At 45.2% G+C, this 143,158-nt stretch overlaps 3 protein-coding genes and 4 long non-coding RNA genes across 7 annotated transcripts in view; all 7 read right to left on the bottom strand.

The window, feature by feature from the left end:
* The window catches only part of LOC311428486 (uncharacterized protein), a gene marked incomplete at both ends in the record, with an annotated part of 19,128 nt that extends 16,384 nt beyond the window's left edge, over window positions 1–2,744 (bottom strand). Inside the window, 5 exons of the mRNA XM_084539917.1 lie at window positions 134–871; window positions 976–1,144; window positions 1,289–1,848; window positions 2,608–2,693; window positions 2,728–2,744. Of these exons, the coding sequence (XP_084396043.1) occupies window positions 134–871; window positions 976–1,144; window positions 1,289–1,848; window positions 2,608–2,693; window positions 2,728–2,744 (1,570 nt within the window). The remainder of the gene's footprint in view (window positions 1–133; window positions 872–975; window positions 1,145–1,288; window positions 1,849–2,607; window positions 2,694–2,727) is intronic.
* Window positions 2,745–4,510: 1,766 nt separating this feature from the next.
* On the bottom strand, window positions 4,511–6,003 carry LOC311428506. The gene is made up of 3 exons (XR_014687752.1): window positions 5,974–6,003; window positions 5,080–5,168; window positions 4,511–4,545 (listed from the first exon to the last, which is right to left on the bottom strand). It is a non-coding gene; the product is annotated as an uncharacterized lncRNA (long non-coding RNA).
* A 17,017-nt stretch (window positions 6,004–23,020) lies between these two features.
* Window positions 23,021–25,170, bottom strand: LOC311428493. Its single transcript, XR_014687739.1, has 4 exons — window positions 25,000–25,170; window positions 23,694–23,853; window positions 23,244–23,357; window positions 23,021–23,147 (listed from the first exon to the last, which is right to left on the bottom strand). It is a non-coding gene; the product is annotated as an uncharacterized lncRNA (long non-coding RNA).
* A 27,366-nt stretch (window positions 25,171–52,536) lies between these two features.
* LOC311428500 lies at window positions 52,537–113,801 on the bottom strand. Its single transcript, XR_014687746.1, has 3 exons — window positions 113,714–113,801; window positions 112,820–112,908; window positions 52,537–52,572 (listed from the first exon to the last, which is right to left on the bottom strand). It is a non-coding gene; the product is annotated as an uncharacterized lncRNA (long non-coding RNA).
* Window positions 71,425–72,253, bottom strand: LOC311428497. Its single transcript, XR_014687743.1, has 3 exons — window positions 72,098–72,253; window positions 71,648–71,761; window positions 71,425–71,551 (listed from the first exon to the last, which is right to left on the bottom strand). It is a non-coding gene; the product is annotated as an uncharacterized lncRNA (long non-coding RNA).
* On the bottom strand, window positions 107,848–108,838 carry LOC311428479 (uncharacterized protein; the record flags this gene model as incomplete). Its single annotated transcript, XM_084539910.1, has 3 exons — window positions 108,717–108,838; window positions 107,920–108,612; window positions 107,848–107,870 (listed from the first exon to the last, which is right to left on the bottom strand). The coding sequence occupies exons 2-3, from the start codon at window positions 108,497–108,499 to the stop codon at window positions 107,848–107,850; spliced, it is 603 nt and encodes a 200-aa protein (XP_084396036.1). The 5' UTR covers window positions 108,500–108,612; window positions 108,717–108,838.
* Window positions 113,802–137,666: 23,865 nt separating the features above from the next.
* LOC311428485 (ATPase family AAA domain-containing protein 2-like) lies at window positions 137,667–142,099 on the bottom strand (the record flags this gene model as incomplete). The annotated part of the gene is made up of 7 exons (XM_084539916.1): window positions 141,845–142,099; window positions 141,276–141,790; window positions 140,598–140,752; window positions 139,789–139,926; window positions 138,833–138,923; window positions 138,212–138,405; window positions 137,667–137,693 (listed from the first exon to the last, which is right to left on the bottom strand). The coding sequence occupies exons 3-7, from the start codon at window positions 140,718–140,720 to the stop codon at window positions 137,667–137,669; spliced, it is 573 nt and encodes a 190-aa protein (XP_084396042.1). The 5' UTR covers window positions 140,721–140,752; window positions 141,276–141,790; window positions 141,845–142,099.
* Window positions 142,100–143,158: the final 1,059 nt, after the last annotated feature.

Below are 143,158 nucleotides of genomic sequence, written 5' to 3'. Positions count from 1 at the left end.
GACGCAGGGGCAGGCGGGGGACTCTTGAGGGGACCCAGGGGGCGTTTGGGCAGGGGTCTCCTATGGTCACTGCGGCCCTTGGGGTTGGGGCGTTTCTTGGGAGAACTCGGGGGGGATTTGGGCTGGGGTCTACGAAGGGCACTGCGGCCCTTGGGGTTGGGGCGTTTCTTGGGGGAACTCGGGGGGGATTTGGGCTGGGGTCTACTAAGGGCACTGCGGCCCTTGGGGTTGGGGCGTTTCTTGGGAGAACTCGGGGGGGATTTGGGCTGGGGTCTACTAAGGGCACTGGGGACCTTGGGGTTGGGGCGGGTCTTGAGGGAACGCTGGGGGGGTTGGGGCAGGGGTCTACTAAGGGCACTGAGGAGCTGGGTGTCAGGGAGGCTCCTGGGGGAACTCAGGGGTGGACTGGGTAGGGGGCTCCTAAGCGCACTGGGCAGGGGACTGGCTGCAGGGCTGAGCGGGGGGCTCACTGCTGGCACGACGGGGGACTGCAGCGACAGCCCACCCTCAAGCTTCTCGGGGCGCAGCCCAGGGGTTGAGGGGACCTCACCGAGGGCTCCTGTGGCTTCCAGTCCCTGCGTGCTCGGCTCCTCGATGTCCTCGCAGAGGTCGGGCAGCTGCGAGAGGAAGCGGCTGAGGGCAGGACTGCTGGGCAAATCGGGGAAGGCGTCCTGGGGCTCCACGGCATCGAGCCAGCTGAGCAGCTCCTCCATGCCGGGGATGGGGATGTCCAGGTCGGCCAGGAGCTCGTCCTGCATGTGCTGCAGCTGCTGGCTGTCCCCTGCCAGCTCTGGAAAGGCCTCGGCAAAGGCATCAGGGCCCAGCTCGGGCAGCTGCGGGGGCTCCTCAGGCACCTGCGGGGCTGTCGCCGCTGAGGACGAAGCAAGAAAATCCCCCAAGACGGGCGATGTCAGCTTTCCCATGGCCCCTGGGTGTGGGGCGCCCAGCGGCCGGCTGTGCCAGCCCCAAACTCACCGTCAGGCGTCGCCGTCTGGGTGCTGGCGGTCCTTGGAGCCTGGGCAGGCTTGGGGGCAGTGGGGCCGGGCAGCGGGGGCCCCTGGTCCTCGCTGAGCCCCACGGCGTGCAAGCAGGGCTCCGGCAGCTGCCCCCGGCTGCTGCTCAGGGTGCGGGGCGTGGGGAGCGCCTGCCCCCGCAGCGGAGGCCCCGGGACGAGGGGTGGCGGGGGGTTGCGCTGGGCGGGGGCCTGCAACAGGCAGGTGCCTGCGGGGTGCATGAGCTCCCCATGGAGCACGGCCCTGGGCCCCAGCCCCAGCGCATGGTGGGGTACCAGTGTCCCCGTCACCATGGGCTGTCCCCACTGATGGACACAGGGGGCACAGGGAGGAGCGGTGTGGGGGAGCTGCCCCCCGGCGGGGAGCTGCACCAGCTGCAGCTGGTGCCCCATGGTTGGGAGCTGCACCAGCTGCAGGTTTTGCTCCACAGCGGGGAGCTGCACCAGCTGCAGGTTTTGCCCCACAGCGGGGAGCTGCACCAGCTGCAGCTGGTGCCCCACGGCGGGGAGCTGCCCCACAGCAGGGAGCTGCCCCCCGGCGGGGAGCTGCCCAAGCTGCAGGTGGTGCCCCTGGGCTGGGAGGTGCCCCCCAGGTGGCAGCTGCACCCCGGCGGGGAGCTGCAGCACCTGCCCCTGGACCCCCGGCACCACGTGCCAGACGGTGGCCTGGGGCAGCGCGGAGGGGAGGGTGGGTACCTGCGGGGGCTGCAAGGGCAGCGCCGTCGCTCCGGGGAGGGAGGGCAGCAGCCAGGCAGCCACCGTTGGCGGCACGGCTGGGACGACGAAGGGGGAGTTTTGCGTCTGCGCAAGCCGCGGAAGCCGTCTGGGGAAACCCTCTGTGGGAAAAAGGCCGCTGGGCTGAGCTCTGGGGCGCTGGGCTCGCCAGCAGGGCCGCAGCCCCGGGAGGAGCGGGAGCCGGCTGCTGGACCTGCCATGGTGGCTGGAGAGTGGGGCGGTTGCTTGGGGAACCCGGGCAACGGGGGTTCCGTCCCAACGGCTCACCAGCCCCTCGCCGACATCTTGGGGAGGACTGCAGGCTTTGGACCCAAGCAGGCTGCCCAGCGCAAGACTTGGCCATGTTCATTAGAACATTACTAGCCTCTACGCCTCATGGCATCACCTTCCATCTTGACTGCTAAACCTCCTTGCTCCCTACTATCTTCTTTGCCAAGATACAGCTGTCCGTCCACATTTACTTTTCCTACTTGGCTGGACTGAATTTAAGAAGGGAGCTTGCAACTCTTCCTCTTGTTTGCCACTTCATCATCAAACCAAATGAAAATAGAGCTTAGGGAAATGGTTTAGTGGGGACTGTTAGCGTTAGGTCAGAGGTTGGACTCGACGACCTTGAGGTCTCCTCCAACCTAGAAAATTCTGTGATTCTGTGAAAACCATTTGCCTTTAACCTCTTTATTTCAGGCCTTCTTTCCTAGTGGCCATTCAAAACTGGGAAAAAAATAGTCTACCAAGTGGGGTTTTTTTTTGATTTGATAATAAATCTGCAGACTGTTAAGTCATCAAGCACTTCAAGACTGTTTGAAATAATCTCGAGATTAATATAAAAGGAATTCCTCACACACGCTGCGGCCGCTTACCTTTAGTATAGTCGTTGGATGCGATGGAGCAGTATTTCTTGCTTTCGCCTGCACTGGAAGTCTTCCCTTCCTTGTAAGGTTGTTTACTGCTCTCACTTCTGCATTACTGACATGAAGAGCCATCTGGAGGATGGCATTCTTCCTTCTTCTCCCGCGTTATCTTCTGGAAACGAGGATCCAAGTGTTCCAAGGAGCCTTTTGCTTTCCTGGTGTTTCTCCTTTTTCTTCTTTTTCTTCTCCTTTTTCTTCTTTTTCTTACGCTTGCGATTGGCATTGTCAAAGCGGAGCGCACAGAAACACAAATCATGAAGTCTGAAAGAAACATGCAAGTTAAAAAGGGAAAAAAAGATGTGGCACTTGTTGCCTATATGAAACTTGATTTATTTTACCACAGGTGATGATTTGCAGCATGTCAGCTATTTTGTGGTGCTTTGTGCACACGCAACTTACTTTAGATGCAGCAAACTTAAGCCGTCAGATTGAAGGACCATAGGTCCTGGTTTGTACACAGATCATTAACAACGGCTAGCTCTGGAATATGTGCAAGCAGAAAAAATCTTTTAACCTAATCTGGAATGGTGTACGGATGTGATTCGAACTATGTGGTCCAAAGCTAGTGCTCTGACACAATTCAGCAAGAGCTTTCCTGTCTTCACTGATCAACCTAACAACATGATCCCCAGCCAGCTGGTGCTATCTAAAGAACTTAGAAACTACCAGAAAAAAAAAAAAAAAAAAAAAAAAAAAAAAAAAAAAAAAAAAAAAAGGAAGACATGAGAAGCACCCAGAAAAGAATTAGAATAAAAAATGCGGAGTATGCTGGAATCCTTGCTTACTTGGAATCCTTCTCTCCATCTTTATCCTTAGACTTCTGTTTCTTCCAGAACTTGTGATATTTTTGCATTTTTTTCACCACCTAAAAGCTCCTTTTCTATCTTTCTGTCTTTCCTTTCTATTTCACTTTCACTACCTTCTGCACGGGTATATTTTCTTTTTCTGTTTCCTTCTGTTTCATTTTTCTGGAAACAGTTCTCCAAATGAGCTGACACAGGTGGAAGCGCATGTCTTTCACGAGAATGTCTTCTGGAATGTTGCTGAGGTACCGAGCAACGATGCAAGTCTGCTCGGGGTGTGCTAAAGCGACGTACATCTTCCTCTCTCAAGAGGGAACCGTGAGGCCATCCGCTTTTGTAATGATAATGCTTATGTGACCTGCTGTAGTAAGTTGCAGTCCATCTGTCAAAGGCTGAATCGCCGTGAGAGAACTTTCTCTCTCTACTGTCTCCTGTCGCATGAGGTGAATAGTAATCCTTGTAATAGCCACATCTTTCCCATCTCCGTGCTTCGTCTCGATAGTATCTTTCTCTGCTCCAACTTCTTTCCCCTTTGGATCGGTAGTACCTATTGCTACCTTGTTCTGATCTTCCTCCGCTGCCAGATCTGTACTTTGAATATTTGACTGCTCTTCTGCCATTCTCAGGGCTGTTTCTTTCACGAGGGAAAGATCTGTACCTGCTTCCCTCCCAGTACTCCTGCTTGTGACTCTTTTGCTCAACAAATTCCACGCTCTGAGAACACCTCCTCTTGCTGGAAGGACCTGCTTTTTGACTCTCCTTCTCTTCACTAGGAGCATGTTCCCTCTTGCTTCGGTAATGCTCTTTCTCAGTGGTTTTAGTCTTGTCCTTTGTATCTTGGCGTCTATCTGCAATAGCTAAGGAAGAAAGATTGTTAGAGCTACATTCAGTGTCAGACTTGAGAGAGGAAGTTTGCCGCAATTTCTCACCAGGCTCACAAGACTCTTTGCCAGACAAAACGGTTTCTTTTGAAATGAGGTCACGTTCTTTTGATCTTCTTGCTTTCTCCTTGTCTCCACCGTCATCACATTGGTACTGGGCGAGGTATTCATCGTTCCCAGGAGATTTCGGAGGTTCCACAACACTGCATAAAATAAAAACCCATTTCTCACTTCTGCTGAAGGACGTGAATATTAAGAGTAAAACCTTCCAAAGGCAAACAAACAAACAAAAACCTCCGGACTACAGGAACGCTCGCAAAGATATGCCATTTAGAAACCTCTCCTGTGATTAGGACACCTTCTTCAGCTCCCAGAGAAAGTGCCTTTTCCCCTCTTGCTTCTGAAGCCATTGCACTAAAAAAGCAAACGCATCTGTCTCCTTCCACCTGCTGCTCTGAGAAAAAAGGCATAGGGGCGAGCGGGGAACAGCCAGTGTTTCTCCAGACAGTGGAGAAAAATGGAAAAACATTCTATAAAGGAACACAAGTTCTCCTTGAGGCACCAACCTGCATCAGAGTGATATGCTCAGTGCTGATCATTAGTTCTGTTCGTGACACTGGACACACAGTATGGAATTGTACTAATTTAAATCCTTCCATTAAATACTATTAGTAGACAGATAAAACTGTAACGAACTTCCATAAAGTCTTGTCTTAATCAGACTGTGCTCATTTTACCTCATTTCCTCTGACAAGCTGTTCAGCTGGCTGGCTGTGAAGGACTCCGTGATGACTTCTCGATTGACTGAAGGCATAGCTCCAGGCATCTGCAATTAAAACGCACAAGTCAGCAGACAAAAAAATACTATTTGTAGTAGTACTGAGGACTAGTCTTGTCAGAATTTCTCCATTAAATGGTAAGCAAGACCGCTGTCAGTTGTATGCATTATCTACACTTCAAAGATAACCCCAACTCACCCCCCAAAATCTACTTTAGGAAACTTAGGAATTTTTATCTCAGCTGAGCTTAAGTTGACAAGTTCTAATGTAAGCTCAGGTCTGCAAATTCTAAGGGGATAATACCACAAAGTCTTATGATCACGTGTGTGCTGCGTTTTCTCAGTATTTCACCTGAATTAGGAACACAATAAACACTCCCGAATACATCGTAGGTGAGAAATTCTCGATGGAGCAAATCTATGTTTCAAGCAATCCATTTGTTTTAGAAAAGAACATCTCAGAAGGTTTAACAGGTTCTACTCGGCAAGTGGAATCATCAAGTTTCAGTCCGTTTTCTTTAGATTCATTAACTAACCTAATAGCACCATTTAGTGAATCTGTTTTTGGCAGCTCATGCTGGGATCTTCCTTTGTCAGCATTCTGACAGGAAGAATTGGAATGCTGCAATGTACGGACTACCTTTCACACCAAAATTCCATTAGAGGACATTGCATTGCATTTCAAATTCCTTTGAAATAAGCCCTTTGACTCCTCCTCAGATTTTCCTGAAGATTCTGCACCATAAGGGACTGTGTTATCAGAGCTGAGTTTAGGATTTTCATTCACTGTTGGCTCCACAAAAATTTCATCAGAAACTTTTTTGTTTGTTTGCATTTGCTTCATTTGCATTACCAAATTTGTAATTGTGGATGAAGGAACAGCCTGGTAGAGATCTTCATCCTCCACAGCACTGCTAAGAAAGTCAGGCTGTGACACAGTCTGACGAGCAGGCAATTTATTGTGAATACTGATGGTGATCTTCTGTTTTCTTGACGTATCAGTAATTGAAGGCCTGGTAATTGCCTGGTTTTGAACACAGGCCATTGGTGGTGCTGAAGATGGCCTTTTTAGGGTGACACCAGTGGTCTTTGCGTCCTCTTTTATGGATCCATTTCCATTTAAACGGCTTGAATTCTGTATTTAAAAAGAAGAAATTGCAAGATGGATTAACGCAAACACTGCATGTAACATTTTGAAACACAAAACTCTCCTACTGAGTGTTTCTACAAATGGTCTTAACACCTAAAAAGAAAAACACACTGCCCGTTAAGGATAAATGCAAGTCCAATAAGCGTATTCAATTCCTGCTTTTGGTTTACTGCAGATTGGTATCAAATTAACATCATCTTTGAAAAACAGCCAAGCAACTTAACATTACCTGCTGCTATTCCCAAATATATTTATTTTCCCCTTTAAACATACCCTGAAAAGCCTGAAGTAATCGTTCTGGTGCTCAGGAATAAGACATTTAGTTTTCCCTGTCTTAGCTAAAGTGACGAGGATAGGAAAAACAAGTCCTCTTTTAAATGATTTGAGGATTAGTACACTCTGCTTAAATAGTCAAAGAGCGTAGCTCTCTGTGCTTTAGAAAGCTGTCTTGGAGGTATAAAGTAATGGAGTCGCATGGCTGCACAATTTAGCAGTAACCACTGTTTGAATGACTCTGGCTGTAGCATGAGGGCTGTGAAGAAAGCTGCAGCGTGGGAAGGAAAACAAAACTAAGATGCCGAAAACCAAACAAAAAACCCCACACCAAACCCCAAACCCACTAGCAGTTTGGTGCCGTTATCTGCCCTCCCGCTTCCCTGAATTACCTTAATCATATGAGGAAGAAGTCGTGGTCCCAGAAATCCAGCCTGCTTACTATTAGCCCCCTGCTGACCAGGAGGGAATGAACAGGGATAAGATGGTGCTGGCAAGTAAAACGCACGTTCTCCAAGTGTCAAATCATAGCGCCTTCAGAAAAGAGCAGTGATCGTAGTTTAGTTTTTCTTTCAGCCTACTCTTGGATTAAATCCCATCCTATCATTTTAGAGGAACAGCTCATACGATATGGAAGCCTTCTCTACAGAAGGCTTCGCCATGACTACAGACTGAAAAGTAGAGAACAGTCTTCCTACTAAGACTATCACTTGCACAGCAATAATTCATTCTTACACCACAGATGGCCTTCATTTCTCTCCTTCTCTAAATTAGCCAGCTACAGATAACACATAGATAGCAATTTACATGAGTGCTGCAGTTTAAGGCCGAGCAACAAAAGATAATAAACGACACAGAGAATTTCAGGTTAGACAGAACTGAATTAGACAAATAATAATCTTCTCCCGGGATAGCAAGAAAAACACTTGCAAAACAGAAAAATATCAATAACAGGAAAGTAAATCTCTTCTGAACACATTTTAAGATTTGTTATTACCTGATATAAAAAAGTATGTAAGCTTGCTGACCAAGAACTCTTTTAATGTCAGTATGCACTACTTTAGCATCATTCATCTGATACCAAAGTCCATTACCAGCCTGCAAATAAAGACAACGATTTCTTTAGGTGAATTGCACGTTTTCCAATTGAAATCACGGATAGGAACAAAATACACACATGTCAAATAAAAATATAATGAAATCTTTTTCCCTAGAAACAGTAGCTGCTAGTCATGCTTTAATTGGTTTGCCAGCACAACCTTTACCCTGTTAGAAATGCTGTTGACTTCTACCTTTACATAGCATATATAGTGTCCTGAGTGACAGCTGACACCGTGATGTACCAGCACCGCGTATAAGGCATAGAGCAGTGGTTCTCCCATTGACTGCGACATGTAGGCTCTCAGGTCCAAATACTCCGGATATTTCACCTCCTAAAGAGATATCAAGAAGATAGAAAAATTATCCCAGAGTACTTCGTGGACTAGCCAGAGAAAAACACTTCCAAAAAACACAGACTAGAATTGATTTCTAGAATATATTTCTCGAATATATTTCTTGATTCACTACAAATAAGTCTTCCCATAAACAACGGTTAAGACTAGAAGTTGCAGAGAACTGTTTCCTGATGAATCAGCCTTCTCAGAGGAAAGCATATGCTTCTTGTCAAGCGGGAACTTTATTGATATTAAGAGAAAGAATAAGCCATAGTCGTTAGTCTACAATTATTGTCTGAAAATATTAACAACTTTCAGCTTTGGGGGATGTCCCATTACACAATGATATAGTTGCATTACAGTGGTAAATATACCTTGTTGATCTTTCCACCTGTGAAATCTGCAAATCTTTTCAGTGATATTGTGAGAACCTTGGAAGAACGGTGTATGGTAAATCTCTTGGACGCAGGAACCATCTTTTTACACCTTAAAACCAAGCAGAGATAAGTGTTTGAAGGCATCTTCTTTTTTCGCCCCCAAAACAAACTCCTTTTAATGTCTCACGCATGCCTATGCTATTTGAATGATATTTACTTGCATAATAGGTTGGTCTTTTTTCTTTTCATAAACCCATGCACTGCGTGTCAGGTTTGTTAATACAGAGAAGAAGGTCAATTTTCCCAACAACTCAGAGCATAGCGGGAACAGGAATCTCTCACAAAAGGGTATGACCAGGTTGGATGGCAAGGTACCATTTCTTGGTCTACAAAAGTGGCTATTTGAACTCCAATCCTGGATACATTCTTTCAGCTTTCAAGGGAAATACAAATACTGAAAGCGGAACGAGAGAGCCTTGGTCCCCAGGGCTAGAAATTGCAAATAATCTCCAACATAGGTCGACTATCAACATCAAAAATACAACAGAAGCACATGGTCATTCTACAGGAGGGAGACATTTAACAGTAGGAAGTCTTCATGTACTGAGCTTGTCTGGAAAGACACTGAACCCATCTGCCATCCTTTGAAACAAAATAGTTCAGTTTGACACATTGCCCGCTCCAAGGTAGGACCTACGGTGTAAGCAGTGAAAATTAGCCACTAGCCCAGAGAACAACGGAAACTGGGCAGTTTACATCAAGAAAAGTACTGTCGAGAGCTAATAAATAGAAAGAACAAAAGTAGCTCTTTTTGAATTCTGATGGCAAAATACAAGCCAGAGAATTGCAAACCCATAGGGAATGCCTATGAACAAGACTTCCCCCCTCCAAGGAAACAAAAATCCAAGTCTTTTATAAACTTCCACAAAACTTGTAAGTAGATCCAAAGTTTAGAGGTAGTCCAACAGAGTCATGCAACATAGAAAACTGACATCTAGGATTAAGACCTAATTCGTCAAAATCTTACTCGCTACATTTATAGCAATTCTCTCCATCCAGCTCTTCAGGTTTCACAAAGAGTTCCAGAGCTCTGCTAACAGACGAAACCGCCTAGAGCAGCGAGAAAGAAGAGCGTAAAGTCACCGTAATTCAAAATTCCAGAGACATACTAGTAGTTTATAAGAGAATCTTACTAACATACTCAAGCGATCTACTAGGAGCACTGTGAAGAAGGAGGCAGAAAGAGCATGCTCAGCATTGACCTCACCTGGAAGGCATTTGACTTTGGAACAAATACTTTCCCAGTTGCCTAGACAGCATCTACAGTGTGCTTTGTCATCAATACTGGGGACAAATTCATCAGTCTAACAATTAGATGTATATTGAGGTAGAACAACAAAGAAGTAGGACAGCATTATAATTTTTGCAGAAAGAGAATTCTTTCCCCTTAAACCCAATGCAAATGTGGAGACTATTTACATGGGTTCCACGGAAGGACAAAGTCCAATCCACTTCCTTAGCACCACCAAGCTCTTACGTTTTAACATTATATGTGGTTTGGTTTTTTAAGTTAAACAAGTTTAATTTAGAAAGTTATGCATGTACTTAAACATCATGAATTATATTTAGAAAACATCTTACCTTTATATCCAAAGTGATATCAAGAAATGCCTCATACGTATCCGAAACTGCTTTGCAATTCAAGCACTTCACTGGAAACAAAATATAAATGCTTAACATTATGTGAAGGAGACTAACTGTCCAAATTCAAGTTGTTGACAGATACTACTTTAGACAAACTACAGACTGCTTTACTACTGACAAAAGACACAGATCAGTTCTAAGGACAGGAATATTTTTTCAAGTACCTCTTGATCTTAGAAATCCTCCAAATATTTGATGAATGATGGTGGTAGCTTGAGAAGATCTGTCCAATCTGGAAATAAATTATAATCAGACCTCAGAAGATTTAAGGCACAGAATTAACTCTTCAAAGAGTTTGATGAAAACCAAGGATGATGTAGACTTGCGTTGCTGATAGTAAATAAGGCACTAAAAGGTGCTAGAGATCATTTCTGAGAGTAAATAAAGGACTAGAAGGTGCTAGAGAATGTATGAAAGTGAACTTGTTTATGCTTACTCGGTGCTTCCGTTCAAGCACGCTTCCTGCATAGCATCAACAGTATAGCGCAAGAACTCGTGTGCGTCTTCTTGACTGCCAAAACGGAAATGTTGTCCTATTCCTAAATAAGAAGATGATAGTATTGACCTCATTTAAAAATGAAATCATTCTTGTATTTCTAAAATCTCTCTTCATTGGAGTGTTAAAACCACTTAGACACATCAAATAATTATTTGAAGATTACAAGCTATCGAAAAGAAACACATCTGAAGCCACTTACGACTGAGATTACTGATAACATGCGTAGGCTCGATGGCATCAACAGTGCAACGCAGGGCCTGGTTAATGTGAGTCTCCATCGTGCACATCATGCAAAAATCTTGTTCACGACCTGAAGAGTGAAAGAACAAAGCATCCCAGTCCAGCGAAATATCCATACCTACGAACATCTAAGTACAATTTAAGCTATAGATACCATATCTACTCTCCTTGCTACATTCTCTTCTCCCAAGATGCCAATGTCCCAACAGTCTTGTAACATTTCATTTCACACAACTTGACAGAAGAAAAATATCCACTAAGCCTGTATTCAAATGCATTTTGTGATGAGAAATCTAAAAGACTACTGCAAAGTCGCAGTTGTAAAGGCTGACAGGAATGTGAACTCCACAGGCTGCAAAATGTATTACTCTCTAAAATTATTACTAAATGCATTACTGTCCAATGCACTTCATTATTCCCATGAAGCAATAAATGATCCTTTAATAAACAAACAAACAAACAAACAAACAAATAACTAAATAAATAAACCATGGTGCATTAATTGCACTCCATATGCTATTCGGAGCCCACTGCTAATACAGTGCTCAAAGCCAGCTGCTACAGGTAAAATCAGGCAAATAAGCTTATCTCACAGAATCACTGCTGTTCTTTCACCTTCAGAGCTATCCAACAGATTCAAAATACTGTTAGAAAGTACTCACATGACTGGCTGTGCTCAAGAGAAAGCATGTAATTGGCAAGTGGGGGTGTGTAGGTCAAACACTGCAGAGTAGCATTAAGAAAACACGTGTTGCCAAGATTGTACAGGCCAACTCCAACACTTTGTGTTTCTCGCCAATCCATACAAATCTTCTCAGGTGGAAAAAGAATGCTCTGTGGCAGAGCAATTCCATCATTAACGACTGCAAGAAAGTTAAATTTAAAAAGAGATCTTGTTTGTTTGTTTCGAAGAAAGGTATTTAAAAAAATACTATTCTGCAGGAGCACCTAGAGGAGCTAGCTACAATCCAAACCAGAAAAACTTATTGCAGACAGCTTTAATACCACCAAATTCATATTGGCTGGTCAACACAATGTTTTGGGAAAAAAAAAAAAACAAAAAACAAAAAACAAACAACTTTAGTCAACCATTTTAATGTTGACTGTAAATATATCAAAATTAATTTCTGTAACATCAGTCACTTCAGTTGCCTTAGGGGATTCGCTTTTGAAGTCTTTGTTCACAGTAGTCCCCTTCTCTATCAGTGCAACAAGTAAGAACTGCATTTTCTACTTTTGCTTTGAAGAAAATGGAGGCAGGATAAAACACACACTTACTTAGATCTCTTGGGGCAAAAGCCTTAGAATTTTCAGATGATCTACAGTAAATAGCACCTCCACGTCCTTGGGCCACAGAGACTTGGCTTGAATCTTCTGCAGGCACTATCCGGCCCCAGTTGGCGGTGCGTGACATCAGTATTTTAGGACTTGGTTTCTTGGATTTGCCAGACCGCCTTGAAGAGGGCTTTTTAGGCTTTGAAGATTTGGGCTTCTTAGCTACGGTCATTGTTCACATCTGCAACAGAGACAGAAGTTCTGGCTGACGTAAGACTATCAAGAAGCATTCCAAGAAGAAAAGAGTAACAGAAGTCCTGTCACTTAATCTCAAAGAAACAGCCTTAAGAACTAAATCGCTGGTATGAATGATTTAAAAAGAATCCCCAAACTAAACACACAAAGTGAAAATTTCCATCTAAACTCTATCAGTATTACTTTTCGCTTCTGCAGAACTAGTGGCTGATGCCATTTCTTTCCCTTCCGTAGGATTTTAATCCATTACAACTCTGGAGTCTTTTTAATATAAAAATGTAGAAGACATTCTCTGAGGGGAATCAGTTATTTATTGATTTCCGGAGTTGCGCAATTATCTGTTAATTAGTACCTATGATCTAACAGATAATTGTTGCAATTATCTATTGCTGGCATTAGTAACGGAACACTATTACTTCACTGCCTGCGTTTTTCTGTTTCGTCTGCACAAAGGTACCCAGAACTCACTGCTACTTTTCTTCTGTCTTTCCAGGGCTCGCCCTCTACCTCACTGTCTACTGCACCAGTCATGAGGGGTTTGTTGTGATTCTATAATGAGCCTAGCTTTTAAATACACCTTTCATGGGCGTCACTTGGTGACGGCAAGTTAATTTGTGAGGGCTCCTCAGTCTACATCATGCGGTCGCTTTTTCCAGGTGAAAAAGCGGAGCTGTAAGTGGCAGTACACTAAAGCCCTGGCATGCTGAGATCCAAGAGGAGAGATGTTTGGCCCTCCTTTTCACTCCTGGGAACCATATACCTCAAAACCCACAGAGGATGGGCTATATCTCAGAGAAATCTTGGGAAAGGAGAGCATGAAGAGCATGTTTGCAAATTCATTTCTCCCTGGGCTTCTTCTGCTTCTCCAAGAAAGACGAGTTTGAATATAACTTTGGCAGCAGTACTTCTGGTGTTTTACTCCTACCACATTTAAAACTCCTATGAAAAACTGAAAAGTTAGACTAAAAAGCAGCTCTTTCCGTTCTACTTTGAAAAGTTGCATGCTTTCCTCATGCAAAATAACAGGGGAATGTAAGCTAGAAACGGAAATGCTGAATGTAAAACAAAACAAAACAAACCTCAGCCCTCCAGGACAAAAGCCAATAACTGCTACAAAGTCCTTTTTAAAATGCTGATTAGGTTTCAAGGTGATACCGCTTTAAATAAGCGTAGTTGTGTGTCCATAGGCAGAAGCTGAATAATGACAGGATGAACTTCTATACTTCATGTTTTGTTACTGTCTTACTGTAGCACACAGGGACTTGTTACCTTTAGGGAAACCACTAACCTCATGGAGGGTTTAAAACATAAGCTAGTTTGTTATACCAAAATGACGGAGAGAACAAAGCATAAAGTGCTTTCAGATTTCTAGCACGCCTTGATTGCTGTCCATTAAACTTCAGACACGTTAAACAAAACACAGTAAATAAGAAAACTCCTAGTCCCACAGCTGGCAAATTGTGTGCAGAGGTTGTAATTAGAACTTTTTTGCCCTGACGTTTTACATTTAAAATTGATTTTAAATCCATTCTATACACACTTTCCATTCCTGAAAAAACAATACGCAAACCTGACAAATGCATTTACATGAGAAATGAAGTCGTCCTTGTCCGATTGGAAGACTAAGGTGACAGCTCCTGGGCTCAGGGATAAGCTCCGATCTTCACCAGTGACAGCTCCTTTTGTAGGATTGAAAGGGAAAATGTTTCAGCAACACTTTGGAAACATACTTAAGGGACAAGAAACAAAATCAAGACTGCAGTGAGAAGGAGAACAGAAAAACAATACTGGGGAAAATGAAAAGGGAAGGGAAGGGAAGGGAAGGGAAGGGAAGGGAAGGGAAGGGAAGGGAAGGGAAGGGAAGGGAAGGGAAGGGAAGGGAAGGGAAGGGAAGGGAAGGGAAGGGAAGGGAAGGGAAGGGAAGGGAAGGGAAGGGAAGGGAAGGGAAGGGAAGGGAAGGGAAGGGAAGGGAAGAAGAAAAAAAAGAAAAAAAGAAAAAAAGAAAAAAAGAAAAAAAGAAAAAAGAAAAAAAGAAAAAAGAAAAAAAATAAAAAAAGAAAAAAAAGAAAAAACGAAAAAAAGAAAAAAAGGGAAGGGAAGGGAAGGGAAGCAAAGCGAAGCGAAGACCTTGATCTTTATACTGACCAATGAGATAAGCCTTACACATTTTTAAGTTTATTTTTGACAACTGATTGAGGTGTTACCAGGTATTAAGTACAATTCAAGAGCGAATATTAACACTAGAAAGAAGAAATCCGATCCACCACCACTGTTTCAAAATACATCCATTTCTCATTTGGAGATGATGTCTCTCTGGCAAGATAGTAGAAAAACTGTAAATACCGATAGAGCTTCCTCTCCCGATGTTCCATATACATACCGATGCTGTTCCTACACCTACGCTCTGAGCATAAATTTATGTTGACATGAGTGACAAGAGAGGGTGTTACTCCTCTCTTTGTTTGCCTTGAGAGACACACCTCTTGTCCATTGAAAAGTAAATTCAAGATTCCAGATCAGTTAAGACAGTTGCTATCCCCCCATTCAGAGTTCTGCAGCAGCACTCTTCAGATGTGTTTAGCAGTCTCTTTAGAAAATGTTATCACTTAGGACCTGCTTCTCAGTAGGTCCACGTTTGGCCTCCGCTTAGCAGAGAGTCAATCCCAGCTTAAGCTTTCGTACAAGAGCCCCTTCACGAAACGGAGTTGAACCCTGACATAACTGAGTTGAACCTTTAACCTTGAAGCTTCCTTAAAGAAGAAAGCAGCACCCAGGCCAGGAAATAGAAATTAATCGTCACTTTACCCTGAAACGCAGTGGGCTATTCTGTGCTGGCAGGATTGCTGCCGGGCTGGCCGACGAGGCGGCGGGCAGCTCCCCGGGGCCACAGGGCCTGGCACAGGGAGCCGCCGGGGGTCTCCAAGGTCCGGGAACAGCGGCAACAGCGGCAACAGCAGGGACAGAGGGGACAGCAGCGACAGCAGCAGCCACCTCAGCCGGGGCCGTCTCCACAACCGCCACAACGGCCTCGGAACGCCGCCGAACTCGGAGCTCCAGCGTGACGCCTTTTGAACCTGGCCGCGCTGCTCATGGCTAAAACCAGAGCGTTTCCTCCGGCGTGTGTTTACTGTCGGTGCCGGATCGGCCCTCACCCCGAGCTCTCCCTGCCGGGAGGGCTTTGGGGTTGGGGTTTCCCTCCCGCCGCCGCCGCGGGCAGGCCCCGCGCGCAAGGGGTCCGCGCTGGGGAGCAGCATCTCACCCACGGCGAGAGACCGAGGGCACGACATGAAAAAGCCCCGACACGAAAAAGCCACGACATGCGGCCGAGGCGGCGGGGAGACGGCTCTGAGGGAGCTGCCACTTCGCCCCGCCGTCCTCCCCTCCCGGGCCGCCCCGCCGAGCCCCGTGCGCCTCAGGTGCTGCGCTGAGGGGGTGGCTGGCTACTGAGACAGCTGCCCAGGGCACTGCTCATGGCACCGAGCCTGACGGAGGTCAACAAGTGTTGAACAATGCTCTCAGACATCGGGTCTCACTTTGGGGTGGTCCTGTGTGGAGCCACCAGTTGGACTTGGTGATTATTGGGAGTCCTTTCCACCTTGGGATGTTCTCTGATTCTAGGTCAGCAATCCAGTAGCTGATGAGAAGTGTGGAGTCATTCAAAGGGAAGAGAGAGCACAACACTTCTCGTTTGCAGAAGCGGCTATTTGGTAACCAAACCGACGATTCCTTTGCTTCTAGAGCAACTAACAGCAGGGATCCGCTTTACAATGGAGGGAAAAGAGTCGTTGGCATGTCATGTGAAGTAACCTTCAAATCCCAGAGGATGATTTTGTTGGAACTTTATTCAGCTGAAAACACAGAAGCCTTGCTTTTGCTTGTGTTAGTTACAGCTCCAGTTTACTTTGGTTGGGAGGGAAGGCATTCCAGGCTAATGTGCTGTACCTGTTCCTTCAGCTCATTGTCCATAAATGGAGGAGCAAACGAAATCAGTTTTATCTCCATTAAATGCAGCAGACAAAGCGGAGTAGAGGGCGATCTAGCACTTAATTTTTCCTGTAAGCAGGAAACCCAGAACTCAACAACACTTTTCAAATCTTGTCCTGCAGTAAATGACCAGCTGAGTGAAGCTTGCATTTAGAGGATGTGCTCCTCCAGTAGACGGAAATAGCTTTTCCTCTTCACAAGTGCAACTGAGTGGTGGACTGGCAGCTACGTGGTTAACTAGTTGTGCCAAAGGGGTTGTGTTGAATGCACAGAAAAATATGCAGGTCCCAACAGTAAAGGGTTGTCTGTAGGCATGACACTGAGTACAGATGTTGTCTGCAGGTTCGTGCAGAGTGCACCGCGCCAATAAGCACCCAGAGTCGGAATGCACACGAAGGTCTTTTAATTATATAATTACTTATAGAACTCTGCAGAGTCAGGTACTTGGCCATCTTTCGCAAAGCAAGCACACCTCTGACTCGAATCGCCGTCATTTATACACAGGAAACTTGTGAAAACTCTCTCTTTGGCTCCTTTGGATTGGTTATTACAGCTCACCTAACTTATCTCCACTGAGCTTGTGCATTACAGAGGAATACCGGGGGGGAGGGGGAACAGGAGAGGGGGGACACACACCGAATCCCACATTAGCATAGTTTAGCATTTTGACAGGTGTGATTTTTAATGTGCTAATGACCCTTAATGAGAAAAAGGTTACTAGAGGTCAGTCTGGAGCTGGTGTTCTCCTTCCTGTTTTTTCCCTTTTAGCCCTTCTCTTCCTTGCTTCTGCTAGCTCAAGGCTACCTGTCTCTCTCCTTCTTTATTTTCTCAGCTAAAAGACTGCACAAGCTACAGGCCTCCCTATTTGCTTCAACATTTCCTTGGTTTTGTTTTTTTTTTTTTTTTTCCCAGCTTTGGGACGACACAGGTGTGGTTTGATATTTGCCAGTATAGCTAAAACTCACGCCAGTCTGCTCACGCACAATAAGTAGTAAGATTTAAGGACTGGTTTCATCGGCTTCTTCCATACTAACATCCTTCTTATGTTTTAGATATGCTGTAGTTAAATCAACACTAAGTTACTACTTGTGGAGTAATCGCCTTAAGCGACTAGGCATCATAAGCACACCTCCATCCCAAAAGCTACCCGCCTCCAAGGTGCAACCACCCCTCACTGAGCACGCCCTCGGAATTTCTCAGAGCCTGTACCTTTAAACGCAAGTGAGATCATTTCTACCAAGCACAACCAAGATATGCATGACTAGAGTCACTCAAGCTCCACCTTAAAGATAGAAAATAATATCAATTGCTTTAAGAGAAAGGGGATGTTAGGGAAGATACTATCAGGAAGGATTCCTTCTGACATCACTCGACAGGCTGAGCCTCTCACTCCCCCACCCCCACTCCATTGGGACGCCGTGGGGTAAGATCTGAACGCTTGCTTATACCAGGCGTCTCTGTGGAATCTTAGAAATCTCTAGAGTTTTGATGCTTTTTCATGTCTTAATACCTAGGCTGTGTACCTGTGCATTTCATGCATGCTAGCTTGCTTTTGCAGACAGTGAATTTATCACTGACAATCCAAAGAACCTGTGTACCTGTCGCCGTAAGAAATTGCACTTAATTGCATTCTTCCTAGCTGTGAGAGTTCTCCTTGAATGCGACTAGAGCGAGGCCGTACTGCGTTGTTGGTGAATCCGTGACCGTGATAGTTCAGCACCCTGAATCCGACGGGACCCATGACGGTCAATCGGCTACACCCCTTAACGCGACACTACTAGACGAAGAAGATGACAGGGCTTGCATGCACTGCATTAGGCTTTGCATGTGAAAACACCCCCAAATAATTTCACGTACATTTAACGTTTTTAAAGGGAAAAAAACAGGAAGGTGTAGTCTCTCTGTAAGCTACAGCCCTACATAGTTAAGGCATCAGCATTCATTCCTTTGCTTGATAGCAAAGTATGAACATACAGAAGAGTTAAATATTTTCTTTGCATTCTTAAAGGCGATTTTTCAGACTTGGGCTTCAGTTGTTGGAGTTGAAGAAATCAGTAGACATCCTTACTTTTACGTTAAGACCAAAATCTTTATCTAAGATTGTGTTATCTAACGCAACTAAACTCCCACCCCCACATGGTTTTTTTGTAACTTCGCAATGATCTTGCTGCAGTCCCACTCTGATGGTCTTTCAGTAACATGCAAACTGCCGTGGCAGATTCTGTTACAGTGCTTTTCTATTGACAGTGTGCATAACACTCAAGGTAAAGCCCCTCATTTCGCAGTGGGGACATAAAGTGTTTCTTTGGACCCTGCTGCTTCTGTTAGTACTCATTTTTTCACAAACTTCTTGAACCTGAGCCGTGCCTACTGAGCCAACGAATGCTTTGATGACACAGTATTTTGTCAAAGCAGTTTTGCTTCTTGGAGCTACAGAAGCAGCTCTGGCTACGTGATAGGGAATTGTGCTGCATTGGCAAAACCAGACTTAGCTACAGACTTACAACACTTGCTAACTCGATCTATTTCAAATCTCATTTTAACTTTAAAGGACAATCAGTTTTGTGGCTCCTGTCTTACTAATTTGCCTTGTTTTGCATGGAAGGGCAGCCTGTGAACGTTTTGCTTTATTGCATGCTTCAAAAAAAGGCTGAGGAAGAGACTGGAGGAACCTTTGCTATTCTATGGACTTTCCCCCGAGAGTGTGGAATTGCAGGCTACTTGGATGAATGTTCCAATGTGAGTAAGGGAGCAGACCTCAGCCAAAGGAGGTGGAATCCTTGCTTAATAGTAAGTATCAGTGTGGGGACATCTTTGCTTAACGGGAGCCGTTTAAACTCTTCATAGAAACAAAATAAGCTGGACATCTTATGTTTGGAAAGCAGTATGGTTACACAGCTGCTAACATAATGACTTGAGTCTACTGCTCTGCAACTTCAGGTTTTGTTTTCAAGCAGTGCATACATCAGTTTAAGCTTTGGACAAGGAGATTTGCAATGCAAATAGTGATAAACCAGAATCAGCGGCGCTGACGAGTGTAATGGTGAAATGCAGCAAATCAAGTATTCCTGCAGAAATGTGAGATTACAAAACTAGCAAGCCATGAAGCACTTTTGTTGTTGTTGTTGTTGTTTTTTAAATCAATTCTTATATGCTGAAATAGCACCTTCAAGAAAATCTGTTTATCTAGCCAGGTAACGGTGTCTCCCTGTAAACAGGAAGGAAATGCCAGGAGCAGCCATACCTCTTTGCTGTCAAACTAAAGAGCAAGTCGAGGCCAACATCATGCCATAGTGCAAAGGCTTGCTAAGAAAGATCATTCTAAGAGGTCTGCAAGAAAAGATGACTTACTTTGTCATAAGTTTGTCAAATAGAATGGACGAGTTAGTAGTCGAGTACCGCCTGTGTCCGACTCTACAGCTGCGGCGCAGCTCCAAGTCCCTGTTTTCTCCGTGGACTCGTCTCACAGTTTTTGCACCAGCTCTACTCCTCAGTGTTCTGGTGACTGAAACGCAGAAACAAAGGATTTTGAAACAGTGAAGATGGGATTCTCCTTATTTCACCGTTGCTCTTGTAAAATGGAAACAGACAAACAAAAAAGGCACCCTGAAGTGGATTGAGTTTTCTTTACATTTCAGATCAGAAGTTGGTGTCACAACCACTGCATTCCACTTCTTTATCGCTCTGCACGTTTAAACTGTCTACTTAAAACTGGGACCTGTAGGGAAATTTTTAAAGAGACTGAAAGCTAGCCAGACAAAAACAAACGTGCAACTTTTGTTCCATGCAGGAGGGAAATCTACTCCACTTATTTCTGTCTTGGAAAAGTGAGAACAATCAACACCTTTCTCTAAGGTGTTTTCACTCCATTCATGTCAAACTGTATCTAACAGTGCTCAAAACAAACACTAGGACATTGCAAGCCTCTTCCTAAGAGGTGTATGTTTGATTACTCTGTTTATGCATGCAGCACTTCCATTTCCTGCATTAGGATCTAACAGCTCAAGGAGGGAAGAATCGTTTCAAGAGAAACACCCAAACACCACATAAACTCGTGCTTTTTAGAAAAAAGCCTGCCCATTGTTTGCCATACAGCACCCTTTGGCACAGGTTGGTTGCTTGCACTGTCATTAAAAGAGCTAAGAGGACAAGGGGAAGGGAAGAGCTACACCACTGTGCTGCTAGGATCACAGCTAAGGTTTACTTTTGTGCTTGCCAACTATAAAACTAAGTTTGAACTTATCAAGTATCGATTTACTTTGCACAATTAGAACAGTTTGCTTTGTGCCTACCAAGCTGCAATTCACACTGCTCCCTCCCCAAGGAATTCATAAAATCTCCTATTTGCACCTACCTCTCTTCACAGAAAAGTCACTGAGGAGTGAATTCAGCTGACTACAGAAGGCTTTGGGGCCAAATGAAAGCCATGGAGTGACCAAGTGCCATCCTCTTCAGTAACCAGCGTAAATAGGTATCCCGGGGACTTACAGCCACTTACCTGTGTTATATTCTTTTTTTCGTTCCAATTTTGGCTTTCTCAACTGCCTACATTAAGAAAGAGGACAGGGCAGAGAAGGGAGAAAAGACTTGTTGTATTAGACCCATCAAGGATGGGAAATTTCACCATGTTTACAAGCCAGTGCTCCATGGTATACAAAGAGAAGCCTGTAGGCCTCACGCAGGATCCACATCCCAAGTCTGTTGTGTGCCATATACACGCGGTTCTGTATGTACCCACATTTCCTAGCTTGCTCATGTTGAATTCTCAAAATTATGAGCAATAGCACCCAAGTGGAAAAGATACATGTCCTGGTTTCAGTTAGGACAGCGTTAGTTCTCCTCCTAGTAGCGGGTAGGTTGCTATGTTTTGGCTGAGGATGTGTGAAAGGATGTTTAGAAGAGTGCTGATACCACCCCGATATTTCAATTGCTGCAGAGCAGTACTTACAACAAGCCAAGGACCTTTCGGTGTCTCACTGTCCTATTGGCGATCAGAATCGGCGCACAGCAACAGCTGCGAGGGGACAGACTCAGGATGGCCGACCCCAACTGGCCAAAGAATTCTATGCCTTATGGCAACACGCTGCACCATGGATAGGGCGGGGCAGCCGGGCTGCTAGGGGTTACACTGGGCACTGGTCAGCGGGTAGTGAGCAACTGCATTGTACATCACTTGTTTTGTACACATTACTAGTAGCAGTACTATCATCATCATCATCATCATTATTATTATTTTCCTGTCTTAATAAACTGTCTTTATCTCAACTCGCGGGCTTCACTGTCCCGTTTCTCTCCCCCATCCCAGAGAGGGAGGTGGGAGGGTTGCAGAAGGGCTGTGTGGTGTTTAGCTGCCGGCCGGGTTAAACCACAACAACACCTCAAAGGGGTTGGGGAAAAAAACAGGTTTGTTTTAGAAAAGCAGAAGACTTTCACTGAGAAGAGGGATTCTAGTTTTAAGGTACTGGTACGCCATCAGCATGCTCATAGGCCTCTGCTGATTTTAGCCGGAGGTTTATCAGGCCACAACTCACTGCACATGCTTTCTCTCTTGCTTTTCAATCTACAAATCGAACAGAGATTGAACATATAGAAATACAGTACCTTGAAAAGCGTCTTCTCTTGACATTTCCCCTCAGTATCGCCATACTTTCTTCAAAGCTGGAGACTGAACACCGCAGGATGCTTTTGCTCATTGATCTTCAACGGTGTCCGTTGAAACATTCATTACTGGGAGAAGAATAATCCTAGGGAAAGAAGGAAACAAGAATATATTTATGTGAACCACGTAGATTCAGATAAAGAAATTCTGCCTCACGCAAGTTTAATTGACCCTCCTGACTTGGTAGTGGGGCAACTAATGGCAGGCAGACACTGAAACGCTGCTGTGCTCAAGAAAAACCTGGAGAGAAAAAAAAAAAAAAAAAAAAAAACTTTCAAAACTAAAGCTTCCTTTTCCCCACCGTTTTCTTGTGGATAACTTAAGCTTAATATCCTTGGCAAAAAGATATTGCAGCAAAACCTTTCACATAAACTTAGTGTTTCGTGAAAAACTACAACAACAAAACATTAAATTCAATTGGAATTTTTTTCAATAAATTCAATTGGAATTTAAATTCAAAACTTTAAATTCAGTTGAATTTAAATTAAAAAAAAATAAACTAATTAATTTAAATTAAAAAAATTTAAATTCAATTGACTGTTCAGAGGAACAGTCAAGCTTGACATTATACATCCTAGAATTAAAATCTAGTTTGAGTTTTTCTCCCATCTCCAGACCTTGCTAAAGATGCTTATTAGGAGCTCTGTCAAAAAAAGTGAAAGGCTTGTTATATCAAAGCTTCGAACCCTTCTTACTGCCCTTGACCTTCTTCACATTGCTGCTCCTACAAGGGTGAGTACTATCATTTTTAGTACGGGAGGGAAGCTGTCATATCCTTGAGTGGGGGGTCGTTCTGTTTACAAAATGAAGTTCCAGTAAGAGTACATCAAATGAACCAACTTTCTTTGAACTTTAATTCATCGCTATATTGAATGAATGACCTCTGGATTTCTCTCTCCCATTTGGAAGTCAATTTGAAAACAAACTACCTCTGCCATAAAGAGCCAGGCATCAGAGACACCTGTTGCGCCTCAAGAACAGAGAAGGTATGAATGACAAGAGCAGCTGAATAAAATGCAACTTGCCATTAGAAATGGGTGTACTGGCATCTACAGGTGCCGCTGGCATCTCCTCATTTTCATTACTCTCTTCATCTGGTTTCTCGTCTTCAGTAGCAGGGTTCTGCTGTGGTGACTTGGAGTTGTCGCATGGAGCACACGCTGCAGAGGTGCGACCTTGCAAGAAAGAATAGATACCAAAGATCTTCGTCATGCATTTTCAGTTACAAATGCAGAGACAAGTCTTCAAATCCTTAGCGTTAAAGCACGTACCTCTTTTCTCACGAGATTCTTTAATTTGTTCACAAAGTCGTCTAAACTCTGTATCCAGTTCGTTCCTCACCATTGAATATGCAGTGTCTTGCAAAACATAGGCGCTGTGACGATCTGAAATTTTACACACTTTAACTGAATGTTGTCTACCAACCAATGAAACTCTTTTGATCACAGAAGAAAATTGCTTTCTTCATAGGTTGGTTCCGAAAGGTTCTCTCAGTGAATATTTTCAGCATAACAACATCGAAGTTAATTAAAACAAAAGCACTAGTTCCTTGGGAACACTTATATCACAATTCCATGCCCAAGTAGCAAAATGATAAAATATTTACAGTCTGGACGTCCAAAATCAGCTAATCCATCCGAAGTCTATTGTCCGCACACAGCATTTATCCATCTATACGTTTGACAGATTTTTTAAACTAGGGCTAAAAAGCACATCCTCACCTGTAGATCTTTGATCCGGGTAGTACTCTAAGGCATTGTTACAGATTAGATCGATGTCCTTCAGCTAGTCTCCGGCAGCGAGGTACTGGCGCGAGTCAATTTGAGTCAGAACTGTTGAAAGATCCATCGGCTCTTTAATCCTTGTGGCATAGTCAGGTACCTGCAGATCAAATACAAGCATTCAGAGGTTTTCTTAACCTTGCACACTGTCTACCAAAATTATTCTGAAGACTTTAAATAAACGACTTCCTAAAAACTCTGAACATTTGCGATGCATCAGAAGATGCTGAAATTAACCAGTTTGCTTCTCAAAAATGGAAGGGCTTTTTCATTTTTCATTAGAGCGGCCACGAGAGGACAACAAGAAGTAGGGAGGTCAGAAGCACGTGCATGGTAGAGAAGAAACACTGAGGGTGGGAGATTCATTTCACTTTGCTTCAGAAAATCACAACAGTGAAAGCTGAGCAAGCCATCCGGCATTCTCTTTGTTGTTGACATTGAGGAAAAGGTGCATGAATTGCACCTGTGAAGTACCTATTGCAGGCATCTACTTTAGAATGAGATAACTGGGCCCTGAGGTGCTCATTTCTTCCCTCAGACCAGAAGAGGAGCCTAATGACCAGTTCAGATGAGGACATATGTATCTGTCTAGATTTTTCACAGCTCAAGAACCTAGGAGAAAAGGGGAAGAAAAGCCAGTGGAGGCCCACATCAAGAGGACTTTGCTGATCCGCAGGTATATTCAAGTTACATCTGTCTTTGAAATATACGCCCCTAGTTTAGGCTTATCTCATAAATTAAGGAGAAAAAGGCATCTAAGCAGCCAATTGGAGGAAAAAGAAAACACACTGCACTTATGGTTGATTCCTATTGAGGAGTTCCAGATGAAACAGAGAACAGGATCTCAAAACTTAGTTTTACAAACTGCTGCTCCTATTCCTGTTCCCACAGGAACTGACAGTCCAAGAAAGGGCTTCAGACTTCACTCAAGTAGTCCTGTAAATACTGTTTGTAATTATAAGGAAAGATCTCTGTGCTTTGCAGTGCTGTGACACGCCTACATGTCAAAGCTTTTTCACGAGCAAACTGTGTTGGCATTTGGACTGGCTTTTTAGAATGAAACCAGGGCTTTCAGCGAATAATCCCATAAGACACATTTGAGAGTCAGCAGAAGTAAAAGCACTGCCTCTGCTTCTTGCAAAATCCTTACAGTGCAGCCCTAAAAACAAAGTTGAACCTTCCCCAAAACGCTGAGAAGTACGAACACTGAGAAGTTACAGACACACACGGATCAGCACTACTTTACCTTCTGTGGGTCAACGGGCTTTGCAAATTCCCTGAAACGTCTGTCAGTGGCAAGTCTGTGAGTAACGTCCCTCAAGAAAATTCTAAGGTCACGCAAGGTATCCTCCTCTTCCTCCTCCAGCATCCCTACTTCTTCCTCTTGTGGCTTCTGAGGCTCAGCTGGTGGTGCTACAGGCACAACTTCCAATGTCCAATCAACTTCAATTCATCAGGAAAAATTAGCCAATTTACAGTACTCAAATACAAGCATATGACAAATTACTGACAGAAAATGACCACCAAAGCAAAGCCCAAAGAGCTAGTAACTTCGATAGGAAAGTTTTAGATGTACTTCTCATATCCTCCTCACCTCTTTTCTTTACGGGAGGCTTAGCCACTTCATTTAGAATTAGGTCCTCAAAAAAAGGCTGCTCTCTCTGCCCTACCAGGCAACTCAATATTGCACACTTCTCCAAATTCCTTATTAAATAATTTTTGCATCTAAAGCAGAAGGAGGAAAGACATTTCAGATTTAAAGCCACAAAAAACTCATCTTCTATTCCAAAAAGACGAGTACCTTTTCAAATTAAGAATAACCTGAAGAACACAAACTGAAAAAAGTTATCATCCTGGCCTTAAAACGCTACATTTTCAGAGGCTGGCACGGCAAATTCAAATATCACCTTTAAGAATCACCTGTAGAATTAAAGCTCGCTGAAGGGATTGTACGCTACACTGGTAAAGTAATGGCTTTCACCACATCCAACAGCGCCTCCTTTGTATTTACTTGTCTTGCTGCAGCCTTTACTTAGAACCTTTATGGCTATCGAGGGAAGAGACAGGCTTCAGCAGACAAGTGAGGGCTTTTTGCTGAGTTTTTATTTCTCTACCAAAAGGTGTCTGAAGTAGCTAGTACCTCTACGTCTTCCTCCATTTTCAAGTTCTAGTATTAAAAGGTAGGTGAGGAATTTCACTACTTATTTTAGAAGGAATTTACAGCCTGTACAAAAACTTCTGTGGGAACTCAAGCACTTTCAAAGCAGTTGATAATAAACACGTCTAGGTAAGACCCGTTCTCTTCCCCCAGTGACTGAGACCAAATCATCAGAATGACAACAGCGTGGTCCTGTTTTGGGCACCTTCCCTTAATGTAAACTCTCAGAAGTCAATGAAGTTCTGCACCTACTTTTACTACAGTTTATTTAGGAATACAACTAGAATTCGATTCCAAAGTTACTTTAGCAGAAATTGGAACTCAGCTTTCCAGCTTGGAAAGCTTTGGCCTATATGAAGAAAGAAACTGATTTACTTATTTTTTTTTAATCAAAGTGTTTCAATTCTCTACTAAATTGCATTATTAGCAGTTTACCCAACATAGCATGGAATGGCAGACTGTCAGAAGAAATCTCTTCAGTAAAAACATCCTCTTGTCATTTCAAGCACTGCATATTCTTGACTGAACCACTTTGTAGCCACCAGAATTATTGTATTAATTTATTATTTGCATGTGTGAGAAGGGGGTGAAAGTCACTTGCTTGACTCAGAAAAAAACTTAAGCAGATGCTTTCACAGTATTTTTTTCTCTAAGCAAATTTTAAGTGATTTGTTAGGGTGCCTGAGTAATAACAGCATGCATTTAAGAAAGCACAGCATTTTGATGCTGAAAGCATTCATAAATTGCAAGACACTGAAGAAATAGTAAGGAAGGTATTGACAAATACCTCTTCTGGGAGATCTAGTGACGTACATCAGACGGAGCAAGCAGCAAAACTGGCAAAAATGCTGGAATGTTACGTAGTAGAGTTAGAAAAGTAAGTTTCAAGGCAGGTCCAGCGTTGTCCCACCATAAATGGATATCTGGGACATAAATTGTGCTTGGTGTTGTCTTCTGAGCATTTCGGATCAGCTAGTGAAAAGGAAAGCTTGCGTAAGAAAACTAAAACACGTACAAGAACCTCTTAATACATAGCTACATAGCCATCTGACTGCCCCATGAAATGAAACTATGTGAACAGAGTGGCAAGCATCCTTTCACATAAGGAATTTCTCTGTGCACCCTTTCAGATTATCAGTATTCGGAGAACTCTAGTCAGAAGATGGGAAGGATATATTCAGGCAGTGGCTAGACACCGTAGCTATATGGCCACAGCCACAATCATCGCATAACAAAGAAAGGAAATGTCCCGCTTAAGGGACACATCAGTATTCAGTCGTGTAACATGTCTGTCCTTACTTGTATGGCTCTCAAACGTTTCCACTAAAGGTAAAAGTATTTTAAGGTAGTGACGCCAAACAAGAAAATGGATTTCCTGCCTAAAAGTAAAAGCACCAAATCTGTTCATTTTTTCTAGTTAAAACCACATCACCGTGCAAATGAAGTGTTTTCTGAATGTTAATGCTTTTAGTGCACATACTGCAACAGCACAAGTTGTGTATGTCCGTGCGAAAACAAAATAAACAGAAGCCCCAAACCTTGGTTGCCTTACTAATATAATTTAGAAGAAGCCTACAAAAAGTAGCCGACATGCAGTCTGATACAGAGCCATCTACCGGGAGCACACAGTCTTAGGAGGCAATGAGAACTACTTTCTGGATCCCAGTGACATGAGCAGCATTTCTTTCCACAAAGAGATGTTTATTAGCAACACCGCCCAGCTTCCTGAGCTGCTAGCAACAGCCTCACTGTAAAATTGGGTATGGAAAATGTGGACATGTACAACATCCAGATTGTTTGTGGTGCTGTCTAAATGAAAAGGGGATTTTCAGACAGAAGCAAACATCCCAGCACATTAAAACAAGGCCACCTCCATTACCAATGAATTTTGCTCACCTTACTTGCAACTCGATTGATCCTTTACATACAGTCAGTGAATCCGATGAGAAGAAAAAGAAAAAAAGGTACCTGTCCGCAGATTTCTTCTGGCGATGCAACGTTTGTAAGCAGAACACAAAGGTCCAGGGTGTGAATGGGAAACTTCTCCAAAGCGTGCAACACCACGGGTGCCACGTAAGAAACCTGGCCGTACCCTTCTTTTCCTACTATTAGCAGACGGGGCTGGCATGATGTTGGTTCGCAGAAAGCACTCCTAGAACAAGAGTTAAGAAAACAAGCTTATAAATGAGGTGCTGAATAGACACACAGATGTTCCAAGTAATTTTCCTATAGACTTTCTTTTCCCTCCCCAAATAATCCAAATGGCAGCGGTACATTAAATACATGTAAGATTTCCAGTTAAGTTATTCACTCATTCCAATTGTTTCACCTTCTTCCCTTGTGTTTCCTATTCTTTACTAAACCAAGACTGCAAATTAATATCCCTGCAATCTTGCTTTACTTTATTATAAATTTATTATTTATTATATATTTATTATATACTTTATTTTAAATTTATTTTTATTTAAAAATAAATTGGTGAGGACCATTTGTTTCCCCACTACAATCAGGCTGTACCTCTGCTGGCTTAAATCAAAGATGCTAGAGACTTAGCCTTGCTCTAGAGGACAGAAAATCTTCTGGACAGCACAGCAATAGAAACTGAGAAAAATAACTGATCCAGCTGTGACAACATGATCTAACTTTCCAACTGTGGGCTTGCATGACTTCCATACTAAAATAGCACAAGATTAACACAACTTGGTGGCTTAACAAATAAAGACACCATTCACATTTTTCTCAAGGTGTTTTAACAAGCCATTTCTCAGTTTTCTTTCTGCTACATAATTCACTACTGGTTTAACAATCCTGGAAAACAGAAGGGCAAAAGGTGGCAACACAAACCCATAAAGTTGGGCTATTTTTAGCTAAAAGGACAGACTGCACATTTATGTGGTCTTGAGTCTTTCAAAGAATGCCATGGATTAAGTCAACGTGTTCTGGTAGTCTACGGATCACTTTGGCTTACGAAGAGAAGCCTGGGCTTTTCAATTTGGTCATTCAGAGCAACTTCATTACAACTTTAGTCCCTCCACCCTTTCTTCTTGTGAATACCAAGCACCCCTTCAACACACAAACTTGATGTTGCCCCTTCGTCTACCACCCCTCGCACTTTTAACAGCTGGAACTGTTTACAAAGACTCAGCAGACCTGAGAATTTAAACATAACAGGGATCTATCTTTCTTTACCTGCTGAAACAGAGGCATTTTTTCTCTGGTCCGTTAGGCATTCCATCTTTTAATTCATCTCCAGAAACCAAGCATGCATCGTCATCACTGTCAAACATATCATCTTGTAAAATAGGATTGAAATGCTCTGAAAGGCAAAAGAGGTTTGTTAACTTTCCTGAATAGCCTTTGTCTCTTTCTCTTCCATTAATACAGCTTCTAAATCAGTGCCAAAACCCTTTCTTCATTTGAGAGCACACACTGAAAGCTATTTCCTAGAGTTCAGCCCACCACAGATCTAAGGAGATGGCACAAGGCCCTACAAAGCTCTACTAAGTACCACTGATGTGTATGTATAAGGTACGCTACTCTTGGTGATTTTTTTCTCCCCCTTAGAATAAAGGAGATTACGAACAATTTCTGCAGTTGCTAAATAGCTAAAAAAACAAACAAACAAACAAACAAGACCATTTCTTTCTGGAGGAGGTTCCCACAATGAAAGCATGGGGATAAAGGATGTGATGGCCACAGAATTCCATTCATCTAGTAAATATCAATGCTAATTGATCTCATGTGCACGTGTATAGTACGATCCACAAACGTTTAAATTAGGAGACTGGTTAAAAAGGATGATAGCTAAAACAATATTTAGCTTAGACCAGTTATACTTGTATCCTGGTCCTGACATTCTTCAGAAAGGAATTAGAAACATTGACCTAGAAATGCTTCCCCTCCAAAGATCTGAGTTTTGATTTTTTAAAGAAAAATAGGTGCCTTATACTTCAAACCTCAAGTCAACCTCTACAAATGCTAATTATCTTAGCTGCCGTCAGAAGCAGGATGCTTCAGTAGAGAACGCATCGTCCTTTACTGTGTATTGAGTCATTCAGAGCTTCCATTTGGCATTTCAGTTTCGAATCCACAATAAAACCTATGTGTTGTATTCCAGACTTGCCCAAAAAAAAGACATGCACATGCAAATAATAAAATTCTACCACCATTATGTCTGAAAGCTATAAGTTGATTGCACAAACCACAAGTTTTTGCTTTAGCAGAATTATAAAGAAGTGGATGCTGTGGTTATACCTTGCTGTCGGTCCTCCTTTAGTGCAATCTGTGCATGCGGGAAGATCTTCTGCACAACTTGTAAAATATTCTCTACTGATCTTTGAAAAAGTGGCTTGAAAATGGGTGATAGTGCTTGTACGGGTGAAGCCTTGATCCGGTTTGAAGCTGGAACAACCTTCTTCATAGCCATGAAAAAGTCCTTTGCTTTTATTTTAATAGAATTAACGTCTAGTAGCAACTTCTCCCTACTTGCATAAATCTGAGGATAGCATTGGCGTAGAGAGCACAGCGCAGCTTCAGTACAGAGGGATTTGATATCTGCACCACAGTCTCCTAACAAACAAAAATCAAACGTTACATCAGTCAAGGCCCAGGTTTACAACATGCAACATTTAAAGAATTTGTAATGCCAAAACCAAACAGCATAACAGGGAATTCAAAGTGCTACCGCTCTGCAAGGATGTTTCATGTTGCTCACTGCCTGATATCCTGCACTTATGCAGCTGAAGCAGACTCCTCATCAAAAACTATACTCTTGAGGAAGATGCCCCAGAACCACTTAATGTTCTCAGACAACAAGAGGAACGACAACAAAGAGTAAATAGATGAAAGGATCTCACACAGATTGCTATGAAGGCGTGCCAGCTGCCTCGTTGACTAGTTGTGCAACAAGGCACAAGAGCATGGGTACTGCCTGGTACAAGCTAAGGTTCTTTACAACTTGGTCACAAGCAAGAATCCGTTTCTGTTTCAGTCTTACCAATGCATTTCTCAGCTAGTTCATCAAGCAACATGTCCGGTGGCTGAGGGGTCCAGTCACGAGTATGAATCTTGACAATTTCTTTTCTAGCCTGGAAGCAAAATCATTGCATTTTAGCTTGTCCCAAGTTTTCCTTAAAAATACCAACAAGAAACAAACAAACCAAAAGGCAAACAAACAAACAACAAAAAACAAAACAGTCCTCCCTCAAAACCCCTCATCTACTAATACACTTTTCTTACTTGCTCAACTTTCAAGTATTTTACAGTTATTTAATATACACTCTGCATTGTCAACCAGGAAATTGAATATTTCTTATTTGTTATACTGAACTTTTTCTAGGAACCTACAGTGAAAGAAAAGGCATTTATAGCTTCAATAACAAGTTTCCAAACTACGAGACCTAAGGACCCAGAGGAAAATACTGTAATGAAAAATTTATCCAGAAACATTTCTTTGCTGTCCAAAAAACTTCTCTAAAACTTAGCAAGCTTTCATTGGGACAGTCTCATTACTTCATCACATTTGCTTTCCAGTCAGTAAATTCACAGAAAGCACTTCTGGCACAATGCTTCCAATTGCTACAATTACTATAAAGAAGAAAAGAATTATGACTCAAACTACTACCACCGAGCAGGGGCACAATCAAATGCAAACACGTCCCCTATTCATTCATAAGTGAAGGATTGAGACCAAAAACACAACTTCATGATGAAAACACCCAAGTGGACTAAATAATTAAGCAAACAGGTACAACTTTGGGAATGAAAGGTTTGATTATAGAACTAACTACTTGGTGGTATCATCCTGACCATATATATCCAGTACCAGATTTGTCCTCCATGGAACAACGCAGTGTCTCCACGTATCACTCTTTTGTTCAAGTTGTCAATATTTTTTTTTTTTCCTATAAAGTTGGACTTTGCCATGGTAGCACTAACGTTGAATTTAAGTTCTCACCTCTTTATTTGGCAAGTTGAAGAGGAAGTGTCTGCCAAAGCGTCCTGGTCTTCGTAAAGCAGGATCTATAGAATCCAGTCTGTTAGTAGCTCCGATTACCACGATCTCCCCTCTGTTATCTATGCCGTCCAGAAGGGTCAGAAGAGTTGAAACAATGGAACAAATAGAAAAATATAAGTTTTACTTACTGGTTCAGTAAATTTTGTTACATTCCACATGACTTTCTTGATGCCGGAATAACCTTCTTCCTAGTGGTCATTCAAAACTGGGAAAAAAATAGTCTACCAAGTCGGGGTTTTTTTGATTTGATAATAAATCTGCAGACTGTTAAGTCATCAAGCACTTCAAGACTGTTTGAAATAATCTCTACGTTAATATAAAAGGAGTACCGCACACTTCTGCTCAGGAAGAAAATCACGGAAAATGTCAACTTTGATTTTAGATGTTGAATTTGTTGCAGTGAGATCTTCCTCATCGCACGATTCTATTTGGATTTAAACCACATTATCTATGGAGAGACCAAGATTAGGACAAGAACAGCACAGAGTTCAGCATGAAGCCAATCAGGAGCTCAAGTTTGTATTCTTTGTATTCAACTTTATCCTTCTCTTGCTGGAAGGACCTGCTTTTTGACTCTCCTTCTCTTCACTAGGAGCATGTTCCCTCTTGCTTTGGTAATGCTCTTTCTCAGTGGTTTTAGTCTTGTCCTTTGTATCTTGGCATCTCTCTGTAACAGCTGAGGAGGAAAGGTTTTTAGAGCTACATTCAGTGTCAGACTCGAGAGAGGAAGTATGCCGCAATTTCTCACCAGGCTCACAAGACTCTTTGCCGGACAAAACGGTTTCTTTTGAAATGAGGTCACGTTCTTTTGATCTTCTTGCTTTCTCCTTGTCTCCACCGTCATCACATTGGTACTGGGCGAGGTATTCATCGTTCCCAGGAGATTTCGGAGGGTCCACGACACTGCACAAAATAAAATCACATTTCTCACTTCTGCTGAAGGACGTGAATATTAAGAGTAAAACCTTCCAACGTCAAACAAACAAACAAAAACCTCCGGACTACAGGAACGCTCGCAAAGATATGCCATTTAGAAACCTCTCCGGTGATTAGGACACCTTCTTCAGCTCCCAGAGAAAGTGCTTTTTCCCCTCTTGCTTCTGAAGCCATTGCACTAAAAAAGCAAACGCATCTGTCTCCCTCCACATGCTGCTCTGAATAAGAGCCAGAATATTCAAAGCCACTCTATTTCTTCTCCCCACATAGCCGAAAAAACACCAGTTGAAAGAGTTTTCTACCTCTCTCCACGAATTTACATTCACATATCCTATGACTGCAAAAATAGAAGGCGGGGCTCAGGAGGAACAGCCAGTGCTGGAAATGAAAAAAAGCAGCCTGTTTCTTCAGAGTCTTAAGCCTATGCTACTAGGAACAAAACAAAACAAAACAAAACAAGAGGAGAGGAGAACAACGGCGGGAAATTTACCTATTCTCCAGGTGTTCAATTGCAAAGCCTCCTCTGGAGGATCAACAGTTGTGAATTCAGTGTGCTTAGGAGAAATCAGATCTACATCTGAACCACAACTATTTCAGTAGTATCACGAACTTCTGTTACTCTGAAGAAGCAGTCAGCACCGTTTCTATGTTAGGAAAGAGCTGAACAGAGTCTGTTACTCACATCAAGTAGTCAGGCAGGTTTCTTTAGGAAGGCTGGGTTTCACTAGAACATTACTAGCCTGTAAGCCTCATGGCATCACCTTCCATCTTGACTGCTGAACCTCCTTGCTCCCTACTATCTTCTTTGCCAAGATACAGCTGTCCACATTTACTTTTCCTACTTGGCTGGACTGAATTTAAGAAGATCTTGCATCTAAGAAAGGGAACAAAAGCTGCTGCCCAGCAGCGTCTGGCTCAGGGAGGAGTGAGAAAGCTCTGTGCAGCCCCCAGGGTCCGTGCAGCAGGAGGCAGGAGGTGCTCCAGGCTCACAGCAGCAGCTCCCCTGCGGCCTGTGCAGGGAGAGGCCCCTGGTGGAGCAGGCTGTGCCCCTGGTGGAGCAGGCTGTCCCCCTGCAGCCCATGGGTCCCCCGTGGAGCAGATCTCCACGCTGCAGCCCCCCTGCGGGTGGAGGAGCCCCCGGTGGAGCAGGTGGCTGTGGCCTGGAGGAGGCCGCGGCCTGTGGAGAGCCCCCGCAGGAGCAGGCCCCGGGCTGGACTGGAACAGGCTGTGCTGAGCCTGCTTTGCCCGTGACGCTCCTTGTGGAGTGATCTCCCTGTCCTTCTGGCAGCCCTTGAGCCCTTGCCAGCCTCTTTTCTCCCCTTGGCGTTGGAGGAGGGGCAGGGAGAGAGCGCTTGTGCTGGAGCTCAGCTGCCCAGCTGAGGAAAACCACCACGGCTCTGTCTTGCCGCTGCTGCAGCACGCTGGTAGCAGCCAGCACCGTCTGTTCTTCGAGCCTCAGCAAGCCCACAGCATCTTCCCAGAAGGGATCCCTTTCCTTCACGCCTGACAGGCGCCGCCTCCAGAGGCTGAGGGCTTGTGCCCTGTTTGCAAGCGCTTTCTCAGTGCCCCCTTCCCCAGAGAAGGATCCCAGCTGCTTGGCTTCCCTGCCCTCTGCTGCCAGGCTCCCGCAGCTGCTATCCCAGCAGCGCAGCAGCCAGCTGACAATGTGCTCGCCTGGAGTACAGCTGCAATCTTGTCCCATGGCTCGCAGCTCGCCCAGGGATGGGGATCACCTGCTTCCTGATGCTTTTCTCTCTGCTCTCCTTTCCAACAGCCTCCTGTGCCCTGGGATGGCCCTACCTTGGGGTAGGCTGCCTCGCCTTCCTCTTGCTCCTTCCCCTTCTTGGGAGGACTTTCTGCCCTTCCGAAACGAGATGACTTCTGCATGCATTCCTTCCCCTTGTGTGTATTGGATCCTGAGACAGCAACGGGGTCGTCCCTGGAGCCAGCTGTAGGGCCTGTGCCAGGCTTGGAGGGGCTGCAGGGAACATGCCAGGGGCTGGAGTGGCTGGATGTGAAGTACTATCAGTAAAGAATTTCTTCCTAACATATATTAGAAATCTAACTTTTCAGTGTAAAGCTATTAGTCCATGTCCTGTCACTCCAGGCCCTGATAAAGACCCCCTCCCCAGCTTTCCTATAGGTTGCCTTTAAGTACAGGAAGGCTCTCGGCCTGGCACACAGTAAAAGTGATGGCAGATCCTTCACAATATTATTTGAATTTCACGTAAATAGAACAGACTATCAACTTACTTAGGAGAAGTAATACAATTTCAGAACTATTCAAAACCAAAGGCATTCCAAACTAAGTTTAAGTTCAGAGGAAATCCAAAGAAAAAAACTAATTTTGAAACTAATAATCAGAGACCATAATCTTCTTCAAATGATAGATTTTCCTCCTGTACTGGGTAATTTTGATCTGTCTTTAATGATCATCCAGACATGGCTTTGACACCGAGTATCTTGCTTTGCCTCTGCATTAAGTCTTCTTCTCATGTGAGGTAAATGTCCTGCTCTTATGGGATGGGCCTAGGAGACACACGCGCTGTGTCTCATGATGCTTGGATATCATCTTAATTCTGGGTGAAGATGAAAGGTCTCACTGCTTCCTGAACAGGGAAGTGGATGTCTGCAGTTAAGAACCCTCTGTCTAATCTAGAAACATGAAGGAAGGAGTTTGCTGGATTGCAAGTGACAGTGAAGAAAGCCACAGGTGACATATCAGACTGATTAAAATGTTATTTAGCTCAGGGCATGGCTAATGAAGTGGAGCTGGAATAGTTTGACGACTGTAATTACGCTCACTATCACTGTTACTTGTTTATAGGATGGTAATGCCTAAAGGTCCCACTGGAGCCTGAAACAAGGTTGTGCTGGGTGCTGCACGTGCATATCTCAGTAGCGCTTTGATAGCTAGTGATACAAACAGACAAAACAGAGATTGAAAGGAGAAACGGGGGGACAGAGATAAGAAGATCTTCCTGCAGGTCATTTAGGGTATGAGCCAGGAGTTCAGTGCATCCAGCTCTCTAGTGCTCTGCTGGCCCAGTGAGATGAATGGAAAACATTGCAGCCTTGGAAAAATAGTGCTTCTTCTAATTCTTTGGCCAGTTTTGATGATTTAGGACTGCTCTATTTATTTATTTATTTATTTTACTTTCCCCATTTGTGCTGGAGAAGGTGAACTTTTTAAATACCTATTCTGAATTCAAATATCATTTTCATTGTTATGTTTCTGTTTTGTTGGCACTATTCATAATGACTTCTACCCTTCAGTGGAAGCAAAAGCTTATCATACCATAAAACTGATAAAACAAAACATAAAACAAAACCAGGCTTAGAATGAAATTTTTGAGGCTTACAAATGCAAACTTTGAAATCTAAGGAAATGAATCATTGAGTCTGACTAAGCATCTCTGGGACTGGAGTGCAGAGAAGGCAGAGTTAAAATTCAAAATTCCGATGGGAAAAAAGCAATGAGAAAAGGTACATTTCAGAGGTTAAAAACTGCAAAAATAAAGTACGAATGACCCAAAACCTCCTTCACATAGGAAATTAAACAATAATAGTAAATGATACTTAAGCCACAGAACCCAGGGGGAACAAAGAGAACAAATTAGGACAGTTGCATACTCGAGGCAAAAATAGATCAAAAGTTAATGATGTCTCAAATGCTGCAAATCTTATTTCCTGCATCTAACAGCAACAACAATGTGATATTAAGGGCAGTGACAGGATTCCCATTGCAAATGAGGGTAGGGCACTAGGCACAACATCATCTGAGGTGAAATAAAAATCTACAGTGATTCAAGTGAAAAATGACAAGCTGATATCTACCTAGCCTATTAACAGCATTGGCACACAGAACAACAACTCAAGTAGGAAAAATACATCACAACTGTGCAAATCAGGGATAGAGGGATAGTCCCCAGAATGGGAGAGTAACAAATATACTTCTGTCCAGGAGAATGTAAAGAGTGATCCAGACAAGTGCAGGCCTGTTAGTTTGACATCAACGCTGGGCAAAGTTTTGTAGCAAGAAGAGATAAGACTAGGGAAGTAGCGGGTAATGTGGAATTTACAAGATAATTTATTAAAGCTAATTTGTTTCCAGAGAATTTAGTAGCTTGCCTTTGTAGGACCAGTGTTCCCCTACACAGGGGATGAACTACATCTATTTCACTTTCTGTGAGCTTCTGATACCTTATCTATGGATTTGGGCTTTGGGGCTGCAAGTGAATCAAGGGAGTTTGCAATTGTTCACACTGTTCGAAGAGGGAATTACCGGCAAAGGAGAGGTTACCTGTAGTGATTCTCAGAGACAGTTCTGAAACTGCAGCTGCTAAGGAGGCAAAGACTCATGGAGAAATGTAGGCTGGAAGGGAGCTCTGAAAACCCAACCTCCTATTCAGAGCAGAGATGACTTCAAATTTAGGTATGTTCAGTACGGATATGGTGGCCGAAGACTAAAAATTACATATGAGCTTTGAGATTTCCAGGTGACGTAAAGTTGGGAAGTACTACCGAGCCTGACAGAAGGATATCCCTTGTGATTGAAATGGTTCAGGTGAAGTGACATTTGATAATACAAAGTAGAGCCATGCTTAGAGATTCTCAACAAAGGGTGTTTTTTTTTTTTTTTTTTTTTTTTTTTTTTGTCATGTTTGCTATATGGCAGTCAGGAGTTTAAAACAAACAATAAAACAACAAAACCCCATGTTCATGCACTGTTAACAGAAGAACTGAAAAAGTTAAGTGGTTATATGGTATGTATGGCTATTCTTTTTTTTTTTTTTTTTTTTCTCCAGTATAAATACACCTGACAGGGCAGCCCTGCCACACATATAAGACATGAGGCAAAATTCTGCCACTTGTATTCACATTGAACTTAGGAGGAAGTGTTCAGAAGACAGAAGGAACAAGTTGCCTATTGTGTGGAAGGGAATTAAAGGACATCATTCTGCTCAGCCAGATGCCAGTTGAGAGAAAAATATGATGTCTCTGTGAAAATGCATTTCTTGAGTAAATATCAAGGAGAATTAGGAAATGTGTAAGTTGGGAGATACATCTGAAATGATGATTGCAGTTGGCTTATGAGGAACTTTGGACAGGAAATTGGTAGAAACTTCCCATTTTAAGAATAAAGTGCACCATAGATATGAAGTCAGCATTCACCTAAAGAGTAGAGGCCAACTCAAAGCCCCCACAACAAAGCAGTGGACAAACCAGAACACTAACATGTTGTGGTCTAGAGTCACACAGATATACATAAGTTTACTATACCTAAACATCTGAGGGGTTCCTTTGAGAGGCGGAGGGCTTGTGCCCCATTTCCATTTCCACTCTCAGTGTCCCCTGCCTCAGAGAAGGATCCCAGCTGCTTGGCTTCCCTGGCCTCTGATGCCAGGCTACCAGAGCAGGTATCCCAGCATCGCAGCAAACAGGTGACAATTTGAGTGCCACAGCAGTCCTCATTGCGAGCTGGACGCTCAGGGCACTTGCGGCCACCCACCTTTGTGAGCTCCAAGGCTGACAGTGACTCTCTGCTGAGCTGCCACGGCTCTCGGGTGTCCCGGTGACAGAGCTTTCGGCGCTAAGCTGACTGCCAGGAGAAAAGGCTGCCGTGAAATGGCTGCTCCACAATGCCAGGAGCAAGGTCTGCTGGGCTGGGGGTTCGCAGGGGAGCTCGGCCTTGGGCCTGGCAACTGCGCCTGGAAGCCAGGGACGGCCTTGGTGTGCAGCTGGACACCTGGGCCTGAGAAAGCAAGGTCTCTTTCCAGACACTTGGCACCATCGTCACCCAGTGGCTGTCTCAGGGGGACGAGAGAAATGCACAGCATCTCTTGCTTTCCTGAAAAAGGGATGGATTTGGACCCCAAAGCGAGCTCCTTTCTCTCGGAAGCATCACGTCCTCCTGTCTTTCTTGTATTTGGCTATGACTTTAGGAATCCCTGCAATCCCTGCAGCTGTGTCCCCTGCCAGCTTCTTGTGTGCCCCAAGCATCCTCGCTTGCAGGGCAGTAGAAGATGCAGAAAAGGCCTTGCCTTAGTGGAAGCACTGCCCTGCAGGAGCTCCAACAACCCTCTCAGCAGCACGCTGTAGCCCCCAAATGCCCCCGAAAGGGCACATTTCAGCTACTGGGAAGGAAATGAGTTCGCTCAAGGTGAGCTACCCGCTCAAGGCCCAGGTGTCTGTGAGGCAGTGTTGGCAAGGAGTCCTGTTGTGTGAGTCCGTTCTTTGTGGGTGCTCCGTCCCCACAAGGCTTGCTTTTCAAGGCCCAGGAGAGTCTTGTGGGCACTGGCCTGGGGTCCCAGGCTGAGCCAGCTGCTGGCTGGCAATCAGGGAGGCTCGCTCGGTGTCTTGGCTTGGGTTTGCGTGGCCAGGCTGTGGGAGCGGGGGGCTGCAGGGGTGTCCTCTGTGAGGAGAATGCAGCAGCTGCCCCATGGGAGCTCAGAGCCGCTTCCAGGAGGCTCCTTCCAGGAGGGACCCACCCGCTGCTGCCCAGAACGCAGAGCAAAAGGATGATGTTTGCGCCTGGGGGAGAGCCCATCTAAGAAAGGGAACAAAAGCTGCTGCCCAGCAGCGTCTGGCTCAGGGAGGAGTGAGAAAGCTCTGTGCAGCCCCCAAGGTCCGTGCAGCAGGAGGCAGGAGGTGCTCCAGGCTCCCAGCAGCAGTTCCCCTGCGGCCTGTGCAGGGAGAGGCCCCTGGTGGAGCAGGCTGTCCCCCTGCAGCCCATGGGTCCCCCGTGGAGCAGATCTCCACGCTGCAGCCCCCCTGCGGGTGGAGGAGCCCCCGGTGGAGCAGGTGGCTGTGGCCTGGAGGAGGCCGCGGCCTGTGGAGAGCCCCCGCAGGAGCAGGCCCCGGGCTGGACTGGAACAGGCTGTGCTGAGCCTGCTTTGCCCGTGACGCTCCTTGTGGAGTGATCTCCCTGTCCTTCTGGCAGCCCTTGAGCCCTTGCCAGCCTCTTTTCTCCCCTTGGCGTTGGAGGAGGGGCAGGGAGAGAGCGCTTGTGCTGGAGCTCAGCTGCCCAGCTGAGGAAAACCACCACGGCTCTGTCTTGCCGCTGCTGCAGCACGCTGGTAGCAGCCAGCACCGTCTGTTCTTCGAGCCTCAGCAAGCCCACAGCATCTTCCCAGAAGGGATCCCTTTCCTTCACGCCTGACAGGCGCCGCCTCCAGAGGCTGAGGGCTTGTGCCCTGTTTGCAAGCGCTTTCTCAGTGCCCCCTTCCCCAGAGAAGGATCCCAGCTGCTTGGCTTCCCTGCCCTCTGCTGCCAGGCTCCCGCAGCTGCTATCCCAGCAGCGCAGCAGCCAGCTGACAATGTGCTCGCCTGGAGTACAGCTGCAATCTTGTCCCATGGCTCGCAGCTCGCCCAGGGATGGGGATCACCTGCTTCCTGATGCTTTTCTCTCTGCTCTCCTTTCCAACAGCCTCCTGTGCCCTGGGATGGCCCTACCTTGGGGTAGGCTGCCTCGCCTTCCTCTTGCTCCTTCCCCTTCTTGGGAGGACTTTCTGCCCTTCCGAAACGAGATGACTTCTGCATGCATTCCTTCCCCTTGTGTGTATTGGTGCCTGAGACAGCAACGGGGTCGTCCCTGGAGCCAGCTGTAGGGCCTGTGCCAGGCTTGGAGGGGCTGCAGGGAACATGCCAGGGGCTGGAGTGGCTGGATGTGAAGTACTATCAGTAAAGAATTTCTTCCTAACATATATTAGAAATCTAACTTTTCAGTGTAAAGCTATTAGTCCATGTCCTGTCACTCCAGGCCCTGATAAAGACCCCCTCCCCAGCTTTCCTATAGGTTGCCTTTAAGTACAGGAAGGCTCTCGGCCTGGCACACAGTAAAAGTGATGGCAGATCCTTCACAATATTATTTGAATTTCACGTAAATAGAACAGACTATCAACTTACTTAGGAGAAGTAATACAATTTCAGAACTATTCAAAACCAAAGGCATTCCAAACTAAGTTTAAGTTCAGAGGAAATCCAAAGAAAAAAACTAATTTTGAAACTAATAATCAGAGACCATAATCTTCTTCAAATGATAGATTTTCCTCCTGTACTGGGTAATTTTGATCTGTCTTTAATGATCATCCAGACATGGCTTTGACACCGAGTATCTTGCTTTGCCTCTGCATTAAGTCTTCTTCTCATGTGAGGTAAATGTCCTGCTCTTATGGGATGGGCCTAGGAGACACACGCGCTGTGTCTCATGATGCTTGGATATCATCTTAATTCTGGGTGAAGATGAAAGGTCTCACTGCTTCCTGAACAGGGAAGTGGATGTCTGCAGTTAAGAACCCTCTGTCTAATCTAGAAACATGAAGGAAGGAGTTTGCTGGATTGCAAGTGACAGTGAAGAAAGCCACAGGTGACATATCAGACTGATTAAAATGTTATTTAGCTCAGGGCATGGCTAATGAAGTGGAGCTGGAATAGTTTGACGACTGTAATTACGCTCACTATCACTGTTACTTGTTTATAGGATGGTAATGCCTAAAGGTCCCACTGGAGCCTGAAACAAGGTTGTGCTGGGTGCTGCACGTGCATATCTCAGTAGCGCTTTGATAGCTAGTGATACAAACAGACAAAACAGAGATTGAAAGGAGAAACGGGGGGACAGAGATAAGAAGATCTTCCTGCAGGTCATTTAGGGTATGAGCCAGGAGTTCAGTGCATCCAGCTCTCTAGTGCTCTGCTGGCCCAGTGAGATGAATGGAAAACATTGCAGCCTTGGAAAAATAGTGCTTCTTCTAATTCTTTGGCCAGTTTTGATGATTTAGGACTGCTCTATTTATTTATTTATTTATTTTACTTTCCCCATTTGTGCTGGAGAAGGTGAACTTTTTAAATACCTATTCTGAATTCAAATATCATTTTCATTGTTATGTTTCTGTTTTGTTGGCACTATTCATAATGACTTCTACCCTTCAGTGGAAGCAAAAGCTTATCATACCATAAAACTGATAAAACAAAACATAAAACAAAACCAGGCTTAGAATGAAATTTTTGAGGCTTACAAATGCAAACTTTGAAATCTAAGGAAATGAATCATTGAGTCTGACTAAGCATCTCTGGGACTGGAGTGCAGAGAAGGCAGAGTTAAAATTCAAAATTCCGATGGGAAAAAAGCAATGAGAAAAGGTACATTTCAGAGGTTAAAAACTGCAAAAATAAAGTACGAATGACCCAAAACCTCCTTCACATAGGAAATTAAACAATAATAGTAAATGATACTTAAGCCACAGAACCCAGGGGGAACAAAGAGAACAAATTAGGACAGTTGCATACTCGAGGCAAAAATAGATCAAAAGTTAATGATGTCTCAAATGCTGCAAATCTTATTTCCTGCATCTAACAGCAACAACAATGTGATATTAAGGGCAGTGACAGGATTCCCATTGCAAATGAGGGTAGGGCACTAGGCACAACATCATCTGAGGTGAAATAAAAATCTACAGTGATTCAAGTGAAAAATGACAAGCTGATATCTACCTAGCCTATTAACAGCATTGGCACACAGAACAACAACTCAAGTAGGAAAAATACATCACAACTGTGCAAATCAGGGATAGAGGGATAGTCCCCAGAATGGGAGAGTAACAAATATACTTCTGTCCAGGAGAATGTAAAGAGTGATCCAGACAAGTGCAGGCCTGTTAGTTTGACATCAACGCTGGGCAAAGTTTTGTAGCAAGAAGAGATAAGACTAGGGAAGTAGCGGGTAATGTGGAATTTACAAGATAATTTATTAAAGCTAATTTGTTTCCAGAGAATTTAGTAGCTTGCCTTTGTAGGACCAGTGTTCCCCTACACAGGGGATGAACTACATCTATTTCACTTTCTGTGAGCTTCTGATACCTTATCTATGGATTTGGGCTTTGGGGCTGCAAGTGAATCAAGGGAGTTTGCAATTGTTCACACTGTTCGAAGAGGGAATTACCGGCAAAGGAGAGGTTACCTGTAGTGATTCTCAGAGACAGTTCTGAAACTGCAGCTGCTAAGGAGGCAAAGACTCATGGAGAAATGTAGGCTGGAAGGGAGCTCTGAAAACCCAACCTCCTATTCAGAGCAGAGATGACTTCAAATTTAGGTATGTTCAGTACGGATATGGTGGCCGAAGACTAAAAATTACATATGAGCTTTGAGATTTCCAGGTGACGTAAAGTTGGGAAGTACTACCGAGCCTGACAGAAGGATATCCCTTGTGATTGAAATGGTTCAGGTGAAGTGACATTTGATAATACAAAGTAGAGCCATGCTTAGAGATTCTCAACAAAGGGTGTTTTTTTTTTTTTTTTTTTTTTTTTTTTTTTGTCATGTTTGCTATATGGCAGTCAGGAGTTTAAAACAAACAATAAAACAACAAAACCCCATGTTCATGCACTGTTAACAGAAGAACTGAAAAAGTTAAGTGGTTATATGGTATGTATGGCTATTCTTTTTTTTTTTTTTTTTTTTCTCCAGTATAAATACACCTGACAGGGCAGCCCTGCCACACATATAAGACATGAGGCAAAATTCTGCCACTTGTATTCACATTGAACTTAGGAGGAAGTGTTCAGAAGACAGAAGGAACAAGTTGCCTATTGTGTGGAAGGGAATTAAAGGACATCATTCTGCTCAGCCAGATGCCAGTTGAGAGAAAAATATGATGTCTCTGTGAAAATGCATTTCTTGAGTAAATATCAAGGAGAATTAGGAAATGTGTAAGTTGGGAGATACATCTGAAATGATGATTGCAGTTGGCTTATGAGGAACTTTGGACAGGAAATTGGTAGAAACTTCCCATTTTAAGAATAAAGTGCACCATAGATATGAAGTCAGCATTCACCTAAAGAGTAGAGGCCAACTCAAAGCCCCCACAACAAAGCAGTGGACAAACCAGAACACTAACATGTTGTGGTCTAGAGTCACACAGATATACATAAGTTTACTATACCTAAACATCTGAGGGGTTCCTTTGAGAGGCGGAGGGCTTGTGCCCCATTTCCATTTCCACTCTCAGTGTCCCCTGCCTCAGAGAAGGATCCCAGCTGCTTGGCTTCCCTGGCCTCTGATGCCAGGCTACCAGAGCAGGTATCCCAGCATCGCAGCAAACAGGTGACAATTTGAGTGCCACAGCAGTCCTCATTGCGAGCTGGACGCTCAGGGCACTTGCGGCCACCCACCTTTGTGAGCTCCAAGGCTGACAGTGACTCTCTGCTGAGCTGCCACGGCTCTCGGGTGTCCCGGTGACAGAGCTTTCGGCGCTAAGCTGACTGCCAGGAGAAAAGGCTGCCGTGAAATGGCTGCTCCACAATGCCAGGAGCAAGGTCTGCTGGGCTGGGGGTTCGCAGGGGAGCTCGGCCTTGGGCCTGGCAACTGCGCCTGGAAGCCAGGGACGGCCTTGGTGTGCAGCTGGACACCTGGGCCTGAGAAAGCAAGGTCTCTTTCCAGACACTTGGCACCATCGTCACCCAGTGGCTGTCTCAGGGGGACGAGAGAAATGCACAGCATCTCTTGCTTTCCTGAAAAAGGGATGGATTTGGACCCCAAAGCGAGCTCCTTTCTCTCGGAAGCATCACGTCCTCCTGTCTTTCTTGTATTTGGCTATGACTTTAGGAATCCCTGCAATCCCTGCAGCTGTGTCCCCTGCCAGCTTCTTGTGTGCCCCAAGCATCCTCGCTTGCAGGGCAGTAGAAGATGCAGAAAAGGCCTTGCCTTAGTGGAAGCACTGCCCTGCAGGAGCTCCAACAACCCTCTCAGCAGCACGCTGTAGCCCCCAAATGCCCCCGAAAGGGCACATTTCAGCTACTGGGAAGGAAATGAGTTCGCTCAAGGTGAGCTACCCGCTCAAGGCCCAGGTGTCTGTGAGGCAGTGTTGGCAAGGAGTCCTGTTGTGTGAGTCCGTTCTTTGTGGGTGCTCCGTCCCCACAAGGCTTGCTTTTCAAGGCCCAGGAGAGTCTTGTGGGCACTGGCCTGGGGTCCCAGGCTGAGCCAGCTGCTGGCTGGCAATCAGGGAGGCTCGCTCGGTGTCTTGGCTTGGGTTTGCGTGGCCAGGCTGTGGGAGCGGGGGGCTGCAGGGGTGTCCTCTGTGAGGAGAATGCAGCAGCTGCCCCATGGGAGCTCAGAGCCGCTTCCAGGAGGCTCCTTCCAGGAGGGACCCACCCGCTGCTGCCCAGAACGCAGAGCAAAAGGATGATGTTTGCGCCTGGGGGAGAGCCCATCTAAGAAAGGGAACAAAAGCTGCTGCCCAGCAGCGTCTGGCTCAGGGAGGAGTGAGAAAGCTCTGTGCAGCCCCCAGGGTCCGTGCAGCAGGAGGCAGGAGGTGCTCCAGGCTCCCAGCAGCAGTTCCCCTGCGGCCTGTGCAGGGAGAGGCCCCTGGTGGAGCAGGCTGTGCCCCTGGTGGAGCAGGCTGTCCCCCTGCAGCCCATGGGTCCCCCGTGGAGCAGATCTCCACGCTGCAGCCCCCCTGTGGCTGGAGAAGCCCCCGGTGGAGCAGGTGGCTGTGGCCTGGAGGAGGCCGCGGCCTGTGGAGAGCCCCCGCAGGAGCAGGCCCCGGGCTGGACTGGAACAGGCTGTGCTGAGCCTGCTTTGCCCGTGACGCTCCTTGTGGAGTGATCTCCCTGTCCTTTTGGCAGCCCTTGAGCCCTTGCCAGCCTCTTTTCTCCCCTTGGCGTTGGAGGAGGGGCAGGGAGAGAGCGCTTGTGCTGGAGCTCAGCTGCCCAGCTGAGGAAAACCACCACGGCTCTGTCTTGCCGCTGCTGCAGCACGCTGGTAGCAGGCAGCACCATCTGTTCTTCGAGCCTCAGCAAGCCCACAGCATCTTCCCAGAAGGGATCCCTTTCCTTCACGCCTCCAGAGGCTGAGGGCTTGTGCCCCGTTTGCAAGCGCTTTCTCAGTGCCCCCTTCCCCAGAGAAGGATCCCAGCTGCTTGGCTTCCCTGCCCTCTGCTGCCAGGCTCCCGCAGCTGCTGTCCCAGCAGCGCAGCAGCCAGCTGACAATGTGCTCGCCTGGAGGACAGCTGCAATCTTGTCCCATGGCTCGCAGCTCGCCCAGGGATGGGGATCACCTGCTTCCTGATGCTTTTCTCTCTGCTCTCCTTTCCAACAGCCTCCTGTGCCCTGGGATGGCCCTACCTTGGGGTAGGCTGCCTCGCCTTCCTCTTGCTCCTTCCTCTTCTTGGGAGGACTTTCTGCCCTTCCGAAACGAGATGACTTCTGCATGCATTCCTTCCCCATTCCTTCCCCTTGTGTGTATTGGTGCCTGAGACAGCAACGGGGTCGTCCCTGGAGCCAGCTGTAGGGCCTGTGCCAGGCTTGGAGGGGCTGCAGGGAACATGCCAGGGGCTGGAGGGGCTGCAGGGACCATGCCAGGGGCTCGAGGGGCTGCAGGGTGTGTTACAAGGCTTTGAGGGGCCTCAGGTCCTGCCGCAGTGGTTGAAGTCGATGCAGGGAACATCAGAGTTGTTGGAGGGGCTGCAGGTAAAATGCCAGGGCTTGCAGCAGCTGCAGGCTGCGTCACAGCTTTGCATCAGGTCAAGACGCATTTTCCTAGAACCATACATTTCCTCCTGAAGGGGCTGAAGAGCATGGAATGGTCTTCAAAATGCACAGAGCAGACCCCAGCAAATGTTGAGCTGCTGCTAGCAAGTAGGTAACTTTATTGTTCCTGTTGTTAATTTTGTTTCACAACAACAGATGCAAATATGTATCTTGAATGAGGGCAAAGGTGACCTTGGATCTGAAGCACACAGGCGTTCGCTAGTGTCCCCCCATCTGGAGTGAATCCAGAATGACTCGGAAGGAAAAATAAAGTCCAAACCAGTGCGTTGTGATAAAGAGAGTTTAATAGGGTAGAAAAGGAATAAAAACCAACAAAATAATAAATAATGATACTTACAGTTTATAAGATATTAATATATAAAAATATTTAATACTATTAAATACTTATAATTTTATAATAATAAAACAATGCCATACCGTACAACACAGTCAATAAAGTGGATTTAATTAAATAAATAAGAAAACCAATAAATTAAATGAAAATTAAAAAATTTAAATTTAATACAAATAAAACCCATTTTTCCCATTCCAATGAATTGCTATCCCCATCATCACTTCCCATCCCACTGATCATTTGCTATCCCAAAGACCTCCCAGTTCTTATCCCCTTGGCATGCCAGTGCAAGAAGAAGTGCTCTGCAGGCAGAGGCCTTGCTGAGTGACCACCTAAGGAGAGGAATTTGATCCAGAAGGCAGGAAAGAAGAGCAATGCCCCGAAAGAAGAAGCAAGTCTTGTCTCTCAGCCCTTTGGTGTCCCAAGCAGCAGTTGCCATGGCCAAGCTTTCCCAGCCCAGCTGCTGCCAGCATCTCCCCAGCTTGCCATTGCCACCTTCCTGGGTGAGGCGCGCGCGCATTTGCCATTGGCGCTGTTGCCATCCCTGAGAGTGGCAAGCCCATCCCCTAGCTCCAGCACGAGAGAGGGGAGAGGGCAAGCGAGAGGGGCAAGGGCTGAGGAGCGTGGCTGAAGCTGGAGCAGGTGCCTGCAGAGGTCTCTGTGCCTGCCTGGGTGCTGCGGGGGCCGTCGAGGAGAAGCCCGAGGTCGGTCACGGGTAGCTGGAGCCTGGCACTGTCGGCGGGGCGCTGGGCATGCTGCTGGGGCTGCTGGAGGTGGGCTGCGGCTGCACACAGGCCAGCTGGCACGCTGGCCCCAGCGCCTTGGCCCTGGCCCCCAGCGGCTGCAAAGTCTCGCTGGGGGTCTTTGTCCCCGGCTGCTGGCGCTGCAGCGTCCTGGCCCCGCTGGCCTGGGGACAGAGCCTGTCCTGGGGCCGCACGGCACGGGGCTCCCCACTCGGAGTCTCCGGCAGCAGCCGCGCTCTGCGGGGAGGTGGCGCCGCTGCTCCTTGCCCCCCTGCAGCCCCCGGGCTTCGCGCTCTCTTGCTGGGTGCCGTGGTGCTGTTGATCGCCAGCTGCTGCGCGCTGCTGCCTGCTTCCCTGCTGCTGCCAGCCACCGTGCTGCTGCCAGCCGTCTTCCCCTGGCACGGTCTCTTGCGGCCTTGGCCAGCCTGGCCCAGCAGCGTCTTCCTCTCCTTGCCGGGGGGGTTCTCCGTCGTCGGCCTCCTGTGCTGGCAGCTCTGCGCTGTCCCGGGGGTGCTGCTGGGCGCAGGGCGCTTGGCCCCCCGCTTGGTGCCGGTGGACGCAGGGGCAGGCGGGGGACTCTTGAGGGGACCCAGGGGGCGTTTGGGCAGGGGTCTCCTATGGTCACTGCTGCCCTTGGGGTTGGGGCGTTTCTTGGGAGAACTCGGGGGGGATTTGGGCTGGGGTCTACGAAGGGCACTGCGGCCCTTGGGGTTGGGGCGTTTCTTGGGGGAACTCGGGGGGGATTTGGGCTGGGGTCTACTAAGGGCACTGCGGCCCTTGGGGTTGGGGCGTTTCTTGGGAGAACTCGGGGGGGATTTGGGCTGGGGTCTACTAAGGGCACTGGGGACCTTGGGGTTGGGGCGGGTCTTGAGGGAACGCTGGGGGGGTTGGGGCAGGGGTCTACTAAGGGCACTGAGGAGCTGGGTGTCAGGGAGGCTCCTGGGGGGACTCAGGGGTGGACTGGGTAGGGGGCTCCTAAGCGCACTGGGCAGGGGACTGGCTGCAGGGCTGAGCGGGGGGCTCACTGCTGGCACGACGGGGGACTGCAGCGACAGCCCACCCTCAAGCTTCTCGGGGCGCAGCCCAGGGGTTGAGGGGACCTCACCGAGGGCTCCTGTGGCTTCCAGTCCCTGCGTGCTCGGCTCCTCGATGTCCTCGCAGAGGTCGGGCAGCTGCGAGAGGAAGCGGCTGAGGGCAGGACTGCTGGGCAAATCGGGGAAGGCGTCCTGGGGCTCCACGGCATCGAGCCAGCTGAGCAGCTCCTCCATGCCGGGGATGGGGATGTCCAGGTCGGCCAGGAGCTCGTCCTGCATGTGCTGCAGCTGCTGGCTGTCCCCTGCCAGCTCTGGAAAGGCCTCGGCAAAGGCATCAGGGCCCAGCTCGGGCAGCTGCGGGGGCTCCTCAGGCACCTGCGGGGCTGTCGCCGCTGAGGACGAAGCAAGAAAATCCCCCAAGACGGGCGATGTCAGCTTTCCCATGGCCCCTGGGTGTGGGGCGCCCAGCGGCCGGCTGTGCCAGCCCCAAACTCACCGTCAGGCGTCGCCGTCTGGGTGCTGGCGGTCCTTGGAGCCTGGGCAGGCTTGGGGGCAGTGGGGCCGGGCAGCGGGGGCCCCTGGTCCTCGCTGAGCCCCACGGCGTGCAAGCAGGGCTCCGGCAGCTGCCCCCGGCTGCTGCTCAGGGTGCGGGGCGTGGGGAGCGCCTGCCCCCGCAGCGGAGGCCCCGGGACGAGGGGTGGCGGGGGGTTGCGCTGGGCGGGGGCCTGCAACAGGCAGGTGCCTGCGGGGTGCAGGAGCTCCCCATGGAGCACGGCCCTGGGCCCCAGCCCCAGCGCATGGTGGGGTACCAGTGTCCCCGTCACCATGGGCTGTCCCCACTGATGGACACAGGGGGCACAGGGAGGAGCGGTGTGGGGGAGCTGCCCCCCGGCGGGGAGCTGCACCAGCTGCAGCTGGTGCCCCATGGTTGGGAGCTGCACCAGCTGCAGGTTTTGCTCCACAGCGGGGAGCTGCACCAGCTGCAGGTTTTGCCCCACAGCGGGGAGCTGCACCAGCTGCAGCTGGTGCCCCACGGCGGGGAGCTGCCCCACAGCAGGGAGCTGCCCCCCGGCGGGGAGCTGCCCAAGCTGCAGGTGGTGCCCCTGGGCTGGGAGGTGCCCCCCAGGTGGCAGCTGCACCCCGGCGGGGAGCTGCAGCACCTGCCCCTGGACCCCTGGCACCACGTGCCAGACGGTGGCCTGGGGCAGCGCGGAGGGGAGGGTGGGTACCTGCGGGGGCTGCAAGGGCAGCGCCGTCGCTCCGGGGAGGGAGGGCAGCAGCCAGGCAGCCACCGTTGGCGGCACGGCTGGGACGACGAAGGGGGAGTTTTGCGTCTGCGCAAGCCGCGGAAGCCGTCTGGGGAAACCCTCTGTGGGAAAAAGGCCGCTGGGCTGAGCTCTGGGGCGCTGGGCTCGCCAGCAGGGCCGCAGCCCCGGGAGGAGCGGGAGCCGGCTGCTGGACCTGCCATGGTGGCTGGAGAGTGGGGCGGTTGCTTGGGGAACCCGGGCAACGGGGGTTCCGTCCCAACGGCTCACCAGCCCCTCGCCGACATCTTGGGGAGGACTGCAGGCTTTGGACCCAAGCAGGCTGCCCAGCGCAAGACTTGGCCATGTTCATTAGAACATTACTAGCCTCTAAGCCTCATGGCATCACCTTCCATCTTGACTGCTAAACCTCCTTGCTCCCTACTATCTTCTTTGCCAAGATACAGCTGTCCGTCCACATTTACTTTTCCTACTTGGCTGGACTGAATTTAAGAAGGGAGCTTGCAACTCTTCCTCTTGTTTGCCACTTCATCATCAAACCAAATGAAAATAGAGCTTAGGGAAATGGTTTAGTGGGGACTGTTAGCGTTAGGTCAGAGGTTGGACTCGATGACCTTGAGGTCTCCTCCAACCTAGAAAATTCTGTGATTCTGTGAAAACCATTTGCCTTTAACCTCTTTATTTCAGGCCTTCTTTCCTAGTGGCCATTCAAAACTGGGAAAAAAATAGTCTACCAAGTGGGGTTTTTTTTTGATTTGATAATAAATCTGCAGACTGTTAAGTCATCAAGCACTTCAAGACTGTTTGAAATAATCTCGAGATTAATATAAAAGGAATTCCTCACACACGCTGCGGCCGCTTACCTTTAGTATAGTCGTTGGATGCGATGGAGCAGTATTTCTTGCTTTCGCCTGCACTGGAAGTCTTCCCTTCCTTGTAAGGTTGTTTACTGCTCTCACTTCTGCATTACTGACATGAAGAGCCATCTGGAGGATGGCATTCTTCCTTCTTCTCCCGCGTTATCTTCTGGAAACGAGGATCCAAGTGTTCCAAGGAGCCTTTTGCTTTCCTGGTGTTTCTCCTTTTTCTTCTTTTTCTTCTCCTTTTTCTTCTTTTTCTTACGCTTGCGATTGGCATTGTCAAAGCGGAGCGCACAGAAACACAAATCATGAAGTCTGAAAGAAACATGCAAGTTAAAAAGGGAAAAAAAGATGTGGCACTTGTTGCCTATATGAAACTTGATTTATTTTACCACAGGTGATGATTTGCAGCATGTCAGCTATTTTGTGGTGCTTTGTGCACACGCAACTTACTTTAGATGCAGCAAACTTAAGCCGTCAGATTGAAGGACCATAGGTCCTGGTTTGTACACAGATCATTAACAACGGCTAGTTCTGGAATATGTGCAAGCAGAAAAAATCTTTTAACCTAATCTGGAATGGTGTACGGATGTGATTCGAACTATGTGGTCCAAAGCTAGTGCTCTGACACAATTCAGCAAGAGCTTTCCTGTCTTCACTGATCAACCTAACAACATGATCCCCAGCCAGCTGGTGCTGTCTAAAGAACTTAGAAACTACCAGAAAAAAAAAAAAAAAAAAAAAAAAAAAAAAAAAAGGAAGACATGAGAAGCACCCAGAAAAGAATTAGAATAAAAAATGCGGAGTATGCTGGAATCCTTGCTTACTTGGAATCCTTCTCTCCATCTTTATCCTTAGACTTCTGTTTCTTCCAGAACTTGTGATATTTTTGCATTTTTTTCACCACCTAAAAGCTCCTTTTCTATCTTTCTGTCTTTCCTTTCTATTTCACTTTCACTACCTTCTGCACGGGTATATTTTCTTTTTCTGTTTCCTTCTGTTTCATTTTTCTGGAAACAGTTCTCCAAATGAGCTGACACAGGTGGAAGCGCATGTCTTTCACGAGAATGTCTTCTGGAATGTTGCTGAGGTACCGAGCAACGATGCAAGTCTGCTCGGGGTGTGCTAAAGCGACGTACATCTTCCTCTCTCAAGAGGGAACCGTGAGGCCATCCGCTTTTGTAATGATAATGCTTATGTGACCTGCTGTAGTAAGTTGCAGTCCATCTGTCAAAGGCTGAATCGCCGTGAGAGAACTTTCTCTCTCTACTGTCTCCTGTCGCATGAGGTGAATAGTAATCCTTGTAATAGCCACATCTTTCCCATCTCCGTGCTTCGTCTCGATAGTATCTTTCTCTGCTCCAACTTCTTTCCCCTTTGGATCGGTAGTACCTATTGCTACCTTGTTCTGATCTTCCTCCGCTGCCAGATCTGTACTTTGAATATTTGACTGCTCTTCTGCCATTCTCAGGGCTGTTTCTTTCACGAGGGAAAGATCTGTACCTGCTTCCCTCCCAGTACTCCTGCTTGTGACTCTTTTGCTCAACAAATTCCACGCTCTGAGAACACCTCCTCTTGCTGGAAGGACCTGCTTTTTGACTCTCCTTCTCTTCACTAGGAGCATGTTCCCTCTTGCTTCGGTAATGCTCTTTCTCAGTGGTTTTAGTCTTGTCCTTTGTATCTTGGCGTCTATCTGCAATAGCTAAGGAAGAAAGATTGTTAGAGCTACATTCAGTGTCAGACTTGAGAGAGGAAGTTTGCCGCAATTTCTCACCAGGCTCACAAGACTCTTTGCCAGACAAAACGGTTTCTTTTGAAATGAGGTCACGTTCTTTTGATCTTCTTGCTTTCTCCTTGTCTCCACGGTCATCACATTGGTACTGGGCGAGGTATTCATCGTTCCCAGGAGATTTCGGAGGTTCCACAACACTGCATAAAATAAAAACCCATTTCTCACTTCTGCTGAAGGACGTGAATATTAAGAGTAAAACCTTCCAAAGGCAAACAAACAAACAAAAACCTCCGGACTACAGGAACGCTCGCAAAGATATGCCATTTAGAAACCTCTCCTGTGATTAGGACACCTTCTTCAGCTCCCAGAGAAAGTGCCTTTTCCCCTCTTGCTTCTGAAGCCATTGCACTAAAAAAGCAAACGCATCTGTCTCCTTCCACCTGCTGCTCTGAGAAAAAAGGCATAGGGGCGAGCGGGGAACAGCCAGTGTTTCTCCAGACAGTGGAGAAAAATGGAAAAACATTCTATAAAGGAACACAAGTTCTCCTTGAGGCACCAACCTGCATCAGAGTGATATGCTCAGTGCTGATCATTAGTTCTGTTCGTGACACTGGACACACAGTATGGAATTGTACTAATTTAAATCCTTCCATTAAATACTATTAGTAGACAGATAAAACTGTAACGAACTTCCATAAAGTCTTGTCTTAATCAGACTGTGCTCATTTTACCTCATTTCCTCTGACAAACTGTTCAGCTGGCTGGCTGTGAAGGACTCCGTGATGACTTCTCGATTGACTGAAGGCATAGCTCCAGGCATCTGCAATTAAAACGCACAAGTCAGCAGACAAAAAAATACTATTTGTAGTAGTACTGAGGACTAGTCTTGTCAGAATTTCTCCATTAAATGGTAAGCAAGACCGCTGTCAGTTGTATGCATTATCTACACTTCAAAGATAACCCCAACTCACCCCCCAAAATCTACTTTAGGAAACTTAGGAATTTTTATCTCAGCTGAGCTTAAGTTGACAAGTTCTAATGTAAGCTCAGGTCTGCAAATTCTAAGGGGATAATACCACAAAGTCTTATGATCACGTGTGTGCTGTGTTTTCTCAGTATTTCACCTGAATTAGGAACACAATAAACACTCCCGAATACATCGTAGGTGAGAAATTCTCGATGGAGCAAATCTATGTTTCAAGCAATCCATTTGTTTTAGAAAAGAACATCTCAGAAGGTTTAACAGGTTCTACTCGGCAAGTGGAATCATCAAGTTTCAGTCCGTTTTCTTTAGATTCATTAACTAACCTAATAGCACCATTTAGTGAATCTGTTTTTGGCAGCTCATGCTGGGATCTTCCTTTGTCAGCATTCTGACAGGAAGAATTGGAATGCTGCAATGTACGGACTACCTTTCACACCAAAATTCCATTAGAGGACATTGCATTGCATTTCAAATTCCTTTGAAATAAGCCCTTTGACTCCTCCTCAGATTTTCCTGAAGATTCTGCACCATAAGGGACTGTGTTATCAGAGCTGAGTTTAGGATTTTCATTCACTGTTGGCTCCACAAAAATTTCATCAGAAACTTTTTTGTTTGTTTGCATTTGCTTCATTTGCATTACCAAATTTGTAATTGTGGATGAAGGAACAGCCTGGTAGAGATCTTCATCCTCCACAGCACTGCTAAGAAAGTCAGGCTGTGACACAGTCTGACGAGCAGGCAATTTATTGTGAATACTGATGGTGATCTTCTGTTTTCTTGACGTATCAGTAATTGAAGGCCTGGTAATTGCCTGGTTTTGAACACAGGCCATTGGTGGTGCTGAAGATGGCCTTTTTAGGGTGACACCAGTGGTCTTTGCGTCCTCTTTTATGGATCCATTTCCATTTAAACGGCTTGAATTCTGTATTTAAAAAGAAGAAATTGCAAGATGGATTAACGCAAACACTGCATGTAACATTTTGAAACACAAAACTCTCCTACTGAGTGTTTCTACAAATGGTCTTAACACCTAAAAAGAAAAACACACTGCCCGTTAAGGATAAATGCAAGTCCAATAAGCGTATTCAATTCCTGCTTTTGGTTTACTGCAGATTGGTATCAAATTAACATCATCTTTGAAAAACAGCCAAGCAACTTAACATTACCTGCTGCTATTCCCAAATATATTTATTTTCCCCTTTAAACATACCCTGAAAAGCCTGAAGTAATCGTTCTGGTGCTCAGGAATAAGACATTTAGTTTTCCCTGTCTTAGCTAAAGTGACGAGGATAGGAAAAACAAGTCCTCTTTTAAATGATTTGAGGATTAGTACACTCTGCTTAAATAGTCAAAGAGCGTAGCTCTCTGTGCTTTAGAAAGCTGTCTTGGAGGTATAAAGTAATGGAGTCGCATGGCTGCACAATTTAGCAGTAACCACTGTTTGAATGACTCTGGCTGTAGCATGAGGGCTGTGAAGAAAGCTGCAGCGTGGGAAGGAAAACAAAACTAAGATGCCGAAAACCAAACAAAAAACCCCACACCAAACCCCAAACCCACTAGCAGTTTGGTGCCGTTATCTGCCCTCCCGCTTCCCTGAATTACCTTAATCATATGAGGAAGAAGTCGTGGTCCCAGAAATCCAGCCTGCTTACTATTAGCCCCCTGCTGACCAGGAGGGAATGAACAGGGATAAGATGGTGCTGGCAAGTAAAACGCACGTTCTCCAAGTGTCAAATCATAGCGCCTTCAGAAAAGAGCAGTGATCGTAGTTTAGTTTTTCTTTCAGCCTACTCTTGGATTAAATCCCATCCTATCATTTTAGAGGAACAGCTCATACGATATGGAAGCCTTCTCTACAGAAGGCTTCGCCATGACTACAGACTGAAAAGTAGAGAACAGTCTTCCTACTAAGACTATCACTTGCACAGCAATAATTCATTCTTACACCACAGATGGCCTTCATTTCTCTCCTTCTCTAAATTAGCCAGCTACAGATAACACATAGATAGCAATTTACATGAGTGCTGCAGTTTAAGGCCGAGCAACAAAAGATAATAAACGACACAGAGAATTTCAGGTTAGACAGAACTGAATTAGACAAATAATAATCTTCTCCCGGGATAGCAAGAAAAACACTTGCAAAACAGAAAAATATCAATAACAGGAAAGTAAATCTCTTCTGAACACATTTTAAGATTTGTTATTACCTGATATAAAAAAGTATGTAAGCTTGCTGACCAAGAACTCTTTTAATGTCAGTATGCACTACTTTAGCATCATTCATCTGATACCAAAGTCCATTACCAGCCTGCAAATAAAGACAACGATTTCTTTAGGTGAATTGCACGTTTTCCAATTGAAATCACGGATAGGAACAAAATACACACATGTCAAATAAAAATATAATGAAATCTTTTTCCCTAGAAACAGTAGCTGCTAGTCATGCTTTAATTGGTTTGCCAGCACAACCTTTACCCTGTTAGAAATGCTGTTGACTTCTACCTTTACATAGCATATATAGTGTCCTGAGTGACAGCTGACACCGTGATGTACCAGCACCGCGTATAAGGCATAGAGCAGTGGTTCTCCCATTGACTGCGACATGTAGGCTCTCAGGTCCAAATACTCCGGATATTTCACCTCCTAAAGAGACATCAAGAAGATAGAAAAATTATCCCAGAGTACTTCGTGGACTAGCCAGAGAAAAACACTTCCAAAAAACACAGACTAGAATTGATTTCTAGAATATATTTCTCGAATATATTTCTTGATTCACTACAAATAAGTCTTCCCATAAACAACGGTTAAGACTAGAAGTTGCAGAGAACTGTTTCCTGATGAATCAGCCTTCTCAGAGGAAAGCATATGCTTCTTGTCAAGCGGGAACTTTATTGATATTAAGAGAAAGAATAAGCCATAGTCGTTAGTCTACAATTATTGTCTGAAAATATTAACAACTTTCAGCTTTGGGGGATGTCCCATTACACAATGATATAGTTGCATTACAGTGGTAAATATACCTTGTTGATCTTTCCACCTGTGAAATCTGCAAATCTTTTCAGTGATATTGTGAGAACCTTGGAAGAACGGTGTATGGTAAATCTCTTGGACGCAGGAACCATCTTTTTACACCTTAAAACCAAGCAGAGATAAGTGTTTGAAGGCATCTTCTTTTTTCGCCCCCAAAACAAACTCCTTTTAATGTCTCACGCATGCCTATGCTATTTGAATGATATTTACTTGCATAATAGGTTGGTCTTTTTTCTTTTCATAAACCCATGCACTGCGTGTCAGGTTTGTTAATACAGAGAAGAAGGTCAATTTTCCCAACAACTCAGAGCATAGCGGGAACAGGAATCTCTCACAAAAGGGTATGACCAGGTTGGATGGCAAGGTACCATTTCTTGGTCTACAAAAGTGGCTATTTGAACTCCAATCCTGGATACATTCTTTCAGCTTTCAAGGGAAATACAAATACTGAAAGCGGAACGAGAGAGCCTTGGTCCCCAGGGCTAGAAATTGCAAATAATCTCCAACATAGGTCGACTATCAACATCAAAAATACAACAGAAGCACATGGTCATTCTACAGGAGGGAGACATTTAACAGTAGGAAGTCTTCATGTACTGAGCTTGTCTGGAAAGACACTGAACCCATCTGCCATCCTTTGAAACAAAATAGTTCAGTTTGACACATTGCCCGCTCCAAGGTAGGACCTACGGTGTAAGCAGTGAAAATTAGCCACTAGCCCAGAGAACAACGGAAACTGGGCAGTTTACATCAAGAAAAGTACTGTCGAGAGCTAATAAATAGAAAGAACAAAAGTAGCTCTTTTTGAATTCTGATGGCAAAATACAAGCCAGAGAATTGCAAACCCATAGGGAATGCCTATGAACAAGACTTCCCCCCTCCAAGGAAACAAAACTCCAAGTCTTTTATAAACTTCCACAAAACTTGTAAGTAGATCCAAAGTTTAGAGGTAGTCCAACAGAGTCATGCAACATAGAAAACTGACATCTAGGATTAAGACCTAATTCGTCAAAATCTTACTCGCTACATTTATAGCAATTCTCTCCATCCAGCTCTTCAGGTTTCACAAAGAGTTCCAGAGCTCTGCTAACAGACGAAACCGCCTAGAGCAGCGAGAAAGAAGAGCGTAAAGTCACCGTAATTCAAAATTCCAGAGACATACTAGTAGTTTATAAGAGAATCTTACTAACATACTCAAGCGATCTACTAGGAGCACTGTGAAGAAGGAGGCAGAAAGAGCATGCTCAGCCTTGACCTCACCTGGAAGGCATTTGACTTTGGAACAAATACTTTCCCAGTTGCCTAGACAGCATCTACAGTGTGCTTTGTCATCAATACTGGGGACAAATTCATCAGTCTAACAATTAGATGTATATTGAGGTAGAACAACAAAGAAGTAGGACAGCATTATAATTTTTGCAGAAAGAGAATTCTTTCCCCTTAAACCCAATGCAAATGTGGAGACTATTTACATGGGTTCCACGGAAGGACAAAGTCCAATCCACTTCCTTAGCACCACCAAGCTCTTACGTTTTAACATTATATGTGGTTTGGTTTTTTAAGTTAAACAAGTTTAATTTAGAAAGTTATGCATGTACTTAAACATCATGAATTATATTTAGAAAACATCTTACCTTTATATCCAAAGTGATATCAAGAAATGCCTCATACGTATCCGAAACTGCTTTGCAATTCAAGCACTTCACTGGAAACAAAATATAAATGCTTAACATTATGTGAAGGAGACTAACTGTCCAAATTCAAGTTGTTGACAGATACTACTTTAGACAAACTACAGACTGCTTTACTACTGACAAAAGACACAGATCAGTTCTAAGGACAGGAATATTTTTTCAAGTACCTCTTGATCTTAGAAATCCTCCAAATATTTGATGAATGATGGTGGTAGCTTGAGAAGATCTGTCCAATCTGGAAATAAATTATAATCAGACCTCAGAAGATTTAAGGCACAGAATTAACTCTTCAAAGAGTTTGATGAAAACCAAGGATGATGTAGACTTGCGTTGCTGATAGTAAATAAGGCACTAAAAGGTGCTAGAGATCATTTCTGAGAGTAAATAAAGGACTAGAAGGTGCTAGAGAATGTATGAAAGTGAACTTGTTTATGCTTACTCGGTGCTTCCGTTCAAGCACGCTTCCTGCATAGCATCAACAGTATAGCGCAAGAACTCGTGTGCGTCTTCTTGACTGCCAAAACGGAAATGTTGTCCTATTCCTAAATAAGAAGATGATAGTATTGACCTCATTTAAAAATGAAATCATTCTTGTATTTCTAAAATCTCTCTTCATTGGAGTGTTAAAACCACTTAGACACATCAAATAATTATTTGAAGATTACAAGCTATCGAAAAGAAACACATCTGAAGCCACTTACGACTGAGATTACTGATAACATGCGTAGGCTCGATGGCATCAACAGTGCAACGCAGGGCCTGGTTAATGTGAGTCTCCATCGTGCACATCATGCAAAAATCTTGTTCACGACCTGAAGAGTGAAAGAACAAAGCATCCCAGTCCAGCGAAATATCCATACCTACGAACATCTAAGTACAATTTAAGCTATAGATACCATATCCACTCTCCTTGCTACATTCTCTTCTCCCAAGATGCCAATGTCCCAACAGTCTTGTAACATTTCATTTCACACAACTTGACAGAAGAAAAATATCCACTAAGCCTGTATTCAAATGCATTTTGTGATGAGAAATCTAAAAGACTACTGCAAAGTCGCAGTTGTAAAGGCTGACAGGAATGTGAACTCCACAGGCTGCAAAATGTATTACTCTCTAAAATTATTACTAAATGCATTACTGTCCAATGCACTTCATTATTCCCATGAAGCAATAAATGATCCTTTAATAAACAAACAAACAAACAAACAAACAAATAACTAACTAAATAAACCATGGTGCATTAATTGCACTCCATATGCTATTCGGAGCCCACTGCTAATACAGTGCTCAAAGCCAGCTGCTACAGGTAAAATCAGGCAAATAAGCTTATCTCACAGAATCACTGCTGTTCTTTCACCTTCAGAGCTATCCAACAGATTCAAAATACTGTTAGAAAGTACTCACATGACTGGCTGTGCTCAAGAGAAAGCATGTAATTGGCAAGTGGGGGTGTGTAGGTCAAACACTGCAGAGTAGCATTAAGAAAACATGTGTTGCCAAGATTGTACAGGCCAACTCCAACACTTTGTGTTTCTCGCCAATCCATACAAATCTTCTCAGGTGGAAAAAGAATGCTCTGTGGCGGAGCAATTCCATCATTAACGACTGCAAGAAAGTTAAATTTAAAAAGAGATCTTGTTTGTTTGTTTCGAAGAAAGGTATTTAAAAAAATACTATTCTGCAGGAGCACCTAGAGGAGCTAGCTACAATCCAAACCAGAAAAACTTATTGCAGACAGCTTTAATACCACCAAATTCAAATTGGCTGGTCAACACAATGTTTTGGGGAAAAAAAAAACAAAAAACAAAAAACAAACAACTTTAGTCAACCATTTTAATTCTTCTAAGGCAAGGCTAACTGCCATTCTGTTTGTAGCACCTAATGCCAAGTTCCTCTCCATCTATAATCTTTAACCTGATTAACTCAACTACTGTTTTTTTCCTTATTATAACTTAAACCACAAACTTAGACTTGAAATTATACGGTAAAAACGTAAAAACTAGGAACTAGGAATGACGGTACCCCTACAGATACCAGATTTTTTCCTGAGCAATGTTATCCTTCAAAAAACCTGTGAAAAATGGAAGCTGTGAATAGCAACAATCAAACACTTTTCTCTGCAAAACAGAAAAGACATGGAGGAATCTGTGCATTACAAAAAGCTCCCCATATTTCTCTGTTGACTGTAAATATATCAAAATTAATTTCTGTAACATCAGTCACTTCAGTTGCCTTAGGGGATTCGCTTTTGAAGTCTTTGTTCACAGTAGTCCCCTTCTCTATCAGTGCAACAAGTAAGAACTGCATTTTCTACTTTTGCTTTGAAGAAAATGGAGGCAGGATAAAACACACACTTACTTAGATCTCTTGGGGCAAAAGCCTTAGAATTTTCAGATGATCTACAGTAAATAGCACCTCCACGTCCTTGGGCCACAGAGACTTGGCTTGAATCTTCTGCAGGCACTATCCGGCCCCAGTTGGCGGTGCGTGACATCAGTATTTTAGGACTTGGTTTCTTGGATTTGCCAGACCGCCTTGAAGAGGGCTTTTTAGGCTTTGAAGATTTGGGCTTCTTAGCTACGGTCATTGTTCACATCTGCAACAGAGACAGAAGTTCTGGCTGACGTAAGACTATCAAGAAGCATTCCAAGAAGAAAAGAGTAACAGAAGTCCTGTCACTTAATCTCAAAGAAACAGCCTTAAGAACTAAATCGCTGGTATGAATGATTTAAAAAGAATCCCCAAACTAAACACACAAAGTGAAAATTTCCATCTAAACTCTATCAGTATTACTTTTCGCTTCTGCAGAACTAGTGGCTGATGCCATTTCTTTCCCTTCCGTAGGATTTTAATCCATTACAACTCTGGAGTCTTTTTAATATAAAAATGTAGAAGACATTCTCTGAGGGGAATCAGTTATTTATTGATTTCCGGAGTTGCGCAATTATCTGTTAATTAGTACCTATGATCTAACAGATAATTGTTGCAATTATCTATTGCTGGCATTAGTAACGGAACACTATTACTTCACTGCCTGTGTTTTTCTGTTTCGTCTGCACAAAGGTACCCAGAACTCACTGCTACTTTTCTTCTGTCTTTCCAGGGCTCGCCCTCTACCTCACTGTCTACTGCACCAGTCATGAGGGGTTTGTTGTGATTCTATAATGAGCCTAGCTTTTAAATACACCTTTCATGGGCGTCACTTGGTGACGGCAAGTTAATTTGTGAGGGCTCCTCAGTCTACATCATGCGGTCGCTTTTTCCAGGTGAAAAAGCGGAGCTGTAAGTGGCAGTACACTAAAGCCCTGGCATGCTGAGATCCAAGAGGAGAGATGTTTGGCCCTCCTTTTCACTCCTGGGAACCATATACCTCAAAACCCACAGAGGATGGGCTATATCTCAGAGAAATCTTGGGAAAGGAGAGCATGAAGAGCATGTTTGCAAATTCATTTCTCCCTGGGCTTCTTCTGCTTCTCCAAGAAAGACGAGTTTGAATATAACTTTGGCAGCAGTACTTCTGGTGTTTTACTCCTACCACATTTAAAACTCCTATGAAAAACTGAAAAGTTAGACTAAAAAGCAGCTCTTTCCGTTCTACTTTGTAAAGTTGCATGCTTTCCTCATGCAAAATAACAGGGGAATGTAAGCTAGAAACGGAAATGCTGAATGTAAAACAAAACAAAACAAACCTCAGCCCTCCAGGACAAAAGCCAATAACTGCTACAAAGTCCTTTTTAAAATGCTGATTAGGTTTCAAGGTGATACCGCTTTAAATAAGCGTAGTTGTGTGTCCATAGGCAGAAGCTGAATAATGACAGGATGAACTTCTATACTTCATGTTTTGTTACTGTCTTACTGTAGCACACAGGGACTTGTTACCTTTAGGGAAACCACTAACCTCATGGAGGGTTTAAAACATAAGCTAGTTTGTTATACCAAAATGACGGAGAGAACAAAGCATAAAGTGCTTTCAGATTTCTAGCACGCCTTGATTGCTGTCCATTAAACTTCAGACACGTTAAACAAAACACAGTAAATAAGAAAACTCCTAGTCCCACAGCTGGCAAATTGTGTGCAGAGGTTGTAATTAGAACTTTTTTGCCCTGACGTTTTACATTTAAAATTGATTTTAAATCCATTCTATACACACTTTCCATTCCTGAAAAAACAATACGCAAACCTGACAAATGCATTTACATGAGAAATGAAGTCGTCCTTGTCCGATTGGAAGACTAAGGTGACAGCTCCTGGGCTCAGGGATAAGCTCCGATCTTCACCAGTGACAGCTCCTTTTGTAGGATTGAAAGGGAAAATGTTTCAGCAACACTTTGGAAACATACTTAAGGGACAAGAAACAAAATCAAGACTGCAGTGAGAAGGAGAACAGAAAAACAATACTGGGGAAAATGAAAAGGGAAGGGAAGGGAAGGGAAGGGAAGGGAAGGGAAGGGAAGGGAAGGGAAGGGAAGGGAAGGGAAGGGAAGGGAAGGGAAGGGAAGGGAAGGGAAGGGAAGGGAAGGGAAGGGAAGGGAAGGGAAGGGAAGGGAAGGGAAGGGAAGGGAAGGGAAGGGAAGGGAAGGGAAGGGAAGGGAAGGGAAGGGAAGGGAAGGGAAGAAGAAAAAAAAGAAAAAAAGAAAAAAAGAAAAAAAGAAAAAAAGAAAAAAGAAAAAAAGAAAAAAGAAAAAAAATAAAAAAAGAAAAAAAAGAAAAAACGAAAAAAAGAAAAAAAGGGAAGGGAAGGGAAGGGAAGCAAAGCGAAGCGAAGACCTTGATCTTTATACTGACCAATGAGATAAGCCTTACACATTTTTAAGTTTATTTTTGACAACTGATTGAGGTGTTACCAGGTATTAAGTACGATTCAAGAGCAAATATTAACACTAGAAAGAAGAAATCCGATCCACCACCACTGTTTCAAAATACATCCATTTCTCATTTGGAGATGATGTCTCTCTGGCAAGATAGTAGAAAAACTGTAAATACTGATAGAGCTTCCTCTCCCGATGTTCCATATACATACCGATGCTGTTCCTACACCTACGCTCTGAGCATAAATTTATGTTGACATGAGTGACAAGAGAGGGTGTTACTCCTCTCTTTGTTTGCCTTGAGAGACACACCTCTTGTCCATTGAAAAGTAAATTCAAGATTCCAGATCACTTAAGACAGTTGCTATCCCCCCATTCAGAGTTCTGCAGCAGCACTCTTCAGATGTGTTTAGCAGTCTCTTTAGAAAATGTTATCACTTAGGACCTGCTTCTCAGTAGGTCCACGTTTGGCCTCCGCTTAGCAGAGAGTCAATCCCAGCTTAAGCTTTCGTACAAGAGCCCCTTCACGAAACGGAGTTGAACCCTGACATAACTGAGTTGAACCTTTAACCTTGAAGCTTCCTTAAAGAAGAAAGCAGCACCCAGGCCAGGAAATAGAAATTAATCGTCACTTTACCCTGAAACGCAGTGGGCTATTCTGTGCTGGCAGGATTGCTGCCGGGCTGGCCGACGAGGCGGCGGGCAGCTCCCCGGGGCCACAGGGCCTGGCACAGGGAGCCGCCGGGGGTCTCCAAGGTCCGGGAACAGCGGCAACAGCGGCAACAGCAGGGACAGAGGGGACAGCAGCGACAGCAGCAGCCACCTCAGCCGGGGCCGTCTCCACAACCGCCACAACGGCCTCGGAACGCCGCCGAACTCGGAGCTCCAGCGTGACGCCTTTTGAACCTGGCCGCGCTGCTCTTGGCTAAAACCAGAGCGTTTCCTCCGGCGTGTGTTTACTGTCGGTGCCGGATCGGCCCTCACCCCGAGCTCTCCCTGCCGGGAGGGCTTTGGGGTTGGGGTTTCCCTCCCGCCGCCGCCGCGGGCAGGCCCCGCGCGCAAGGGGTCCGCGCTGGGGAGCAGCATCTCACCCACGGCGAGAGACCGAGGGCACGACATGAAAAAGCCCCGACACGAAAAAGCCACGACATGCGGCCGAGGCGGCGGGGAGACGGCTCTGAGGGAGCTGCCACTTCGCCCCGCCGTCCTCCCCTCCCGGGCCGCCCCGCCGAGCCCCGTGCGCCTCAGGTGCTGCGCTGAGGGGGTGGCTGGCTACTGAGACAGCTGCCCAGGGCACTGCTCATGGCACCGAGCCTGACGGAGGTCAACAAGTGTTGAACAATGCTCTCAGACATCGGGTCTCACTTTGGGGTGGTCCTGTGTGGAGCCACCAGTTGGACTTGGTGATTATTGGGAGTCCTTTCCACCTTGGGATGTTCTCTGATTCTAGGTCAGCAATCCAGTAGCTGATGAGAAGTGTGGAGTCATTCAAAGGGAAGAGAGAGCACAACACTTCTCGTTTGCAGAAGCGGCTATTTGGTAACCAAACCGACGATTCCTTTGCTTCTAGAGCAACTAACAGCAGGGATCCGCTTTACAATGGAGGGAAAAGAGTCGTTGGCATGTCATGTGAAGTAACCTTCAAATCCCAGAGGATGATTTTGTTGGAACTTTATTCAGCTGAAAACACAGAAGCCTTGCTTTTGCTTGTGTTAGTTACAGCTCCAGTTTACTTTGGTTGGGAGGGAAGGCATTCCAGGCTAATGTGCTGTACCTGTTCCTTCAGCTCATTGTCCATAAATGGAGGAGCAAACGAAATCAGTTTTATCTCCATTAAATGCAGCAGACAAAGCGGAGTAGAGGGCGATCTAGCACTTAATTTTTCCTGTAAGCAGGAAACCCAGAACTCAACAACACTTTTCAAATCTTGTCCTGCAGTAAATGACCAGCTGAGTGAAGCTTGCATTTAGAGGATGTGCTCCTCCAGTAGACGGAAATAGCTTTTCCTCTTCACAAGTGCAACTGAGTGGTGGACTGGCAGCTACGTGGTTAACTAGTTGTGCCAAAGGGGTTGTGTTGAATGCACAGAAAAATATGCAGGTCCCAACAGTAAAGGGTTGTCTGTAGGCATGACACTGAGTACAGATGTTGTCTGCAGGTTCGTGCAGAGTGCACCGCGCCAATAAGCACCCAGAGTCGGAATGCACACGAAGGTCTTTTAATTATATAATTACTTATAGAACTCTGCAGAGTCAGGTACTTGGCCATCTTTCGCAAAGCAAGCACACCTCTGACTCGAATCGCCGTCATTTATACACAGGAAACTTGTGAAAACTCTCTCTTTGGCTCCTTTGGATTGGTTATTACAGCTCACCTAACTTATCTCCACTGAGCTTGTGCATTACAGAGGAATACCGGGGGGGAGGGGGAACAGGAGAGGGGGGACACACACCGAATCCCACATTAGCATAGATTAGCATTTTGACAGGTGTGATTTTTAATGTGCTAATGACCCTTAATGAGAAAAAGGTTACTAGAGGTCAGTCTGGAGCTGGTGTTCTCCTTCCTGTTTTTTTCCCTTTTAGCCCTTCTCTTCCTTGCTTCTGCTAGCTCAAGGCTACCTGTCTCTCTCCTTCTTTATTTTCTCAGCTAAAAGACTGCACAAGCTACAGGCCTCCCTATTTGCTTCAACATTTCCTTGGTTTTGTTTTTTTTTTTTTTTTTCCCAGCTTTGGGACGACACAGGTGTGGTTTGATATTTGCCAGTATAGCTAAAACTCACGCCAGTCTGCTCACGCACAATAAGTAGTAAGATTTAAGGACTGGTTTCATCGGCTTCTTCCATACTAACATCCTTCTTATGTTTTAGATATGCTGAAGTTAAATCAACACTAAGTTACTACTTGTGGAGTAATCGCCTTAAGCGACTAGGCATCATAAGCACACCTCCATCCCAAAAGCTACCCGCCTCCAAGGTGCAACCACCCCTCACTGAGCACGCCCTCGGAATTTCTCAGAGCCTGTACCTTTAAACGCAAGTGAGATCATTTCTACCAAGCACAACCAAGATATGCATGACTAGAGTCACTCAAGCTCCACCTTAAAGATAGAAAATAATATCAATTGCTTTAAGAGAAAGGGGATGTTAGGGAAGATACTATCAGGAAGGATTCCTTCTGACATCACTCGACAGGCTGAGCCTCTCACTCCCCCACCCCCACTCCATTGGGACGCCGTGGGGTAAGATCTGAACGCTTGCTTATACCAGGCGTCTCTGTGGAATCTTAGAAATCTCTAGAGTTTTGATGCTTTTTCATGTCTTAATACCTAGGCTGTGTACCTGTGCATTTCATGCATGCTAGCTTGCTTTTGCAGACAGTGAATTTATCACTGACAATCCAAAGAACCTGTGTACCTGTCGCCGTAAGAAATTGCACTTAATTGCATTCTTCCTAGCTGTGAGAGTTCTCCTTGAATGCGACTAGAGCGAGGCCGTACTGCGTTGTTGGTGAATCCGTGACCGTGATAGTTCAGCACCCTGAATCCGACGGGACCCATGACGGTCAATCGGCTACACCCCTTAACGCGACACTACTAGACGAAGAAGATGACAGGGCTTGCATGCACTGCATTAGGCTTTGCATGTGAAAACACCCCCAAATAATTTCACGTACATTTAACGTTTTTAAAGGGAAAAAAACAGGAAGGTGTAGTCTCTCTGTAAGCTACAGCCCTACATAGTTAAGGCATCAGCATTCATTCCTTTGCTTGATAGCAAAGTATGAACATACAGAAGAGTTAAATATTTTCTTTGCATTCTTAAAGGCGATTTTTCAGACTTGGGCTTCAGTTGTTGGAGTTGAAGAAATCAGTAGACATCCTTACTTTTACGTTAAGACCAAAATCTTTATCTAAGATTGTGTTATCTAACGCAACTAAACTCCCACCCCCACATGGTTTTTTTGTAACTTCGCAATGATCTTGCTGCAGTCCCACTCTGATGGTCTTTCAGTAACATGCAAACTGCCGTGGCAGATTCTGTTACAGTGCTTTTCTATTGACAGTGTGCATAACACTCAAGGTAAAGCCCCTCATTTCGCAGTGGGGACATAAAGTGTTTCTTTGGACCCTGCTGCTTCTGTTAGTACTCATTTTTTCACAAACTTCTTGAACCTGAGCCGTGCCTACTGAGCCAACGAATGCTTTGATGACACAGTATTTTGTCAAAGCAGTTTTGCTTCTTGGAGCTACAGAAGCAGCTCTGGCTACGTGATAGGGAATTGTGCTGCATTGGCAAAACCAGACTTAGCTACAGACTTACAACACTTGCTAACTCGATCTATTTCAAATCTCATTTTAACTTTAAAGGACAATCAGTTTTGTGGCTCCTGTCTTACTAATTTGCCTTGTTTTGCATGGAAGGGCAGCCTGTGAACGTTTTGCTTTATTGCATGCTTCAAAAAAAGGCTGAGGAAGAGACTGGAGGAACCTTTGCTATTCTATGGACTTTCCCCCGAGAGTGTGGAATTGCAGGCTACTTGGATGAATGTTCCAATGTGAGTAAGGGAGCAGACCTCAGCCAAAGGAGGTGGAATCCTTGCTTAATAGTAAGTATCAGTGTGGGGACATCTTTGCTTAACGGGAGCCGTTTAAACTCTTCATAGAAACAAAATAAGCTGGACATCTTATGTTTGGAAAGCAGTATGGTTACACAGCTGCTAACATAATGACTTGAGTCTACTGCTCTGCAACTTCAGGTTTTGTTTTCAAGCAGTGCATACATCAGTTTAAGCTTTGGACAAGGAGATTTGCAATGCAAATAGTGATAAACCAGAATCAGCGGCGCTGACGAGTGTAATGGTGAAATGCAGCAAATCAAGTATTCCTGCAGAAATGTGAGATTACAAAACTAGCAAGCCATGAAGCACTTTTGTTGTTGTTGTTGTTGTTTTTTAAATCAATTCTTATATGCTGAAATAGCACCTTCAAGAAAATCTGTTTATCTAGCCAGGTAACGGTGTCTCCCTGTAAACAGGAAGGAAATGCCAGGAGCAGCCATACCTCTTTGCTGTCAAACTAAAGAGCAAGTCGAGGCCAACATCATGCCATAGTGCAAAGGCTTGCTAAGAAAGATCATTCTAAGAGGTCTGCAAGAAAAGATGACTTACTTTGTCATAAGTTTGTCAAATAGAATGGACGAGTTAGTAGTCGAGTACCGCCTGTGTCCGACTCTACAGCTGCGGCGCAGCTCCAAGTCCCTGTTTTCTCCGTGGACTCGTCTCACAGTTTTTGCACCAGCTCTACTCCTCAGTGTTCTGGTGACTGAAACGCAGAAACAAAGGATTTTGAAACAGTGAAGATGGGATTCTCCTTATTTCACCGTTGCTCTTGTAAAATGGAAACAGACAAACAAAAAAGGCACCCTGAAGTGGATTGAGTTTTCTTTACATTTCAGATCAGAAGTTGGTGTCACAACCACTGCATTCCACTTCTTTATCGCTCTGCACGTTTAAACTGTCTACTTAAAACTGGGACCTGTAGGGAAATTTTTAAAGAGACTGAAAGCTAGCCAGACAAAAACAAACGTGCAACTTTTGTTCCATGCAGGAGGGAAATCTACTCCACTTATTTCTGTCTTGGAAAAGTGAGAACAATCAACACCTTTCTCTAAGGTGTTTTCACTCCATTCATGTCAAACTGTATCTAACAGTGCTCAAAACAAACACTAGGACATTGCAAGCCTCTTCCTAAGAGGTGTATGTTTGATTACTCTGTTTATGCATGCAGCACTTCCATTTCCTGCATTAGGATCTAACAGCTCAAGGAGGGAAGAATCGTTTCAAGAGAAACACCCAAACACCACATAACTCAAACTCGTGCTTTTTAGAAAAAAGCCTGCCCATTGTTTGCCATACAGCACCCTTTGGCACAGGTTGGTTGCTTGCACTGTCATTAAAAGAGCTAAGAGGACAAGGGGAAGGGAAGAGCTACACCACTGTGCTGCTAGGATCACAGCTAAGGTTTACTTTTGTGCTTGCCAACTATAAAACTAAGTTTGAACTTATCAAGTATCGATTTACTTTGCACAATTAGAACAGTTTGCTTTGTGCCTACCAAGCTGCAATTCACACTGCTCCCTCCCCAAGGAATTCATAAAATCTCCTATTTGCACCTACCTCTCTTCACAGAAAAGTCACTGAGGAGTGAATTCAGCTGACTACAGAAGGCTTTGGGGCCAAATGAAAGCCATGGAGTGACCAAGTGCCATCCTCTTCAGTAACCAGCGTAAATAGGTATCCCGGGGACTTACAGCCACTTACCTGTGTTATATTCTTTTTTTCGTTCCAATTTTGGCTTTCTCAACTGCCTACATTAAGAAAGAGGACAGGGCAGAGAAGGGAGAAAAGACTTGTTGTATTAGACCCATCAAGGATGGGAAATTTCACCATGTTTACAAGCCAGTGCTCCATGGTATACAAAGAGAAGCCTGTAGGCCTCACGCAGGATCCACATCCCAAGTCTGTTGTGTGCCATATACACGCGGTTCTGTATGTACCCACATTTCCTAGCTTGCTCATGTTGAATTCTCAAAATTATGAGCAATAGCACCCAAGTGGAAAAGATACATGTCCTGGTTTCAGTTAGGACAGCGTTAGTTCTCCTCCTAGTAGCGGGTAGGTTGCTATGTTTTGGCTGAGGATGTGTGAAAGGATGTTTAGAAGAGTGCTGATACCACCCCGATATTTCAATTGCTGCAGAGCAGTACTTACAACAAGCCAAGGACCTTTCGGTGTCTCACTGTCCTATTGGCGATCAGAATCGGCGCACAGCAACAGCTGCGAGGGGACAGACTCAGGATGGCCGACCCCAACTGGCCAAAGAATTCTATGCCTTATGGCAACACGCTGCACCATGGATAGGGCGGGGCAGCCGGGCTGCTAGGGGTTACACTGGGCACTGGTCAGCGGGTAGTGAGCAACTGCATTGTACATCACTTGTTTTGTACACATTACTAGTAGCAGTACTATCATCATCATCATCATCATTATTATTATTTTCCTGTCTTAATAAACTGTCTTTATCTCAACTCGCGGGCTTCACTGTCCCGTTTCTCTCCCCCATCCCAGAGAGGGAGGTGGGAGGGTTGCAGAAGGGCTGTGTGGTGTTTAGCTGCCGGCCGGGTTAAACCACAACAACACCTCAAAGGGGTTGGGGAAAAAAACAGGTTTTTTTTAGAAAAGCAGAAGACTTTCACTGAGAAGAGGGATTCTAGTTTTAAGGTACTGGTACGCCATCAGCATGCTCATAGGCCTCTGCTGATTTTAGCCGGAGGTTTATCAGGCCACAACTCACTGCACATGCTTTCTCTCTTGCTTTTCAATCTACAAATCGAACAGAGATTGAACATATAGAAATACAGTACCTTGAAAAGCGTCTTCTCTTGACATTTCCCCTCAGTATCGCCATACTTTCTTCAAAGCTGGAGACTGAACACCGCAGGATGCTTTTGCTCATTGATCTTCAACGGTGTCCGTTGAAACATTCATTACTGGGAGAAGAATAATCCTAGGGAAAGAAGGAAACAAGAATATATTTATGTGAACCACGTAGATTCAGATAAAGAAATTCTGCCTCACGCAAGTTTAATTGACCCTCCTGACTTGGTAGTGGGGCAACTAATGGCAGGCAGACACTGAAACGCTGCTGTGCTCAAGAAAAACCTGGAGAGAAAAAAAAAAAAAAAAAAAAAAAAAACTTTCAAAACTAAAGCTTCCTTTTCCCCACCGTTTTCTTGTGGATAACTTAAGCTTAATATCCTTGGCAAAAAGATATTGCAGCAAAACCTTTCACATAAACTTAGTGTTTCGTGAAAAACTACAACAACAAAACATTAAATTCAATTGGAATTTTTTTCAATAAATTCAATTGGAATTTAAATTCAAAACTTTAAATTCAGTTGAATTTAAATTAAAAAAAAATAAACTAATTAATTTAAATTAAAAAAATTTAAATTCAATTGACTGTTCAGAGGAACAGTCAAGCTTGACATTATACATCCTAGAATTAAAATCTAGTTTGAGTTTTTCTCCCATCTCCAGACCTTGCTAAAGATGCTTATTAGGAGCTCTGTCAAAAAAAGTGAAAGGCTTGTTATATCAAAGCTTCGAACCCTTCTTACTGCCCTTGACCTTCTTCACATTGCTGCTCCTACAAGGGTGAGTACTATCATTTTTAGTACGGGAGGGAAGCTGTCATATCCTTGAGTGGGGGGTCGTTCTGTTTACAAAATGAAGTTCCAGTAAGAGTACATCAAATGAACCAACTTTCTTTGAACTTTAATTCATCGCTATATTGAATGAATGACCTCTGGATTTCTCTCTCCCATTTGGAAGTCAATTTGAAAACAAACTACCTCTGCCATAAAGAGCCAGGCATCAGAGACACCTGTTGCGCCTCAAGAACAGAGAAGGTATGAATGACAAGAGCAGCTGAATAAAATGCAACTTGCCATTAGAAATGGGTGTACTGGCATCTACAGGTGCCGCTGGCATCTCCTCATTTTCATTACTCTCTTCATCTGGTTTCTCGTCTTCAGTAGCAGGGTTCTGCTGTGGTGACTTGGAGTTGTCGCATGGAGCACACGCTGCAGAGGTGCGACCTTGCAAGAAAGAATAGATACCAAAGATCTTCGTCATGCATTTTCAGTTACAAATGCAGAGACAAGTCTTCAAATCCTTAGCGTTAAAGCACGTACCTCTTTTCTCACGAGATTCTTTAATTTGTTCACAAAGTCGTCTAAACTCTGTATCCAGTTCGTTCCTCACCATTGAATATGCAGTGTCTTGCAAAACATAGGCGCTGTGACGATCTGAAATTTTACACACTTTAACTGAATGTTGTCTACCAACCAATGAAACTCTTTTGATCACAGAAGAAAATTGCTTTCTTCATAGGTTGGTTCCGAAAGGTTCTCTCAGTGAATATTTTCAGCATAACAACATCGAAGTTAATTAAAACAAAAGCACTAGTTCCTTGGGAACACTTATATCACAATTCCATGCCCAAGTAGCAAAATGATAAAATATTTACAGTCTGGACGTCCAAAATCAGCTAATCCATCCGAAGTCTATTGTCCGCACACAGCATTTATCCATCTATACGTTTGACAGATTTTTTAAACTAGGGCTAAAAAGCACATCCTCACCTGTAGATCTTTGATCCGGGTAGTACTCTAAGGCATTGTTACAGATTAGATCGATGTCCTTCAGCTAGTCTCCGGCAGCGAGGTACTGGCGCGAGTCAATTTGAGTCAGAACTGTTGAAAGATCCATCGGCTCTTTAATCCTTGTGGCATAGTCAGGTACCTGCAGATCAAATACAAGCATTCAGAGGTTTTCTTAACCTTGCACACTGTCTACCAAAATTATTCTGAAGACTTTAAATAAACGACTTCCTAAAAACTCTGAACATTTGCGATGCATCAGAAGATGCTGAAATTAACCAGTTTGCTTCTCAAAAATGGAAGGGCTTTTTCATTTTTCATTAGAGCGGCCACGAGAGGACAACAAGAAGTAGGGAGGTCAGAAGCACGTGCATGGTAGAGAAGAAACACTGAGGGTGGGAGATTCATTTCACTTTGCTTCAGAAAATCACAACAGTGAAAGCTGAGCAAGCCATCCGGCATTCTCTTTGTTGTTGACATTGAGGAAAAGGTGCATGAATTGCACCTGTGAAGTACCTATTGCAGGCATCTACTTTAGAATGAGATAACTGGGCCCTGAGGTGCTCATTTCTTCCCTCAGACCAGAAGAGGAGCCTAATGACCAGTTCAGATGAGGACATATGTATCTGTCTAGATTTTTCACAGCTCAAGAACCTAGGAGAAAAGGGGAAGAAAAGCCAGTGGAGGCCCACATCAAGAGGACTTTGCTGATCCGCAGGTATATTCAAGTTACATCTGTCTTTGAAATATACGCCCCTAGTTTAGGCTTATCTCATAAATTAAGGAGAAAAAGGCATCTAAGCAGCCAATTGGAGGAAAAAGAAAACACACTGCACTTATGGTTGATTCCTATTGAGGAGTTCCAGATGAAACAGAGAACAGGATCTCAAAACTTAGTTTTACAAACTGCTGCTCCTATTCCTGTTCCCACAGGAACTGACAGTCCAAGAAAGGGCTTCAGACTTCACTCAAGTAGTCCTGTAAATACTGTTTGTCATTATAAGGAAAGATCTCTGTGCTTTGCAGTGCTGTGACACGCCTACATATCAAAGCTTTTTCACGAGCAAACTGTGTTGGCATTTGGACTGGCTTTTTAGAATGAAACCAGGGCTTTCAGCGAATAATCCCATAAGACACATTTGAGAGTCAGCAGAAGTAAAAGCACTGCCTCTGCTTCTTGCAAAATCCTTACAGTGCAGCCCTAAAAACAAAGTTGAACCTTCCCCAAAACGCTGAGAAGTACGAACACTGAGAAGTTACAGACACACACGGATCAGCACTACTTTACCTTCTGTGGGTCAACTGGCTTTGCAAATTCCCTGAAACGTCTGTCAGTGGCAAGTCTGTGAGTAACGTCCCTCAAGAAAATTCTAAGGTCACGCAAGGTATCCTCCTCTTCCTCCTCCAGCATCCCTACTTCTTCCTCTTGTGGCTTCTGAGGCTCAGCTGGTGGTGCTACAGGCACAAGTTCCAATGTCCAATCAACTTCAATTCATCAGGAAAAATTAGCCAATTTACAGTACTCAAATACAAGCATATGACAAATTACTGACAGAAAATGACCACCAAAGCAAAGCCCAAAGAGCTAGTAACTTCGATAGGAAAGTTTTAGATGTACTTCTCATATCCTCCTCACCTCTTTTCTTTACGGGAGGCTTAGCCACTTCATTTAGAATTAGGTCCTCAAAAAAAGGCTGCTCTCTCTGCCCTACCAGGCAACTCAATATTGCACACTTCTCCAAATTCCTTATTAAATAATTTTTGCATCTAAAGCAGAAGGAGGAAAGACATTTCAGATTTAAAGCCACAAAAAACTCATCTTCTATTCCAAAAAGACGAGTACCTTTTCAAATTAAGAATAACCTGAAGAACACAAACTGAAAAAAGTTATCATCCTGGCCTTAAAACGCTACATTTTCAGAGGCTGGCACGGCAAATTCAAATATCACCTTTAAGAATCACCTGTAGAATTAAAGCTCGCTGAAGGGATTGTACGCTACACTGGTAAAGTAATGGCTTTCACCACATCCAACAGCGCCTCCTTTGTATTTACTTGTCTTGCTGCAGCCTTTACTTAGAACCTTTATGGCTATCGAGGGAAGAGACAGGCTTCAGCAGACAAGTGAGGGCTTTTTGCTGAGTTTTTATTTCTCTCCCAAAAGGTGTCTGAAGTAGCTAGTACCTCTACGTCTTCCTCCATTTTCAAGTTCTAGTATTAAAAGGTAGGTGAGGAATTTCACTACTTATTTTAGAAGGAATTTACAGCCTGTACAAAAACTTCTGTGGGAACTCAAGCACTTTCAAAGCAGTTGATAATAAACACGTCTAGGTAAGACCCGTTCTCTTCCCCCAGTGACTGAGACCAAATCATCAGAATGACAACAGCGTGGTCCTGTTTTGGGCACCTTCCCTTAATGTAAACTCTCAGAAGTCAATGAAGTTCTGCACCTACTTTTACTACAGTTTATTTAGGAATACAACTAGAATTCGATTCCAAAGTTACTTTAGCAGAAATTGGAACTCAGCTTTCCAGCTTGGAAAGCTTTGGCCTATATGAAGAAAGAAACTGATTTACTTATTTTTTTTTAATCAAAGTGTTTCAATTCTCTACTAAATTGCATTATTAGCAGTTTACCCAACATAGCATGGAATGGCAGACTGTCAGAAGAAATCTCTTCAGTAAAAACCTCCTCTTGTCATTTCAAGCACTGCATATTCTTGACTGAACCACTTTGTAGCCACCAGAATTATTGTATTAATTTATTATTTGCATGTGTGAGAAGGGGGTGAAAGTCACTTGCTTGACTCAGAAAAAAACTTAAGCAGATGCTTTCACAGTATTTTTTTCTCTAAGCAAATTTTAAGTGATTTGTTAGGGTGCCTGAGTAATAACAGCATGCATTTAAGAAAGCACAGCATTTTGATGCTGAAAGCATTCATAAATTGCAAGACACTGAAGAAATAGTAAGGAAGGTATTGACAAATACCTCTTCTGGGAGATCTAGTGACGTACATCAGACGGAGCAAGCAGCAAAACTGGCAAAAATGCTGGAATGTTACGTAGTAGAGTTAGAAAAGTAAGTTTCAAGGCAGGTCCAGCGTTGTCCCACCATAAATGGATATCTGGGACATAAATTGTGCTTGGTGCTGTCTTCTGAGCATTTCGGATCAGCTAGTGAAAAGGAAAGCTTGCGTAAGAAAACTAAAACACGTACAAGAACCTCTTAATACATAGCTACATAGCCATCTGACTGCCCCATGAAATGAAACTATGTGAACAGAGTGGCAAGCACCCTTTCACATAAGGAATTTCTCTGTGCACCCTTTCAGATTATCAGTATTCGGAGAACTCTAGTCAGAAGATGGGAAGGATATATTCAGGCAGTGGCTAGACACCGTAGCTATATGGCCACAGCCACAATCATCGCATAACAAAGAAAGGAAATGTCCCGCTTAAGGGACACATCAGTATTCAGTCGTGTAACATGTCTGTCCTTACTTGTATGGCTCTCAAACGTTTCCACTAAAGGTAAAAGTATTTTAAGGTAGTGATGCCAAACAAGAAAATGGATTTCCTGCCTAAAAGTAAAAGCACCAAATCTGTTCATTTTTTCTAGTTAAAACCACATCACCGTGCAAATGAAGTGTTTTCTGAATGTTAATGCTTTTATTGCACATACTGCAACAGCACAAGTTGTGTATGTCCGTGCAAAAACAAAATAAACAGAAGCCCCAAACCTTGGTTGCCTTACTAATATAATTTAGAAGAAGCCTACAAAAAGTAGCCGACATGCAGTCTGATACAGAGCCATCTACCGGGAGCACACAGTCTTAGGAGGCAATGAGAACTACTTTCTGGATCCCAGTGACATGAGCAGCATTTCTTTCCACAAAGAGATGTTTATTAGCAACACCGCCCAGCTTCCTGAGCTGCTAGCAACAGCCTCACTGTAAAATTGGGTATGGAAAATGTGGACATGTACAACATCCAGATTGTTTGTGGTGCTGTCTAAATGAAAAGGGGATTTTCAGACAGAAGCAAACATCCCAGCACATTAAAACAAGGCCACCTCCATTACCAATGAATTTTGCTCACCTTACTTGCAACTCGATTGATCCTTTACATACAGTCAGTGAATCCGATGAGAAGAAAAAGAAAAAAAGGTACCTGTCCGCAGATTTCTTCTGGCGATGCAACGTTTGTAAGCAGAACACAAAGGTCCAGGGTGTGAATGGGAAACTTCTCCAAAGCGTGCAACACCACGGGTGCCACGTAAGAAACCTGGCCGTACCCTTCTTTTCCTACTATTAGCAGACGGGGCTGGCATGATGTTGGTTCGCAGAAAGCACTCCTAGAACAAGAGTTAAGAAAACAAGCTTATAAATGAGGTGCTGAATAGACACACAGATGTTCCAAGTAATTTTCCTATAGACTTTCTTTTCCCTCCCCAAATAATCCAAATGGCAGCGGTACATTAAATACATGTAAGATTTCCAGTTAAGTTATTCACTCATTCCAATTGTTTCACCTTCTTCCCTTGTGTTTCCTATTCTTTACTAAACCAAGACTGCAAATTAATATCCCTGCAATCTTGCTTTACTTTATTATAAATTTATTATTTATTATATATTTATTATATACTTTATTTTAAATTTATTTTTATTTAAAAATAAATTGGTGAGGAGCATTTGTTTCCCCACTACAATCAGGCTGTACCTCTGCTGGCTTAAATCAAAGATGCTAGAGACTTAGCCTTGCTCTAGAGGACAGAAAATCTTCTGGACAGCACAGCAATAGAAACTGAGAAAAATAACTGATCCAGCTGTGACAACATGATCTAACTTTCCAACTGTGGGCTTGCATGACTTCCATACTAAAATAGCACAAGATTAACACAACTTGGTGGCTTAACAAATAAAGACACCATTCACATTTTTCTCAAGGTGTTTTAACAAGCCATTTCTCAGTTTTCTTTCTGCTACATAATTCACTACTGGTTTAACAATCCTGGAAAACAGAAGGGCAAAAGGTGGCAACACAAACCCATAAAGTTGGGCTATTTTTAGCTAAAAGGACAGACTGCACATTTATGTGGTCTTGAGTCTTTCAAAGAATGCCATGGATTAAGTCAACGTGTTCTGGTAGTCTACGGATCACTTTGGCTTACGAAGAGAAGCCTGGGCTTTTCAATTTGGTCATTCAGAGCAACTTCATTACAACTTTAGTCCCTCCACCCTTTCTTCTTGTGAATACCAAGCACCCCTTCAACACACAAACTTGATGTTGCCCCTTCGTCTACCACCCCTCGCACTTTTAACAGCTGGAACTGTTTACAAAGACTCAGCAGACCTGAGAATTTAAACATAACAGGGATCTATCTTTCTTTACCTGCTGAAACAGAGGCATTTTTTCTCTGGTCCGTTAGGCATTCCATCTTTTAATTCATCTCCAGAAACCAAGGATGCATCGTCATCACTGTCAAACATATCATCTTGTAAAATAGGATTGAAATGCTCTGAAAGGCAAAAGAGGTTTGTTAACTTTCCTGAATAGCCTTTGTCTCTTTCTCTTCCATTAATACAGCTTCTAAATCAGTGCCAAAACCCTTTCTTCATTTGAGAGCACACACTGAAAGCTATTTCCTAGAGTTCAGCCCACCACAGATCTAAGGAGATGGCACAAGGCCCTACAAAGCTCTACTAAGTACCACTGATGTGTATGTATAAGGTACGCTACTCTTGGTGATTTTTTTCTCCCCCTTAGAATAAAGGAGATTACGAACAATTTCTGCAGTTGCTAAATAGCTAAAAAAACAAACAAACAAACAAACAAGACCATTTCTTTCTGGAGGAGGTTCCCACAATGAAAGCATGGGGATAAAGGATGTGATGGCCACAGAATTCCATTCATCTAGTAAATATCAATGCTAATTGATCTCATGTGCACGTGTATAGTACGATCCACAAACGTTTAAATTAGGAGACTGGTTAAAAAGGATGATAGCTAAAACAATATTTAGCTTAGACCAGTTATACTTGTATCCTGGTCCTGACATTCTTCAGAAAGGAATTAGAAACATTGACCTAGAAATGCTTCCCCTCCAAAGATCTGAGTTTTGATTTTTTAAAGAAAAATAGGTGCCTTATACTTCAAACCTCAAGTCAACCTCTACAAATGCTAATTATCTTAGCTGCCGTCAGAAGCAGGATGCTTCAGTAGAGAACGCATCGTCCTTTACTGTGTATTGAGTCATTCAGAGCTTCCATTTGGCATTTCAGTTTCGAATCCACAATAAAACCTATGTGTTGTATTCCAGACTTGCCCAAAAAAAAGACATGCACATGCAAATAATAAAATTCTACCACCATTATGTCTGAAAGCTATAAGTTGATTGCACAAACCACAAGTTTTTGCTTTAGCAGAATTATAAAGAAGTGGATGCTGTGGTTATACCTTGCTGTCGGTCCTCCTTTAGTGCAATCTGTGCATGCGGGAAGATCTTCTGCACAACTTGTAAAATATTCTCTACTGATCTTTGAAAAAGTGGCTTGAAAATGGGTGATAGTGCTTGTACGGGTGAAGCCTTGATCCGGTTTGAAGCTGGAACAACCTTCTTCATAGCCATGAAAAAGTCCTTTGCTTTTATTTTAATAGAATTAACGTCTAGTAGCAACTTCTCCCTACTTGCATAAATCTGAGGATAGCATTGGCGTAGAGAGCACAGCGCAGCTTCAGTACAGAGGGATTTGATATCTGCACCACAGTCTCCTAACAAACAAAAATCAAACGTTACATCAGTCAAGGCCCAGGTTTACAACATGCAACATTTAAAGAATTTGTAATGCCAAAACCAAACAGCATAACAGGGAATTCAAAGTGCTACCGCTCTGCAAGGATGTTTCATGTTGCTCACTGCCTGATATCCTGCACTTATGCAGCTGAAGCAGACTCCTCATCAAAAACTATACTCTTGAGGAAGATGCCCCAGAACCACTTAATGTTCTCAGACAACAAGAGGAACGACAACAAAGAGTAAATAGATGAAAGGATCTCACACAGATTGCTATGAAGGCGTGCCAGCTGCCTCGTTGACTAGTTGTGCAACAAGGCACAAGAGCATGGGTACTGCCTGGTACAAGCTAAGGTTCTTTACAACTTGGTCACAAGCAAGAATCCGTTTCTGTTTCAGTCTTACCAATGCATTTCTCAGCTAGTTCATCAAGCAACATGTCCGGTGGCTGAGGGGTCCAGTCACGAGTATGAATCTTGACAATTTCTTTTCTAGCCTGGAAGCAAAATCATTGCATTTTAGCTTGTCCCAAGTTTTCCTTAAAAATACCAACAAGAAACAAACAAACCAAAAGGCAAACAAACAAACAACAAAAAACAAAACAGTCCTCCCTCAAAACCCCTCATCTACTAATACACTTTTCTTACTTGCTCAACTTTCAAGTATTTTACAGTTATTTAATATACACTCTGCATTGTCAACCAGGAAATTGAATATTTCTTATTTGTTATACTGAACTTTTTCTAGGAACCTACAGTGAAAGAAAAGGCATTTATAGCTTCAATAACAAGTTTCCAAACTACGAGACCTAAGGACCCAGAGGAAAATACTGTAATGAAAAATTTATCCAGAAACATTTCTTTGCTGTCCAAAAAACTTCTCTAAAACTTAGCAAGCTTTCATTGGGACAGTCTCATTACTTCATCACATTTGCTTTCCAGTCAGTAAATTCACAGAAAGCACTTCTGGCACAATGCTTCCAATTGCTACAATTACTATAAAGAAGAAAAGAATTATGACTCAAACTACTACCACCGAGCAGGGGCACAATCAAATGCAAACACGTCCCCTATTCATTCATAAGTGAAGGATTGAGACCAAAAACACAACTTCATGATGAAAACACCCAAGTGGACTAAATAATTAAGCAAACAGGTACAACTTTGGGAATGAAAGGTTTGATTATAGAACTAACTACTTGGTGGTATCATCCTGACCATATATATCCAGTACCAGATTTGTCCTCCATGGAACAACGCAGTGTCTCCACGTATCACTCTTTTGTTCAAGTTGTCAATATTTTTTTTTTTTCCTATAAAGTTGGACTTTGCCATGGTAGCACTAACGTTGAATTTAAGTTCTCACCTCTTTATTTGGCAAGTTGAAGAGGAAGTGTCTGCCAAAGCGTCCTGGTCTTCGTAAAGCAGGATCTATAGAATCCAGTCTGTTAGTAGCTCCGATTACCACGATCTCCCCTCTGTTATCTATGCCGTCCAGAAGGGTCAGAAGAGTTGAAACAATGGAACAAATAGAAAAATATAAGTTTTACTTACTGGTTCAGTAAATTTTGTTACATTCCACATGACTTTCTTGATGCCGGAATAACCTTCTTCCTAGTGGTCATTCAAAACTGGGAAAAAAATAGTCTACCAAGTCGGGGTTTTTTTGATTTGATAATAAATCTGCAGACTGTTAAGTCATCAAGCACTTCAAGACTGTTTGAAATAATCTCTACGTTAATATAAAAGGAGTACCGCACACTTCTGCTCAGGAAGAAAATCACGGAAAATGTCAACTTTGATTTTAGATGTTGAATTTGTTGCAGTGAGATCTTCCTCATCGCACGATTCTATTTGGATTTAAACCACATTATCTATGGAGAGACCAAGATTAGGACAAGAACAGCACAGAGTTCAGCATGAAGCCAATCAGGAGCTCAAGTTTGTATTCTTTGTATTCAACTTTATCCTTCTCTTGCTGGAAGGACCTGCTTTTTGACTCTCCTTCTCTTCACTAGGAGCATGTTCCCTCTTGCTTTGGTAATGCTCTTTCTCAGTGGTTTTAGTCTTGTCCTTTGTATCTTGGCATCTCTCTGTAACAGCTGAGGAGGAAAGGTTTTTAGAGCTACATTCAGTGTCAGACTCGAGAGAGGAAGTATGCCGCAATTTCTCACCAGGCTCACAAGACTCTTTGCCAGACAAAACGGTTTCTTTTGAAATGAGGTCACGTTCTTTTGATCTTCTTGCTTTCTCCTTGTCTCCACCGTCATCACATTGGTACTGGGCGAGGTATTCATCGTTCCCAGGAGATTTCGGAGGGTCCACGACACTGCACAAAATAAAATCACATTTCTCACTTCTGCTGAAGGACGTGAATATTAAGAGTAAAACCTTCCAACGTCAAACAAACAAACAAAAACCTCCGGACTACAGGAACGCTCGCAAAGATATGCCATTTAGAAACCTCTCCGGTGATTAGGACACCTTCTTCAGCTCCCAGAGAAAGTGCTTTTTCCCCTCTTGCTTCTGAAGCCATTGCACTAAAAAAGCAAACGCATCTGTCTCCCTCCACATGCTGCTCTGAATAAGAGCCAGAATATTCAAAGCCACTCTATTTCTTCTCCCCACATAGCCGAAAAAACACCAGTTGAAAGAGTTTTCTACCTCTCTCCACGAATTTACATTCACATATCCTATGACTGCAAAAATAGAAGGCGGGGCTCAGGAGGAACAGCCAGTGCTGGAAATGAAAAAAAGCAGCCTGTTTCTTCAGAGTCTTAAGCCTATGCTACTAGGAACAAAACAAAACAAAACAAAACAAGAGGAGAGGAGAACAACGGCGGGAAATTTACCTATTCTCCAGGTGTTCAATTGCAAAGCCTCCTCTGGAGGATCAACAGTTGTGAATTCAGTGTGCTTAGGAGAAATCAGATCTACATCTGAACCACAACTATTTCAGTAGTATCACGAACTTCTGTTACTCTGAAGAAGCAGTCAGCACCGTTTCTATGTTAGGAAAGAGCTGAACAGAGTCTGTTACTCACATCAAGTAGTCAGGCAGGTTTCTTTAGGAAGGCTGGGTTTCACTAGAACATTACTAGCCTGTAAGCCTCATGGCATCACCTTCCATCTTGAACGCTGAACCTCCTTGCTCCCTACTATCTTCTTTGCCAAGATACAGCTGTCCACATTTACTTTTCCTACTTGGCTGGACTGAATTTAAGAAGATCTTGCATCTAAGAAAGGGAACAAAAGCTGCTGCCCAGCAGCGTCTGGCTCAGGGAGGAGTGAGAAAGCTCTGTGCAGCCCCCAGGGTCCGTGCAGCAGGAGGCAGGAGGTGCTCCAGGCTCACAGCAGCAGCTCCCCTGCGGCCTGTGCAGGGAGAGGCCCCTGGTGGAGCAGGCTGTGCCCCTGGTGGAGCAGGCTGTCCCCCTGCAGCCCATGGGTCCCCCGTGGAGCAGATCTCCACGCTGCAGCCCCCCTGCGGGTGGAGGAGCCCCCGGTGGAGCAGGTGGCTGTGGCCTGGAGGAGGCCGCGGCCTGTGGAGAGCCCCCGCAGGAGCAGGCCCCGGGCTGGACTGGAACAGGCTGTGCTGAGCCTGCTTTGCCCGTGACGCTCCTTGTGGAGTGATCTCCCTGTCCTTCTGGCAGCCCTTGAGCCCTTGCCAGCCTCTTTTCTCCCCTTGGCGTTGGAGGAGGGGCAGGGAGAGAGCGCTTGTGCTGGAGATCAGCTGCCCAGCTGAGGAAAACCACCACGGCTCTGTCTTGCCGCTGCTGCAGCACGCTGGTAGCAGCCAGCACCGTCTGTTCTTCGAGCCTCAGCAAGCCCACAGCATCTTCCCAGAAGGGATCCCTTTCCTTCACGCCTGACAGGCGCCGCCTCCAGAGGCTGAGGGCTTGTGCCCTGTTTGCAAGCGCTTTCTCAGTGCCCCCTTCCCCAGAGAAGGATCCCAGCTGCTTGGCTTCCCTGCCCTCTGCTGCCAGGCTCCCGCAGCTGCTGTCCCAGCAGCGCAGCAGCCAGCTGACAATGTGCTCGCCTGGAGGACAGCTGCAATCTTGTCCCATGGCTCGCAGCTCGCCCAGGGATGGGGATCACCTGCTTCCTGATGCTTTTCTCTCTGCTCTCCTTTCCAACAGCCTCCTGTGCCCTGGGATGGCCCTACCTTGGGGTAGGCTGCCTCGCCTTCCTCTTGCTCCTTCCCCTTCTTGGGAGGACTTTCTGCCCTTCCGAAACGAGATGACTTCTGCATGCATTCCTTCCCCTTGTGTGTATTGGTGCCTGAGACAGCAACGGGGTCGTCCCTGGAGCCAGCTGTAGGGCCTGTGCCAGGCTTGGAGGGGCTGCAGGGAACATGCCAGGGGCTGGAGTGGCTGGATGTGAAGTACTATCAGTAAAGAATTTCTTCCTAACATATATTAGAAATCTAACTTTTCAGTGTAAAGCTATTAGTCCATGTCCTGTCACTCCAGGCCCTGATAAAGACCCCCTCCCCAGCTTTCCTATAGGTTGCCTTTAAGTACAGGAAGGCTCTCGGCCTGGCACACAGTAAAAGTGATGGCAGATCCTTCACAATATTATTTGAATTTCACGTAAATAGAACAGACTATCAACTTACTTAGGAGAAGTAATACAATTTCAGAACTATTCAAAACCAAAGGCATTCCAAACTAAGTTTAAGTTCAGAGGAAATCCAAAGAAAAAAACTAATTTTGAAACTAATAATCAGAGACCATAATCTTCTTCAAATGATAGATTTTCCTCCTGTACTGGGTAATTTTGATCTGTCTTTAATGATCATCCAGACATGGCTTTGACACCGAGTATCTTGCTTTGCCTCTGCATTAAGTCTTCTTCTCATGTGAGGTAAATGTCCTGCTCTTATGGGATGGGCCTAGGAGACACACGCGCTGTGTCTCATGATGCTTGGATATCATCTTAATTCTGGGTGAAGATGAAAGGTCTCACTGCTTCCTGAACAGGGAAGTGGATGTCTGCAGTTAAGAACCCTCTGTCTAATCTAGAAACATGAAGGAAGGAGTTTGCTGGATTGCAAGTGACAGTGAAGAAAGCCACAGGTGACATATCAGACTGATTAAAATGTTATTTAGCTCAGGGCATGGCTAATGAAGTGGAGCTGGAATAGTTTGACGACTGTAATTACGCTCACTATCACTGTTACTTGTTTATAGGATGGTAATGCCTAAAGGTCCCACTGGAGCCTGAAACAAGGTTGTGCTGGGTGCTGCACGTGCATATCTCAGTAGCGCTTTGATAGCTAGTGATACAAACAGACAAAACAGAGATTGAAAGGAGAAACGGGGGGACAGAGATAAGAAGATCTTCCTGCAGGTCATTTAGGGTATGAGCCAGGAGTTCAGTGCATCCAGCTCTCTAGTGCTCTGCTGGCCCAGTGAGATGAATGGAAAACATTGCAGCCTTGGAAAAATAGTGCTTCTTCTAATTCTTTGGCCAGTTTTGATGATTTAGGACTGCTCTATTTATTTATTTATTTATTTTACTTTCCCCATTTGTGCTGGAGAAGGTGAACTTTTTAAATACCTATTCTGAATTCAAATATCATTTTCATTGTTATGTTTCTGTTTTGTTGGCACTATTCATAATGACTTCTACCCTTCAGTGGAAGCAAAAGCTTATCATACCATAAAACTGATAAAACAAAACATAAAACAAAACCAGGCTTAGAATGAAATTTTTGAGGCTTACAAATGCAAACTTTGAAATCTAAGGAAATGAATCATTGAGTCTGACTAAGCATCTCTGGGACTGGAGTGCAGAGAAGGCAGAGTTAAAATTCAAAATTCAGATGGGAAAAAAGCAATGAGAAAAGGTACATTTCAGAGGTTAAAAACTGCAAAAATAAAGTACGAATGACCCAAAACCTCCTTCACATAGGAAATTAAACAATAATAGTAAATGATACTTAAGCCACAGAACCCAGGGGGAACAAAGAGAACAAATTAGGACAGTTGCATACTCGAGGCAAAAATAGATCAAAAGTTAATGATGTCTCAAATGCTGCAAATCTTATTTCCTGCATCTAACAGCAACAACAATGTGATATTAAGGGCAGTGACAGGATTCCCATTGCAAATGAGGGTAGGGCACTAGGCACAACATCATCTGAGGTGAAATAAAAATCTACAGTGATTCAAGTGAAAAATGACAAGCTGATATCTACCTAGCCTATTAACAGCATTGGCACACAGAACAACTCAAGTAGGAAAAATACATCACAACTGTGCAAATCAGGGATAGAGGGATAGTCCCCAGAATGGGAGAGTAACAAATATACTTCTGTCCAGGAGAATGTAAAGAGTGATCCAGACAAGTGCAGGCCTGTTAGTTTGACATCAACGCTGGGCAAAGTTTTGTAGCAAGAAGAGATAAGACTAGGGAAGTAGCGGGTAATGTGGAATTTACAAGATAATTTATTAAAGCTAATTTGTTTCCAGAGAATTTAGTAGCTTGCCTTTGTAGGACCAGTGTTCCCCTACACAGGGGATGAACTACATCTATTTCACTTTCTGTGAGCTTCTGATACCTTATCTATGGATTTGGGCTTTGGGGCTGCAAGTGAATCAAGGGAGTTTGCAATTGTTCACACTGTTCGAAGAGGGAATTACCGGCAAAGGAGAGGTTACCTGTAGTGATTCTCAGAGACAGTTCTGAAACTGCAGCTGCTAAGGAGGCAAAGACTCATGGAGAAATGTAGGCTGGAAGGGAGCTCTGAAAACCCAACCTCCTATTCAGAGCAGAGATGACTTCAAATTTAGGTATGTTCAGTACGGATATGGTGGCCGAAGACTAAAAATTACATATGAGCTTTGAGATTTCCAGGTGACGTAAAGTTGGGAAGTACTACCGAGCCTGACAGAAGGATATCCCTTGTGATTGAAATGGTTCAGGTGAAGTGACATTTGATAATACAAAGTAGAGCCATGCTTAGAGATTCTCAACAAAGGGTGTTTTTTTTTTTTTTTTTTTTTTTTTTTTGTCATGTTTGCTATATGGCAGTCAGGAGTTTAAAACAAACAATAAAACAACAAAACCCCATGTTCATGCACTGTTAACAGAAGAACTGAAAAAGTTAAGTGGTTATATGGTATGTATGGCTATTCTTTTTTTTTTTTTTTTTTTTCTCCAGTATAAATACACCTGACAGGGCAGCCCTGCCACACATATAAGACATGAGGCAAAATTCTGCCACTTGTATTCACATTGAACTTAGGAGGAAGTGTTCAGAAGACAGAAGGAACAAGTTGCCTATTGTGTGGAAGGGAATTAAAGGACATCATTCTGCTCAGCCAGATGCCAGTTGAGAGAAAAATATGATGTCTCTGTGAAAATGCATTTCTTGAGTAAATATCAAGGAGAATTAGGAAATGTGTAAGTTGGGAGATACATCTGAAATGATGATTGCAGTTGGCTTATGAGGAACTTTGGACAGGAAATTGGTAGAAACTTCCCATTTTAAGAATAAAGTGCACCATAGATATGAAGTCAGCATTCACCTAAAGAGTAGAGGCCAACTCAAAGCCCCCACAACAAAGCAGTGGACAAACCAGAACACTAACATGTTGTGGTCTAGAGTCACACAGATATACATAAGTTTACTATACCTAAACATCTGAGGGGTTCCTTTGAGAGGCGGAGGGCTTGTGCCCCATTTCCATTTCCACTCTCAGTGTCCCCTGCCTCAGAGAAGGATCCCAGCTGCTTGGCTTCCCTGGCCTCTGATGCCAGGCTACCAGAGCAGGTATCCCAGCATCGCAGCAAACAGGTGACAATTTGAGTGCCACAGCAGTCCTCATTGCGAGCTGGACGCTCAGGGCACTTGCGGCCACCCACCTTTGTGAGCTCCAAGGCTGACAGTGACTCTCTGCTGAGCTGCCACGGCTCTCGGGTGTCCCGGTGACAGAGCTTTCGGCGCTAAGCTGACTGCCAGGGGAAAAGGCTGCCGTGAAATGGCTGCTCCACAATGCCAGGAGCAAGGTCTGCTGGGCTGGGGGTTCGCAGGGGAGCTCGGCCTTGGGCCTGGCAACTGCGCCTGGAAGCCAGGGACGGCCTTGGTGTGCAGCTGGACACCTGGGCCTGAGAAAGCAAGGTCTCTTTCCAGACACTTGGCACCATCGTCACCCAGTGGCTGTCTCAGGGGGACGAGAGAAATGCACAGCATCTCTTGCTTTCCTGAAAAAGGGATGGATTTGGACCCCAAAGCGAGCTCCTTTCTCTCGGAAGCATCACGTCCTCCTGTCTTTCTTGTATTTGGCTATGACTTTAGGAATCCCTGCAATCCCTGCAGCTGTGTCCCCTGCCAGCTTCTTGTGTGCCCCAAGCATCCTCGCTTGCAGGGCAGTAGAAGATGCAGAAAAGGCCTTGCCTTAGTGGAAGCACTGCCCTGCAGGAGCTCCAACAACCCTCTCAGCAGCACGCTGTAGCCCCCAAATGCCCCCGAAAGGGCACATTTCAGCTACTGGGAAGGAAATGAGTTCGCTCAAGGTGAGCTACCCGCTCAAGGCCCAGGTGTCTGTGAGGCAGTGTTGGCAAGGAGTCCTGTTGTGTGAGTCCGTTCTTTGTGGGTGCTCCGTCCCCACAAGGCTTGCTTTTCAAGGCCCAGGAGAGTCTTGTGGGCACTGGCCTGGGGTCCCAGGCTGAGCCAGCTGCTGGCTGGCAATCAGGGAGGCTCGCTCGGTGTCTTGGCTTGGGTTTGCGTGGCCAGGCTGTGGGAGCGGGGGGCTGCAGGGGTGTCCTCTGTGAGGAGAATGCAGCAGCTGCCCCATGGGAGCTCAGAGCCGCTTCCAGGAGGCTCCTTCCAGGAGGGACCCACCCGCTGCTGCCCAGAACGCAGAGCAAAAGGATGATGTTTGCGCCTGGGGGAGAGCCCATCTAAGAAAGGGAACAAAAGCTGCTGCCCAGCAGCGTCTGGCTCAGGGAGGAGTGAGAAAGCTCTGTGCAGCCCCCAAGGTCCGTGCAGCAGGAGGCAGGAGGTGCTCCAGGCTCCCAGCAGCAGTTCCCCTGCGGCCTGTGCAGGGAGAGGCCCCTGGTGGAGCAGGCTGTCCCCCTGCAGCCCATGGGTCCCCCGTGGAGCAGATCTCCACGCTGCAGCCCCCCTGCGGGTGGAGGAGCCCCCGGTGGAGCAGGTGGCTGTGGCCTGGAGGAGGCCGCGGCCTGTGGAGAGCCCCCGCAGGAGCAGGCCCCGGGCTGGACTGGAACAGGCTGTGCTGAGCCTGCTTTGCCCGTGACGCTCCTTGTGGAGTGATCTCCCTGTCCTTCTGGCAGCCCTTGAGCCCTTGCCAGCCTCTTTTCTCCCCTTGGCGTTGGAGGAGGGGCAGGGAGAGAGCGCTTGTGCTGGAGCTCAGCTGCCCAGCTGAGGAAAACCACCACGGCTCTGTCTTGCCGCTGCTGCAGCACGCTGGTAGCAGCCAGCACCGTCTGTTCTTCGAGCCTCAGCAAGCCCACAGCATCTTCCCAGAAGGGATCCCTTTCCTTCACGCCTGACAGGCGCCGCCTCCAGAGGCTGAGGGCTTGTGCCCTGTTTGCAAGCGCTTTCTCAGTGCCCCCTTCCCCAGAGAAGGATCCCAGCTGCTTGGCTTCCCTGCCCTCTGCTGCCAGGCTCCCGCAGCTGCTATCCCAGCAGCGCAGCAGCCAGCTGACAATGTGCTCGCCTGGAGGACAGCTGCAATCTTGTCCCATGGCTCGCAGCTCGCCCAGGGATGGGGATCACCTGCTTCCTGATGCTTTTCTCTCTGCTCTCCTTTCCAACAGCCTCCTGTGCCCTGGGATGGCCCTACCTTGGGGTAGGCTGCCTCGCCTTCCTCTTGCTCCTTCCCCTTCTTGGGAGGACTTTCTGCCCTTCCGAAACGAGATGACTTCTGCATGCATTCCTTCCCCTTGTGTGTATTGGTGCCTGAGACAGCAACGGGGTCGTCCCTGGAGCCAGCTGTAGGGCCTGTGCCAGGCTTGGAGGGGCTGCAGGGAACATGCCAGGGGCTGGAGTGGCTGGATGTGAAGTACTATCAGTAAAGAATTTCTTCCTAACATATATTAGAAATCTAACTTTTCAGTGTAAAGCTATTAGTCCATGTCCTGTCACTCCAGGCCCTGATAAAGACCCCCTCCCCAGCTTTCCTATAGGTTGCCTTTAAGTACAGGAAGGCTCTCGGCCTGGCACACAGTAAAAGTGATGGCAGATCCTTCACAATATTATTTGAATTTCACGTAAATAGAACAGACTATCAACTTACTTAGGAGAAGTAATACAATTTCAGAACTATTCAAAACCAAAGGCATTCCAAACTAAGTTTAAGTTCAGAGGAAATCCAAAGAAAAAAACTAATTTTGAAACTAATAATCAGAGACCATAATCTTCTTCAAATGATAGATTTTCCTCCTGTACTGGGTAATTTTGATCTGTCTTTAATGATCATCCAGACATGGCTTTGACACCGAGTATCTTGCTTTGCCTCTGCATTAAGTCTTCTTCTCATGTGAGGTAAATGTCCTGCTCTTATGGGATGGGCCTAGGAGACACACGCGCTGTGTCTCATGATGCTTGGATATCATCTTAATTCTGGGTGAAGATGAAAGGTCTCACTGCTTCCTGAACAGGGAAGTGGATGTCTGCAGTTAAGAACCCTCTGTCTAATCTAGAAACATGAAGGAAGGAGTTTGCTGGATTGCAAGTGACAGTGAAGAAAGCCACAGGTGACATATCAGACTGATTAAAATGTTATTTAGCTCAGGGCATGGCTAATGAAGTGGAGCTGGAATAGTTTGACGACTGTAATTACGCTCACTATCACTGTTACTTGTTTATAGGATGGTAATGCCTAAAGGTCCCACTGGAGCCTGAAACAAGGTTGTGCTGGGTGCTGCACGTGCATATCTCAGTAGCGCTTTGATAGCTAGTGATACAAACAGACAAAACAGAGATTGAAAGGAGAAACGGGGGGACAGAGATAAGAAGATCTTCCTGCAGGTCATTTAGGGTATGAGCCAGGAGTTCAGTGCATCCAGCTCTCTAGTGCTCTGCTGGCCCAGTGAGATGAATGGAAAACATTGCAGCCTTGGAAAAATAGTGCTTCTTCTAATTCTTTGGCCAGTTTTGATGATTTAGGACTGCTCTATTTATTTATTTATTTATTTTACTTTCCCCATTTGTGCTGGAGAAGGTGAACTTTTTAAATACCTATTCTGAATTCAAATATCATTTTCATTGTTATGTTTCTGTTTTGTTGGCACTATTCATAATGACTTCTACCCTTCAGTGGAAGCAAAAGCTTATCATACCATAAAACTGATAAAACAAAACATAAAACAAAACCAGGCTTAGAATGAAATTTTTGAGGCTTACAAATGCAAACTTTGAAATCTAAGGAAATGAATCATTGAGTCTGACTAAGCATCTCTGGGACTGGAGTGCAGAGAAGGCAGAGTTAAAATTCAAAATTCAGATGGGAAAAAAGCAATGAGAAAAGGTACATTTCAGAGGTTAAAAACTGCAAAAATAAAGTACGAATGACCCAAAACCTCCTTCACATAGGAAATTAAACAATAATAGTAAATGATACTTAAGCCACAGAACCCAGGGGGAACAAAGAGAACAAATTAGGACAGTTGCATACTCGAGGCAAAAATAGATCAAAAGTTAATGATGTCTCAAATGCTGCAAATCTTATTTCCTGCATCTAACAGCAACAACAATGTGATATTAAGGGCAGTGACAGGATTCCCATTGCAAATGAGGGTAGGGCACTAGGCACAACATCATCTGAGGTGAAATAAAAATCTACAGTGATTCAAGTGAAAAATGACAAGCTGATATCTACCTAGCCTATTAACAGCATTGGCACACAGAACAACAACTCAAGTAGGAAAAATACATCACAACTGTGCAAATCAGGGATAGAGGGATAGTCCCCAGAATGGGAGAGTAACAAATATACTTCTGTCCAGGAGAATGTAAAGAGTGATCCAGACAAGTGCAGGCCTGTTAGTTTGACATCAACGCTGGGCAAAGTTTTGTAGCAAGAAGAGATAAGACTAGGGAAGTAGCGGGTAATGTGGAATTTACAAGATAATTTATTAAAGCTAATTTGTTTCCAGAGAATTTAGTAGCTTGCCTTTGTAGGACCAGTGTTCCCCTACACAGGGGATGAACTACATCTATTTCACTTTCTGTGAGCTTCTGATACCTTATCTATGGATTTGGGCTTTGGGGCTGCAAGTGAATCAAGGGAGTTTGCAATTGTTCACACTGTTCGAAGAGGGAATTACCGGCAAAGGAGAGGTTACCTGTAGTGATTCTCAGAGACAGTTCTGAAACTGCAGCTGCTAAGGAGGCAAAGACTCATGGAGAAATGTAGGCTGGAAGGGAGCTCTGAAAACCCAACCTCCTATTCAGAGCAGAGATGACTTCAAATTTAGGTATGTTCAGTACGGATATGGTGGCCGAAGACTAAAAATTACATATGAGCTTTGAGATTTCCAGGTGACGTAAAGTTGGGAAGTACTACCGAGCCTGACAGAAGGATATCCCTTGTGATTGAAATGGTTCAGGTGAAGTGACATTTGATAATACAAAGTAGAGCCATGCTTAGAGATTCTCAACAAAGGGTGTTTTTTTTTTTTTTTTTTTTTTTTTTTTTGTCATGTTTGCTATATGGCAGTCAGGAGTTTAAAACAAACAATAAAACAACAAAACCCCATGTTCATGCACTGTTAACAGAAGAACTGAAAAAGTTAAGTGGTTATATGGTATGTATGGCTATTCTTTTTTTTTTTTTTTTTTTTCTCCAGTATAAATACACCTGACAGGGCAGCCCTGCCACACATATAAGACATGAGGCAAAATTCTGCCACTTGTATTCACATTGAACTTAGGAGGAAGTGTTCAGAAGACAGAAGGAACAAGTTGCCTATTGTGTGGAAGGGAATTAAAGGACATCATTCTGCTCAGCCAGATGCCAGTTGAGAGAAAAATATGATGTCTCTGTGAAAATGCATTTCTTGAGTAAATATCAAGGAGAATTAGGAAATGTGTAAGTTGGGAGATACATCTGAAATGATGATTGCAGTTGGCTTATGAGGAACTTTGGACAGGAAATTGGTAGAAACTTCCCATTTTAAGAATAAAGTGCACCATAGATATGAAGTCAGCATTCACCTAAAGAGTAGAGGCCAACTCAAAGCCCCCACAACAAAGCAGTGGACAAACCAGAACACTAACATGTTGTGGTCTAGAGTCACACAGATATACATAAGTTTACTATACCTAAACATCTGAGGGGTTCCTTTGAGAGGCGGAGGGCTTGTGCCCCATTTCCATTTCCACTCTCAGTGTCCCCTGCCTCAGAGAAGGATCCCAGCTGCTTGGCTTCCCTGGCCTCTGATGCCAGGCTACCAGAGCAGGTATCCCAGCATCGCAGCAAACAGGTGACAATTTGAGTGCCACAGCAGTCCTCATTGCGAGCTGGACGCTCAGGGCACTTGCGGCCACCCACCTTTGTGAGCTCCAAGGCTGACAGTGACTCTCTGCTGAGCTGCCACGGCTCTCGGGTGTCCCGGTGACAGAGCTTTCGGCGCTAAGCTGACTGCCAGGGGAAAAGGCTGCCGTGAAATGGCTGCTCCACAATGCCAGGAGCAAGGTCTGCTGGGCTGGGGGTTCGCAGGGGAGCTCGGCCTTGGGCCTGGCAACTGCGCCTGGAAGCCAGGGACGGCCTTGGTGTGCAGCTGGACACCTGGGCCTGAGAAAGCAAGGTCTCTTTCCAGACACTTGGCACCATCGTCACCCAGTGGCTGTCTCAGGGGGACGAGAGAAATGCACAGCATCTCTTGCTTTCCTGAAAAAGGGATGGATTTGGACCCCAAAGCGAGCTCCTTTCTCTCGGAAGCATCACGTCCTCCTGTCTTTCTTGTATTTGGCTATGACTTTAGGAATCCCTGCAATCCCTGCAGCTGTGTCCCCTGCCAGCTTCTTGTGTGCCCCAAGCATCCTCGCTTGCAGGGCAGTAGAAGATGCAGAAAAGGCCTTGCCTTAGTGGAAGCACTGCCCTGCAGGAGCTCCAACAACCCTCTCAGCAGCACGCTGTAGCCCCCAAATGCCCCCGAAAGGGCACATTTCAGCTACTGGGAAGGAAATGAGTTCGCTCAAGGTGAGCTACCCGCTCAAGGCCCAGGTGTCTGTGAGGCAGTGTTGGCAAGGAGTCCTGTTGTGTGAGTCCATTCTTTGTGGGTGCTCCGTCCCCACAAGGCTTGCTTTTCAAGGCCCAGGAGAGTCTTGTGGGCACTGGCCTGGGGTCCCAGGCTGAGCCAGCTGCTGGCTGGCAATCAGGGAGGCTCGCTCGGTGTCTTGGCTTGGGTTTGCGTGGCCAGGCTGTGGGAGCGGGGGGCTGCAGGGGTGTCCTCTGTGAGGAGAATGCAGCAGCTGCCCCATGGGAGCTCAGAGCCGCTTCCAGGAGGCTCCTTCCAGGAGGGACCCACCCGCTGCTGCCCAGAACGCAGAGCAAAAGGATGATGTTTGCGCCTGGGGGAGAGCCCATCTAAGAAAGGGAACAAAAGCTGCTGCCCAGCAGCGTCTGGCTCAGGGAGGAGTGAGAAAGCTCTGTGCAGCCCCCAAGGTCCGTGCAGCAGGAGGCAGGAGGTGCTCCAGGCTCACAGCAGCAGTTCCCCTGCGGCCTGTGCAGGGAGAGGCCCCTGGTGGAGCAGGCTGTCCCCCTGCAGCCCATGGGTCCCCCGTGGAGCAGATCTCCACGCTGCAGCCCCCCTGCGGGTGGAGGAGCCCCCGGTGGAGCAGGTGGCTGTGGCCTGGAGGAGGCCGCGGCCTGTGGAGAGCCCCCGCAGGAGCAGGCCCCGGGCTGGACTGGAACAGGCTGTGCTGAGCCTGCTTTGCCCGTGACGCTCCTTGTGGAGTGATCTCCCTGTCCTTCTGGCAGCCCTTGAGCCCTTGCCAGCCTCTTTTCTCCCCTTGGCGTTGGAGGAGGGGCAGGGAGAGAGCGCTTGTGCTGGAGCTCAGCTGCCCAGCTGAGGAAAACCACCACGGCTCTGTCTTGCCGCTGCTGCAGCACGCTGGTAGCAGCCAGCACCGTCTGTTCTTCGAGCCTCAGCAAGCCCACAGCATCTTCCCAGAAGGGATCCCTTTCCTTCACGCCTGACAGGCGCCGCCTCCAGAGGCTGAGGGCTTGTGCCCTGTTTGCAAGCGCTTTCTCAGTGCCCCCTTCCCCAGAGAAGGATCCCAGCTGCTTGGCTTCCCTGCCCTCTGCTGCCAGGCTCCCGCAGCTGCTATCCCAGCAGCGCAGCAGCCAGCTGACAATGTGCTCGCCTGGAGTACAGCTGCAATCTTGTCCCATGGCTCGCAGCTCGCCCAGGGATGGGGATCACCTGCTTCCTGATGCTTTTCTCTCTGCTCTCCTTTCCAACAGCCTCCTGTGCCCTGGGATGGCCCTACCTTGGGGTAGGCTGCCTCGCCTTCCTCTTGCTCCTTCCCCTTCTTGGGAGGACTTTCTGCCCTTCCGAAACGAGATGACTTCTGCATGCATTCCTTCCCCTTGTGTGTATTGGTGCCTGAGACAGCAACGGGGTCGTCCCTGGAGCCAGCTGTAGGGCCTGTGCCAGGCTTGGAGGGGCTGCAGGGAACATGCCAGGGGCTGGAGTGGCTGGATGTGAAGTACTATCAGTAAAGAATTTCTTCCTAACATATATTAGAAATCTAACTTTTCAGTGTAAAGCTATTAGTCCATGTCCTGTCACTCCAGGCCCTGATAAAGACCCCCTCCCCAGCTTTCCTATAGGTTGCCTTTAAGTACAGGAAGGCTCTCGGCCTGGCACACAGTAAAAGTGATGGCAGATCCTTCACAATATTATTTGAATTTCACGTAAATAGAACAGACTATCAACTTACTTAGGAGAAGTAATACAATTTCAGAACTATTCAAAACCAAAGGCATTCCAAACTAAGTTTAAGTTCAGAGGAAATCCAAAGAAAAAAACTAATTTTGAAACTAATAATCAGAGACCATAATCTTCTTCAAATGATAGATTTTCCTCCTGTACTGGGTAATTTTGATCTGTCTTTAATGATCATCCAGACATGGCTTTGACACCGAGTATCTTGCTTTGCCTCTGCATTAAGTCTTCTTCTCATGTGAGGTAAATGTCCTGCTCTTATGGGATGGGCCTAGGAGACACACGCGCTGTGTCTCATGATGCTTGGATATCATCTTAATTCTGGGTGAAGATGAAAGGTCTCACTGCTTCCTGAACAGGGAAGTGGATGTCTGCAGTTAAGAACCCTCTGTCTAATCTAGAAACATGAAGGAAGGAGTTTGCTGGATTGCAAGTGACAGTGAAGAAAGCCACAGGTGACATATCAGACTGATTAAAATGTTATTTAGCTCAGGGCATGGCTAATGAAGTGGAGCTGGAATAGTTTGACGACTGTAATTACGCTCACTATCACTGTTACTTGTTTATAGGATGGTAATGCCTAAAGGTCCCACTGGAGCCTGAAACAAGGTTGTGCTGGGTGCTGCACGTGCATATCTCAGTAGCGCTTTGATAGCTAGTGATACAAACAGACAAAACAGAGATTGAAAGGAGAAACGGGGGGACAGAGATAAGAAGATCTTCCTGCAGGTCATTTAGGGTATGAGCCAGGAGTTCAGTGCATCCAGCTCTCTAGTGCTCTGCTGGCCCAGTGAGATGAATGGAAAACATTGCAGCCTTGGAAAAATAGTGCTTCTTCTAATTCTTTGGCCAGTTTTGATGATTTAGGACTGCTCTATTTATTTATTTATTTATTTTACTTTCCCCATTTGTGCTGGAGAAGGTGAACTTTTTAAATACCTATTCTGAATTCAAATATCATTTTCATTGTTATGTTTCTGTTTTGTTGGCACTATTCATAATGACTTCTACCCTTCAGTGGAAGCAAAAGCTTATCATACCATAAAACTGATAAAACAAAACATAAAACAAAACCAGGCTTAGAATGAAATTTTTGAGGCTTACAAATGCAAACTTTGAAATCTAAGGAAATGAATCATTGAGTCTGACTAAGCATCTCTGGGACTGGAGTGCAGAGAAGGCAGAGTTAAAATTCAAAATTCAGATGGGAAAAAAGCAATGAGAAAAGGTACATTTCAGAGGTTAAAAACTGCAAAAATAAAGTACGAATGACCCAAAACCTCCTTCACATAGGAAATTAAACAATAATAGTAAATGATACTTAAGCCACAGAACCCAGGGGGAACAAAGAGAACAAATTAGGACAGTTGCATACTCGAGGCAAAAATAGATCAAAAGTTAATGATGTCTCAAATGCTGCAAATCTTATTTCCTGCATCTAACAGCAACAACAATGTGATATTAAGGGCAGTGACAGGATTCCCATTGCAAATGAGGGTAGGGCACTAGGCACAACATCATCTGAGGTGAAATAAAAATCTACAGTGATTCAAGTGAAAAATGACAAGCTGATATCTACCTAGCCTATTAACAGCATTGGCACACAGAACAACAACTCAAGTAGGAAAAATACATCACAACTGTGCAAATCAGGGATAGAGGGATAGTCCCCAGAATGGGAGAGTAACAAATATACTTCTGTCCAGGAGAATGTAAAGAGTGATCCAGACAAGTGCAGGCCTGTTAGTTTGACATCAACGCTGGGCAAAGTTTTGTAGCAAGAAGAGATAAGACTAGGGAAGTAGCGGGTAATGTGGAATTTACAAGATAATTTATTAAAGCTAATTTGTTTCCAGAGAATTTAGTAGCTTGCCTTTGTAGGACCAGTGTTCCCCTACACAGGGGATGAACTACATCTATTTCACTTTCTGTGAGCTTCTGATACCTTATCTATGGATTTGGGCTTTGGGGCTGCAAGTGAATCAAGGGAGTTTGCAATTGTTCACACTGTTCGAAGAGGGAATTACCGGCAAAGGAGAGGTTACCTGTAGTGATTCTCAGAGACAGTTCTGAAACTGCAGCTGCTAAGGAGGCAAAGACTCATGGAGAAATGTAGGCTGGAAGGGAGCTCTGAAAACCCAACCTCCTATTCAGAGCAGAGATGACTTCAAATTTAGGTATGTTCAGTACGGATATGGTGGCCGAAGACTAAAAATTACATATGAGCTTTGAGATTTCCAGGTGACGTAAAGTTGGGAAGTACTACCGAGCCTGACAGAAGGATATCCCTTGTGATTGAAATGGTTCAGGTGAAGTGACATTTGATAATACAAAGTAGAGCCATGCTTAGAGATTCTCAACAAAGGGTGTTTTTTTTTTTTTTTTTTTTTTTTTTTTTGTCATGTTTGCTATATGGCAGTCAGGAGTTTAAAACAAACAATAAAACAACAAAACCCCATGTTCATGCACTGTTAACAGAAGAACTGAAAAAGTTAAGTGGTTATATGGTATGTATGGCTATTCTTTTTTTTTTTTTTTTTTTTCTCCAGTATAAATACACCTGACAGGGCAGCCCTGCCACACATATAAGACATGAGGCAAAATTCTGCCACTTGTATTCACATTGAACTTAGGAGGAAGTGTTCAGAAGACAGAAGGAACAAGTTGCCTATTGTGTGGAAGGGAATTAAAGGACATCATTCTGCTCAGCCAGATGCCAGTTGAGAGAAAAATATGATGTCTCTGTGAAAATGCATTTCTTGAGTAAATATCAAGGAGAATTAGGAAATGTGTAAGTTGGGAGATACATCTGAAATGATGATTGCAGTTGGCTTATGAGGAACTTTGGACAGGAAATTGGTAGAAACTTCCCATTTTAAGAATAAAGTGCACCATAGATATGAAGTCAGCATTCACCTAAAGAGTAGAGGCCAACTCAAAGCCCCCACAACAAAGCAGTGGACAAACCAGAACACTAACATGTTGTGGTCTAGAGTCACACAGATATACATAAGTTTACTATACCTAAACATCTGAGGGGTTCCTTTGAGAGGCGGAGGGCTTGTGCCCCATTTCCATTTCCACTCTCAGTGTCCCCTGCCTCAGAGAAGGATCCCAGCTGCTTGGCTTCCCTGGCCTCTGATGCCAGGCTACCAGAGCAGGTATCCCAGCATCGCAGCAAACAGGTGACAATTTGAGTGCCACAGCAGTCCTCATTGCGAGCTGGACGCTCAGGGCACTTGCGGCCACCCACCTTTGTGAGCTCCAAGGCTGACAGTGACTCTCTGCTGAGCTGCCACGGCTCTCGGGTGTCCCGGTGACAGAGCTTTCGGCGCTAAGCTGACTGCCAGGGGAAAAGGCTGCCGTGAAATGGCTGCTCCACAATGCCAGGAGCAAGGTCTGCTGGGCTGGGGGTTCGCAGGGGAGCTCGGCCTTGGGCCTGGCAACTGCGCCTGGAAGCCAGGGACGGCCTTGGTGTGCAGCTGGACACCTGGGCCTGAGAAAGCAAGGTCTCTTTCCAGACACTTGGCACCATCGTCACCCAGTGGCTGTCTCAGGGGGACGAGAGAAATGCACAGCATCTCTTGCTTTCCTGAAAAAGGGATGGATTTGGACCCCAAAGCGAGCTCCTTTCTCTCGGAAGCATCACGTCCTCCTGTCTTTCTTGTATTTGGCTATGACTTTAGGAATCCCTGCAATCCCTGCAGCTGTGTCCCCTGCCAGCTTCTTGGGTGCCCCAAGCATCCTCGCTTGCAGGGCAGTAGAAGATGCAGAAAAGGCCTTGCCTTAGTGGAAGCACTGCCCTGCAGGAGCTCCAACAACCCTCTCAGCAGCACGCTGTAGCCCCCAAATGCCCCCGAAAGGGCACATTTCAGCTACTGGGAAGGAAATGAGTTCGCTCAAGGTGAGCTACCCGCTCAAGGCCCAGGTGTCTGTGAGGCAGTGTTGGCAAGGAGTCCTGTTGTGTGAGTCCGTTCTTTGTGGGTGCTCCGTCCCCACAAGGCTTGCTTTTCAAGGCCCAGGAGAGTCTTGTGGGCACTGGCCTGGGGTCCCAGGCTGAGCCAGCTGCTGGCTGGCAATCAGGGAGGCTCGCTCGGTGTCTTGGCTTGGGTTTGCGTGGCCAGGCTGTGGGAGCGGGGGGCTGCAGGGGTGTCCTCTGTGAGGAGAATGCAGCAGCTGCCCCATGGGAGCTCAGAGCCGCTTCCAGGAGGCTCCTTCCAGGAGGGACCCACCCGCTGCTGCCCAGAACGCAGAGCAAAAGGATGATGTTTGCGCCTGGGGGAGAGCCCATCTAAGAAAGGGAACAAAAGCTGCTGCCCAGCAGCGTCTGGCTCAGGGAGGAGTGAGAAAGCTCTGTGCAGCCCCCAAGGTCCGTGCAGCAGGAGGCAGGAGGTGCTCCAGGCTCCCAGCAGCAGTTCCCCTGCGGCCTGTGCAGGGAGAGGCCCCTGGTGGAGCAGGCTGTCCCCCTGCAGCCCATGGGTCCCCCGTGGAGCAGATCTCCACGCTGCAGCCCCCCTGCGGGTGGAGGAGCCCCCGGTGGAGCAGGTGGCTGTGGCCTGGAGGAGGCCGCGGCCTGTGGAGAGCCCCCGCAGGAGCAGGCCCCGGGCTGGACTGGAACAGGCTGTGCTGAGCCTGCTTTGCCCGTGACGCTCCTTGTGGAGTGATCTCCCTGTCCTTCTGGCAGCCCTTGAGCCCTTGCCAGCCTCTTTTCTCCCCTTGGCGTTGGAGGAGGGGCAGGGAGAGAGCGCTTGTGCTGGAGCTCAGCTGCCCAGCTGAGGAAAACCACCACGGCTCTGTCTTGCCGCTGCTGCAGCACGCTGGTAGCAGCCAGCACCGTCTGTTCTTCGAGCCTCAGCAAGCCCACAGCATCTTCCCAGAAGGGATCCCTTTCCTTCACGCCTGACAGGCGCCGCCTCCAGAGGCTGAGGGCTTGTGCCCTGTTTGCAAGCGCTTTCTCAGTGCCCCCTTCCCCAGAGAAGGATCCCAGCTGCTTGGCTTCCCTGCCCTCTGCTGCCAGGCTCCCGCAGCTGCTATCCCAGCAGCGCAGCAGCCAGCTGACAATGTGCTCGCCTGGAGTACAGCTGCAATCTTGTCCCATGGCTCGCAGCTCGCCCAGGGATGGGGATCACCTGCTTCCTGATGCTTTTCTCTCTGCTCTCCTTTCCAACAGCCTCCTGTGCCCTGGGATGGCCCTACCTTGGGGTAGGCTGCCTCGCCTTCCTCTTGCTCCTTCCCCTTCTTGGGAGGACTTTCTGCCCTTCCGAAACGAGATGACTTCTGCATGCATTCCTTCCCCTTGTGTGTATTGGTGCCTGAGACAGCAACGGGGTCGTCCCTGGAGCCAGCTGTAGGGCCTGTGCCAGGCTTGGAGGGGCTGCAGGGAACATGCCAGGGGCTGGAGTGGCTGGATGTGAAGTACTATCAGTAAAGAATTTCTTCCTAACATATATTAGAAATCTAACTTTTCAGTGTAAAGCTATTAGTCCATGTCCTGTCACTCCAGGCCCTGATAAAGACCCCCTCCCCAGCTTTCCTATAGGTTGCCTTTAAGTACAGGAAGGCTCTCGGCCTGGCACACAGTAAAAGTGATGGCAGATCCTTCACAATATTATTTGAATTTCACGTAAATAGAACAGACTATCAACTTACTTAGGAGAAGTAATACAATTTCAGAACTATTCAAAACCAAAGGCATTCCAAACTAAGTTTAAGTTCAGAGGAAATCCAAAGAAAAAAACTAATTTTGAAACTAATAATCAGAGACCATAATCTTCTTCAAATGATAGATTTTCCTCCTGTACTGGGTAATTTTGATCTGTCTTTAATGATCATCCAGACATGGCTTTGACACCGAGTATCTTGCTTTGCCTCTGCATTAAGTCTTCTTCTCATGTGAGGTAAATGTCCTGCTCTTATGGGATGGGCCTAGGAGACACACGCGCTGTGTCTCATGATGCTTGGATATCATCTTAATTCTGGGTGAAGATGAAAGGTCTCACTGCTTCCTGAACAGGGAAGTGGATGTCTGCAGTTAAGAACCCTCTGTCTAATCTAGAAACATGAAGGAAGGAGTTTGCTGGATTGCAAGTGACAGTGAAGAAAGCCACAGGTGACATATCAGACTGATTAAAATGTTATTTAGCTCAGGGCATGGCTAATGAAGTGGAGCTGGAATAGTTTGACGACTGTAATTACGCTCACTATCACTGTTACTTGTTTATAGGATGGTAATGCCTAAAGGTCCCACTGGAGCCTGAAACAAGGTTGTGCTGGGTGCTGCACGTGCATATCTCAGTAGCGCTTTGATACCTAGTGATACAAACAGACAAAACAGAGATTGAAAGGAGAAACGGGGGGACAGAGATAAGAAGATCTTCCTGCAGGTCATTTAGGGTATGAGCCAGGAGTTCAGTGCATCCAGCTCTCTAGTGCTCTGCTGGCCCAGTGAGATGAATGGAAAACATTGCAGCCTTGGAAAAATAGTGCTTCTTCTAATTCTTTGGCCAGTTTTGATGATTTAGGACTGCTCTATTTATTTATTTATTTATTTTACTTTCCCCATTTGTGCTGGAGAAGGTGAACTTTTTAAATACCTATTCTGAATTCAAATATCATTTTCATTGTTATGTTTCTGTTTTGTTGGCACTATTCGTAATGACTTCTACCCTTCAGTGGAAGCAAAAGCTTATCATACCATAAAACTGATAAAACAAAACATAAAACAAAACCAGGCTTAGAATGAAATTTTTGAGGCTTACAAATGCAAACTTTGAAATCTAAGGAAATGAATCATTGAGTCTGACTAAGCATCTCTGGGACTGGAGTGCAGAGAAGGCAGAGTTAAAATTCAAAATTCAGATGGGAAAAAAGCAATGAGAAAAGGTACATTTCAGAGGTTAAAAACTGCAAAAATAAAGTACGAATGACCCAAAACCTCCTTCACATAGGAAATTAAACAATAATAGTAAATGATACTTAAGCCACAGAACCCAGGGGGAACAAAGAGAACAAATTAGGACAGTTGCATACTCGAGGCAAAAATAGATCAAAAGTTAATGATGTCTCAAATGCTGCAAATCTTATTTCCTGCATCTAACAGCAACAACAATGTGATATTAAGGGCAGTGACAGGATTCCCATTGCAAATGAGGGTAGGGCACTAGGCACAACATCATCTGAGGTGAAATAAAAATCTACAGTGATTCAAGTGAAAAATGACAAGCTGATATCTACCTAGCCTATTAACAGCATTGGCACACAGAACAACAACTCAAGTAGGAAAAATACATCACAACTGTGCAAATCAGGGATAGAGGGATAGTCCCCAGAATGGGAGAGTAACAAATATACTTCTGTCCAGGAGAATGTAAAGAGTGATCCAGACAAGTGCAGGCCTGTTAGTTTGACATCAACGCTGGGCAAAGTTTTGTAGCAAGAAGAGATAAGACTAGGGAAGTAGCGGGTAATGTGGAATTTACAAGATAATTTATTAAAGCTAATTTGTTTCCAGAGAATTTAGTAGCTTGCCTTTGTAGGACCAGTGTTCCCCTACACAGGGGATGAACTACATCTATTTCACTTTCTGTGAGCTTCTGATACCTTATCTATGGATTTGGGCTTTGGGGCTGCAAGTGAATCAAGGGAGTTTGCAATTGTTCACACTGTTCGAAGAGGGAATTACCGGCAAAGGAGAGGTTACCTGTAGTGATTCTCAGAGACAGTTCTGAAACTGCAGCTGCTAAGGAGGCAAAGACTCATGGAGAAATGTAGGCTGGAAGGGAGCTCTGAAAACCCAACCTCCTATTCAGAGCAGAGATGACTTCAAATTTAGGTATGTTCAGTACGGATATGGTGGCCGAAGACTAAAAATTACATATGAGCTTTGAGATTTCCAGGTGACGTAAAGTTGGGAAGTACTACCGAGCCTGACAGAAGGATATCCCTTGTGATTGAAATGGTTCAGGTGAAGTGACATTTGATAATACAAAGTAGAGCCATGCTTAGAGATTCTCAACAAAGGGTGTTTTTTTTTTTTTTTTTTTTTTTTTTGTCATGTTTGCTATATGGCAGTCAGGAGTTTAAAACAAACAATAAAACAACAAAACCCCATGTTCATGCACTGTTAACAGAAGAACTGAAAAAGTTAAGTGGTTATATGGTATGTATGGCTATTCTTTTTTTTTTTTTTTTTTTTCTCCAGTATAAATACACCTGACAGGGCAGCCCTGCCACACATATAAGACATGAGGCAAAATTCTGCCACTTGTATTCACATTGAACTTAGGAGGAAGTGTTCAGAAGACAGAAGGAACAAGTTGCCTATTGTGTGGAAGGGAATTAAAGGACATCATTCTGCTCAGCCAGATGCCAGTTGAGAGAAAAATATGATGTCTCTGTGAAAATGCATTTCTTGAGTAAATATCAAGGAGAATTAGGAAATGTGTAAGTTGGGAGATACATCTGAAATGATGATTGCAGTTGGCTTATGAGGAACTTTGGACAGGAAATTGGTAGAAACTTCCCATTTTAAGAATAAAGTGCACCATAGATATGAAGTCAGCATTCACCTAAAGAGTAGAGGCCAACTCAAAGCCCCCACAACAAAGCAGTGGACAAACCAGAACACTAACATGTTGTGGTCTAGAGTCACACAGATATACATAAGTTTACTATACCTAAACATCTGAGGGGTTCCTTTGAGAGGCGGAGGGCTTGTGCCCCATTTCCATTTCCACTCTCAGTGTCCCCTGCCTCAGAGAAGGATCCCAGCTGCTTGGCTTCCCTGGCCTCTGATGCCAGGCTACCAGAGCAGGTATCCCAGCATCGCAGCAAACAGGTGACAATTTGAGTGCCACAGCAGTCCTCATTGCGAGCTGGACGCTCAGGGCACTTGCGGCCACCCACCTTTGTGAGCTCCAAGGCTGACAGTGACTCTCTGCTGAGCTGCCACGGCTCTCGGGTGTCCCGGTGACAGAGCTTTCGGCGCTAAGCTGACTGCCAGGGGAAAAGGCTGCCGTGAAATGGCTGCTCCACAATGCCAGGAGCAAGGTCTGCTGGGCTGGGGGTTCGCAGGGGAGCTCGGCCTTGGGCCTGGCAACTGCGCCTGGAAGCCAGGGACGGCCTTGGTGTGCAGCTGGACACCTGGGCCTGAGAAAGCAAGGTCTCTTTCCAGACACTTGGCACCATCGTCACCCAGTGGCTGTCTCAGGGGGACGAGAGAAATGCACAGCATCTCTTGCTTTCCTGAAAAAGGGATGGATTTGGACCCCAAAGCGAGCTCCTTTCTCTCGGAAGCATCACGTCCTCCTGTCTTTCTTGTATTTGGCTATGACTTTAGGAATCCCTGCAATCCCTGCAGCTGTGTCCCCTGCCAGCTTCTTGTGTGCCCCAAGCATCCTCGCTTGCAGGGCAGTAGAAGATGCAGAAAAGGCCTTGCCTTAGTGGAAGCACTGCCCTGCAGGAGCTCCAACAACCCTCTCAGCAGCACGCTGTAGCCCCCAAATGCCCCCGAAAGGGCACATTTCAGCTACTGGGAAGGAAATGAGTTCGCTCAAGGTGAGCTACCCGCTCAAGGCCCAGGTGTCTGTGAGGCAGTGTTGGCAAGGAGTCCTGTTGTGTGAGTCCGTTCTTTGTGGGTGCTCCGTCCCCACAAGGCTTGCTTTTCAAGGCCCAGGAGAGTCTTGTGGGCACTGGCCTGGGGTCCCAGGCTGAGCCAGCTGCTGGCTGGCAATCAGGGAGGCTCGCTCGGTGTCTTGGCTTGGGTTTGCGTGGCCAGGCTGTGGGAGCGGGGGGCTGCAGGGGTGTCCTCTGTGAGGAGAATGCAGCAGCTGCCCCATGGGAGCTCAGAGCCGCTTCCAGGAGGCTCCTTCCAGGAGGGACCCACCCGCTGCTGCCCAGAACGCAGAGCAAAAGGATGATGTTTGCGCCTGGGGGAGAGCCCATCTAAGAAAGGGAACAAAAGCTGCTGCCCAGCAGCGTCTGGCTCAGGGAGGAGTGAGAAAGCTCTGTGCAGCCCCCAGGGTCCGTGCAGCAGGAGGCAGGAGGTGCTCCAGGCTCCCAGCAGCAGTTCCCCTGCGGCCTGTGCAGGGAGAGGCCCCTGGTGGAGCAGGCTGTGCCCCTGGTGGAGCAGGCTGTCCCCCTGCAGCCCATGGGTCCCCCGTGGAGCAGATCTCCACGCTGCAGCCCCCCTGTGGCTGGAGAAGCCCCCGGTGGAGCAGGTGGCTGTGGCCTGGAGGAGGCCGCGGCCTGTGGAGAGCCCCCGCAGGAGCAGGCCCCGGGCTGGACTGGAACAGGCTGTGCTGAGCCTGCTTTGCCCGTGACGCTCCTTGTGGAGTGATCTCCCTGTCCTTTTGGCAGCCCTTGAGCCCTTGCCAGCCTCTTTTCTCCCCTTGGCGTTGGAGGAGGGGCAGGGAGAGAGCGCTTGTGCTGGAGCTCAGCTGCCCAGCTGAGGAAAACCACCACGGCTCTGTCTTGCCGCTGCTGCAGCACGCTGGTAGCAGGCAGCACCATCTGTTCTTCGAGCCTCAGCAAGCCCACAGCATCTTCCCAGAAGGGATCCCTTTCCTTCACGCCTCCAGAGGCTGAGGGCTTGTGCCCCGTTTGCAAGCGCTTTCTCAGTGCCCCCTTCCCCAGAGAAGGATCCCAGCTGCTTGGCTTCCCTGCCCTCTGCTGCCAGGCTCCCGCAGCTGCTATCCCAGCAGCGCAGCAGCCAGCTGACAATGTGCTCGCCTGGAGGACAGCTGCAATCTTGTCCCATGGCTCGCAGCTCGCCCAGGGATGGGGATCACCTGCTTCCTGATGCTTTTCTCTCTGCTCTCCTTTCCAACAGCCTCCTGTGCCCTGGGATGGCCCTACCTTGGGGTAGGCTGCCTCGCCTTCCTCTTGCTCCTTCCTCTTCTTGGGAGGACTTTCTGCCCTTCCGAAACGAGATGACTTCTGCATGCATTCCTTCCCCATTCCTTCCCCTTGTGTGTATTGGTGCCTGAGACAGCAACGGGGTCGTCCCTGGAGCCAGCTGTAGGGCCTGTGCCAGGCTTGGAGGGGCTGCAGGGAACATGCCAGGGGCTGGAGGGGCTGCAGGGACCATGCCAGGGGCTCGAGGGGCTGCAGGGTGTGTTACAAGGCTTTGAGGGGCCTCAGGTCCTGCCGCAGTGGTTGAAGTCGATGCAGGGAACATCAGAGTTGTTGGAGGGGCTGCAGGTAAAATGCCAGGGCTTGCAGCAGCTGCAGGCTGCGTCACAGCTTTGCATCAGGTCAAGACGCATTTTCCTAGAACCATACATTTCCTCCTGAAGGGGCTGAAGAGCATGGAATGGTCTTCAAAATGCACAGAGCAGACCCCAGCAAATGTTGAGCTGCTGCTAGCAAGTAGGTAACTTTATTGTTCCTGTTGTTAATTTTGTTTCACAACAACAGATGCAAATATGTATCTTGAATGAGGGCAAAGGTGACCTTGGATCTGAAGCACACAGGCGTTCGCTAGTGTCCCCCCATCTGGAGTGAATCCAGAATGACTCGGAAGGAAAAATAAAGTCCAAACCAGTGCGTTGTGATAAAGAGAGTTTAATAGGGTAGAAAAGGAATAAAAACCAACAAAATAATAAATAATGATACTTACAGTTTATAAGATATTAATATATAAAAATATTTAATACTATTAAATACTTATAATTTTATAATAATAAAACAATGCCATACCGTACAACACAGTCAATAAAGTGGATTTAATTAAATAAATAAGAAAACCAATAAATTAAATGAAAATTAAAAAATTTAAATTTAATACAAATAAAACCCATTTTTCCCATTCCAATGAATTGCTATCCCCATCATCACTTCCCATCCCACTGATCATTTGCTATCCCAAAGACCTCCCAGTTCTTATCCCCTTGGCATGCCAGTGCAAGAAGAAGTGCTCTGCAGGCAGAGGCCTTGCTGAGTGACCACCTAAGGAGAGGAATTTGATCCAGAAGGCAGGAAAGAAGAGCAATGCCCCGAAAGAAGAAGCAAGTCTTGTCTCTCAGCCCTTTGGTGTCCCAAGCAGCAGTTGCCATGGCCAAGCTTTCCCAGCCCAGCTGCTGCCAGCATCTCCCCAGCTTGCCATTGCCACCTTCCTGGGTGAGGCGCGCGCGCATTTGCCATTGGCGCTGTTGCCATCCCTGAGAGTGGCAAGCCCATCCCCTAGCTCCAGCACGAGAGAGGGGAGAGGGCAAGCGAGAGGGGCAAGGGCTGAGGAGCGTGGCTGAAGCTGGAGCAGGTGCCTGCAGAGGTCTCTGTGCCTGCCTGGGTGCTGCGGGGGCCGTCGAGGAGAAGCCCGAGGTCGGTCACGGGTAGCTGGAGCCTGGCACTGTCGGCGGGGCGCTGGGCATGCTGCTGGGGCTGCTGGAGGTGGGCTGCGGCTGCACACAGGCCAGCTGGCACGCTGGCCCCAGCGCCTTGGCCCTGGCCCCCAGCGGCTGCAAAGTCTCGCTGGGGGTCTTTGTCCCCGGCTGCTGGCGCTGCAGCGTCCTGGCCCCGCTGGCCTGGGGACAGAGCCTGTCCTGGGGCCGCACGGCACGGGGCTCCCCACTCGGAGTCTCCGGCAGCAGCCGCGCTCTGCGGGGAGGTGGCGCCGCTGCTCCTTGCCCCCCTGCAGCCCCCGGGCTTCGCGCTCTCTTGCTGGGTGCCGTGGTGCTGTTGATCGCCAGCTGCTGCGCGCTGCTGCCTGCTTCCCTGCTGCTGCCAGCCACCGTGCTGCTGCCAGCCGTCTTCCCCTGGCACGGTCTCTTGCGGCCTTGGCCAGCCTGGCCCAGCAGCGTCTTCCTCTCCTTGCCGGGGGGGTTCTCCGTCGTCGGCCTCCTGTGCTGGCAGCTCTGCGCTGTCCCGGGGGTGCTGCTGGGCGCAGGGCGCTTGGCCCCCCGCTTGGTGCCGGTGGACGCAGGGGCAGGCGGGGGACTCTTGAGGGGACCCAGGGGGCGTTTGGGCAGGGGTCTCCTATGGTCACTGCGGCCCTTGGGGTTGGGGCGTTTCTTGGGGGAACTCAGGGGGGATTTGGGCTGGGGTCTACGAAGGGCACTGCGGCCCTTGGGGTTGGGGCGTTTCTTGGGGGAACTCGGGGGGGATTTGGGCTGGGGTCTACTAAGGGCACTGCGGCCCTTGGGGTTGGGGCGTTTCTTGGGAGAACTCGGGGGGGATTTGGGCTGGGGTCTACTAAGGGCACTGGGGACCTTGGGGTTGGGGCGGGTCTTGAGGGAACGCTGGGGGGGTTGGGGCAGGGGTCTACTAAGGGCACTGAGGAGCTGGGTGTCAGGGAGGCTCCTGGGGGGACTCAGGGGTGGACTGGGTAGGGGGCTCCTAAGCGCACTGGGCAGGGGACTGGCTGCAGGGCTGAGCGGGGGGCTCACTGCTGGCACGACGGGGGACTGCAGCGACAGCCCACCCTCAAGCTTCTCGGGGCGCAGCCCAGGGGTTGAGGGGACCTCACCGAGGGCTCCTGTGGCTTCCAGTCCCTGCGTGCTCGGCTCCTCGATGTCCTCGCAGAGGTCGGGCAGCTGCGAGAGGAAGCGGCTGAGGGCAGGACTGCTGGGCAAATCGGGGAAGGCGTCCTGGGGCTCCACGGCATCGAGCCAGCTGAGCAGCTCCTCCATGCCGGGGATGGGAATGTCCAGGTCGGCCAGGAGCTCGTCCTGCATGTGCTGCAGCTGCTGGCTGTCCCCTGCCAGCTCTGGAAAGGCCTTGGCAAAGGCATCAGGGCCCAGCTCGGGCAGCTGCGGGGGCTCCTCAGGCACCTGCGGGGCTGTCGCCGCTGAGGACGAAGCAAGAAAATCCCCCAAGACGGGCGATGTCAGCTTTCCCATGGCCCCTGGGTGTGGGGCGCCCAGCGGCCGGCTGTGCCAGCCCCAAACTCACCGTCAGGCGTCGCCGTCTGGGTGCTGGCGGTCCTTGGAGCCTGGGCAGGCTTGGGGGCAGTGGGGCCGGGCAGCGGGGGCCCCTGGTCCTCGCTGAGCCCCACGGCGTGCAAGCAGGGCTCCGGCAGCTGCCCCCGGCTGCTGCTCAGGGTGCGGGGCGTGGGGAGCGCCTGCCCCCGCAGCGGAGGCCCCGGGACGAGGGGTGGCGGGGGGTTGCGCTGGGCGGGGGCCTGCAACAGGCAGGTGCCTGTGGGGTGCAGGAGCTCCCCATGGAGCACGGCCCTGGGCCCCAGCCCCAGCGCATGGTGGGGTACCAGTGTCCCCGTCACCATGGGCTGTCCCCACTGATGGACACAGGGGGCACAGGGAGGAGCGGTGTGGGGGAGCTGCCCCCCGGCGGGGAGCTGCACCAGCTGCAGCTGGTGCCCCATGGTTGGGAGCTGCACCAGCTGCAGGTTTTGCTCCACAGCGGGGAGCTGCACCAGCTGCAGGTTTTGCCCCACAGCGGGGAGCTGCACCAGCTGCAGCTGGTGCCCCACGGCGGGGAGCTGCCCCACAGCAGGGAGCTGCCCCCCGGCGGGGAGCTGCCCAAGCTGCAGGTGGTGCCCCTGGGCTGGGAGGTGCCCCCCAGGTGGCAGCTGCACCCCGGCGGGGAGCTGCAGCACCTGCCCCTGGACCCCCGGCACCACGTGCCAGACGGTGGCCTGGGGCAGCGCGGAGGGGAGGGTGGGTACCTGCGGGGGCTGCAAGGGCAGCGCCGTCGCTCCGGGGAGGGAGGGCAGCAGCCAGGCAGCCACCGTTGGCGGCACGGCTGGGACGACGAAGGGGGAGTTTTGCGTCTGCGCAAGCCGCGGAAGCCGTCTGGGGAAACCCTCTGTGGGAAAAAGGCCGCTGGGCTGAGCTCTGGGGCGCTGGGCTCGCCAGCAGGGCCGCAGCCCCGGGAGGAGCGGGAGCCGGCTGCTGGACCTGCCATGGTGGCTGGAGAGTGGGGCGGTTGCTTGGGGAACCCGGGCAACGGGGGTTCCGTCCCAACGGCTCACCAGCCCCTCGCCGACATCTTGGGGAGGACTGCAGGCTTTGGACCCAAGCAGGCTGCCCAGCGCAAGACTTGGCCATGTTCATTAGAACATTACTAGCCTCTAAGCCTCATGGCATCACCTTCCATCTTGACTGCTAAACCTCCTTGCTCCCTACTATCTTCTTTGCCAAGATACAGCTGTCCGTCCACATTTACTTTTCCTACTTGGCTGGACTGAATTTAAGAAGGGAGCTTGCAACTCTTCCTCTTGTTTGCCACTTCATCATCAAACCAAATGAAAATAGAGCTTAGGGAAATGGTTTAGTGGGGACTGTTAGCGTTAGGTCAGAGGTTGGACTCGATGACCTTGAGGTCTCCTCCAACCTAGAAAATTCTGTGATTCTGTGAAAACCATTTGCCTTTAACCTCTTTATTTCAGGCCTTCTTTCCTAGTGGCCATTCAAAACTGGGAAAAAAATAGTCTACCAAGTGGGGTTTTTTTTTGATTTGATAATAAATCTGCAGACTGTTAAGTCATCAAGCACTTCAAGACTGTTTGAAATAATCTCGAGATTAATATAAAAGGAATTCCTCACACACGCTGCGGCCGCTTACCTTTAGTATAGTCGTTGGATGCGATGGAGCAGTATTTCTTGCTTTCGCCTGCACTGGAAGTCTTCCCTTCCTTGTAAGGTTGTTTACTGCTCTCACTTCTGCATTACTGACATGAAGAGCCATCTGGAGGATGGCATTCTTCCTTCTTCTCCCGCGTTATCTTCTGGAAACGAGGATCCAAGTGTTCCAAGGAGCCTTTTGCTTTCCTGGTGTTTCTCCTTTTTCTTCTTTTTCTTCTCCTTTTTCTTCTTTTTCTTACGCTTGCGATTGGCATTGTCAAAGCGGAGCGCACAGAAACACAAATCATGAAGTCTGAAAGAAACATGCAAGTTAAAAAGGGAAAAAAAGATGTGGCACTTGTTGCCTATATGAAACTTGATTTATTTTACCACAGGTGATGATTTGCAGCATGTCAGCTATTTTGTGGTGCTTTGTGCACACGCAACTTACTTTAGATGCAGCAAACTTAAGCCGTCAGATTGAAGGACCATAGGTCCTGGTTTGTACACAGATCATTAACAACGGCTAGCTCTGGAATATGTGCAAGCAGAAAAAATCTTTTAACCTAATCTGGAATGGTGTACGGATGTGATTCGAACTATGTGGTCCAAAGCTAGTGCTCTGACACAATTCAGCAAGAGCTTTCCTGTCTTCACTGATCAACCTAACAACATGATCCCCAGCCAGCTGGTGCTATCTAAAGAACTTAGAAACTACCAGAAAAAAAAAAAAAAAAAAAAAAAAAAAAAAAAAAAAAAAAAAAAAGGAAGACATGAGAAGCACCCAGAAAAGAATTAGAATAAAAAATGCGGAGTATGCTGGAATCCTTGCTTACTTGGAATCCTTCTCTCCATCTTTATCCTTAGACTTCTGTTTCTTCCAGAACTTGTGATATTTTTGCATTTTTTTCACCACCTAAAAGCTCCTTTTCTATCTTTCTGTCTTTCCTTTCTATTTCACTTTCACTACCTTCTGCACGGGTATATTTTCTTTTTCTGTTTCCTTCTGTTTCATTTTTCTGGAGACAGTTCTCCAAATGAGCTGACACAGGTGGAAGCGCATGTCTTTCACGAGAATGTCTTCTGGAATGTTGCTGAGGTACCGAGCAACGATGCAAGTCTGCTCGGGGTGTGCTAAAGCGACGTACATCTTCCTCTCTCAAGAGGGAACCGTGAGGCCATCCGCTTTTGTAATGATAATGCTTATGTGACCTGCTGTAGTAAGTTGCAGTCCATCTGTCAAAGGCTGAATCGCCGTGAGAGAACTTTCTCTCTCTACTGTCTCCTGTCGCATGAGGTGAATAGTAATCCTTGTAATAGCCACATCTTTCCCATCTCCGTGCTTCGTCTCGATAGTATCTTTCTCTGCTCCAACTTCTTTCCCCTTTGGATCGGTAGTACCTATTGCTACCTTGTTCTGATCTTCCTCCGCTGCCAGATCTGTACTTTGAATATTTGACTGCTCTTCTGCCATTCTCAGGGCTGTTTCTTTCACGAGGGAAAGATCTGTACCTGCTTCCCTCCCAGTACTCCTGCTTGTGACTCTTTTGCTCAACAAATTCCACGCTCTGAGAACACCTCCTCTTGCTGGAAGGACCTGCTTTTTGACTCTCCTTCTCTTCACTAGGAGCATGTTCCCTCTTGCTTCGGTAATGCTCTTTCTCAGTGGTTTTAGTCTTGTCCTTTGTATCTTGGCGTCTATCTGCAATAGCTAAGGAAGAAAGATTGTTAGAGCTACATTCAGTGTCAGACTTGAGAGAGGAAGTTTGCCGCAATTTCTCACCAGGCTCACAAGACTCTTTGCCGGACAAAACGGTTTCTTTTGAAATGAGGTCACGTTCTTTTGATCTTCTTGCTTTCTCCTTGTCTCCACGGTCATCACATTGGTACTGGGCGAGGTATTCATCGTTCCCAGGAGATTTCGGAGGTTCCGCAACACTGCATAAAATAAAAACCCATTTCTCACTTCTGCTGAAGGACGTGAATATTAAGAGTAAAACCTTCCAAAGGCAAACAAACAAACAAAAACCTCCGGACTACAGGAACGCTCGCAAAGATATGCCATTTAGAAACCTCTCCTGTGATTAGGACACCTTCTTCAGCTCCCAGAGAACGTGCCTTTTCCCCTCTTGCTTCTGAAGCCATTGCACTAAAAAAGCAAACGCATCTGTCTCCTTCCACCTGCTGCTCTGAGAAAAAAGGCATAGGGGCGAGCGGGGAACAGCCAGTGTTTCTCCAGACAGTGGAGAAAAATGGAAAAACATTCTATAAAGGAACACAAGTTCTCCTTGAGGCACCAACCTGCATCAGAGTGATATGCTCAGTGCTGATCATTAGTTCTGTTCGTGACACTGGACACACAGTATGGAATTGTACTAATTTAAATCCTTCCATTAAATACTATTAGTAGACAGATAAAACTGTAACGAACTTCCATAAAGTCTTGTCTTAATCAGACTGTGCTCATTTTACCTCATTTCCTCTGACAAGCTGTTCAGCTGGCTGGCTCTGAAGGACTCCGTGATGACTTCTCGATTGACTGAAGGCATAGCTCCAGGCATCTGCAATTAAAACGCACAAGTCAGCAGACAAAAAAATACTATTTGTAGTAGTACTGAGGACTAGTCTTGTCAGAATTTCTCCATTAAATGGTAAGCAAGACCGCTGTGAGTTGTATGCATTATCTACACTTCAAAGATAACCCCAACTCACCCCCCAAAATCTACTTTATGAAACTTAGGAATTTTTATCTCAGCTGAGCTTAAGTTGACAAGTTCTAATGTAAGCTCAGGTCTGCAAATTCTAAGGGGATAATACCACAAAGTCTTATGATCACGTGTGTGCTGCGTTTTCTCAGTATTTCACCTGAATTAGGAACACAATAAACACTCCCGAATACATCGTAGGTGAGAAATTCTCGATGGAGCAAATCTATGTTTCAAGCAATCCATTTGTTTTAGAAAAGAACATCTCAGAAGGTTTAACAGGTTCTACTCGGCAAGTGGAATCATCAAGTTTCAGTCCGTTTTCTTTAGATTCATTAACTAACCTAATAGCACCATTTAGTGAATCTGTTTTTGGCAGCTCATGCTGGGATCTTCCTTTGTCAGCATTCTGACAGGAAGAATTGGAATGCTGCAATGTACGGACTACCTTTCACACCAAAATTCCATTAGAGGACATTGCATTGCATTTCAAATTCCTTTGAAATAAGCCCTTTGACTCCTCCTCAGATTTTCCTGAAGATTCTGCACCATAAGGGACTGTGTTATCAGAGCTGAGTTTAGGATTTTCATTCACTGTTGGCTCCACAAAAATTTCATCAGAAACTTTTTTGTTTGTTTGCATTTGCTTCATTTGCATTACCAAATTTGTAATTGTGGATGAAGGAACAGCCTGGTAGAGATCTTCATCCTCCACAGCACTGCTAAGAAAGTCAGGCTGTGACACAGTCTGACGAGCAGGCAATTTATTGTGAATACTGATGGTGATCTTCTGTTTTCTTGACGTATCAGTAATTGAAGGCCTGGTAATTGCCTGGTTTTGAACACAGGCCATTGGTGGTGCTGAAGATGGCCTTTTTAGGGTGACACCAGTGGTCTTTGCGTCCTCTTTTATGGATCCATTTCCATTTAAACGGCTTGAATTCTGTATTTAAAAAGAAGAAATTGCAAGATGGATTAACGCAAACACTGCATGTAACATTTTGAAACACAAAACTCTCCTACTGAGTGTTTCTACAAATGGTCTTAACACCTAAAAAGAAAAACACACTGCCCGTTAAGGATAAATGCAAGTCCAATAAGCGTATTCAATTCCTGCTTTTGGTTTACTGCAGATTGGTATCAAATTAACATCATCTTTGAAAAACAGCCAAGCAACTTAACATTACCTGCTGCTATTCCCAAATATATTTATTTTCCCCTTTAAACATACCCTGAAAAGCCTGAAGTAATCGTTCTGGTGCTCAGGAATAAGACATTTAGTTTTCCCTGTCTTAGCTAAAGTGACGAGGATAGGAAAAACAAGTCCTCTTTTAAATGATTTGAGGATTAGTACACTCTGCTTAAATAGTCAAAGAGCGTAGCTCTCTGTGCTTTAGAAAGCTGTCTTGGAGGTATAAAGTAATGGAGTCGCATGGCTGCACAATTTAGCAGTAACCACTGTTTGAATGACTCTGGCTGTAGCATGAGGGCTGTGAAGAAAGCTGCAGCGTGGGAAGGAAAACAAAACTAAGATGCCGAAAACCAAACAAAAAACCCCACACCAAACCCCAAACCCACTAGCAGTTTGGTGCCGTTATCTGCCCTCCCGCTTCCCTGAATTACCTTAATCATATGAGGAAGAAGTCGTGGTCCCAGAAATCCAGCCTGCTTACTATTAGCCCCCTGCTGACCAGGAGGGAATGAACAGGGATAAGATGGTGCTGGCAAGTAAAACGCACGTTCTCCAAGTGTCAAATCATAGCGCCTTCAGAAAAGAGCAGTGATCGTAGTTTAGTTTTTCTTTCAGCCTACTCTTGGATTAAATCCCATCCTATCATTTTAGAGGAACAGCTCATACGATATGGAAGCCTTCTCTACAGAAGGCTTCGCCATGACTACAGACTGAAAAGTAGAGAACAGTCTTCCTACTAAGACTATCACTTGCACAGCAATAATTCATTCTTACACCACAGATGGCCTTCATTTCTCTCCTTCTCTAAATTAGCCAGCTACAGATAACACATAGATAGCAATTTACACAAGTGCTGCAGTTTAAGGCCAAGCAACAAAAGATAATAAACGACACAGAGAATTTCAGGTTAGACAGAACTGAATTAGACAAATAATAATCTTCTCCCGGGATAGCAAGAAAAACACTTGCAAAACAGAAAAATATCAATAACAGGAAAGTAAATCTCTTCTGAACACATTTTAAGATTTGTTATTACCTGATATAAAAAAGTATGTAAGCTTGCTGACCAAGAACTCTTTTAATGTCAGTATGCACTACTTTAGCATCATTCATCTGATACCAAAGTCCATTACCAGCCTGCAAATAAAGACAACGATTTCTTTAGGTGAATTGCACGTTTTCCAATTGAAATCACGGATAGGAACAAAATACACACATGTCAAATAAAAATATAATGAAATCTTTTTCCCTAGAAACAGTAGCTGCTAGTCATGCTTTAATTGGTTTGCCAGCACAACCTTTACCCTGTTAGAAATGCTGTTGACTTCTACCTTTACATAGCATATATAGTGTCCTGAGTGACAGCTGACACCGTGATGTACCAGCACCGCGTATAAGGCATAGAGCAGTGGTTCTCCCATTGACTGCGACATGTAGGCTCTCAGGTCCAAATACTCCGGATATTTCACCTCCTAAAGAGACATCAAGAAGATAGAAAAATTATCCCAGAGTACTTCGTGGACTAGCCAGAGAAAAACACTTCCAAAAAACACAGACTAGAATTGATTTCTAGAATATATTTCTCGAATATATTTCTTGATTCACTACAAATAAGTCTTCCCATAAACAACGGTTAAGACTAGAAGTTGCAGAGAACTGTTTCCTGATGAATCAGCCTTCTCAGAGGAAAGCATATGCTTCTTGTCAAGCGGGAACTTTATTGATATTAAGAGAAAGAATAAGCCATAGTCGTTAGTCTACAATTATTGTCTGAAAATATTAACAACTTTCAGCTTTGGGGGATGTCCCATTACACAATGATATAGTTGCATTACAGTGGTAAATATACCTTGTTGATCTTTCCACCTGTGAAATCTGCAAATCTTTTCAGTGATATTGTGAGAACCTTGGAAGAACGGTGTATGGTAAATCTCTTGGACGCAGGAACCATCTTTTTACACCTTAAAACCAAGCAGAGATAAGTGTTTGAAGGCATCTTCTTTTTTCGCCCCCAAAACAAACTCCTTTTAATGTCTCACGCATGCCTATGCTATTTGAATGATATTTACTTGCATAATAGGTTGGTCTTTTTTCTTTTCATAAACCCATGCACTGCGTGTCAGGTTTGTTAATACAGAGAAGAAGGTCAATTTTCCCAACAACTCAGAGCATAGCGGGAACAGGAATCTCTCACAAAAGGGTATGACCAGGTTGGATGGCAAGGTACCATTTCTTGGTCTACAAAAGTGGCTATTTGAACTCCAATCCTGGATACATTCTTTCAGCTTTCAAGGGAAATACAAATACTGAAAGCGGAACGAGAGAGCCTTGGTCCCCAGGGCTAGAAATTGCAAATAATCTCCAACATAGGTCGACTATCAACATCAAAAATACAACAGAAGCACATGGTCATTCTACAGGAGGGAGACATTTAACAGTAGGAAGTCTTCATGTACTGAGCTTGTCTGGAAAGACACTGAACCCATCTGCCATCCTTTGAAACAAAATAGTTCAGTTTGACACATTGCCCGCTCCAAGGTAGGACCTACGGTGTAAGCAGTGAAAATTAGCCACTAGCCCAGAGAACAACGGAAACTGGGCAGTTTACATCAAGAAAAGTACTGTCGAGAGCTAATAAATAGAAAGAACAAAAGTAGCTCTTTTTGAATTCTGATGGCAAAATACAAGCCAGAGAATTGCAAACCCATAGGGAATGCCTATGAACAAGACTTTTCCCCTCCAAGGAAACAAAAATCCAAGTCTTTTATAAACTTCCACAAAACTTGTAAGTAGATCCAAAGTTTAGAGGTAGTCCAACAGAGTCATGCAACATAGAAAACTGACATCTAGGATTAAGACCTAATTCGTCAAAATCTTACTCGCTACATTTATAGCAATTCTCTCCATCCAGCTCTTCAGGTTTCACAAAGAGTTCCAGAGCTCTGCTAACAGACGAAACCGCCTAGAGCAGCGAGAAAGAAGAGCGCAAAGTCACCGTAATTCAAAATTCCAGACACATACTAGTAGTTTATAAGAGAATCTTACTAACATACTCAAGCGATCTACTAGGAGCACTGTGAAGAAGGAGGCAGAAAGAGCATGCTCAGCATTGACCTCACCTGGAAGGCATTTGACTTTGGAACAAATACTTTTCCAGTAGCCTAGACAGCATCTACAGTGTGCTTTGTCATCAATACTGGGGACAAATTCATCAGTCTAACAATTAGATGTATATTGAGGTAGAACAACAAAGAAGTAGGACAGCATTATAATTTTTGCAGAAAGAGAATTCTTTCCCCTTAAACCCAATGCAAATGTGGAGACTATTTACATGGGTTCCACGGAAGGACAAAGTCCAATCCACTTCCTTAGCACCACCAAGCTCTTACGTTTTAACATTATATGTGGTTTGGTTTTTTAAGTTAAACAAGTTTAATTTAGAAAGTTATGCATGTACTTAAACATCATGAATTATATTTAGAAAACATCTTACCTTTATATCCAAAGTGATATCAAGAAATGCCTCATACGTATCCGAAACTGCTTTGCAATTCAAGCACTTCACTGGAAACAAAATATAAATGCTTAACATTATGTGAAGGAGACTAACTGTCCAAATTCAAGTTGTTGACAGATACTACTTTAGACAAACTACAGACTGCTTTACTACCGACAAAAGACACAGATCAGTTCTAAGGACAGGAATATTTTTTCAAGTACCTCTCGATCTTAGAAATCCTCCAAATATTTGATGAATGATGGTGGTAGCTTGAGAAGATCTGTCCAATCTGGAAATAAATTATAATCACACCTCAGAAGATTTAAGGCACAGAGTTAACTCTTCAAAGAGTTTGATGAAAACCAAGGATGATGTAGACTTGCGTTGCTGATAGTAAATAAGGCACTAAAAGGTGCTAGAGATCATTTCTGAGAGTAAATAAAGGACTAGAAGGTGCTAGAGAATGTATGAAAGTGAACTTGTTTATGCTTACTCGGTGCTTCCGTTCAAGCACGCTTCCTGCATAGCATCAACAGTATAGCGCAAGAACTCGTGTGCGTCTTCTTGACTGCCAAAACGGAAATGTTGTCCTATTCCTAAATAAGAAGATGATAGTATTGACCTCATTTAAAAATGAAATCATTCTTGTATTTCTAAAATCTCTCTTCATTGGAGTGTTAAAACCACTTAGACACATCAAATAATTATTTGAAGATTACAAGCTATTGAAAAGAAACACATCTGAAGCCACTTACGACTGAGATTACTGATAACATGCGTAGGCTCGATGGCATCAACAGTGCAACGCAGGGCCTGGTTAATGTGAGTCTCCATCGTGCACATCATGCAAAAATCTTGTTCACGACCTGAAGAGTGAAAGAGCAAAGCATCCCAGTCCAGCGAAATATCCATACCTACAAACATCTAAGTACAATTTAAACTATAGATACAATATCCACTCTCCTTGCTACATTCTATTCTCCCAAGATGCCAATGTCCCAACAGTCTTGTAACATTTCATTTCACACAACTTGACAGAAGAAAAATATCCACTAAGCCTGTATTCAAATGCATTTTGTGATGAGAAATCTAAAAGACTACTGCAAAGTCGCAGTTGTAAAGGCTGACAGGAATGTGAACTCCACAGGCTGCAAAATGTATTACTCTCTAAAATTACTACCAAATGCATTACTGTCCAATGCACTTCATTATTCCCATGAAGCAATAAATGATCCTTTAATAAACAAACAAACAAACAAACAAACAAATAACTAACTAAATAAACCATGGTGCATTAATTGCACTCCATATGCTATTCGGAGCCCACTGCTAATACAGTGCTCAAAGCCAGCTGCTACAGGTAAAATCAGGCAAATAAGCTTATCTCACAGAATCACTGCTGTTCTTTCACCTTCAGAGCTATCCAACAGATTCAAAATACTGTTAGAAAGTACTCACATGACTGGCTGTGCTCAAGAGAAAGCATGTAATTGGCAAGTGGGGGTGTGTAGGTCAAACACTGCAGAGTAGCATTAAGAAAACATGTGTTGCCAAGATTGTACAGGCCAACTCCAACACTTTGTGTTTCTCGCCAATCCATACAAATCTTCTCAGGTGGAAAAAGAATGCTCTGTGGCGGAGCAATTCCATCATTAACGACTGCAAGAAAGTTAAATTTAAAAAGAGATCTTGTTTGTTTGTTTCGAAGAAAGGTATTTAAAAAAATACTATTCTGCAGGAGCACCTAGAGGAGCTAGCTACAATCCAAACCAGAAAAACTTATTGCAGACAGCTTTAATACCACCAAATTCAAATTGGCTGGTCAACACAATGTTTTGGGGAAAAAAAAAACAAAAAACAAAAAACAAACAACTTTAGTCAACCATTTTAATTCTTCTAAGGCAAGGCTAACTGCCATTCTGTTTGTAGCACCTAATGCCAAGTTCCTCTCCATCTATAATCTTTAACCTGATTAACTCAACTACTGTTTTTTTCCTTATTATAACTTAAACCACAAACTTAGACTTGAAATTATACGGTAAAAACGTAAAAACTAGGAACTAGGAATGACGGTACCCCTACAGATACCAGATCTTTTCCTGAGCAATGTTATCCTTCAAAAAACCTGTGAAAAATGGAAGCTGTGAATAGCAACAATCAAACACTTTTCTCTGCAAAACAGAAAAGACATGGAGGAATCTGTGCATTACAAAAAGCTCCCCATATTTCTCTGTTGACTGTAAATATATCAAAATTAATTTCTGTAACATCAGTCACTTCAGTTGCCTTAGGGGATTCGCTTTTGAAGTCTTTGTTCACAGTAGTCCCCTTCTCTATCAGTGCAACAAGTAAGAACTGCATTTTCTACTTTTGCTTTGAAGAAAATGGAGGCAGGATAAAACACACACTTACTTAGATCTCTTGGGGCAAAAGCCTTAGAATTTTCAGATGATCTACAGTAAATAGCACCTCCACGTCCTTGGGCCACAGAGACTTGGCTTGAATCTTCTGCAGGCACTATCCGGCCCCAGTTGGCGGTGCGTGACATCAGTATTTTAGGACTTGGTTTCTTGGATTTGCCAGACCGCCTTGAAGAGGGCTTTTTAGGCTTTGAAGATTTGGGCTTCTTAGCTACGGTCATTGTTCACATCTGCAACAGAGACAGAAGTTCTGGCTGACGTAAGACTATCAAGAAGCATTCCAAGAAGAAAAGAGTAACAGAAGTCCTGTCACTTAATCTCAAAGAAACAGCCTTAAGAACTAAATCGCTGGTATGAATGATTTAAAAAGAATCCCCAAACTAAACACACAAAGTGAAAATTTCCATCTAAACTCTATCAGTATTACTTTTCGCTTCTGCAGAACTAGTGGCTGATGCCATTTCTTTCCCTTCCGTAGGATTTTAATCCATTACAACTCTGGAGTCTTTTTAATATAAAAATGTAGAAGACATTCTCTGAGGGGAATCAGTTATTTATTGATTTCCGGAGTTGCGCAATTATCTGTTAATTAGTACCTATGATCTAATAGATAATTGTTGCAATTATCTATTGCTGGCATTAGTAACGGAACACTATTACTTCACTGCCTGCGTTTTTCTGTTTCGTCTGCACAAAGGTACCCAGAACTCACTGCTACTTTTCTTCTGTCTTTCCAGGGCTCGCCCTCTACCTCACTGTCTACTGCACCAGTCATGAGGGGTTTGTTGTGATTCTATAATGAGCCTAGCTTTTAAATACACCTTTTCTGGGCGTCACTTGGTGACGGCAAGTTAATTTGTGAGGGCTCCTCAGTCTACATCATGCGGTCGCTTTTTCCAGGTGAAAAAGCGGAGCTGTAAGTGGCAGTACACTAAAGCCCTGGCATGCTGAGATCCAAGAGGAGAGATGTTTGGCCCTCCTTTTCACTCCTGGGAACCATATACCTCAAAACCCACAAAGGATGGGCTATATCTCAGAGAAATCTTGGGAAAGGAGAGCATGAAGAGCATGTTTGCAAATTTATTTCTCCCTGGGCTTCTTCTGCTTCTCCAAGAAAGACGAGTTTGAATATAACTTTGGCAGCAGTACTTCTGGTGTTTTACTCCTACCACATTTAAAACTCCTACGAAAAACTGAAAAGTTAGACTAAAAAGCAGCTCTTTCCGTTCTCCTTTCTAAAGTTGCACGCTTTCCTCATGCAAAATAACAGGGGAATGTAAGCTAGAAACGGAAATGCTGAATGTAAAACAAAACAAAACAAACCTCAGCCCTCCAGGACAAAAGCCAATAACTGCTACAAAGTCCTTTTTAAAATGCTGATTAGGTTTCAAGGTGATACCGCTTTAAATAAGCGTAGTTGTGTGTCCATAGGCAGAAGCTGAATAATGACAGGATGAACTTCTATACTTCATGTTTTGTTACTGTCTTACTGTAGCACACAGGGACTTGTTACCTTTAGGGAAACCACTAACCTCATGGAGGGTTTAAAACATAAGCTAGTTTGTTATACCAAAATGACGGAGAGAACAAAGCATAAAGTGCTTTCAGATTTCTAGCACGCCTTGATTGCTGTCCATTAAACTTCAGACACGTTAAACAAAACACAGTAAATAAGAAAACTCCTAGTCCCACGGCTGGCAAATTGTGTGCAGAGGTTGTAATTAGAACTTTTTTGCCTTGACGTTTTACATTTAAAATTGATTTTAAATCCATTCTATACACACTTTCCATTCCTGAAAAAACAATACGCAAACCTGACAAATGCATTTACATGAGAAATGAAGTCGTCCTTGTCCGATTGGAAGACTAAGGTGACAGCTCCTGGGCTCAGGGATAAGCTCCGATCTTCACCAGTGACAGCTCCTTTTGTAGGATTGAAAGGGAAAATGTTTCAGCAACACTTTGGAAACATACTTAAGGGACAAGAAACAAAATCAAGACTGCAGTGAGAAGGAGAACAGAAAAACAATACTGCAGGGAAAGGAAAGGAAAGGAAAGGAAAGGAAAGGAAAGGAAAGGAAAGGAAAGGAAAGGAAAGGAAAGGAAAGGAAAGGAAAGGAAAGGAAAGGAAAGGAAAGGAAAGGAAAGGAAAGGAAAGGAAAGGAAAGGAAAAAAGAAAAAAAGCGAAGGGAAGGGAAGGGAAGGGAAGGGAAGGGAAGGGAAGGGAAGGGAAGGGAAGGGAAGGGAAGGGAAGGGAAGGGAAGGGAAGGGAAGGGAAGGGAAGGGAAGGGAAGGGAAGGGAAGGGAAGGGAAGGGAAGACCTTGATCTTTATACTGACCAATGAGATAAGCCTTACACATTTTTAAGTTTATTTTTGACAACTGGTTGAGGTGTTACCAGCTATTAAGTACGATTCAAGAGCAAATATTAACACTAGAAAGAAGAAATCCGATCCACCACCACTGTTTCAAAATACATCCATTTCTCATTTGGAGATGACGTCTCTCTGGCAAGGTAGTAGAAAAACTGTAAATACCGATGGAGCTTCCTCTCCCGATGTTCCATATACATACCGATGCTGTTCCTACACCTACGCTCTGAGCATAAATTTATGTTGACATGAGTGACAAGAGAGGGTGTTACTCCTCTCTTTGTTTGCCTTGAGAGACACACCTCTTGTCCATTGAAAAGTAAATTCAAGATTCCAGATCACTTAAGACAGTTGCTATCCCCCCATTCAGAGTTCTGCAGCAGCACTCTTCAGATGTGTTTAGCAGTCTCTTTAGAAAATGTTATCACTTAGGACCTGCTTCTCAGTAGGTCCACGTTTGGCCTCCGCTTAGCAGAGAGTCAATCCCAGCTTAAGCTTTCGTACAAGAGCCCCTTCACGAAACGGAGTTGAACCCTGACATAACTGAGTTGAACCTTTAACCTTGAAGCTTCCTTAAAGAAGAAAGCAGCACCCAGGCCAGGAAATAGAAATTAATCGTCACTTTACCCTGAAACGCAGTGGGCTATTCTGTGCTGGCAGGATTGCTGCCGGGCTGGCCGACGAGGCGGCGGGCAGCTCCCCGGGGCCACAGGGCCTGGCACAGGGAGCCGCCGGGGGTCTCCAAGGTCCGGGAACAGCGGCAACAGCGGCAACAGCAGGGACAGACGGGACAGCAGCGACAGCAGCAGCCACCTCAGCCGGGGCCGTCTCCACAACCGCCACAACGGCCTCGGAACGCCGCCGAACTCGGAGCTCCAGCGTGACGCCTTGTGAACCTGGCCGCGCTGCTCATGGCTAAAACCAGAGCGTTTCCTCCGGCGTGTGTTTACTGTCGGTGCCGGATCGGCCCTCACCCCGAGCTCTCCCTGCCGGGAGGGCTTTGGGGTTGGGGTTTCCCTCCCGCCGCCGCCGCGGGCAGGCCCCGCGCGCAAGGGGTCCGCGCTGGGGAGCAGCATCTCACCCACGGCGAGAGACCGAGGGCACGACATGAAAAAGCCCCGACATGAAAAAGCCACGACATGCGGCCGAGGCGGCGGGGAGACGGCTCTGAGGGAGCTGCCACTTCGCCCCGCCGTCCTCCCCTCCCGGGCCGCCCCGCCGAGCCCCGTGCGCCTCAGGCGCTGCGCTGAGGGGGTGGCTGGCTACTGAGACAGCTGCCCAGGGCACTGCTCATGGCACCGAGCCTGACGGAGGTCAACAAGTGTTGAACAATGCTCTCAGACATCGGGTCTCACTTTGGGGTGGTCCTGTGTGGAGCCACCAGTTGGACTTGGTGATTATTGGGAGTCCTTTCCACCTTGGGATGTTCTCTGATTCTAGGTCAGCAATCCAGTAGCTGATGAGAAGTGTGGAGTCATTCAAAGGGAAGAGAGAGCACAACACTTCTCGTTTGCAGAAACGGCTATTTGGTAACCAAACCGATGATTCCTTTGCTTCTAGAGCAACTAACAGCAGGGATCCGCTTTACAATGGAGGGAAAAGAGTCGTTGGCATGTCATGTGAAGTAAGCTTCAAATCCCAGAGGATGATTTTGTTGGAACTTTATTCAGCTGAAAACACAGAAGCCTTGCTTCTGCTTGTGTTAGGTACAGCTCCAGTTTACTTTGGTTGGGAGGGAAGGCATTCCAGGCTAATGTGCTGTACCTGTTCCTTCAGCTCATTGTCCATAAACGGAGGAGCAAACGAAATCAGTTTAATCTCCATTAAATGCAGCAGACAAAGCGGAGTAGAGGGCGATCTAGCACTTAATTTTTCCTGTAAGCAGGAAACCCAGAACTCAACAACACTTTTCAAATCTTGTCCTGCAGTAAATGACCAGCTGAGTGAAGCTTGCATTTAGAGGATGTGCTCCTCCAGTAGACGGAAATAGCTTTTCCTCTTCACAAGTGCAACTGAGTGGTGGACGGGCAGCTACGTGGTTAACTAGTTGTGCCAAAGGGGTTGTGTTGAATGCACAGAAAAATATGCAGGTCCCAACAGTAAAGGGTTGTCTGTAGGCATGACACTGAGTACAGATGTTGTCTGCAGGTTCGTGCAGAGTGCACCGCGCCAATAAGCACCGAGTCGGAATGCACACGAAGGTCTTTTAATTATATAATTACTTATAGAACTCTGCAGAGTCAGGTACTTGGCCATCTTTCGCAAAGCAAGCACACCTCTGACTCGAATCACCGTCATTTATACACAGGAAACTTGTGAAAACTCTCTCTTTGGCTCCTTTGGATTGGTTATTACAGCTCACCTAACTTATCTCCACTGAGCTTGTGCATTACAGAGGAATACCGGGGGGGAGGGGGAACAGGAGAGGGGGGACACACACCGAATCCCACATTAGCATAGATTAGCATTTTGACAGGTGTGATTTTTAATGTGCTAATGACCCTTAATGAGAAAAAGGTTACTAGAGGTCAGTCTGGAGCTGGTGTTCTCCTTCCTGTTTTTTCCCTTTTAGCCCTTCTCTTCCTTGCTTCTGCTAGCTCAAGGCTACCTGTCTCTCTCCTTCTTTATTTTCTCAGCTAAAAGACTGCACAAGCTACAGGCCTCCCTATTTGCTTCAACATTTCCTTGGTTTTGTTTTTGGTTTTTTTTTTTTTTTCCCAGCTCTGGGACGACACAGGTGTGGTTTGATATTTGCCAGTATAGCTAAAACTCACGCCAGTCTGCTCACGCACAATAAGTAGTAAGATTTAAGGACTGGTTTCATCGGCTTCTTCCATACTAACATCCTTCTTATGTTTTAGATATGCTGTAGTTAAATCAACACTAAGTTACTACTTGTGGAGTAATCGCCTTAAGCGACTAGGCATCATAAGCACACCTCCATCCCAAAAGCTACCCGCCTCCAAGGTGCAACCACCCCTCACTGAGCACGCCCTCGGAATTTCTCAGAGCCTGTACCTTTAAACGCAAGTGAGATCATTTCTACCACGCACAACCAAGATATGCATGACTAGAGTCACTCAAGCTCCACCTTAAAGATAGAAAATAATATCAATTGCTTTAAGAGAAAGGGGATGTTAGGGAAGATACTATCAGGAAGGATTCCTTCTGACATCACTCGACAGGCTGAGCCTCTCACTCCCCCACCCCCACTCCATTGGGACGCCGTGGGGTAAGATCTGAACGCTTGCTTATGCCAGGCGTCTCTGTGGAATCTTAGAAATCTCTAGAGTTTTGATGCTTTTTAATGTCTTAATACCTAGGCTGTGTACCTGTGCATTTCATGCATGCTAGCTTGCTTTTGCAGACAGTGAATTTATCACTGACAATCCAAAGAACCTGTGTACCTGTCGCCGTAAGAAATTGCACTTAATTGCATTCTTCCTAGCTGTGAGAGTTCTCCTTGAATGCGACTAGAGCGAGGCCGTACTGCGTTGTTGGTGAATCCGTGACCGTGATAGTTCAGCACCCTGAATCCGACGGGACCCATGACGGTCAATCGGCTACACCCCTTAACGTGACACTACTAGACGAAGAAGATGACAGGGCTTGCATGCACTGCATTAGGCTTTGCATGTGAAAACACCCCCAAATAATTTCACGTACATTTAACGTTTTTAAAGGGAAAAAAACAGGAAGGTGTAGTCTCTCTGTAAGCTACAGCCCTACATAGTTAAGGCATCAGCATTCATTCCTTTGCTTGATAGCAAAGTATGAACATACAGAAGAGTTAAATATTTTCTTTGCATTCTTAAAGGCGATTTTTCAGACTTGGGCTTCAGTTGTTGGAGTTGAAGAGATCAGTAGACATCCTTACTTTTACGTTAAGACCAAAATCTTTATCTAAGATTGTGTTATCGAACGCAACTAAACTCCCACCCCCACATGGTTTTTTTGTAACTTCGCAATGATCTTGCTGCAGTCCCACTCTGATGGTCCTTCAGTAACATGCAAACTGCCGTGGCAGATTCTGTTACAGTGCTTTTCTATTGACAGTGTGCATAACACTCAAGGTAAAGCCCCTCATTTCGCAGTGGGGACATAAAGTGTTTCTTTGGACCCTGCTGCTTCTGTTAGTACTCATTTTTTCACAAACTTGTTGAACTTGAGCCATGCCTACTGAGCCAACGAATGCTTTGATGACACAGTATTTTGTCAAAGCAGTTTTGCTTCTTGGAGCTACAGAAGCAGCTCTGGCTACGTGATAGGGAATTGTGCTGCATTGGCAAAACCAGACTTAGCTACAGACTTACAACACTTGCTAACTCGATCTATTTCAAATCTCATTTTAACTTTAAAGGACAATCAGTTTTGTGGCTCCTGTCTTACTAATTTGCCTTGTTTTGCATGGAAGGGCAGCCTGTGAATGTTTTGCTTTATTGCATGCTTCAAAAAAAGGCTGAGGAAGAGACTGGAGGAACCTTTGCTATTCTATGGACTTTCCCCCGAGAGTGTGGAATTGCAGGCTACTTGGATGAATGTTCCAATATGAGTAAGGGAGCAGACCTCAGCCAAAGGAGGTGGAATCCTTGCTTAATAGTATCAGTGTGGGGACATCTTTGCTTAACGGGAGCCATTTAAACTCTTCATAGAAACAAAATAAGCTGGACATCTTATGCTTGGAAAGCAGTATGGTTACACAGCGGCTAACATAATGACTTGAGTCTTCTGCTCTGCAGCTTCAGGTTTTGTTTTCAAGCAGTGCATACATCAGTTTAAGCTTTGGACAAGGAGATTTGCAATGCAAATAGTGATAAACCAGAATCAGCGGCGCTGACGAGTGTAATGGTGAAATGCAGCAAATCAAGTATTCCTGGAGAAATGTGAGATTACAAAACTAGTAAGCCATGAAGCACTTTTGTGGTTGTTGTTGTTTTTTAAATCAATTCTTATATGCTGAAATAGCACCTTCAAGAAAATCTGTTTATCTAGCCAGGTAACGGTGTCTCCCTGTAAACAGGAAGGAAATGCCAGGAGCAGCCATACCTCTTTGCTGTCAGAATAAAGAGCAAGTCGAGGCCAACATCATGCCATAGTGCAAAGGCTTGCTAAGAAAGATCGTTCTAAGAGGTCTGCAAGAAAAGATGACTTACTTTGTCATAAGTTTGTCAAATAGAATGGACGAGTTAGTAGTCGAGTACCGACTGTGTCCGACTCTACAGCTGCGGCGCAGCTCCAAGTCCCTGTTTTCTCCGTGGACTCGTCTCACAGTTTTAGCACCAGCTCTACTCCTCAAGGTTCTGGTGACTGAAACGCAGAAACAAAGGATTTTGAAACAGTGAAGATGGGATTCTCCTTATTTCACCGTTGCTCTTGTAAAATGGAAACAGACAAACAAAAAAGGCACCCTGAAGTGGATTGAGTTTTCTTTACATTTCAGATCAGAAGTTGGTGTCACAACCACTGCATTCCACTTCTTTATCGCTATGCACATTTAAACTGTCTACTTAAAACTGGGACCTGTAGGGAAATTTTTAAAGAGACTGAAAGCTAGCCAGACAAAAACAAACGTGCAACTTTTGTTCCATGCAGGAGGGAAATCTACTCCAGTTATTTCTGTCTTGGAAAAGTGAGAACAATCAACACCTTTCTCTAAGGTGTTTTCACTCCATTCATGTCAAACTGTATCTAACAGTGCTCAAAACAAACACTAGGACATTGCAAGCCTCTTCCTAAGAGGTGTATGTTTGATTACTCTGTTTATGCATGCAGCACTTCCATTTCCTGCATTAGGATCTAACAGCTCAAGGAGGGAAGAATCGTTTCAAGAGAAACACCCAAACACCACATAACTCAAACTCGTGCTTTTTAGAAAAAAGCCTGCCCATTGTTTGCCATACAGCACCCTTTGGCACAGGTTGGTTGCTTGCACTGTCATTAAAAGAGCCAAGAGGACAAGGGGAAGGGAAGAGCTACACCGCTGTGCTGCTAGGATCACAGCTAAGGTTTACTTTTGTGCTTGCCAGCTATAAAACTAAGTTTGAACTTATCAAGTATCGATTTACTTTGCACAATTAGAACAGTTTGCTTTGTGCCTACCAAGCTGCAATTCACACTGCTCCCTCCCCAAGGAATCCATAAAATCTCCTATTTGCACCTACCTCTCTTCACAGAAAAGTCACTGAGGAGTGAATTCAGCTGACTACAGAAGGCTTTGGGGCCAAATGAAAGCCATGGAGTGACCAAGTGCCATCCTCTTCAGTAACCTGCGCAAATAGGTATCCCGGGTACTTACAGCCACTTACCTGTGCTATATTCTTTTTTTCGTTCCAATTTTGGCTTTCTCAACTGCCTACATTAAGAAAGAGGACAGGGCAGAGAAGGGAGAAAAGACTTGTTGTATTAGACCCATCAAGGATGGGAAATTTCACCATGTTTACAAGCCAGTGCTCCATGGTATACAAAGAGAAGCCTGTAGGCCTCACGCAGGATCCACATCCCAAGTCTGTTGCGTGCCATATACACGCGGTTCTGTATGTACCCCCATTTCCTAGCTTGCTCATGTTGAATTCTCAAAATTATGAGCAATAGCACCCAAGTGGAAAAGATACATGTCCTGGTTTCAGTTAGGACAGCGTTAGTTCTCCTCCTAGTAGCGGGTAGGTTGCTATGTTTTGGCTGAGGATGTGTGAAAGGATGTTTAGAAGAGTGCTGATACCACCCCGATGTTTCAATTGCTGCAGAGCAGTACTTACAACAAGCCAAGGACCTTTCGGTGTCTCACTGTCCTACTGGCGATCAGAATCGGCGCACAGCAACAGCTGCGAGGGGACAGACTCAGGATGGCCGACCCCAACTGGCCAAAGAATTCTATGCCTTATGGCAACACGCTGCACCATGGATAGGGCGGGGCAGCCGGGCTGCTAGGGGGTACGCTGGGCACTGGTCAGCGGGTAGTGAGCAACTGCATTGTACATCACTTGTTTTGTACACATTACTAGTAGCAGTACTATCATCATCACCATCATTATTATTATTTTCCTGTCTTAATAAACTGCCTTTATCTCAACTCGCGGGCTTCACTGTCCCGTTTCTCTCCCCCATCCCAGAGAGGGAGGTGGGAGGGTTGCAGAAGGGCTGTGTGGTGTTTAGCTGCCGGCCGGGTTAAACCACAACACCACCTCAAAGGGGTTGGGGAAAAAAACAGTTTTTTTTAGAAAAGCGGAAGACTTTCACTGAGAAGAGGGATGCTAGTTTTAAGGTACTGGTACGCCATCAGCATGCTCATAGGCCTCTGCTGATTTTAGCCGGAGGTTTATCAGGCCACAACTCACTGCACATGCTTTCTCTCTTGCTTTTCAATCTACAAATCGAACAGAGATTGAACATATAGAAATACAGTACCTTGAAAAGCATCTTCTCTTGACATTTCCCCTCAGTATCGCCATACTTTCTTCAAAGCTGGAGACTGAACACCGCAGGATGCTTTTGCTCATTGATCTTAAACGGTGTCCGTTGAAACATTCAATACTGGGAGAAGAATAATCCTAGGGAAAGAAGGAAACAAGAATATATTTATGTGAACCACGTAGATTCAGATAAAGAAATTATGCCTCATGCAAGTTTAATTGACCCTCCTGACTTGGTAGTGGGGCAACTAATGGCAGGCAGACACTGAAACGCTGCTGTGCTCAAGAAAAACTTGGAGAGAAAAAAAAAAAAAAAAAAAAAGCTTTCAAAACTAAAGCTTCCCTTTCCCCACCGTTTTCTTGTGGATAACTTAAGCTTAATATCCTTGGCAAAAAGATATTGCAGCAAAACCTTTCACATAAACTTAGTGTTTCGTGAAAAACAACAACAACAACAAAAAACTTTATATTCAAATGAATTTAAATTAAAAAAAATAAACTAATTAATTTAAATTAAAAAAAAAAATAATTCAATTGACTGTTCAGAGGAACAGTCAAGCTTGACATTATACATCCTAGAATTAAAATCGAGTTTGAGTTTTTCTCCCATCTCCAGACCTTGCTAAAGATGCTTATTAGGAGCTCTGTCAACAAAAGTGTAAGGCTTGTTATATCAAAGCTTCGAACCCTTCTTACTGCCCTTGACCTTCTTCACATTGCTGCTCCTACAAGGGTGAGTACTATCATTTTTAGTACGGGAGGGAAGCTGTCATATCCTTGAGTGGGGGGTCGTTCTGTTTACAAAATGAAGTTCCAGTAAGAGTACATCAAATGAACCAACTTTCTTTGAACTTTAATTCATCACTATATTGAATGAATGACCTCTGGATTTCTCTCTCCCATTTGGAAGTCAATTTGAAAACAAACTACCTCTGCCATAAAGAGCCAGGCATCAGAGACACCTGTTGCGCCTCAAGAACAGAGAAGGTATGAACGACAAGAGCAGCTGAATAAAATGCAACTTGCCATTAGAAATGGGTGTACTGGCATCTACAGGTGCCGCTGGCATCTCCTCATTTTCATTACTCTCTTCATCTGGTTTCTCGTCTTCAGTAGCAGGGTTCTGCTGTGGTAACTTGGAGTTGTCGCATGGAGCACACGCTGCAGAGGTGCGACCTTGCAAGAAAGAATAGATACCAAAGATCTTCGTCGTGCATTTTCAGTTACAAATGCAGAGACAAGTCTTCAAATCCTTAGCGTTAAAGCACGTACCTCTTTTCTCACGAGATTCTTTAATTTGTTCACAAAGTCGTCTAAACTCTGTATCCAGTTCGTTCCTCACCATTGAATATGCAGTGTCTTGCAAAACATAGGCGCTGTGACTATCTGAAATTTTACACACTTTAACTGAATGTTGTCTACCAACCAATGAAACTGTTTTGATCACAGAAAAAAATTGCTTTCTTCATAGGTTTGTTCCAAAAGGTTCTCTCAGTGAATATTTTCAGCATAACAACATCGAAGTTAATTAAAACAAAAGCATTAGTTCCGTGGGAACACTTATATCACAATTCCATGCCCAAGTAGCAAAATGATAAAATATTTACAGTCTGGACGTCCAAAATCATCTAATCCATCCGAAGTCTATTGTCCGCACACAGCATTTATCCATCTATATGTTTGACAGATTTTTTAAACTAGGGCTATAAAGCACATCCTCACCTGTAGATCTTTGATCCGGGTAGTACTCTAAGGCATTGTTACAGATTAGATCGATGTCCTTCAGCTAGTCTCCTGCAGCGAGGTACTGGCGCGAGTCAATTTGAGTCAGAACTGTTGAAAGATCCATCGGCTCTTTAATCCTTGTGGCATAGTCAGGTACCTGCAGATCAAATACAAGCATTCAGAGGTTTTCTTAACCTTGCACACTGTCTACCAAAATTATTCTGAAGACTTTAAATAAACGACTTCCTAAAAACTCTGAACATTTGCGATGCATCAGAAGATGCTGAAATTAACCAGTTTGCTTCTCAAAAATGGAAGGGCTTTTTCATTTTTCATTAGAGCGGCCACGAGAGGACAACAAGAAGTAGGGAGGTCAGAAGCACGTGCATGGTAGAGAAGAAACACTGAGGGTGGGAGATTCATTTCACTTTGCTTCAGAAAATCACAACAGTGAAAGCTGAGCAAGCCATCCGGCATTCTCTTTGTTGTCGACATTGAGGAAAAGGTGCATGAATTGCACCTGTGAAGTACCTATTGCAGGCATCTACTTTAGAATGAGATAACTGGGCCCTGAGGTGCTCATTTCTTCCCTCAGACCAGAAGAGGAGACTAATGACCAGTTCAGATGAGGACATATGTATCTGTCTAGATTTTTCACAGCTCAAGAACCTAGGAGAAAAGGGGAAGAAAAGCCAGTGGAGGCCCACATGAAGACGACTTTGCTGATCCCCAGGTATATTCAAGTTACACCTGTCTTTGAAATATACGCCCCTAGTTTAGGCTTATCTCATAAATTAAGGAGAAAAAGGCATCTAAGCAGCCAATTGGAGGAAAAAGAAAACACACTGCACTTATGGTTGATTCCTATTGAGGAGTTCCAGATGAAACAGAGAACAGGATCTCAAAACTTAGTTTTACAAACTGCTGCTCCTATTCCTGTTCCCACAGGAACTGACAGTCCAAGAAAGGGCTTCAGACTTCACTCAAGTAGTCCTGTAAATACTGTTTGTAATTATAAGGAAAGATCTCTGTGCTTTGCAGTGCTGTGACACGCCTACATGTCAAAGCTTTTTCACGAGCAAACTGTGTTGGCATTTGGACTGGCTTTTTAGAATGAAACCAGGGCTTTCAGCGAATAATCCCATAAGACACATTTGAGAGTCAGCAGAAGTAAAAGCACTGCCTCTGCTTCTTGCAAAATCCTTACAGTGCAGCCCTAAAAACAAAGTTGAACCTTCCCCAAAACGCTGAGAAGTACGAACACTGAGAAGTTACAGACACACACGGATCAGCACTACTTTACCTTCTGTGGGTCAACGGGCTTTGCAAATTCCCTGAAACGTCTGTCAGTGGCAAGTCTGTGAGTAACGTCCCTCAAGAAAATTCTAAGGTCACGCAAGGTATCCTCCTCTTCCTCCTCCAGCATCCCTACTTTTGTGGGGATCACTCTTGTGGCTTCTGAGGCTCAGCTGGTGGTGCTACAGGCACGACTTCCAATGTCCAATCAACTTCAATTCATCAGGAAAAATTGGCCAATTTACAGTACTCAAATACAAGCATATGACAAATTACTGACAGAAAATGACCACCAAAGCAAAGCCCAAAGAGCTAGTAACTTTGATAGGAAAGTTTTAGATGTACTTCTCATATCCTCCTCACCTCTTTTGTTTACAGGAGGCTTAGCCACTTCATTTAGAATTAGGTCCTCAGAAAAAGGCTGCTCTCTCTGCCCTACCAGGCAACTCAATATTGCACACTTCTCCAAATTCCGTATTAAATAATTTTTGGATCTAAAGCAGAAGGAGGAGAGACATTTCAGATTTAAGGCCACAAAAAACTCATCTTCTATTCCAAAAAGACGAGTACCTTTTCAAATTAATAATAACCTGAAGAACACAAACTGAAAAAAGTTATCTTCCTGGCCTTAAAAGGCTACATTTTCACAGGTTGGCACGGCAAATTCAAATATCACCTTTAAGAATCACCTGTAGAATTAAAGCTCGCTGAAGGGATTGTACGCTACACTGGTAAAGTAATGGCTTTCACCACATCCAACAGCGCTTCCTTTGTATTTACTTGCCTTGCTGCAGCCTTTACTTAGAACCTTTATGGCTATCGAGGGAAGAGACAGGCTTCAGCAGACAAGTGAGGGCTTTTTGCTGAGTTTTTATTTCTCTCCCAAAAGGTGTCTGAAGTAGCTAGTACCTCTACGTCTTCCTCCATTTTCAAGTTCTAGTATTAAAAGGTAGGTGAGGAATTTCACTACTTATTTTAGAAGGAATTTACAGCCTGTACAAAAACTTCTGTGGGAACTCAAGCACTTTCAAAGCAGTTGATAATAAACACGTCTAGGTAAGACCCGTTCTCTTCCCCCAGTGACTGAGACCAAATCATCAGAATGACAACAGCGTGGTCCTGTTTTGGGCACCTTCCCTTAATGTAAACTCTCAGAAGTCAATGAAGTTCTGCACGTACTTTTACTACAGTTTATTTAGGATTACAACTAGAATTCAATTCCAAAGTTACTTTAGCAGAAATTGGAACTCAGCTTTCCAGCTTGGAAAGCTTTGGCCTATATGAAGAAAGAAACTGATTTACTTATTTTTTTTTAATCAAAGTGTTTCAATTCTCTACTAAATTGCATTATTAGCAGTTTACCCAACATAGCATGGAATGGCAGACTGTCAGAAGAAATCTCTTCAGTAAAAACATCCTCTTGTCATTTCAAGCACTTCATATTCTTGACTGAACCACTTTGTAGCCACCAGAATTATTGTATTAATTTATTATTTGCATGTGTGAGAAGGGGGTGAAAGTCACTTGCTTGACTCAGGAAAAACCTTAAGCAGATGCTTTCACAGTATTCTTTTTCTCTAAGCAAATTTTAAGTGATTTGTTAGGGTGTCTGAGTAAAACAGTATGCATTTAAGAAAGCACACCAGTTTGATGTTGAAAGCATTCATAAATTACAAGACACTGAAGAAATAGTAAGGAAAGTATTGACAAATACCTCTTCTGGGAGATCTGAGTGACGTACATCAGACGGAGCAAGCAGCAAAACTGGCAAAAGTGCTGGAATGTTAAGTAGTAGAGTTAGAACAGTAAGTTTCAAGGCAGGTCCAGCGTTGTCCCACCATAAATGGATATCTGGGACATAAATTGTGCTTGGTGCTGTCTTCTGAGCATTTCGGATCAGCTAGTGAAATGGAAAGCTTGCGTAAGAAAACTAAAACACGTACAAGAACCTCTTAATACATAGCTACATAGCCATCTGACTGCCCCATGAAATGAAACTACGTGAACAGAGTGGCAAGCATCCTTTCACATAAGGAATTTCTCTGTGCACCCTTTCAGATTATCAGTATTCGGAGAACTCTAGTCAGAAGATGGGAAGGATATATTCAGGCAGTGGCTAGAAACCGTAGCTATATGGCCACAGCCACAATCATCGCATAACAAAGAAAGGAAATGTCCCTCTTAAGGGACACATCAGTATTCAGTCGTGTAACATGTCTGTCCTTACTTGTATGACTCTCAAACGTTTCCACTAAAGGTAAAAATATTTTAAGGTAGTGATGCCAAACAAGAAAATGGATTTCCTGCCTAAAAGTAAAAACACCAAATCTGGTCATTTTTTCTAGTTAAAACCACATCACCGTGCAAATGAAGTGTTTTCTGAATGTTAATGCTTTTAGTGCACATACTGCAACAGCACAAGTTGTGCATGTCCGTGCGAAAACAAAATAAACAGAAGCCCCAAACCTTGGTTGCCTTACTAATATAATCTAGAAGAAGGCTACAAAAAGTAGCCGACATGCAGTCTGATACAGAGCCATCTACTGGGAGCACACAGTCCTAGGAGGCAATGAGAACTACTTTCTGGATCCCAGTGAAATGAGCAGCATTTCTTTCCACAAAGAGATGTTTATTAGCAACACCGCCCAGCTTCCTGAGCTGCTAGCAACAGCCTCACTGTAAAATTGGGTATGGAAAATGTCGACATGTACAACATCCAGATTGTTTGTGGTGCTGTCTAAATGAAAAGGGGATTTTCAGACAGAAGCAAACATCCCAGCACATTAAAACAAGGCCACCTCCATTACCAATGAATTTTGCTCACCTTACTTGCAACTCGATTGATCCTTTACATACAGTCAGTGAATCCGATGAGAAGAAAAAGAAAAAAGGTACCTGTCCGCAGATTTCTTCTGGCGGTGCAACGTTTGTAAGCAGAACAGAAAGGTCCAGGGTGTGAACAGAAAACTTCTCCAAAGCGTGCAACACCACGGGTGCCACGTAAGAAACCTGGCCATACCCTTCTTTTCCTGCTATTAGCAGACGGGGCTGGCATGATGTTGGTTCGCAGAAAGCACTCCTAGAACAAGAGTTCAGAAAACAAGTTTATAAATGAGGTGCTGAATAGACACACAGATGTTCCAAGTAATTTTCCTATAGACTTTCTTTTCCCTCCCCAAATAATCCAAATGGCAGCGGTACATTAAATACATGTAAGATTTCCAGTTAAGTTATTCAGTCATTCCAATTGTTTCACCTTCTTCCCTTTGTTTCATCTTCTCCCCTTGTTTTTCCTATTCTTAACTAAACCAAGACTGCAAATTAATATCCCTGCAATCTTGCTTTACTACTAGGAAATAAATTGGTGAGGAGCATTTGTTTCCCCACTACAATCAGGCTGTACCTCTGCTGGCTTAAATCAAAGATGCTAGAGACTTAGCCTTGCTCTAAAGCACAGAAAATCTTCTGGACAGCACAGCAATAGAAACGGAGAAAAATGACTGATCCAGCTGTGACAACATGATCTAACTTTCCAACTGTGGGCTTGCATGACTTCCATACTAAAATATCACAAGATTAACACAACTTGGTGGCTTAACAAATAAAGACACCATTCACATTTTTCTCAAGGTGTTTTAACAAGCCATTTCTCAGTTTTCTTTCTGCTACATAATTCACTACTGGCTTAACAATCCTGGAAAACAGAAGGGCAAAAGGTGGCAACACAAACCCATAAAGTTGGGGTATTTTTAGCTAAAAGGACAGACAGCACATTTATGTGGTCTTGAGTCTTTCAAAGAATGCCATGGATTAAGTCAACGTGTTCTGGTAGTCTACGGATCACTTTGGCTTACGAAGAGAAGCCTGGGCTTTTCAATTTGGTCATTCAGAGCAACTTCATTACAACTTTAGTCCCTCCACCCTTTCTTCTTGTGAATACCAAGCACCCCTTCAACACACAAACTTGATGTTGCCCCTTCGTCTACCACCCCTCGCACTTTTAACAGCTGGAACTGTTCACAAAGACTCGGCAGACCTGAGAATTTAAACGTAACAGGGATCTATCTTTCTTTACCTGCTGAAACAGAGGCATTTTTTCTCTGGTCCGTCAGGCATTCCATCTTTTAATTCATCTCCAGAAACCAAGGATGCATCGTCATCACTGTCAAACATATCATCTTGTAAAATCGGATTGAAATGCTCTGAAAGGCAAAAGAGGTTTGTTAACTTTCCTGAATAGCCTTTGTCTCTTTCTCTTCCATTAATACAGCTTCTAAATCAGTGCCAAAACCCTTTCTTCATTTGAGAGCACACACTGAAAGCTATTTCCTAGAGTTCAGCCCACCACAGATCTAAGGAGATGGCACAAGGCCCTACAAAGCTCTACTAAGTACCACTGATGTGTACGTGTAAGGTACGCTACTCTTGGTGATTTTTTTCTCCACCTTAGAATAAAGGAGATTACAAACACTTTCTGCAGTTGCTTAATAGCTAAAAAAGAAACAAACAAGACCATTTCTTTCTGGAGGAGGTTCCCACAATGAAAGCATGGGGATAAAGGATGTGATGGCCACAGAATTCCATTCATCTAGTAAGTATCAATGCTAATTGATCTCACGTGTATAGTACGATCCACAAACATTTAAATTAGGAGACTGGTTAAAAAGGACGATAGCTAAAACAATATTTAGCTTAGACCAGTTATACTTGTATCCTGGTTCTGACATTCTTAAGAAAGGAATTAGAAACATTGACCTAGAAATGCTTCCCCTCCAAAGATCTGAGTTTTGATTTTTTAAAGAAAAATAGGTGCCTTATACTTCAAACCTCAAGTCAACCTCTACAAATGCTAATTATCTTAGCTGCCCTCAGAAGCAGGATGCTTCAGTAGAGAACGCATCATCCTTTACTGTGTATTGAGTCATTCAGAGCTTCCATTTGGCATTTCAGTTTTGAATCCACAATAAAACCTATGTGTTATATTCCAGACTTGCCCAAAAAAAAGACACGCACATGCAAATAATAAAATTCTACCACCATTATGTCTGAAAGGTTTAAGTTGATTGCACAAACCACAAGTTTTTGCTTTAGCAGAATTATAAAGAAGTGGATGCTGTGGTTATACCTTGCTGTCGGTCCTCCTTTAGTGCAAGCTGTGCATGCGGGAAGATCTTCTGCACAACTTGTAAAATATTCTCTACTGATCTTTGAAAAAGTGGCTTGAAAATGGGTGAGAGTGCTTGTACGGGCGAAGTCTCGATCCTGTTTGAAGCTGGAACAACCTTCTTCATAGCCATGAAAAAGTCCTTTGCTTTTATTTTAATAGAATTAACGTCTAGTAGCAACTTCTCCCTACTTGCATAAATCTGAGGATAGCATCGGCGTAGAGAGCACAGCGCAGCTTCAGTACATAAAGATTTGATATCTGCACCACAGTATCCTAACAAACAAAAATCAAACATTACATCAGTCAAGGCCCAGGTTTACAACATGCAACATTTAAAGAATTTGTAATGCCAAAACCAAACAGCTTAACAGGGAATTCAAAGTGCTACCGCTCTGCAGGGAAGTTTCATGTTGCTCACTGCCTGATATCCTGCGCTTATGCAGCTGAAGCAGACTCCTCATCAAAAACTATACTCTTGAGGAAGATGCCCCAGAACCATTTAACGTTCTTAGACAACAAAAGGAACGACAACAAAGAGTAAATAGATGAAAGCATCTCACTCTGATTGCTATGAAGGTGTGCCAGCTGCCTCGTTGACTACTTGTGCAGCAAGGCACAAGAGCATGGGTACTGCCTGGTACAAGCTAAGGTTCTTTACAACTTGGTCACAAGCAAGAATCCGTTTCTGTTTCAGTCTTACCAATGCATTTCTCAGCTAGTTCATCAAGCAACATGTCCGGTGGCTGAGGGGTCCAGTCACGAGTATGAATCTTGACAATTTCTTTTCTAGCCTGGAAGCAAAATCATTGCATTTTAGCTTGTCCCAAGTTTTCCTTAAAAATACCAACAAGAAACAAACAAACCAAAAAGCAAACAAACAAACAACAAAAAACAAAACAGTCCTCCCTCAAAACCCCTCATCTATTAATACGCTTTTCTTACTTGCTCAACTTTCAAGTATTTTACAGTTATTTAATATACACTCTGCATTGTCAACCAGGAAATTGAATATTTCTTATTTGTTATACTGAACTTTTTCTAGGAACCTACAGTGAAAGAAAAGGCATTTATAGCTTCAATAACAAGTTTCCAAACTACGAGACCTAAGGACCCAGAGGAAAATACTGTAATGAAAAATTTATCCAGAAACATTTCTTTGCTGTCCAAAAAACTTCTCTAAAACTTAGCAAGCTTTCATTGGGACAGTCTCATTACTTCATCACATTTGATTTTCAGTCAGTAAATTCACAGAAAGCACTTCTGGCACAATGCTTCCAATTGCTACAATTACTATAAAGAAGAAAAGAATTATGACTCAAACTACTACCACCGAGCAGGGGCACAATCAAATGCAAACACATCCCCTATTCATTCATAAGCGAAGGATTGAGACCAAAAACACAACTTCATGATGAAAACACCCAAGTGGACTAAATAATAAAGCAAACAGGTACAACTTGGGGAATGAAAGGTTTGATTATAGAACTAACTACTTGGTGGTATCATCCTGACCATATATATCCAGTACCAGATTTGCCCTCCATGGAACAATGCAGTGTCTCCACATATCACTCGTTTGTTCAAGTTGTCAATTATTTTTTTCCTATAAAGTTGGACTTTGCCATGGTAGCACTAACGTTGAATTTAAGTTCTCACCTCTTTATTTGGCAAGTTGAAGAAGAACTCTCTGCCAAAGCGTCCTGGTCTTTGTAAAGCAGGATCTATAGAATCCAGTCTGTTGGTAGCTCCGATTACCACGATCTCCCCTCTGTTATCTATGCCATCCATAAACATCTGAAGAGTTGAAACAATGGAAATAATAGAAAAATATAAGTTTTACTTACTGGTTCAGTACATTTTGTTACATTCCACATGACTTTCTTGATGCTGGAACTACCTTCTTCCTAGTGGTCATTCAAAACTGGGAAAAAAATAGTCTACCAAGTCGGGGTTTTTTTTGATTTGATAATAAATCTGCAGAATGTTAAGTCATCAAGCACTTCAAGACTGTTTGAAATAATCTCTACGTTAATATAAAAGGAGTACCGCACACTTCTGCTCAGGAAGAAAATCACGGAAAATGTCAACTTTGATTTTAGATGTTGAATTTGTTGCAGTGAGATCTTCCTCATCGCATGATTCTATTTGGATTTAAACCATATTATCTATGGAGAGACCAAGATTAGGACAAGAACAGCACAGAGTTCAGCATGAAGCCAATCAGGAGTTCAAGTTTGTATTCTTTGTATTCAACTTTACCCTTCTCTTGCTCGAAGGATCTGCTTTTTGAGTCTCCTTCTCTTCACTAGGAGCATGTTCCCTCTTGCTTCGGTAATGCTTTTTCTCAGTGGTTTTAGTCTCGTCCTTTGTATCTTGGCATCTCTCTGTAACAGCTGAGGAGGAAAGGTTTTTAGAGCTACATTCAGTGTCAGACTTGAGAGAGGAAGTTTGCCGCAATTTCTCACCAGGCTCACAAGACTCTTTGCCGTACAAAACGGTTTCTTTTGAAATGAGGTCACGTTCTTTTGATCTTCTTGGTTTCTCCTTGTCTCCACCGTCATCACATTGGTACTATGCGAGGTATTCATCGTTCCCAGGAGATTTCGGAGGGTCCGCGACACTGCACAAAATAAAATCACATTTCTCACTTCTGCTGAAGGATGTGAATATTAAGAGTAAAACCTTCCAACGTCAAACAAACAAACAAAAACCTCCGGACTACAGGAACCCTCGCAAAGATATGCCATTTAGAAACCTCTCCTGTGATTAGGACACCTTCTTCAGCTCCCAGAGAAAGTGCTTTTGCCCCTCTTGCTTCTGAAGCCATTGCACTAAAAAAGCAAACGCATCTGTCTCCCTCCACATGCTGCTCTGAATAAGAGCCAGAATATTCAAAACCACTCTATTTGTTCTCCCCACATAGCCGAAAAAACACCAGTTTAAAGAGTTTTCTACCTCTCTCCACGAATTTACATTCACATATCCTATGACTGCAAAAATAGAAGGCGGGGCTCAGGAGGAACAGCCAGTGCTGGAAATGAAAAAAAGCAGCCTGTTTCTTCAGAGTCTTAAGCCTATGCTACTAGGAACAAAACAAAACAAAACAAAACAAGAGGAGAGGAGAACAACAGCGGGAAATTTACCTATTCTCCAGGTGTTCAATTGCAAAGCCTCCTCTGGAGGATCAACAGTTGTGAATTCAGTGTGCTTAGGAGAAATCAGATCTACATCTGAACCACAACTATTTCAGTAGTATCACGAACTTCTGTTACTCTGAAGAAGCAGTCAGCACCGTTTCTATGTTAGGAAAGAGCTGAACAGAGTCTGTTATTCACATCAAGTAGTCAGGCAGGTTTCTTCTTCTTCAGGCTGGGTTTCACTAGAACATGACTAGCCTGTAAGCCTCATGGCATCACCTTCCATCTTGACTGCTGAACCTCCTTGCTCCCTACTATCTTCTTTGCCAAGATACAGCTGTCCACATTTACTTTTCCTACTTGGCTGGACTGAATTTAAGAAGATCTTGCATCTAAGAAAGGGAACAAAAGCTGCTGCCCAGCAGCGTCTGGCTCAGGGAGGAGTGAGAAAGCTCTGTGCAGCCCCCAAGGTCCGTGCAGCAGGAGGCAGGAGGTGCTCCAGGCTCACAGCAGCAGTTCCCCTGGTGCAGCAGGAGGCAGGAGGTGCTCCAGGCTCACAGCAGCAGTTCCCCTGCGGCCTGTGCAGGGAGAGGCCCCTGGTGGAGCAGGCTGTCCCCCTGCAGCCCATGGGTCCCCCGTGGAGCAGATCTCCACGCTGCAGCCCCCCTGCGGGTGGAGGAGCCCCCGGTGGAGCAGGTGGCTGTGGCCTGGAGGAGGCCGCGGCCTGTGGAGAGCCCCCGCAGGAGCAGGCCCCGGGCTGGACTGGAACAGGCTGTGCTGAGCCTGCTTTGCCCGTGACGCTCCTTGTGGAGTGATCTCCCTGTCCTTCTGGCAGCCCTTGAGCCCTTGCCAGCCTCTTTTCTCCCCTTGGCGTTGGAGGAGGGGCAGGGAGAGAGCGCTTGTGCTGGAGCTCAGCTGCCCAGCTGAGGAAAACCACCACGGCTCTGTCTTGCCGCTGCTGCAGCACGCTGGTAGCAGCCAGCACCGTCTGTTCTTCGAGCCTCAGCAAGCCCACAGCATCTTCCCAGAAGGGATCCCTTTCCTTCACGCCTCCAGAGGCTGAGGGCTTGTGCCCCGTTTGCAAGCGCTTTCTCAGTGCCCCCTTCCCCAGAGAAGGATCCCAGTTGCTTGGCAGCAGATCTCCACGCTGCAGCCCCCCTGTGGCTGGAGGAGCCCCCGGTGGAGCAGGTGGATCTGCCCTAGAGGAGGCTGCGACCTGTGGAGGACACCCCAGAGGAGCAGGGTGTTCAAGGACAGGTTGGAGCTGGTGCTTAGGAACATGGTTTATTGGGTGACATTGGTAGTACAGTGAGGACTAGACCGGACAAATGTGAAGGTCTTCTCTAACAATTGTGATTCTATGATACCTCCAGCACGTCCTCCTCCACCACTTCCTCCTCATCATCCACGGCCTTTTTCTTGTCCACTGCCTCCTCCTCATTCACTGCCTCCTCCTTGTCTACCGCATCCTCCTCGTCCCCCGCCTGCTAATCCTATTTCTCATTTTCCTCCTCCTTCTCCTCCTTCCCTGCCTCTTGCACCTCCAACACCTCCTCCACCTCCACTGCCTCTTCCTCCTTCTCCTTCTCCAGCCCTACTGACTATTCCTCCTCCACAGCCTCCTCCACCTCGGCAGAAACTTCCTGGCCAACTTCCTCTGCATGCTGCTTGCTAAGGCATGCTGGTAGCAATGATGGTGAGCCCAGAGATGTCAGGAAAAGTTGCCACGAACCAGGTGTGCCAAGGCGGCTTCTCTGGGAGGCTCTGGTTGTGAGCGCTGCCCACCGCTCCTAATTCTAGTTCCATTTGTCACCCCACAGGACCATGGCACCGTGGCCCTGTAAGGTAGCAGCTGGCGGCTCCTATCATCTTGATGACGCTCTGTGATG

Source organism: Aythya ferina (genome assembly GCF_964211825.1).
Source record: "Aythya ferina genome assembly, contig: HAP1_SCAFFOLD_86, whole genome shotgun sequence".
Taxonomy (NCBI): domain Eukaryota; kingdom Metazoa; phylum Chordata; class Aves; order Anseriformes; family Anatidae; genus Aythya; species Aythya ferina.
Note: the sequence above shows the minus strand (reverse complement) of the source record. Positions and strands in the feature narration are given on the sequence as shown.